At 43.1% G+C, this 144,179-nt stretch overlaps 1 protein-coding gene across 1 annotated transcript; it reads right to left on the reverse strand.

Moving 5' to 3' along the window:
- Positions 1-21,096: 21,096 nt before the first annotated feature.
- KCNK9 (potassium two pore domain channel subfamily K member 9) lies at positions 21,097-107,894 on the reverse strand. The gene is made up of 2 exons (XM_053953803.1): positions 107,312-107,894; positions 21,097-21,938 (listed from the first exon to the last, which is right to left on the reverse strand). The coding sequence occupies exons 1-2, from the start codon at positions 107,892-107,894 to the stop codon at positions 21,097-21,099; spliced, it is 1,425 nt and encodes a 474-aa protein (XP_053809778.1).
- Between the last annotated feature and the right edge of the window lie 36,285 nt (positions 107,895-144,179).

Consider the following 144,179-nt stretch of genomic DNA (forward strand, 5'->3'; position numbering starts at 1 on the left):
AAGCATCCTTGTCCTTCAGCCAGGGATGGAACAGATAGAGAACAGACTGAACCCAAATGGAAGGCAACATGTACTGGAGACAAGCAGAACTGTGAAAACAGCTGCTGGAACAGAATTTAGGCTCTATAAGTCACACAACCTCCCAGCTATTTTTGGGGAAAGGTAATTTTTTACCTATGACAGGACTATGTAGGAGAATCTTCACAAACACACCAGTATAATTTTTCCTTCTGTGGTCATTTTTTCTGTGGATCAATTGAGACACCACTGAACTGGAGGGCTGAGTCTTCTGTTTGCAGCAGCGTGAGGCTCTCAGCTCTTGTGACTGTGATTTATTCACACTGCCTTCTAATAAGAGGCACCAGAGAATGGTTCTTGATAAAGTCAATGGAGATAAGGAGCTATAACATTTAATTCAGCTAGCTGGAGAAGATGATGGGTCTGTGTAAGGCACCATTTCTTGCTGCTGACATCTGTACAGGATCTCAGATTCCCTTCATGTTAGTGCCACAGTAGAGACCTAAATCCATGTCAGGAGGTGGCTAGAAAGAACATCTCTTTTCACATTCTTGATCTCTCTTCTTGTATTGAGATTTCTGCTGAAGAAATTTTTGTCAAAATTTTGCATATTGGTTTTATGACCCAGACACTTGCCTGTCAACAACCTGTCTCTCTGAGGTGGGGTTTTGCTCTCTGCACTGTCATCAGTGTTTTGCTATACAAGGAGACTTCCTGTCACTGGGGGAGATAGTCCAGACACACCACTGAACCTCTGACAGCTTTCCAGGGGAGAGAAAAGATGTGGCAGTGCTGATGAGTGCAGTTGTTTCTTTGCCCCTGATCTCAACAGCCCTTTCTCCAGTCAGTGGTTAAAGATATAAAGATATAAAGTTATTTAAGTGGTTAAAGATATAAAGGTTATATCTCTATGTATTTCCATGGGCTCAGGTTGGCCAGGAGAGGCTGACTTACAACTTTTCTTTAGGTACAGGGTCACCACTTCCTCTAGAAGCAGAGGAAGCAGCACAGCCTCCTGGGTCTTGCACTCTGCACATAACTGCTTCACAAGCAGCTCACGGGGCTGCAGCCTTTGCAGGGCCATCCATCTCCTGTCTGACTTTGCCTCTCCCAGAGCTATTTCTGGGAAAAGGAAGCAGTTGCAACCAGACTGTGTCTTCTGTTGCTGTTTCTCTGGTAATCAGACAGCTACACCAATAATCATGTCCTTACAACCCTGGCTCCTGCTTATCACAGGCTTGTCTGGGAAGGAAAGCCTGCTGTGCCCTGTTCACTCAGCCATCCGTCACCTGGCCGTCCTCAGTGATTAATGTCTGCCTACCTGAGCCTGCACAGCTCTCCCTGGGAGGCACTGAAGCTGCTGCATTTGCAATGTTTTGGGCCCACTGGAAGACAGGTATGAATGATCATTACTAGGTAAGTCCAGGGTGCTATGAAAATGTCCATAAATGACTGACGTTTACACAAGATTTAAGTGTGCTTAGATTATGCTTTGTTTAAGCTTCCTCCTCATTCACGGATGCCAGGTCAAATCTTCCACTGTGTCCATTTGGAGAGACAGATCCATTGTGTCTGGAGAAGTGTTGTTGATGCTGAGAGACTATATTTAAGTCACTGCTGTTATATCTATGGGGTAAGTCTTGATTGCAGGTGTCTGCTTTGTGTTACACTGATTCAAACACAGAGTTGCAGTCTTGTTCAGGCTGGGAGGTACTTCAAGAGGTTTCTAGCCCAGATTCCTGCTCAAAATTGGAACAACACTTAAGTCAGACCAAGTTGTTTACAGCTGTTCCCACGTGGGTGCTGTGGTGGGTTAACCTTAACTAAGAGAAAAACTCCCACTCATCTGCTCTTCCACTTCTCAACACAACACAGTGGGGGGAAAAAAAAGCCAAAACCAAGGTCCAGAAGTCTTGTGGATTGAAATGAAGACAGAGAGATCACTTATCTCTTACTGTCATGAGCAAAATAGATTCAAAACAAGGTAACTAATTTCTTGCAAGTTAAAAGTAAATTTGGATTATGAGAAACAAACTGAAACAGCACCTTCCCCCCATACTTTTTCCAGTCCTGCCTTCACCTCTTCATTCCCTGCTCCTGAGGAGAGGAATGGGAATGAGGCTGAGGTCAGTCCTTCACAGCCCCTTTTAGTGACCCTTCACTCCTCACATCTCCCTGTTAGGAACCTGCTGGGTTGGCTAAACTGTCTTTAGGTTTTCAGCCTGTGTAAGGATGGACACTGTGAAAAGGTCTTTGAAGAAATATAATTTCTTATACACCAATTTCCTGCAGAGGATTAGCTGGAGTAGTGAAGGTCATGTAGCTCCCTAGTAAATCTGAGGTAGAATAAATGCCTCTATGTATTTGTCCAGAAACACACACTCCATCAGAACTGACTGGAAACTCCACGCAGCAGCACAGCCATGGGCTGAGGAGAGACCTGAGTCCCAGTTTATAGCTGACCTGCTACACAGCAGCTTGGTAGAACCCTGACCTCATGGTGGATGTGAACCCTTGTGCTGTCTCTCTGGCTGTGGGACATCTGGAGGGAGCTCAGAAACATCTCCAGATCATCACTTCCTTCAGCTGTTCCACTAAAGGCCAAGATATACAAAATATGATGATTTTTATTTTTACTGCAAGATGACTGAATCCTTCTGTCTCTCCGACTCATTCAGCCCTGGATGATGTCAGATTATCTAATGAAGCACAGGGAAAAAATAGCAAATTTGAAAATTCATCTGCTAAAAGAAACTACATGGTCACTCAAAGGTGAGACCCTTGCTCCCACTGTCAACATGGGATGGATTTAAATTATCAAAGGCAGGCCAAAATCATCTTGAAATTATCCAAGTGCAATCAATTGTGTTTGGGGTGCCACTGCCCAAGGGGTATCCCAGAACTCCCTCTTTCACTTAAACAGCATCTGGTCACCTCTTACTCTTCTTGTTAGCAGATCTGCAAGACTTGATTGACTTGTTTGCATTAGGACTCCTGACAAGACCAAGTCTGGCAAAGCCCTTTTGGCCTACAGGCTGCTGCAAGCAGGTGGAGAATGTCCAAAGGACAACAAACACTTTGTGATTTGTGTTCTAGATTCCTCCCGCTCTCTCTCCATCCCTCTCCCTCGGGGGAGCAGACACTAATCATTGCCTGCAGCTCTGGGTGATTAATTTAAATGATTTAGCACCTGGGGATTAACCTTCACACAGAGATCGATGTTTTGGCTGTTTCCTACATTATTACCCTTACAGCAATTACCTCCCACAGATACTTGCTCTTGTGCTAATGAGCCAGAAGCTATTAGCATCCACATCCATTATCTACATATTTTATAGTTGCAGGAGGGTTCTTGCTTGGAGACCACAACTTCTGGACAGGTCAATTTACAACATGAATAGAAAAGACTTTTCTGAAGACATTTCTGGAAGGAAAAAAGAATAGGGATAGGGAAAATTGTATTAGCATTATGAAGAGAATGTGTCGTGAACGTGAAATCAGAGCCAAGGAGAAGAGAATCAGATCCTGTTAATTGCTGCCCTAGCGTCCCCTTTCTTTTTTAGCACATTGTATTCAGCTGAGTCCTATCTCAGTGGTGTTGGCTTTTACATTACCACCCATCCATTTGTCCCATAGCACCCCACAGGCTCTTGCACCAAAATATGGATTATCTTAACTCATCAGTCCAAATATTCCTCTTGTTTACAGTAAAATAAATTCAATTAGTTGCTATCAGAATAGTTGTGAAATGCAGAGCCCATACCATGTCAGTCAGAGCCCATGCACAGCACAGGACAGACTAACAGACAAATACAAACTGGATTCACTTCTACTGTGCAGTGTTTCACAATGGCAACATGAATCTAGACTTGAGGGACATTGTCTTCCTGCTTCAGCTCTGCTCCTTGTCTCCTTTTATCTCTTGGTAAAATTATTTCAACTGTCTTAGCAGCTCCCTTTTTATAAATGGAATTTCTTACATTTTATGAAGTAGAAATAACAAAAGAAAAGCACAGCAATAGTTGTGCTCACTAAATATGAGCCATCAAGAGGCATAACTCATAGTTTGTGATCAAAGTCACTTGGGTTGTGAGTTGGACTTTTTCCCTCTCATTTCTGTGTATAACAGAGCAAACCTCTTGTCCTAAAACTCCACAGATGTCATCATCTTGCAGTTTGCCTCTGCATCCAACTATTCAAAATGCAGCTGGTAACACTCAGCAGTGAAACAGATAAAAGCTGTTGCTCCCAATCCACTGGGCAGCACAGGACACCAGAGGATGGAGTAAACTCTTCTTCCTTGAAAAATCAGCTGCTGGCTTTTGTGGAGAGAAGGACCACGACATATGTTCTCCTTTTACTCAAACCTAACTTTTTTGAATATTGCAGCTGTTGGTTGCTCCCTTTGGAAATACCAAGTTCATTCATTTGACCTGAATTTCCAGAGTAAAATTGGGGTCTGTTGTGACACAAGACCATTACTGTAGGAGGTATGTCAAAGCAATATTGATATTAAAGTAGAGGGTTTTCTCCTGCCTCTCAACCTTGACTAGAAGGTAGAAGAGAAAGATTAACTCAGTATAGACTGGGGTGGTATAGGTTAGTAGTTTCTATCTCTAGAATTGCCACCTTCTCAGAAACCAAGTGACACATTCCTACCTTAGCCAGACCTGGGAGAAGTAGCACTAGACCTAAGTCAGGACAGGAATCCATGACAAGAGTTAAAGCCAAGAGTTTTCACCAACAGCCACTATGAATGGCACAGTGCATTGGCTTCTTCTACAAGGACATTTTTTTCCTTCTCTTCAACAGTCAGCATTTCCCAACAGTAAAATGCTGGAGGCCAGGATAGTGTGAATATGAAGTCATGAAATGGTTGGGTTTGAAGGTACCATAAAGATCATCTAATTCCATCCCCTCCTGACATGGGCAGGGACACCTTCCCCTATCCCAGGTTCCTCCAAGCCCCATCCAGCCTGGCCTTGAACACTTCCAGGGATGGGACAGAGCTTCTCTGGGCAACCTGTTATGAACTGGTTTAAACCCAGAAGAGCAAAGAAAGCTAAGCCTCTGTGAATAAAATGGATCAGACCCAGAAAGGTTTGAAATATACACAAAAAATCACACAAAAAACGTGATCAAAACCAAATGAGGTTAGATGTTGGTGCCAAAAAAATGATTATATTTGATTTAATAGTAAAAGAGGCAAAGAGAAAGAAAGAGAAAAGAAATAAAGAAAGAAATTGGGAAATAAGTGTGCATGGGGGGTGGGGGCACAAGGAGAGAGTGATAGGGGTTAGGTGGACCCATCTGAGGGTCCCAGCAACCTCTCGTTGCTCCTCTCCATCTGGTCTTGATGGTGGTGAGGGTCCCCTGTCACCGCTGGTGCACCATGCTGTGAAGTATAGAATCCCATGGATTGATATTCATTTTGGGCAGGCAGGAACACCCAGGTGCCTCCCTTAAGGGGGCTGGGTTTGACACTGTGAAAAACGCATATTATATGGCTCTACACAGATATTTACTATATGTATTATGCTAGGTTGGAAAGTTATGCTGTATTAACATTTTGATAATATAGTAAATGTAGTTTTGTAATCAAAATTAAGCTTTAGTAGTTAAAATAGAAACTATGTGTATGAGATATTCTTTTTATTAGAAAAGGTAAAGATAATCAAGGAATTCTTCACACCGAGATAACAATTACAAAAACCCCTAAATTTTCCAGAGAAGAGGAATTTATGGTTTTCCTTATTAACAGAAACGAAGTTCTTCAAGCCTGACTTAGACTCGAAGGCGCCTGGGGATTAACAGAAACTTTTTTATAAGTACCATATTAATTTCTTGTTTTAAATAAAATATATGCATAATCATGAAGTGTTTTGTATATGCAACAGGTTACCCCTCTTAAGGAGTAAATTCTCTTTTAACGGGGTCCTTTTTCTGGCTCGTTTTTGTCCAGAGAGTGGTACCCAGCCCGGGCTGTAACTCTTTGCTGTTATTGTCTCATTAATTGTCCTAACTCTAATTGTCTAACTTTTATTACTATACTTGTATTATTATTTTTATAACCATTTTATTTTTATTAAACTTTTATAAATTCATAAAACAAGTGATTGGCGTTTTTCACAACACTGTCCCTTGCAACGCTGAGGGTCTGTTTCATCATCTGCAGTGCTCTGGTGCAGGGTCTGGGGACTCCTTTGGAGGGGCCTTTGATGGACCATGACACCCCCTCTGTTGTGGATAAGCAGATAAGGGGAAGGGACCCCTGCAGCTGAGCTGGTCTGCACAGCAGAGGATGAGAGGCCACTGGGCCTCTGACCAGGGGCTTTTCCACCACACACCCCAAACCTCTGCCCTCCACCCTTTGATGGAGGGTTTGTGGGAGCCTGGCAGCTGATCGCCCCAGGGCTGTGGTCTCCACCCCGAAGGTGCTAAGATTGTGCTCTGTGAATGCATTCTTCTCCCCCAGCCCTGAGTTGTTGCTTTATCTTATCTCCATCAACCAGCAGTTCTCAGTTAGAAGGCCTGTTCAGGGTGCGGTGGTCTTCTCTGCAGCTTTTGTAGTGCAGTTTTGCTATAATAGGCAAAGGTCCTTCATGAAGATGTTTAAGCCACAAATTACAACATTCAGTCTCTGACACAACCTCTGCTATGGCCTCACCACCCTCATGGTAAAAGGTTTCTTCCTGATATCAGTTTAAATCTCTTTCAGTTTGAAGCCATTCCTCCTTGTCCTATCACCCCCTTGCTCCTCTCCAGCTCTCCTGGTAGTCCCTTTAGTTCTAGAAGAGGCACTAAAGTCTCCTGGGAGCCTTTTCTTCTCCAGCTGATCCACCCCGAGTCCTTAACCTGAATTCACAGCAGAGGTGTTCCAGCCCTTTGCTCATCTTTGTGTCCTCTGGACTCACTCCAGCAGGTCCATGTCCTTATGCTGGGGGCTCCAGAGCTGGACACAGTGCTCTAGGTGGGGTCCATGAGAGCAGAGTACAGGGGCAGAATCATGTCCCAGCAGCAAAATAGTCTTTTATACCTCTTTCAGTGGCTGAATTTGGACTGACACACTGATTCCAGGTCTTCCAGAGCTTTTGTTTTCGGCCTTTTAATCAAATAACCAGGTTGTCCTGGCTCTGAAGATCCTAGAAATATGTTTTTTGTTTTGGTTTTGTTTTTTGTTTTTTTTTTTTTTATTCCTAAACTTATTTTTTTTAATAACAGAAATAAAAATATTTTCTTCTCTCAGTTCTTAATGTTTTAGTTTTTGTTCAATTGGATATTGCTTTGTCCTGGGAGAACAAGAGAGCACAACAGGGAAGAGCTCATTTATCTCTTCTGTACTACTCATTTTGTATACTTCCAGCACAATTCCCTCATTTGTTGCCTCTTAAAAGTCACTGTTTTTACAGTGGACAAGCTGAACTAAAGATATTGCCTTAGGTGAGAAAGATGCAGAGATTTGGTCACAGCATGATTACAGACAGAAACTTGTTTTCAGTGACTGAAATGTGTGGTTTGCTGTCAACAAAACAAAATATGTACTGAGCAGGCTCATGCATTTTGCTGCAGAATGCTTAATTCCTTCCCTCCTCTGAGACAGGACCCATGCACATGGCAGCAGCCAAACCCTAAAAAATCAGACTTTTATTCAAATATATAAAGATATCTATAGATTAAAGATTGAAGGTTTTTTCCTTCATTTTTACTCCCATCCCCTGAAGTCTGACATTCCTGTAGTTGCTAAGCTCAACATGCAAAGTCCTCTTCAAATTCTCCTGCACTACCTGGAGCCCTATAAAATGTTGTCTTCTAGTCTATATTATTGATTGCTTAATTAATTAATCAGAAAGTTTTTTTTTTTGAGAAGGAGCAAATGGGGTTCAACACCAAAAGCACTTCAGCTTTTCTGTACATGATAAAATATGCTTTCAAATACCACTCCAAAAAGAAAGAAATAGTTGATCTTAACAGCTAATAGAAATGTTCCTAGATTGAAAAGGACCCTAAAGGTCACCTATTCCAACCCCCTGCCATGGGCAGGGATGCCACTCTCTAGACCAGGTTGCTCAGAGCCCCATCCAATCTGGCCTTGAACATTTCCAGGGATGGGACATCCAGAGCCTCTCTGGGCAACCTGTGCCACTCACTACTCTCCCAGTAAAGAATGTTATCTGATGCAGCCAAAAAATCATGTAAGATTGCTTGGGTATCTTTCTCTCTGTAGTTACTGCTGGTTTTCTCCTTTCTGTGCCATAAGTACTCCTGTCTTCACTAGAAAAATGAAGATGTCACATGCTTTTTTTTTTTAATTGTTTTAATGAAGGCCAGGCACTAAATAAAAATGCGTAGAACACTGACTGTGTACCAACACACAGGACTTCCTGGGTCTTCACTCATTTGTAAGTGAGACTCAAAAACAGCAAGAGCAGATGAAGGCTATGACAACAAACTCATCTCACTGTCGCTGTAATGTCTCATTATGGTTGGTGGGGAGGCCCTGGCCCTGCCCAGAGAAGCTGTGGATGTCCCATCCCTGGAAGTGTTCAAGGCCAGGCTGGATGAGTCTTGGAGCAGCCTGGTCATGTGGAAGGTGTCTGGAAGATGATCTTTAAGATCCCTTCCAATCCAAGCAGTTCCGTGATTATATCATAACACGTAGTTGGTCAGTGTTTTATCACTGCATGTTGTGGTAAATTTGCTACAACCAGCTTTTTATTCTAATGGTTAACTATTCTCACTGTTCATGTAGATGTTTCCTTTCATTAAGGCTGCTGGAAGGATATATAAAACCTCTCACTCTCTGTCACTGTGCAGCTGGGATCAGTTCTGGCCACAGCATCAGCAAGAAGGAAAAAAGAGGGAATTCTTCCCATTAGTGAGATGTTTTTTAAATGTGAAATATTAACTCTGGCAACTTTTAAAATCCTTCCATTAGTAGCAGGGTGTAGTGAAGACCGTGTAGGAGCAGTTGTGGTGGTGCCTCCTCCCTCAGACCACATTACAATCTGAGAAAAGCTCATTAGGCCTCAGTATTGATGAACAACACCTGGGATGAGCCCCTCTTGAGTTTATCAGGAACCCTGTGTGCTCCCAGGAACTTCTGCTGTCTGATCAGCCCCTGCTTTTTTTCTTTTTTCTTAATGAACAGCCCTGGAAAAGTTTCTTTGCCTAAGTGGGATGATATCTTTTTTCTCAGACTTTCAAAGAAAGCCACCGATCTGAATTACTGCCAGGATGAAACGTTGTTATGACCAAAGGCCAAGACTTTCTTGTGGCCCAATAAAACAGCAGCCCAAAGTGAGACCCTCTGAGCTCTCCTGGCTCACAGAGGGCTGTGACCAGCACCTCCCTTTGAGTGGACACCTCTCTGAAACAGAGACCTCTCAAGTTTGCTGCACTTGGGGGATTACAGAACAATGACAGATCCTGGCCTGATACCCCAATTCCTCAACCATTCACCTGCTGAGAACATACAAAGGCATCTGAAGTGAGGATTTCACTCCCTTCAAGGGGAATTTTTCTCAGGTACCTTGTATAGGCTCTTCATGTCCGTTTGCATGCAAGTGTGCATGTGCCATAGCAAATGTGAGAGAAATGCTGCTCTCCTGGATTCTTCGACACTTTGGATTTGTAGGTGAGGCCTGTAGGTAAGTTACTGTTGTGGCACAGTAAATCCTATGTGAATCCTTTGCTGACTTGTTTAACTTAAGGTGTTAAGGTGCTGTTAAGTTTCGTTTAAGTATTGTTAAGCTTAAATACTGTTAGGTGCTGTTGGGCCTTCAGGCATATTCCTTTTTACCCTTACCCTTTCTATCCTTTTGTGTCACCCCCACCCCACCTCCACAAGGATAGTTTTGGGTTTATTTTGGTTTGGATTGATTAACTCTGTTTTTTTGTTTGCTTTCCCTTGGTGTACCTTAACCATCTAGGAAGTGGCAGAGTGAGTCTTGCCAATGAACTTTGTCGTGTTGTCATTTTATATCAATCCTGTCTTTACTGATAGCTTTGATGGTGATTTTTTAAGTGATCTTAAAACATTTGTTCACAACAAAATCACATCATTAGGACAAAGTGAGGGCCTGTCCCTTGCTTCCCTTGTGACTTACCTGGATGGCAACAACAGCACGAGCTGTCCAATGCTCCATCCCAAACAAGGAGTCATGCCTGTGCCTCAAGGCAATATCTGCCAGCTAAAATTATCACTGAGACCCACTTCCCCTCCTTTATTAGGCAGCACAGGATTAATGGTTTCGTGAGTGGAACACTGATCTCCTCAAGTCAGGAGAAGTCACACTTTTCAGTTTGATGTCCTAAAATCCTGCCTTTTAGCTCCACAAAGTTAAGATGGGGGGAGTCTCAACAGCTGACTCCAGCCCACCTTGCACTGACTCTGCCCTTATGCCTCCTCTAAGCCGTTTATTTTTGCTTATTCTGAACTGCAGTCATATGGCAACAGCATCATTGGGTATTTGATGAAGGTTCATACTTCACTCTGCACGTACTTTTGTCAAAAAAGCTTTTATTGCAATGCAAAATATCTTCTGTATATGACATCTTTCTGCCCCCCAACCCCCTTAAATTTAATGAGTAATCCTTTCTGGGTTTGTACATTGTGATTCTTGTGTGTATGTATGAATATATATACATATCTATATATCTATCAATCTATAGATATTATATTAATACAGTCATATATAAATCTGGACCTATATCATTTTATATATACATATATCACTGGATGTATGTGTGTGTGTGCATATACATACATTACATATACACTATATACACATATATGCACACACATACATACTGTATAATCATAAACATCTGTTGTTTGTCAAGGGACTTTTCTTTAACAAAATAAGTTCCATCAGTGGATTTTACTTCTGTAGTGCAATTTTACAGGAAGTTAACATTTCCACATTCAATATAAAAGAAACAATATACATTTGAAAACGTGCCATAGGATTTTTAATGAAAAAATTAGAAAAGTGCATTATTTTACAACACTACAGTAAATGATTCTTTTTTTTTTTCTCTGTAAAGACATTGTAAAATATATACAGGGTTGCGTAGTGCATTCATTACAAAAAAAAGATGCAATCCCTTGCATAAATTACATATTGTACAGGGGTTCGCTGTCTACTTGGACTTGTAAACATTTGTGTGATACAGTTTTCATTCTTTAAGTAAGCTGCAATACATCTTATTTTCATTTGACTGTTGTTGCATTCTGACTCCAGTACGGCATTCTAAGGCCATGTGTGAAGGCATCCTCTCCCATGACGGAGAAGGCCAGGAAAAGAAATGAAAACACAAAAGAGTCTTTAATTTGGTTCTTTGTAATCAAGTTATCACTAGTTTGACAAATCACATCTCGATGCCTTATGACCTGATCGCTCTCATTTGCTAGGACCAGCTCAACAACTATGGTGAAGTTTAGAGGTCTGAAATGAGCAGAGAAAACAGCTTCCAGGAGGTAAATTCCAAGTGCAGTCTCCACAGCCAAGCAGCTCCTCTTTCTAGATGACCATGCCCCTAATGCTCTGTGTGCTGCACAGAAAATGTATCAACCAGGATAGAAATTTAGATTTTTGCTCTATCTCAGGCTGTTGAGGGCCTTTAGAATGCCGTCAATACACTGTCGGTAAGTCCGCATATGCACATTCAAAGAAGTACAAAAATGCACCAAAAAGTGTCAAGAGATCCAAAAGAGACACAGCATCAACACACACTCACAAACACACGCATACACGCACGCTTCTGTCTGAGCAGGAAGGCTCAGTCTCCAAAGTAGGATTCACAATTTAATTTCAACATGTATGTGTGTTTGGAAGAAATCCAAGAATTTCCATATAAACTCCTTAGGTCCCAAATTGAACACTTTTATCCCTGTTTCTCATAGATGAACAGTTGAAGTAAGAAATTGCACCTTGAAGAGACAGTATCCACATTCTTTTGGCCTACTGGAAACAACTGTTAAGCCCCCCTCCCTTTCCCCATTGACCTATCCAGCTCCAATTCATTTCCTTTGCCATCATGTCACTAGGATCAGAAGTTTTACTTGATACTCCTTAATGGCAACAAACAACCACACAAATCTTAACAAGTCAAGGGAAGAGGAAAAATAAAGCATTTTTTTTCTTCCACAGTTCACTCCTGACCTTGCCAAAAAAAAAAAAAAAAGAAAAAAAGAACAGATGGATTATTGGTTGTATTATAGGCAATGTACATTCTGTAAAAGAAAGACAGATTAGGTTTGTATTCTAAAGAAAGAGCCATTGCCTCATAATTTCTGCTTATTTCTTAATTGTCAAAGGTTTGTAGTAGATAGGATTATTTCTGAAGCATATATTAGCTTTTTTTTTTTTTTTTCAGACAAGGTCAACCCAACAGTACTTACACCCAAATGAACTTTGTGTGCATTAGCCAAATTTGTCAAAGTCCTAAAAAGCAGTGTTCAGAGTGGTAACCAAGAAATTACTTAATAAACCCAACTTCTAGATTAAATGTCTTAAACCTCTTACGACGTGGACACTGGGATCCCTCTCTTGTCCTCCAATCAGCTGAATAATATTCCCGCACTAAGAATTTATACAGAAACTATCTGCCACAGTGTAAATGCTGTTGAACAGTTGAAAAGGAGGTAAATTGCCATGAGAAGATCATTAAGTTGTGTTGAGCAAACCAGTTGTGTTGGTCAATGGTGACCACACAGGATTTTGCTCTTCCCAAGAGAATAAAAAGAGCACAATATCAACAATCAAGAGGAATTTCCCACTGCTGCCTCTGACTGCAGTGCCTCTCCAGGTTGGGCATTGAGAAGATAGGCTAGAAAGGATATTTTCTGGTAAACATACATGGCAGTAATGCATTCTTCAAAGAAAAGAGAACTTGCATGGAAATATCAGGCACCACAGAGCAGCTGGAGCTTCAATGCTGAAGAACTTGAAAGGACTGTACAGTGAAGATAAAAAACCCAACTAATTGCCTTGCTAGAAGGATCTCACATACATATCTTTTGCCCCACTTGGCCAACCTTTTAGGAAGACAGCAGCTGCTAGAGAAATTGGAAGAATTTGGAAAAGTTTTAGTGGTCACAACCAGAATGAATTGCTGTGACCTGGCGCCCAGAACCATTGGGATGACTGACATAATGAAGACAATGGTATGTGCCACTGCTGCATGCTGAAGAAGAAACTTCACCCACTTCACCATTCAGAAGGGGTTCTGAGAAGTGCTTCAAATCAGAGAGGTGAGATAAAGGTGGTGGATACTTCACAGGAAGCATTAAAAGAAACAGCTGTAGACCTATCTGAAGGCACTGCCACACAAGTTCCATGTCTTGGTTTCTAAGGAGAAACCTTAAGGAGAAACCAGCCCTGAGCTCTTGCCCAGTGTGCAAGTTGGGATTTCAGCCCTGAATTCAGTGGGAATTAAGAGTCTCACTGCATTGGTGCTGAGCTAAAATCCCTTCCCCAGATTCTTCCAACACCAGCTCCAGTCAAGATGCCAAGATGATACCTGTCAGTAGGGCAGCTGAGGCATGACCCCCATGTCAGAAGTGATATTATCAAATAGGCCGTTTGGAAATCATTTTGTAGAGTTGCAGTTTCAGATCTGGGAGACCAAAATCACTTACACAGTCTACTTCAGATAATCTAATTAAATACTTCTATCAGATTAATTATCCTCTGAACAATAATTATGATTAAGGAGCTTCATACCCCCTCTGCAGGGAGAGGCAGCGATAATGAATAAATGTTACTTCTCTAAAGGTCAGTTTTGATGACATTTTGACATGTAGAAACTGTCCAAGTGCAGTCAATACAAAGAGGTTTCTTTGCTATATTGTGACCTCCTGAACTCAGCTAGAGAAGGTTAGAATTTCCCACATATTCCTATGGCTCTGGGGAGGTGCTATCAAAGACAGACAGGGATACCACAATTCAGGTCTTTTGGATTTGCTGCAGGCAGCAGGAGGGTTGGTGTAACTGATCTCTTCCATGAAATAGGAGAGGGAAGGTGCTCTAGGAGGCACAGTTTTCCCTACTTTTCCTTTGACACTGGTGTTGGTAAGGTGGTCTCACCACAACAATCCACTCCACTATGAACCAGCCCTGGTCCATCCTTCCCACACCGCCTGCCACTTCTGCGTGGGAGGATGCCTGCAGACGACTGGAAAACGAACAAAAGCCAGAAGGCCATGGCTCTTTCTTAATCTGAAACTATGCCATGAAATTCACCAATGACCTAGAGACAATGAGCCAACCCACTGTGGCTCTTTACCTGCTCATATAATTTGTGCTGGCCATTCTCCTGAGGGCCTTCTCCCAAACAAACACACTCCAAAGTTCTCCTCGTAGGCTAATGCATTGCATCCCAGCCAGGGTAGAAATGGATCTCACCCATTCAAGGTTATCCACGTTGTGTTTCTGCTTAATTCCCTACATATTGCTTTTAATCAATCTGTAGATTTCTTTTGTCAGTCGTAATTAGAGAGGAACATTTCCTTCTCCAGGGTGTAGTTGTGTAGCATAACGCTTTTCATTAATAGATGAGGAGGCAGAGCACAGAATGTGGTGATCTTGGGCCTGAACATACGTCCATGAAATGGCAAGCTAATGAGTTAATGTCTGAGTGGGAAAGGGGGGAGAGGGTGTAAAGAAAGCCAGAGGGTGGCTGTCTGTGAAATGGATCTCTCTTCTAGCCTCAAGTGTAGTGCTCTGGATACGGCAATTACTGCAAGCTGTTCCACAGGCCAGATAAACAATGAATCAAAGCCAGGATGGTGGTATCAGAACTCATGCATGAGGAAGATGCATTATGGAGCATAGTTTCAATTATTATATTTGCCAGCTCCACTTGTGAATTTGCCAGCTATGATAAATGTTATCATCCTATTTGCTCTGCATTTCTCAAAGTGAACTAAAAGACAACGCAGCTTGGAACTGTGAATATTAATTATCAATAAAATTGCAGCATTAATCTTTCCCCTGCTACCCCTCCCTTTTTTTTCCCCAATCTGTTGTGGGTGTTAATACATGGCAGCACTCCTTACCCTGTCAGAAAGCAAGGTGAAGGAGGGCTTTGGGATACTTATTAATTACAATATTCATGGAAGGAGAGACAAATGAAAGCTGAAGGCTCCAGGGATAGTATTTCCAGCCTAAAATTAGCAGGCAGTTTTGAATTGACTGGATTCCATAAAGCAAAATACAGCTGCATAAAATATACAGGTTGACTGCTTTCCCTTTGGTTTAGGAAAGATTGTTCATGGTGAGCAGTAGTTGGAGGCACTGATGAGTATCTAGCAATAAACAGAAAAAGGGTTCACATTCCAGTATCAGGAAAAGGATGTAAATCAGGACTCATTGCATGGCACCCAAATCAGTTGGCTTTAGAGGAAGGCCCTGCCTACCCAGGCTTTAGAGGAGGAGAGAATTTGCTCATGTTCTCTTGTACTTGGGAGCACCAGGAGGAGGAAATAGCATCACTAATATAACATTGGTTATATTGAGACCAGCACTGCTTAGGATGGGCTGGCTGAATAAAATCTTGGTTTAAATGGAGACAGCAGCAAAAACCTGACTGGAGAGACAGGAACTCCATGAATCTCCCCATCAGCAGTTATCAGAGGAACACTGGCGTAGGCCTCGACTGAGCAGAGGACAGTCAGTCTCCCAGACTGATTCTACACAGATGAAAGCTCAACAGTCCTTCAGCATCACCTCACAGCCATTTCAACTGGAAATAACAGAACTACTCCTGCTTCTGAGAACAATTTCTTGTTTTCCCAACTTTCTTTTTGCCTTCCTACTACTTTTTTGGGAGTGAAAGTTGCTTTGCCATATTCATAACATGCATCTTAAATAACTGAAAACTGCATTTTGGCAAAGGATTTCATCAGCTTTTCATGGTTTTAATTCAGCCTCTGAGCTCAGACTAACTGGCATAAGAGTCCCAGGGCACCTTCCATCCATAATAAATTTCTCTGTGTCCAATGTCATTATTCCATTTGCTTCAATTTTGTTGAATTGTTATGATAGCCAATCCTTTTTCTACAATTTATCTTGCTGAAGTTCCCAAAATAAAGTTTTATATAAAAAGTCAGATGACAGCAGGCTGGTCAGAAAGGCATTATTTTCTTTTTCAGTTCTGTGAGTGTTACACATCTCTGGCTGATGAAAGTAGCAGTGGTGTGATTCTCATGGTAATTTGTGCAATATTCCAGTCAGTAATAGTGTCTTGTTGAAATATGCATGAAAAAGTCCATAACATTAGTGTAATGGACACACTCCAACACATCTCTCTCATCCAGCTTCCTCATAAAGATTTTAAATTACTGTCTTAATTAGATCTTAATATTAACAGGAATATTACATAAAGCTAAATGAGGACATAAACTTCAGCTGAAAGCTAATTCTACCCAAACCCCTGCCTTCTGGTCTGCACACATGAAAAGGTTTTGGAACATTTTCATGCTCCATCTTGGTTCTACTGACTGCTTCTTTTTAAGCTTTTAACAACAAATCAAGCTTTATTTTTTCCTTAACAAAAACTTCCAAATCTGTCAGAGAAAACAAGGAATTTCCTTGCTTAGGTCAGATTCACAATAATCTTGATTACTGCCCTGGCATTTCATTGATCAAAGCACTAGGGAACTAATGAGAAAATGTACAATACAGTAGATTAACGTGGTCACTTCACTCTTTTCTTTTTCTTGTTTTTCTTTTCTTCTTTTTCTTTTCTTTTCTTTTCTTTTCTTTTTCTTTTCTTTTCTTTTCTTTTCTTTTCTTTTCTTTTCTTTTCTTTTCTTTTCTTTTCTTTTCTTTTCTTTTCTTTTCTTTTCTTTTCTTTTCTTTTCTTTTTCCTTTTATTTTTTTTTTCCCTTTTCTTTTCTTTTCTTTTCTTTTCTTTTCTTTTCTTTTCTTTTCTTTTCTTTTCTTTTCTTTCTTTTCTTTTCTTTTCTTTTCTTTTCTTAATAATGTCTATTTCCACCTAATGAGCTGTTACAGAGAGTTCAAACAGAAGTTTATTGCTGGAGGTCACTGCACATCTTCTCCATTCACTAACAACCAATAAGCTATTTTGAACTCTTCCAGGAACATCCAAACACCCCTTCTGGGGCTGCCCCACTACAAGATCCCTGTAAAGCAGGTGCATGTACAAAGTTCTGGCAAAGCAGTGCCTGTTAGATCTGTCAGGATATTCCTTACACAGTAATGAAGACCAAGTGAAGATTTGTGCCTGCATTGTTCTATTAAGTTCCTCTTGTTTCCATATCACAGCACGTGCAGTCAAAGCTATTTTGGTGCTTCACTGATCAAACTGATTTTTCCCTTTGATGATAATATGAAATATTATAGCATAATAGGGTTGTTATATAATCAAAGTCGACAGCAGGGAGCTAAATTTGTGTTGTTTTGATGAAGAGCACATTAGTGTGACATAAATAGACTAATCTGATTTATTATTATTATTTCTAATGCTTAATAATAGGGAATGGTAGGGGAAATGAGACTCTGGGGAATAAGAATGCATTACAAAGTGATAGCAGACATTAGGATGTCTAGTCATAAGCAGTACCACTACTACCTGCTCATAGCTGAATTTCAAAAGAGCGAGTAGTGAGCAAGAGAAATTGTTCTGAAAGAGATAATATCTTAAGTGGAATAAACCAAATGATGTACTAGCCAAAATATTCTGTGAAAAGCAGTGTTGTGAGAAGAAATCATGTAGGGCAATAAGAAGTCAGAGACAGAACCGACAAAAGTCAGCTCACCTTTCACTGATTGGTTTTTCATGTTTAACTGAAAAGCTGGGATTAACCTTGGACAAAAGCATCCCTTTCACGATTCAGTCTGTTCCAGTTCCAGACAGCTCAAGCCATTATTCACACATCAGTCAAGAACCATAAAAACAACTAAAGAGAAAGGCAGATTTGGCTCTTGTTCTGATGTGCACATGTGAGGATTCTTGTGTCTGGCTGCTCACAAAGCAAAGTCCTGCAAGAGTTTCCTTGCAAAAGAAACATCCTGCTATTTCAAAATCCCATGTGTGGCAAAAATATAGGTTGGACAGAATTGTAGGCTCTTCAGCCAGAAACTAAAACAAATAACCTTATTTGAAAATCACAATGAATGCAGATACATTCAGACAAAACATTTTCAAACATACACACTCATTATAGCTTTTAAATTTAAAAGTATTTTTACGGACATCTACTCTGGCCCCTTCATATCAACATACACAGATTTCTTGAACTACATCTACAAACTTCAACTAAGCTAAAGCAGAGCTATTATAAAGCCATTAAGTTTAAATGCAAAGATTCTAAGTGGCAGATAACCCATGATATGCTGAGGTAAGTTTCTCCCTTGGTTAAACACCCTGTGTATTAAAATTGACTTTTCATTTATGGTTCCAGAGGGAAAATTTAGTAACAAATCAGCTAGAGTATGTTAAGTTTTCAACCTCTCCAGTTCAACATGTTTTATAGGACATTTAAAGATGATTTTTATATGCAGCAGAAATAATATTTTCTTCCTTTCTTAAAGGAAAAGAAAAAAAATCTATGCAATGTTTTATAAGACACAACTGCTTTTTTTCTTTTTAAAGATTTTTCTAAATGTCCTGTTACCAAAATTCTCCTTTGCCAGGCACAGAATTCAACTCTAAAACTCCAAAGTTTTCCTGCTTCTCTGCAGTGTCAAATACACCCAGCAGCTGTACATGATATAGAGGTGCATATTCCAGGCATAATTCTTATCTCCATAGCAGGAAAAGAGACATACTTTTTTTTTTTTCACTTCTGGGATAACAAACAAAGATGAAAAAAGTGAATTTGGAGAGCACTGTGAACCCTATTGGCTGTCGGGGGAAGCAGCTTCGAGGTGTCAAACACTGAGGTGGTTTAACACATCCTGAAACTGCTTTTTTAGGTATTCTTGCTTTGATCCTTCTGCCATCAGCATTTGCCCTAGGACATGGTACTGGCAGCACAGCGCTGATGCACCCAGCTTGCCCCACACATTACTCTGAAAAAGTCCATCCTCATCCATCCTCGTTAAGAATCCTGTTAGTTCTTCACCAATCTTAATGGAGGATTTCATGCCACAGCAATTTCTACACCCAAAGGAAGCTGCATAACGGAGTCAAAGTCATGGATAACTTGCTTGTCATTTACTTATTGAAAGACAGATGTGGAGAACATGAGCATATTTGATAGTTAATCATGTAAAGCCAAGGAGAAGAAAACAAAGGAGGAATGACACTCCTTATTTCTTCCTATTAATGCTCTTTATAAATGTCTCTTTGAGAAGGTATCAACATCCATCAGCACACAGAGCTCAGAGCTGGGCACACACCATCTAGTTTTAAGAGTAAAAAAAGGATTATTGCTTTTACACTGAGAGCACAAAATGGTAGAATCAGCAGGAGGTGATTAGTGCCAAAAAGAAATGGGTTTTGTATGGCAAATTAACACAGAAAGTGATTTAAAAGATAGAATTAAATCAGAGACAGAGGTGCAGGCTCATAAAACTCCCAGTCCTACCCTTGTAAAATCAAAGATAAATCTCCAAAAGCACTAAATCCCATGTAATCACTGGAAATTCCTATTCTCTTAAAAGGGAGCTGGATTAGGCCTCTAATTAAGTTCTGTAAAGTCTGTTTGGTCCAGATGAACAACTGAGAGATGGACAATGTCCAAGGAACAACTTTATGACATGGTCTCAACATCCTCCACTACAACTTGCCAACACAACTGCTCCTGCTGTTACCCTTCAAACACTGGAGTAAAACGATTTTTGCCTGTTACTGCTAAATGCATTTTGCGTTTGCCTAGCAAAAAAAGCAATATCACATCTAATCTCACAAGTTCCCAGTGAGCCAAACACAAGATACTGTCCCTTGAATTCTTCCTGAGACCAACAAAGGCTTTCCATTATTTACAAATCAAAAGCATTTAGAGACAATCATCTGTATTTTTTATTTAAAACGAGGAATGCCCTGTCACTATTATATAAGAAAAAAATATACATCCTCCTATTTATACCCATCTTAACCAAGCATTCCAAAAAATATAAATCCTATTCATGCAGGTAATTGCTGCACATAATAATAATAATAATAATAATAATAATAATAATAATAATAATAATAATTTAGAAATAAAATTAAAATAACAAAATACACTTTCCTGTTCCAACAATTTTTCCAATTTATCCTAGGAATTCTCCTTGCAAATTGTTGGAACAGTTGAAAATTATAAAATTAAATATATTTAAATTAATATGGTTATTTGCTTTTGATTATTAGTTCCGTTGCTAGTTTTTCTTGTGTTTTTGTTATGCATACCAGTTTTACAAAGTGCATGCTTTATTTTTTTTTTTTTAATTTTGAACTGGCAAGCTAAAATGATCCTTCTCCTGCCTTTTTTTTTTAATGTTAATACAATCTAAAATCTAGCATTAAAAAATTTACCATGATACACCTGGTATATTGACTGCTTATGGCGCATGCTTCTCTTGGCAAAAAAAAAAAAAAAACAACAAAAAAAATTGGCTCCCCTCCCACCCTCCCCGTTCCTTTTGGAAGCAATCTAAAAAAGCAGGCTGGAACACAATTGCTTCAAGGGCAAAAGAAAAAAATAATTCCTGATGCTTTAATTTTTGTCACATGGCACTGGTTGTGGAATTGCACGCGCACGCACACGCACACGCACCCAGCACTCACACAGGCACACGCACACACACTGCAACCTGCTCGTGAGGAAAAAAGTTTGTTAGGTCAGGAGTGCCAGCGGCACATGAAGGCTCCCAGCTGTGTGTGCAACTTTGGATTTGGTACCCACTTCACGTCACCTTGAATCCTCTGACATCCACCAAGGGGGTAATGTAAGGCATACTTTGCTGGAACAGTAATAATCCATGCTTCATGCTCAAGAGCTGAGTCTCAGAGGAGGACTGGCTTGCTCTACTCCCTTTGGCCTCGCTCCGTCTCACTCAAGGAACAAAAAACCCAAAACAACAAAGAACTGGGAAAAACAAGGAAAGCAAAATAAGACAAATCCCTTTAAATGGACTTTCGCCGTTTCATCAGCCTGTGGTTATCTGTAAAGCTGTGCAACCCAGGTGAGATGGAGCTGACAGGAGATGGGAAAAGGCTGTTTTTTAATGTGCTTGGCGAGATCTCCTCTATCTTGTAAGAGATGGAGTGAAAGTACTGGGGGTTCAGCTTTGAGCTGAACGAATTTTGGTGGGACACCACCCGGCTGGTGTACTCGTGGGACCTGTAACACATGCAGGAACAAACTGACTGAAGGTCTGTTACTTCGGCCTTGTACCGTGGCCGGCCATGCTGGGAGTCCTCTTGGATGTGGATAATCATGCTGTTGCGGTTCCCTGCCAGGGACGCCCGTTCCTCGGCATCCCTCCTCTCATCCTCACTGTTCATGGTCAAGAACCTGAGAACAACCAGATTTAGAAATGCCCCAATGACTGTCAACCCCACTAGAATGTACATAAAGCTAAAAGCCACATAGAGAGGCTTCTTTTGAAGGGCCCCTTTGGTCTGCAGGGCCACATAGTCTCCAAACCCTATCGTAGTCAATGTTATAAAGCAGTAATAGTAAGCATGGAAAAAGCTCCATTCCTCGTACTGGGAAAAGGCTGCTGCTCCAATGCAGAGTGTCCCCATGCAGGAGAAGAAACCCACAGTGACCATGTTTTCCATGGAGACCTCGGTGCTCCTCATGCCGCAGCACTTTTTGATGCGTTTCAAGAGGTACTTGACGAAGGTGTTCATGCGCTCGCCCAGGCTCTGGAACATGACGAGTGTCAGTGGGATCCCCAGGACTGCGTAGAACATGCAGAAGGCCTTCCCCGCATCCGTCCCTGGGGCAGCATGTCCGTAACCTGGGAGGGGGGATGGAAACACACCACAGTCAGCAGGGCAGGTGATTGTCACTAGATGACACAATAACCAAGGCAACAGGTGATGGCCACGGTTCCCCCATCACGCAAGCCACGCAAATTGCTCTGACGCCACAGACAGATCCAGAGCTGAAGGGACGCTGCAGTCACACCATCTCCCCATAGCTCCTCACCCACACCCTGTGTCTGAAGTAAACAAGGCACAGAACAACAACATTCACGCATTTGTGGGAAAGGTGAAAGAATGAGCAACGCATTCTACCTCAATGTTATACCTCAACAATGTTGAGTCTCCTAAACAAGGTTATATCGCATTGATTAAATTTCATGTCTGTTCAGTGTCACAGGCAAAAGTGGAAACTTTGGAAATAGATGGACTTTCCCAGTGTTTTTGAGAGTAGTTAGTGTTGCTCTGTCCCAAAACCAGAGTATTGTGATGGCATTCAAATGTTGTGTCTGCTGACAGCATGGAGTTAACAACATCCACAGGCCCACCAGCCAAAGAAACTCCTTTTCAAACTCTCCCATACTGAATAAGCCTTTCTCCTAGGCACATAATGAAAGTGACTCATTTCTGGAACACCATAGGAATTTAGGGATTTAATTCCCATTCTACCTTTACTTACTGAACTTACTTACTGAACACAACTTACCAGCTTGTGCCATAGTTTTACAGCTTTGACAGTTAGTATGGCAAAGGCAATTTCATCAGGATGTTAAACTAATCCAAGAATAGATGATGTACCACATTCCATAGCATAGTCTTTAGACAGTAAAATCATGGCTAAGCCTTTATTCTAAATCAAACCATAAGCAAGGGGCTGTTTTGATTTTATAATTATACCTATTCAGATCACATTGCTTTAAAAATCTACATTTCTTACAGCTGAGATTTTAAGAGACTGTAGCAAAGTCTCCAAAATGAGATGGCTGGGACACACGTGGCCTTTCTGTCCATTCACCATGTGGGTACCACTATCTAAAGCCCCTTTACAGTCAGTGAGTACAACTATGTACTTCACAAGGGCAGTTCCTGTCGTGAGATGGCAGAGATGTCTAAAACAGGTCAGTGAGTTATTCTCAGGAGACAGCTATTTCTCTACAATCATTATAATAGAAATCTTGGGACAGAACTCTGTTCAAGATTGATATACCTACATTTATGTATCTGCATGTGTTCTATGTGTCCAAACTCCTGTTATAGTCAATAAAAAATCTATGAAAACAGGCAGTAGTGAGTTATTTCACTGACCATCCCAAGTCTGGCAAGATGAAATGACAATTTTGACTGTTCATTGATCATGTTCATTAGGTCCCCATTAGACTGACTAGACATCTGTTGACTGCAGAAGAATTTAGGCACCCACAGCACTGGCAGACAGCTACCTGTAAACAGCCAAATGAAGATATCCTAATCATGATAGTCACCTTGAGTGACTGTCTCCAGTGGAGGTGCCCGCATTGGAGATATTGAGGGTTTAAATCAGTCGGCCAGAAAGAATCATCTAGCTTTATACGAGACCCCTGAGATATCAGGATACCCATAGGTGGCTGGCAGATAAAACACAGGGCATTCAGCAGACCCGCACTCATACAGATCTGAAGCTGGAGGACAGACCTGACATGAGATACCACTGAGGCAGGACCACTGAGGAGCCCTGCCCATTATCTTTAGACTCAGGTCATAGACCTGCTGCTCTTAATTTGTCTAATTATTTTTCTAAACTGTTGATACTGCACACCTCCTCAATCTCCTGTGGCAACAAATTCCAGAAGTTCACTATCTGTTATGTAAAAAAGGTATATTTTAATTTCATGGATATCTCCTTGTTTCAGCTAGAACACCTTAGTTAAACTCAGCTTTATCTCTGCTCTCAGCTTTTTCCTGTCTAAACTGAAGCCACAACCTTTTTAACTCATATAGCAGAAGTCACTTTTCCTTGATCATTTCAGTGTCCTTCTCTGGACCTTCTGTAGCTCTGCTACACCAGTGCTGAGGTGCAGAACCCAGAATTCGACCTTCCTCTCAGGATGGGGCTGCATCTCAATGTCTGCACTTTCACTTGAACTAAAATAAGAACACCAGGCAGCCTTCAAAATGTAAAGCAAGAGTAGACAAGGAAAATAAAACAAGAAAATCAGCAAGAATCCCCTTCAAAAAGCAAAAGATTTATTCTTAGGTCACTTGGTATTTGTTGATGGATAGGTTGTAAAAACCACTTTACAAAAGAAGCACAAAACTCAAAATAGGAGGTTCTTTTGCAAAGAGATTCACCTGTTGTATTGAGCCAGGTAGTCTGTTCATCATAAAAAGCAGTTTCCAAATTACCTGGAAAGGGAAGTGTCTTCACCAGATTGATGCTGGGTTAGTTCCACCTGATGATCCCTCAATAAAGGCTATAATTGCCTCTCATTACTAAGATCAGCTTTTGAACTATAGGGGTGTTAATTAAACCAGGGACGTCTTCCTATTTTATAGCTTTAGTTACAGATGATAAAGAGAAGGAAAGCTTCCAAAAATGTGATTTTCCAGATGGTTGCAGAGATGGCAGTTGGTGGAAACAACTTTTACTTTGGGTTCTAAAAAAATATTTGGGGTGAAAAAAAGTTTCTTTTGCTCTCGCTAAATCCTTCTCATTAAATATATCCTCAAGAAACAGTTTAGGGACATAATAAAACATTAATATTATGTGTTTGCATGTTATCTCACAGTTTAATTTCTAAGATTTGTCACAGACTTTGTAATTATTTATCCTATGAGATACAAATATATCCATATCCCTGTTTTACAGATAGGGAAGCACAGACACCAGCAGGCTTTAGTTTCCCTCCAATTCACATATGGAGACAGAAAATCCAGAAATTCTGACTTCTATTCCGCCCCAAGTCATACTCACATTCCCCAATATCAGATAAACATTTCTTACTGCATTTTCACCATGAATCTGGGGTAAAGAAAGGACATTATTCATGAAGCTGAAATAAGACTCTACAAATAGATTAATGTATAGAGGATTAGAGTCACATATTTATCCTATACAACATGGCTTTAAGGAATTGCCATTGCCTCAAACACTCTGAAATGAAGGGTATGAAAATACACCAAAGACAGACCTAACTCTCCATTACTTAAGCATTGCAGAACCTACCCAGCACTGTACAGAATAATACATGGAAAGCAAACTGCAGCAGTGCATGTTCTCTGAAATTCAGTATTCTTCAAATCTAAAACAAGTCGTTGTCTTCTTAACATCAGAGACTGCCTCTAAGAAAAAGGGGAAGGTGAATAACTGCCAGAGGAAGAGGGGCACAAAGGAGCAATAATGCTGGAAAAGGACACAGGGCACAGAGTCAGTCTCCAGCTAGTTGGGCTTTACTTGCATCAAGTAAAGGCAGAAGCAGAAGCAGTTGCTGCCTTGGTAGCAGATTCCAGCTACCAAAATTGTTCCTGATCTCCTCTACACGAATGTCACTGCCCTTAGCAGAGTACGAAGACATGACTTTGTGTCATCATTAAGAAACACAAGGCTTAAAGAAAAACAGAAATGTTAATGATGACATCAGGGCTTCTGTGGTGAAGAACAAAGGTCAAACAGAAGACCTTAGTACTGGGTACAGGAAATGCATGCCTTAACAAGCCACAGAGCTGAGGTAAGAGTAAGAAAGGTATAGATGGAGCTTTACACTGGACCACACCTGAACAAACTGCCCATCCTAGTCTAGTATAGTAACTGGTTTGCTGGGGTACCACAGTGCAGCAACGTGACCACAGCAGGCAGCTTTGTCAGGTGTTTAATGAGATTTCATTTGAATGATCAAGGAAAGTCTAAATAACTCTCACTCTGATTGGAAGCAATGTCATTAGTACTCTCCCTCACTTTCAAAACCCCTCCCAGCTTTCGAGACAGAGCTCATCTGGGCTGCCACCAAGAAGAATAGCTTGGCACAAAGAAATGTCACGTTTCAGTGTCACTCCAGTTCTGGACCGTGAAGCACCAATACACCACAAAACCCATCTCCTCCCAGTCATGGAGCAGCTGGGCCACAGACACCAAGCAGAACTGCAGGAAGGTGTAGGCAAGAGAAGAAAATAATCACACTGTAAGGGGTAGCTCCAAATCAGTACTATGTTTGGATCTTCCCTGCCTTTGTTTTTTCCAGGCCTTGTCCATTCCCTGATGAAAAAGTCTCAAAGAACATGTGCACCTACATGGAATTCTAGAAGAAAAAAGGAATTTTATTTTCTTCTTTGCCAGAGTGTAGTTGTAAAGGTCTGAAGAAAAACCTCTTAGAGCTTCTTCAATACTAATTTTTCTATGGTGCCTTTCAGATGAGACACAGAGAGAAACTACTCATTACAATCTCTGTGAGGTCCAGCTGGGGACAACCCCAGTATTTTTCTATGGATTTTAAAGAGACATTGTCCTGGTGTACCAGCCCACAACCAGAACATGCAGAGGAACTCTATGCACAGCTACCCTGAATCCAACAGCGACCACAAGCAGATGGCTGAGGAAGAGCAGCATAGGAATGCTATAATTGCATGTGAGTTTTCCCCCAAGAATTCATGTACCCAGCTTCATTATTTGGTGCTCAGGGATTTCTTAAGCCAGTTTTTGCTGGGTTTAGTAACACAAAATGGATTTCTCTTCCATGAGCTTGGGCATTGTCCCTTCCATGTCTCTAACATCCTGTGGCAAGAAGGTTCATAGAACAATCATGTGCTCTCTAAAAAAATTGCCATTGCTCCTTTACTTCCCTTTCATTGTTATCATTTGATGGCAATGGTATCTCCTCCTTTTTGGAAGAGAAGAGGAACAATCGTTCCCCATTCCCCTTCTTTGTGTCACTCATGACTTTATAGACCTTTCATCCACAAAAATGCCATGTTGCATTCAGGCCCCAAGCAAGTACCTCTGACACTTTGCAGCCTCATGTGGAGCAGCTTGCTTAGATCTAGATCAGTGATTTCTGCACCACGCTCAGTTGCAGGGTACAGACAGGTCTGTAACATCTGTCATGTCCTCCAACATGAATTCCCTGAAATAACACTGTTTCTAGAGCAAAAAGAGTCTTAAACAAATTCATGCTATTGTAATGATACAGACTGCTTGGAAGAAGTAAATCCATAACAAAAAGAAAACATTATGGGAAAAATCCTGAATATATTCAGTGTGTTGCATCTACATAGTAGCCATCTCCAACACTGCAAGGCAGTATCTACTCTAGCAAACTAAACTGGGCTAAGTTCAGCCAGGGTAGCTTTAGCTTAGATATTAAGGAAAAAAAATCAATGAAAAGGAATGAAAAGCATTGGAACAGATTGCCCAGGGAAGCAGTCGAGTCTACAGAAAACATGGGAATTTGGCACCTGGGGACATGGTTTAATGGTAAACATGGTACTGGTGCTGGGTTGACCATTGGACTTGATCTTAAACATCTTTTACAACTTTAACAATTCTGTGATTCTGAGGATGAATTCCACCAGCAGCCCATCATGTCCACGCTTTATGATCAGCCCAGCCCATTATGGCTTCCCCTGGAATAACCAGCACTGTCCTAGGCAAAGTCCATGCCTGGTCCACACATGGAGGTTAACACTGGCCAGGGTCTGCTGGAATTACGCAGTGGTGCAGTACGTGTGTTTATCTATTTCTGGCACTCAGTGTGACATCTCTGCACAGATAGAGCCTGCATGGGTTTTCTGAGTGTTTTTCTGTGTTGGGCTCTGTCAGAGATTGAGAGAGGTTTGTCTCTAGATGTGCATTGGTACCAGGCCAAGTACCCGGCCAGTGTTAAAAAATAAAACCTGTGGCAGTGGTGAGTTAGTTATAGGTTGTGCTCAGGCCAGAGTGTATCTGCAGAGCAGCTGAGCCTCATTCACATTCGCACTCACTGTGCAACAAGTCTTAGATGTCTTGAATCTCAAAGCAATGCTCTACATTATTCATGAGGGACACTCTATTTCTCTTAGGAGGAGGTTTCTCTCCTCATTCATCTACACATCATTCATCCCCATGATGGGCATTTGGGCCAGGAAAGGAATTAACTTCTCCATCCCTGTGACTCAAACCCTTCTTACTCATACTGGCATCAGCCCAGGCCAGGAGATAATGAAGAGAGGATAATGGCACCTGTTCTTCAGATGGGCAAGTGTAATTCAGATTAAAACATCTTCCTGATGTCACACACTTCACTTCAGAGGTTCATCTACGTCAGAGAAACCGCCACAAGGATCAGGCTGTGTGTCTGACGGATTTGCTGCTTGTGCTTTCAGCTTTCAGCAGAGAGAAGAAACAACGTGGCCTTTGTGGTGCAGATGAAAGAGATTTTCAGGAGGGATCAGAGAGATACTTCATCTAGCTAACTGGTAGTAACTCATTCACCAGGACAAAGACTTTCTCCTGTAAGGTAATCAAGAGCTGCTGTTACCTGGATGAGAGCTGCTGTGCAACTACACCACCCTCCTGGCACATGGGCACTGCTGACTGCTCCCTCTTCTCTCTCCCATGTCTGGTCTCTCCCTGAATCCTGCTGCCTTTCTCTTCAAACATCTCCAGGACCTCTTTTTTCTTTTATTCCCTTGTTGGCTGGTGTCACTGTAGACTTCAGCTGAACAATCTCTCTTAGTTTTGCACATCCCCTTCCAACCTCAAAGACATCATCCCCTTCCATGCTCAAAAGACAGACTCTAATGTCAGGATAAAGCATGGCACATGTCTCCCTACAGGAACACATAGCAATACGTGATAACATCATCTCCTGTTGTGAAGACGGGGACATCACAGGAGAGGAAAAAGAATCTGACATGCCCAGATGCAACCTCAAATCCTAAATCCTTCAACAAGCTTGGCATGGCCTCTCATCACCGCTCATCCCTGGTTTGTTACAATTGCTTCCATGTCCTGGCTGCAGAAGTAAGGTCACACCACCTTGGAGATTGCACTCACTGCTTTGTTTTACATCAAACCTGCAGAAGATCTGCTATTCTGGGTGGCGGGGATGCAACAGGCTTCCACTGATGTTTTTCTCCCTACCACAAGGACAGACTTCTTTTATTTTTGATCTTGAAATCAAACTTCCAAGATGTTCAGGGAAAACAGCTTCAAAATCACTATTATAGGAGAAGCAGGCACAGGCAACATGCAGCAAGGAAATGAGGAGGAAAAAGAAGAAATGTCATCTCTCTGTGATCTCTGGGAACTGCTGAGCAGCAGGTGAAGACACAGGCAAAGCCAGTCTTGCAGGTGGAAGGCCCTTCATGCACATCATGAGGTGGGACAGACAAGAGTTTGGCCTCAGGTACTGCTTCTGCAGCAGTGCTTCCTGTGAGCTCACCGGGGATGCTGAATCTGCTGCCTGTCAGCACAGCCAGCAGCAGACCTGAAGGACTCACCCAAAACTGATGAGACTGATAACTACTGCTGCCACTCATTCTTCTGCCACATTTCCTCACTCCCTCTACTATTTTGGTCTGCAGCCATCCCACATTATCTTCTTCCTTACAGAACCTGAACCTCCTGCTCTGGAGCATTCGTGGTAGCAATTTTTTCCCATAGTTTCTCTTCCAGCCACACCAAGTTGCAGTAAATACTGGCATGGTAGATGCTCTGCAGCACCGTAAATGCTGTTGGCATCAGTTCCTAGCCCTGACCATTACCAGATGTGGCTAAACCATGTTCCATTGGAAGACTTAACTATAGGAAATGTACCAAGGGTGCTTGGCAACTGCTTAAGAACACAGCCCTGAATTCTTACAGCCTTGATGGAGCAGGAACTGAAGCTATCAACTGCATTCTGGGCAGTCCTCTTGAGGGTGGAACTTGGGAAGACTGTTATGTTTCTCACACTGACTGACTATAGGGATCCAAGGCAGAAATTTAGTGAAACACAGCCATGCTCATTTCTGATTCAGGGTAGGAATTAGGACTTCTGGTTTGGCTGGTTTCAGCTTAAGATCACATCAATACAGTCAGGTGTTCTCTGTAAAAAGTCGACCCTCTTGAAGAGATTTCCTTTGGATTCTCAAAGAATCAAGGCAAATAATGTATCCCAGTCCCTGCAAAGCTCTCAGTAAGGTCATGTTCATCAGACACTTTGGAAAATTGTGTTTCAGAGGTTCTCAGACTGCTTAGACTGAACTTTTCCCCTTGTTCCCTGCCTGGACTCCACCACTAGCATGCACAATGGATGGCCTCTCCTCTTCCCTGCTGGATGCCTCCCTGGGGAGGTGAGGACACAAATCTATTCAGTTCCTTGGGGCAGAGCAGTTGGAGGTGCTGCTTATTCAGCACCCCTCTTGTCAGACACTTGTGCTCAGGTAGTTTCAACATTCCCCAGGTGGAAAGACCTAGGGACTTCTTTTCTTCCCCTGGAAAAGATCTTGTATTCCTCCTGGACTTAGACTCCAGCAGGACACAGCGCCCCTCCTATGAGACCTATTGTTTCTATAGAATGCAAAAACATATATTTGGTCACATTTGGGCCTTTGAAATACCCACTGGGTTATGGCAGTAAGGAATAGGTTTATGGGTTTAAACCAAGGCTTAAAAAACTTTCATTTTTCTAATTAGTTCAGTGTTTTTCTCATTTCTTGGTAAGGATGAGCCATCTATATCGATATCTCTGCCCATCTGTTTTTCCTCCACAATAACTTTGAAGCTGCTCACCAATTTCCACCACTTAGAAGAAACTGTAATATGAATTTGATAGTGATCTGTTCTGCTGGGCCTGCCATCTGGCCAATCTGTGAATACATATAAAAGGGCCTAAAAATCAACACACACATAGTGCAGGCTCAGCTGCAGCTGGGATGAGCTCCTTCTCTGGCCAGTTACTGCAAAGAAACAGGAGCTGGAAGTCCTGCAAGGTGGGGTGAGATGTAGAGGCATGGGAGAGAATGCAGGAATAAGATGTCTCCATCACCTTATAAAACAGCCTGTGATGGAAATCTACCGGCAAGGATGAAGATGCAAGTCAGGGTTCAAGAGAACTGGGGATATTTTTGAGTTTACAGGAAACCACACTTGACTACTGCTGCTCATCAAACTACTGCTGCTTGTTTCTCGCAAAAGAAAAAATTTGGAAGATGTTGCCTTAAAAAAACCACAAATATTTGAGACATTGTTTGCTTGTGTTTGTTATTGTTTTACCTTTGAATGTGAATATTTCCCATTTTCTTTTCTGTTTAAAATTTACACTATAAAGGGGTTTACTAAAAAAGTAAGTAAGAGAAAGTGGAAAACTTCAAACGGTCCCATGAAATCACAATCTTCTTGCTCATCTATCTGACACAGAAGATCTGATTATCTCAAACCTCCTCTTGTTGAACTTAGCCTCTATTTTTACTGCTTAGATAGGAGATGTCTGCAGTCCCTGGCAATTCTTTTGAATAAGGTAACAGAGCAGTTGAGGTAATTTCCACCTGGTTTACCACCTTCCAAGAAATCAAAGATGCCAACACTCTCCAGTTCATTTTGTAACAGATAGAACAGTATCTCAGCTCATCCCTAAAATATCCCCTGCTTCAGAAAAGAGGCTGGAAAGAGAGAAGAGGTTCCTGTGCAGCTCTGTAAGGAGGCAGCCATTTAAGCAGCAGTGATTCTGGTATACCAGATTTGTGTCTGGTGTACCATTCCTGACTCCTCCCAAAATCAACAGCAGCTCTTGTGCTGGATTTCCAGCTGGGCAGCAGTTGACAGTTGACTTCTGAGTCAATATTTTCCCATGAGCTCTATTTTTGACTGTCCCTGCACTCTTTTTCTCCCCTTCCTCCTCTCTGTTTGGCTCTCTGAATCAATCAGAGGACTGACCTGAGGCTCACATCATATCTAGTCCCAATACAAATCATGCCCAGAACAAACTCTCAATCTGAAGAGAATTGTTGCAACCACTAGGAACAGACTTTATCAGGTCATGTTATCCATTCCCAGGGGGATGGCATATGATTGTTCCTTACAATATATTCTCCAGGGCTTTGTCCAGTTTTGTTTAAATGATTGAAATAACAGGGTTTTTGCTCTTTCCCTTAGGAAAATGTTGCCCTGTCCAGTAGATCCAGCTATTAGGAAGTTCTTTTTTGATACACAGCCTGTACTTTTCTTGTTCTATGCTGCCTTTTATGACATTGTTCTTTTGTAGCCCTCAATCCAACAGCCCCATTTCTCTCCATCATTGCTCACTCTTTTATACTTCTTGGAGGTAGTCACAGCTTCATTCCATAGTTGCTATGAGTTATAAACAGAGCTCTTGGAGGCAGAGTCCTGCAGCAAGAAAGACAAGAGGCATTCTACAACACATACACACGTATATATACGATTCAGATCTTTTCTCTTTAGAAGCAGCTCCTTATATGATCACTTTTATTGTTCTTGTCTGCGACCACTCTTGCTCTTCAAAAACTTTCAGGATCTTTGCTAGAGCTGTGTGCAGCCTTTCTAGCTGCAGAATTGTGGTATCAGGGTTATCAGTTCCCTGGACAGCAAAATATTATCCATTTTGCATAAGTAGATGTGACTGACCATCACTGTAACATTATATCCTCACTGCATAGCAAACTTTACTTGATGCTGTTATTTCTTTACATCACAAGGGCTTTTTGCACTCCATGGATGTGATTGCAATAAGCATTTTTTCCTTATCCACCTATATAAATTGACTTCCTGGGCAATTTTAATAGTTTTCTGTAACTGATTTTTGTTGCTCACAGTTTATTGGCAATGATCTGAGTCTTCTCCATGATGGGGAAAGATGAAGGACTCACCACCTGCAGAGCTGGGAGGATGATCCAAACAGCACTCTGAGGGATCCGGGGGAAATACATCAGGAAGAAGCACAAGGAATCATATCTTAACAAAAGACCAAAAATTAATGGGTTTCTTCTATGTTCTGGTGATAAAAAAGAAGCATGAGAAACTTCTGATTCCACTTTATTCAAATAATTAGTTCTTTTCAAACTACCAGGTCTGACTCTTAGCAGGGTTAACAGGATCCTGCTCTCAGCTCTCCGTCTGACACTGCCAGGGCTTGAGAAGCTGTATCTGAACAAAAACCCTATTAAAAAAATATTACCAAAGGCCAGCACAGAGCAGTGACTGAGATCATTAATGACGTAGCATCCACGTCCTCTGAAGCTGTGATGTCATTGTCCAGTGCAGTTCACAGAGTAATGTTCATAAATCCATGTGACATCAAATGCTGCCAGGTCTGGTAAAACACAGCACACCCAGCAAGAGACATGGGGTGACATTCAGGAAAGTGGTTCAGAAGTGTTTGCACTGAAGTAAAAACGTGCATTTTTCCCTCTACAACTTTCCCCTTTGTGCAGCTAAGAGACACACAAGAGCACAGACTACTTGCCATGAGCTTGCTCATGGACCTGTTTCAATTTTGTGCTGTTTCTACTGCAGATTTTTCCCATGCAGAAGATAAAAAAGGAGTATTTTTCCAACTTTAAAAAAATATTAATAGGTCCATGGTATTTTAAACAGATTCTCCTTTTTGCTTTTGAGAAACCAGGACTTTCCCCATCCTAAAGGGAAGCTAAAGGGAGGGTTAGTTATTCCCACTGTGCTTGGGTTCAGCCCCTGCTAGAAAAACATGCCAGCAAATCAATTTGGAGACACAACTTTGTCTAGATCAGAGCTTTCTCTATTTTAGTCAAAGTTATCCAGATACAAAATTGCTTCTTCCAGGGAAGTCTCTGTGTCGGCAGATGAAACAGCCGAGTCTGAAAGAACCAAAAATTCCTCTTCCCTCTCCTTTGCTTGTGATTCTCTGTTCCTTAATGACCACAGTTAAGAAATTAGCCAGAATGACACAAGTTTTCCTGCTTCTAGAACTTTGCAATCATAGACTTCTTTACATCAGTTACAGCATTTATTGTACCCTTCTCTGAAGAAAAGCAACCCCAAACATATCTTCTGAATCTGGTTGGCTACAGTTTTGGCCAAGATTATCTTCCCTGCAGACACACTAATTTTGCAGCAGTTTTATTAATTGAAACCTGGCTTTAATGATCTAAGAGCAAAAGTCAGTGGAATCTGTTGTAATTTCATCACATATAGGCTGAGCAGTGATTCAATTGGATTTATAGATAGATTTCATTGAAAGCACTACATGGATTTCATTAAAAATAAAGAAAAAATAATGCTCAAATACTTTGGGTCCAGTTTCTTTTACCAATGTACATGTTTTTGGGTTTTTTTTTTTCTCTTGCTATTTTTCCCCACCAAAAAACCTTATGCTTGAAAATACAAGCAAAGAGAGATGCCTCAATTATCCCCTACAAATTTTAAAGTCTGTTCTGTCAGTTATCTTTGAAAAACTGAAATCATTCAATCAAAACTTCTGTGAAGGAAGAAGTTCAATTCTGATTGAGAAAGCATTTTTGAAGCTGAAACCAAGAAAGTTAATGGAAATACATTGCCCAATGGTACAGTCCTGTCCAGCTTTCCACTGAGCCAGTACTAACTTTGAGACTCACCTGCTCTTGTACATTAAAGAGAGAAGAGGTGAGCTAAAACATGAAGGTCAAAGTTTTGCAGCGTTGTTCAGCTTTGGCTATGGGAAGATTTGCTGGAACTGCTGTATCAGGGTAATTACACCAGCCTAACTCACTGGGCTGGCACTTTCAAATGAAGCAACCTCATACATTTTTCTGATAGCAACTTTGATCTCACAGAAGCAAGGACACACCAGGAGCATAGAGACCTTGGTACCTTTCCCCAACAAGACAAAGCCAAAAGCAGTTCTCATGGGATGCTGTTCCAGGCATCAGAAACTGCCCAACTAAAGTCAGGAAATTGAGCCTAAGAGATATTAAACCCAGAACTTGAGCTCATTGTGCATTGAAAATCTCCTTCCTAAAAAGACAGAGGTACAGCTCAGTTAGGGTTCCCATCTCCACTAATCAAACTGTAAGGCTGTCCCTAAACTCACTGCTCTTACAGCTAAAAGCTTTCCTGTTTTCAATCCAAACTTGTTCAAGGTCTGATTCTTCTCATGAAAGTTTTCAGCTCAAACAGCAACCCACCCAATTTGCCTTTTCTACTGACTAATAAAGATGAGCCATAGCTCACCAGTCTCGTGTTTATTTGTTTTTTCCAATGAGGAATAAACCAGTCACAGCTAGTCTGTTGCATTAGACAGGGTCACTTTGATAGCATTTTGCACCTTTCCAGCTTGAATTCAATTTTCTTGGACATCAACAACCCAAATTTAGATACAGAGCCACAGAAATTCAATGCTGCATTTGTACAGACTTCAAATTGTATTTCATACAACTTTAGACAGCTCTTGTATACAGCACTGACACAAAACCTAAAATGAAGTACTGCATCTCAAACCTACCTGTCCTTGGTTTGTAGCTAAAAATCCTAGGATCTTATTTTGTCTTATTTTGTCTTACAGTGATGAAAATAGAGTATTTTTTCTCGGTGTCTGTGAACTCACAGCACTGTAAATCAAGTACACATGACTTCATGATTTAACCAGAGGCAAGCATGAGCTAAGTGAGCTAAACTCCATGTAGCATTAAACAGATGGATGCTAAAAAGAAACTTTCCATATACTGCAAGCATCTCTCCCATGAAATGACCCATGAAAAGCAGGATGGGGTTCATGTGTGATACCGAGTCCTTAAGCTGACAGACACATCCTAATTAGTTATTCTAAACATGGATCTGTTCAAACTCCTCAACACATTTCCAGTGCCCAGAAAATCCTTTTCTGAGACCAATCTGAGCTCTTTCACCTCCCCTTTTACTTTGTTGTTGTTTGCAGACATCTACCTTTTCCCCACCAGCCCTGATAAGCACAGCAAGCGGCGAGATTGCGGGAGGCAGTAGAGTGAGACACCATTTAATGCACCTGACTAGGCATAATCAGAGCCATCCATCACTTCAGTTTTCTATTCCCAGCCAATGGGAATAGTAAAACTGAGTGGGAAGAAATGGGAAGTCACTTAGAAAAATTTCTTCAAACCCCTCACCATTTATCTTCTGCTGGGTGGAAAACAATGACCAACTATATTATTTTAATATCATAACCAGTGTTTTTTATTTTATTTCATCTCTGAACTCCTCCATACAAGGTGGCTCAATAAATCAGACTGACAAAGTACTTCATGGAAGATTTCTGAGCAGTCATAAACATCATTTGCACAGTTTTTATACCTGAGAACTTCCATTGTGATCCCAGCCCCTGCAGTGGCAGGGGCTATATAAATGACACATGAGATGGTCCCTAACTATTCACAATTCTGCTCTGATGCACAGAATTACCATCTGCACTTTCCAAGCATGGATACCAGTGAGGGAGAAGGCGTAGTCATGAAGAATACAGATCAGTCTAAGAGTTTAATATCCCCACAAAGAAGGGTTTTGCAATGAGAGAAGTTATTAGTCTATTCAACATGAGAGGAAAAAACACTTAGAAGGGTTATTTCATAAAATCACAGAATGGTTTTGGGTGGGAAGGGACCTTAAAGATCATCTTGTTCCAACCCCCTGCCTTGGTCAGGGACACCTTCCACCAACCTTCCACCAACCTAGATCAAGTTCCACAGGACCTCAACAAACCTGGTCTTCAACACTTCCAGGGATGGGCATCCACAGCTTGTCTGGGCAACCTCTTCCAATGCCTCATCACTCTCACAGTGAAAACTTTCTTACTAATATCTAATCTAATCTACCCTCTTCCAGTTTAAAGCCATTCCCTCTTGTCCTATTTAAAACTTCTTTGACTAAAACATTCTCCAGAACTATACCTGTTGTGATTTAAATCTCTATTTCAGCCTCATTTGTGGGCTTTGAAGCTTATATAAATAAGGAGCAGCACTGCTGAGAGTCTACTGGAGACCTAAAAGACATAATGTCCCTCCACTTGTCCCATGCATCTCCAAGGGGCCTGTATTTACAGTGGGATTTATCATCTCATTCTTGTCAGTCTGGGATTTGAGCTGCAAACACATGCTCAATTTTGGACTATCTGTAAGTTTATTAGAACAGTTTTGTGGAAGTCAAGTTTCCTCAACTGCACATTTCTGGGAATCAGTATATATTATCATGTGGTGGGTTGACCTTGGCTGGCCACAAAGTTGCTTTCTCACTTCTCCTCAACAGAATACAGGAAAAAAGTAGGATTGTGGCTTGTGAGGACAAGTTGATTGATCAACAGTTACATTCATGGGCAAAACATGCTCAGCTTGGGGAAGAGTAATTTCATTTGTTGCCATTTACTCTCTTACAAGGTCAGTGAGAAAAAAGGTAAATCCAAAACCCCCTTATCCCTACTTCTTCCTTCTTCCCATTCTCAACTTCAGTCCTTCATTCTCAACTCTTCTCTCTCCTCCTCCTCCTCTCCCAGTTTGACAGAAGGGATGGGGATTGGGGGTTGTCATTGGGGGTTGTTGTCTTGGGGTCAGTCCATAACACTTTGTCCCTGCCACTCCTTCTTGTTTACACTCTTGCCCTAGCCCAGGGTCACTCCCATGGGATATGGTCCTTACCAAACTGCTCCAGTGGGGGTCCTTTCTCTGGGCTGCAGTTCAAGAACTGCTACAATGTGGGTGCTTTCCACAGGGCACAGTCCTTCAGGAACAGACTGCTCCAATGTGGGTCCCCCATGGGCCACAGGTCCTGCCAGCAAACCTGCTCCAGTGTGGGCTCCTTTCCATGCCATTCCTGCCAGGAATTCCTGCTCCTGTGTGTGCTTGCCAAGGGCTACAGCTTACTTCAGGGCAGATACTTCTGCTCCAGCACAGAGTCCTCCAAAGCCTTCAGGGTGGGTTATCTGCTCTGGGGTGGTTCTCCAAGGGCTGCAGGTGGATCTCTGCTCTCCCATGGACATGCATGGTCTGCACCAGGGGAATGTCAGCTCTGGGACCTGGAGCACCCTCCTCTCCATCCTTCTGCACTGACCTTGGTGTCTGCAGAGTTGCTCCTCTCTCATATTCTCACTCCTCTCTCAGAGATGCTGTCTGACATTTTTTACCCTTTCTTATACCAAGGAGATGTCACCAGCATTGCTGATGGGCTCAGCTTTGGCCATGGTGGGCTCCATGTTAGACCTGGCTGGAGCTGACTCTGTCCAGCATGGAGACAGCTCCCCATGTTTTCTCACAGAAGCCACCCCTGTAGCCAAAACCTTTTCACATAAACCAAATACAGATCAATAGCTATTTTATATTTGCTTGGTTGCTTGCTTGCAACTCTTGGAAGTAACAACTTCACTTTCAGACTTGCTACCTCATTCATTGATGGGTTTCAATTTGCCTTGCAAAGCCATAAACAGTTTGATAGAACTGTTGTCAGCAGCTTCAAGTGCTCACACTGAGTCTGAAGCTGTTCCTGAGTCCTGAAGACCTCTGACTCTCCGGCTGTGTAGCAGCAGCAGCAGCAGCAGCAGCATTATTATAAACCTGGCAAGGTTTCATTTATCTCTGCAGAGGACCAGCTCTCAGCTTCAAAGAACCTGTCCCAGGGAGAAGACTCCAGTAAGCACCAGCACAGCTACTGGGTAACTAAGCTGCTTTTCTTACCAGGCAGACAAGGACATGGCCTAAAGACACAAGCTGAACATTTCCTTCAAAACAACATCAAAAAAGTCTTTGACTACACTGAATCTCAGACTTCTGTACTCATTGGCCTGATTCTCCCATCAGTTCCTTTCAATTTAATTTCCACACTTCACCCATTTTGTTGGTCATATCCATTCCTCTTCCTTGCCTGCTCCACCAATAGATCACTCCATTGCTGTTCTCTTGCCTTCACCCTACTTGTTTTAATTTGCTGTATCACATTTTTTTGGTTCTGTTTTCCTCCTCTCTGTCACCTACTTACTTTCATTCCCATCTGCCCCTTTTTCATTCTCCTCTGTTTAACTACAGCAAACACCTGCTTCCAAAGGCAATGCACAATAATTAAGAGAACTCCATAACCTGTGACCACCCTATGCAACAGTTCTCCTGTGATGATAAAAATTGCCAACTATAAACCATCAGCCTTATCTCAGCCGTCAAGTTAATTCTGGCGTGGGGTATTATGGAATTAGCCCTTCTTGGCAAAGCTGCTGGCCTTTAACTTCCACAAGAACACAATTAAATGGTATTTGTGCAGTCAAGCTACAGCAAAGCTAAGAGGAGACAGACATCAGGAAGTTATTAGATTAGGAAGTAGAACAACTACTTCTTGGTTAGATCAAGCATTCAAACACATTATATAATATTTCAAAGGCAATACAGGCAAAACAAAACCTCTCAGGCACTTTGCCTCCTTCCCTCCCTACTAATCTAGGCTGTGAGGAAGCACATATCATAATAGCAAATGAGGAAAGTCATTACCAGACCTCCAGATTTTGGGTTTGTTCACAAGGTTACTTGTGCCACGCTGGGTTAACTCAGTGGGGACTGCAGAGCACAGACACAGCTTGAAGTCCTTCCTAATTAAATACACACACATACACCATAATCAGAGCTCTTTCTTCACCCCGGGGCAGGATCTTTGGCTCATATAAGTCAGCAGAATGCCCTGAGGAGCTACTTTGATTTATATTGGCTAAAAATCCAGTCCTAGAGCCTCTGGGCATAAGAAGATATTTTAGAATAACTGGTGAGTATCTGAGCTTAAAGAAGCCTTCTCACACACAGATTTACACCCTGCAGACAGGCACTTGTATGTGCATCAGTGGTAGCTCATGTTTTACCCCTTCTTGATATCAGCTTTTGATTAGAGATGGGCAATGCTCTGAAGCTGGTGTCCACAAGCTCCATCCTGCTGGGGCAACCACCCCCTCATGCAGTGATACAGTCCAAAGGAAACAAAATCAAGCAAATTTGCTGGGCATGCCCTACTTTGTCTTCACAGATGTCCCCCTAATCATTGCATTTGGCATGATTTTGGAGGAAAGCTATAAAACACAAACCAGTTTCTACTCCTGTATTTTTTTCCCCCAGAACCTGTGACAGGATTTGCTCATGTAAATTAGAAAAGTTAAACAATTGCTCAGCACCTTCTAAACAGCTGTGCCATGTCAAAAGTCAAGCAGTAATATCACCATCAGGGAAACAGGCATCCTAATGAAGTTCTTTAGAGGAAAGGAGGTGAGAGACACCAGCTTTAGGGTAGGATCTGCAGTCCTTTGGAGTCTGTCAAGGCCAAGTGTCCCAGGCACTCAAATCATTACCCAGTGAAAACACATCCTCTGGGAACCAGGTTCAACTTCTGACAACCCACACAAGGTTTACGTGTGAATCCTGCTCAGCACAGCTCTGTTTCTCCACCCACCCACGGCCAAAGGAGCAGACAGGCTTAATTTACTGCTCTTTAAAAACAGATGCTGGCCTTCAATTTATCTCCATCAAGAGAAAAAAATACCCAAGCTCCTCAAATGAAGTGCCCTGCAGGATTTTGCCTGAGTAAATGTGAAATGGAGATTTGACAATAAAAAAGACATTTCATTTGTCTTATTAGTGGCTGACTACTGTGGAAGGTGTTCAATCAATTAGACTGATCTTGGCCTCCTGAATTATTGATAGAGAGAGCTGGATTACGCTCTAAAATGCTTTTAGTTTAATTGCCCAACCCATCATTGCTTCATTTTCCTTTTCTTATGTATATAAATTTTTTGTTGTTGTTGTTTTGTTATTTAACCAAAGCAGTTTGCCAGCAGCTGACTCTGGCACTTTGCCAGAGTTGGAGGGAGCGAACGCCGAGGGTGCAGCAGGCAGGGAAAGGTGCCAGCATCTCCAGAGACCAGTGGGACCTGGGGGGAGAACAGTGGCTTCCCATGATGAGAGAGACACACAGGGGAGTCGGGGGGGCCCTCCTTCACCTCATGCCCATTCTGTGCATATTATAACTCTTGGTCCTTTCCCATTCCTTTATCTTCGTACATTGGCTCCTCTTCACTTTCTGCCCACTTTCCTTCCCTTGCCTTGCATGCAGAATCATAAAATCACTGATCTTGGAAAAGATCAAGTCCTACCTTCAAGTAAATACCACAACGCCCCGTAAATCCTATCACAAAGTGACGCATCTATTTGTTTTTTGAACACTTCCAGGAATGGTGACTCCACCACTTCCCTGGGCAGCCTGTTCCACTGCTTAACCACTCTTTTAGTGAAGAAATTTACACGAATATCCAACTTGAACCTCCCCCTGGTGCAACTTGAAGCAACTTCCCCTCATCCTATTGCTGGTTGCGTGGGAGAAAAGCCCAACTCCACCAATTCCCATCAGGAATGCAATTGAGCACAGGACTGTCTTGGCCATGGCACTATCCCCAGCACCATTTGGGTGCCAAAATGGCTCTTACCCCATCCTGACCATCATGGTTCCCCCAAAAATTCTTAATTTTCTTTGCTCATTACCCCTTTCCACCTTCAACATCTTCCAGCCTCTTCTTGTGCCCCATTCCTCATCAGCTCTTAGACACTGTCCTCCATTTCCCAGGCTGTGCACATCATCTCTTGCTGAGGCACCAGGACATGAGAAGAGACAGAATCACTGTGTTCAAGAGTGCTCCATACTTTATAGACTAAGAAGAGGTTAAATGCCTTTAAAGCATGATTCCCTGCTAATCTTTTACAGGCTAATGTAAAGTAGCAAGAGAAGCACAAATGGAGTTATAAAAACATGGAAGTTTTTTTCACAGTGAGAGAGGAAAAAGGGAAAGAAGGGTGGGGAAAGAGGAAAATGAGATGGGAAAGGGTATAAAAAAGAGATTAAATGGCCAGAGCAAAAAGGGGAGAAAGAGAAAGGAGGATATGAAGAAACAGGAAAAAAAGGGAAAGTAAGAAGGAAATAAAAAGATAAGGGAACCTTGCCCAGTGAAAATGGCAGATATGCAATGTGGATGTTTGGAAGAACAAGAATTCTGGGTACCAGATGTGAAAGAGCATTTTTGTGACAACAGGAACATGATATGGTCAGTACACAGGCTGAGGGATATGATCTGAGAGGGAAATAAAGGCAGTAACCACAAAGCTGCAGAGCAGGTGAATAACACAGGTGAATAAACCTCATATGGGTTTAAAAGATGAGACCATGCACATAACAGAATCCATCTGGATATAATTCCTTTACCAGGAAGTCATTGCAGATCTCTGACACTGGATCCAGACATGACATGAGATCTCTTGGAAGCCATTCAGAAGATAAATTCTGGAAAATGTGTCATTTTGTGTTTTTCTAGATGGCAAGTGAATAATTACTGTTATGAGTGATACTTTAGCTCAGCCCTTTCTGGATGTAATAGGCAATAGATATTTTCCCCCTAAAATAGAATCAGAACCAGCAAAAAGCAATTTTATTTTAGACTTGGTTTAGATCAACAGGGAGGACATTATGGAAAAGTGTTTGATCAGATGTTCACTACTATTGTTGAAATTAAAGGAAGGATAAGTAAAACCAGGTATCAAAGTCCTTAATTTCTGAAGCACAAGGGTGAAGAATTAAAGGGATTAGTAACTGAGTCACTTGGTTTAAGAATGCAGAGATGGTAACAAAGGAGCATGAGATTTCTCCATGACAAAATCACAAATAATACCAAGAGTATAATAATGCTTATTGCAATACATCTTGCAATTTATTGAAAGATTACAGTAATACTTATTGCAAGGGAAGAATTGTCAGAGACATTTAAGAGGAGTGGGAATAGGATAAATCAACTAATCCATGTCCAAGTCTTTATATGTAGGAAAAATATGACAATGGTCCAAGAAACATTAAAACAACAGAAGAGGGCTCTTTAGATATGTAAGGAAAGAAAGCATCTGGGTGACAAGGGTAGGATGAGTATGAGCTATACATTAGAATAAAGTGTTACCCTTTCTGTTTCCAGCAGAAAGAAATTTAATTATTGCTGGAAACTGGTAACAAGCCCTGAAAAGCTCCGCATGTTCTCAAATGTATAACCTAAATATCCCTATGAAAGAAGAAAAGGAAGGAAGGAAATTGTGTAAGGAAGGAAGAAAGGAAGGAAGGGGGAAAGAGAGAAAGAGAGAAAGAAAGAGAAGAAAGAGAAGAAAGAGAGAAAGAAAGAGAAGAAAGAGAAGAAAAGAAAGAAAGAAAGAAGAAAGAAAGAAAGAAAGAAAGAAGAAAGAAAGAAAGAAAGAAAGAAAGAAAGAAAGAAAGAAAGAAAGAAAGAAGAAAGAAAGAAAGAAAGAAAGAAGAAAGAAAGAAAGAAAGAAAGAAAGAAAGAAGAAAGAAAGAAAGAAAGAAAGAAAGAAGAGAGAAAGAAAGAAAGAAAGAAAGAAAGAAAGAAAGAAAAAGAAAGAAAGAAAGAAAGAAAGAAAGAAAGAAAGAAAGAAAGAAAGAAAGAAGAAAGAAAGAAAGAAAGAAAGAAAGAAAGAAAAAAAGAAAGAAAGAAAGAAAATTGCAGGTGTGTTTCTTATTGTACTTCAGTGAGATTAATTAACATGCTCCACAGGGAATCCCTCATGAAAATGAGGAATCTCAGATCTCAGCAGGCTGCAGACAAGGGACAGTGGTTGGGCAACTGGCAGAAGTGCCAAAGCCTTGCAGGAAAGAGGTCCCAGCCCTGCAAGCACATGTGGAGTTACTCACAGTGGGGCTGATTTTAATTAATATTTCCATTACTGGGACAGAAGCAGGATGCCAGGGATGAGATGAGCCAGATAGCAAGCCATGAATACTTGTGCAGTAAAGGAAGGGTCTGCGGCTAATATCACCAAAAAGGGGAGTTGGAGCACTGGGGAAGTTTGCTTGATCACCAAACACCCCTGCCCCTACAGAAGGTGTCTTTGAGGTGCTGCTAGCCCCTTTCTAGGGGGTTCCCACAAAGAGACAAATCATATGGAAACAAGGAGATGCTTTGCTTACATCAAAACATCCCAGAGAAGGATTTAATTCACAGTAAATCTCCCTTCTCAGCACTGGCAATTGCAAGGGCCTGGGCTGTTCTTGCATTTAATCCCCCTGATTGCCATTATCCCATTTTACCATGTTTTAAGCAGAGAACTGAGTTCAAATGTCCTTTGAAACTACTGCAGTGTCTCTTCCTGTCTAAACTTGTCTCTGCCTGAGTTTGATCAGTGCTAGGACACATCCTGAGAGATTCAGTCTCACACTGCACTGACCTTGGCCATTGCCTTGGGCCAAGGAACATGCACCCTGGCAACACCACCAGACTTGGGTTAGCCTCAGTCTTTGTGGTCCTGTTATTCCCCAGGTCTCAGATCCTGGTGTATTCCCAGTTTTGTATATTCTTCATGGCAGAAGTGCAGAGATGCCAATTGCCTTGTCATGATGAAACTTCCTGGAAGCAGAGCAGTGTCTGCATTCTGAATTTGAGAGGGGAGTGCAGGTATCTGTGGGACTCAAGCCATTTGAAATTTTTGGGGAATATTACATTATAATATATCATATATATAACATACATATAATATATAGCATGTCATATCAATTATATATAATAGATAATGTATTAGTATATATTTGGGCATAGTATATCACAGCTTGGACAGGTGTGCTCTTTTCTGGGTAGAAAATTGACCAGATGGCTGGGCCCAGAGAGCAGTGGTGAATGGAATCACATCCAGTTGGAACCTGGTCACTAGTGGGGTTCCTCGAGGCTCAGAACTGGGGCCAGTCCTGTTTAATATCTTTATCAATGATCTGGACAAGGAGATGGAGTGTACCCTCAGTAGGTTTGCACTCCCATTGGGCAGGAGTGTTGATGTGCTGGAGGGTAGGAAGGATCTGCAGAGAGATCTGGACAGGCTGGATCAATGGGTCGAGGGCAACAGGATGAGGTTCTGTCCTTGTTTCAGCTGGGATAGAGTTAATTTTCTTTCTAATAGCTGGGACAGTGCTGTGTTTTGGATTTAGTACAAGAATATAATGTTTATAACACGCTGATGTTTCAGTTGCTGTTAAACAGTGTTTGTCCCAAGTCAAGGACTTTTCAGTGTGTCGTGCTCTGCCAGGAGCAGGTGCACAAGAAGCTGGGAAGGGACCATAATCAGGACAGGTGACCTGAACTGGCCAGAGGAATATTCCACACCACAGAACATCATGCCCAGTTTATTAATTGGGGGATATTGGCTGTGAGGCACTGGTTGCTGCTCAAGCACTGGCTGGGCATCACTCAGTAGGTGGTGAGCAATGTTGTTGTGCATCACTTATTGATACTGAGTGCTATTTCTCTCTTCCTCTCCATTTCATTACAATTACAATTGCAATAATTGCAACTTCATTACAATTTTTATTATTATTGTAGTTGTTCTTATGATTTGTGCAATTATTATGTTTTATTTTATTTCAATTACTGAAGTGTTCTTATCTCAACCCATGAGGTTTACCTTTTTTCCTTGATTCTCCTCCCCACTGGGGTGGCAGGAGCAGGGGTTAATGAGCACCTGTGTGGTACTTAGTTGCCAGATGGGGTTGAACCATGACAAGGTTCAACAAGGCCAATGCCAGGTCCTTCACTTCAGTTACAAGAAGCCCCTGCAGTGCCCCAGGCTGGGGCAGAGTGGCTGGAAATCTGCCCAGCAGGAAAGGCCCTGGGGTGCTGGCCAACAGTGGCCAAACGTGAGCTGGTGTTTGCCCAGGTGGGCAAGAAAGCCAGTGGCATCCTGGCCTCCTGTGTCAGCAATAGTGTGGCCAGCAGGGCCAGGGCAGGGATTGTCCCTCTGTGCTGGTCACTGGGGAGGCCACACCTCAAATTCTTGGTTCAGTTTTGGGCACCTCACAAGAAGAAGGACATTGAGGTGCTGGAGCATGTCCAGAGAAGGGAACAGAGCTGGGAAGGGTCTGGAGCACAGGTCTGATGAGGAGCAGCTGAGGAAGATGGGGTTGTTCCACCCAGAGTAAAGGAGGCTCAGGAAGGACCTTCTGACTCTCTACAACTCTCTGACAGGAGGCTGTAGCTGTAGGTTGCTCTCTTCTTCCACCTAACAAGTGTAAGGACAAGAGGACATAGTCTCAAGCTGTGCCAGGGAAGGTTTAGGTTGGGTATTAGGAAACATTTCTTCACTGAAAGGGTGGTGAGGCATTGGAAGAGGCTGCCCAGGGCAGTGGTTGAGTCACCATGCCTGGAGGTATTTAAAAGACATGTAGATGTGGCACCTGGGGACATGGTTTGGTGTTGGGACTTGGCAGTGTTGGGTTAACAGACTGGATGATGGTAGAGGTCTTTTCCAACTTAAATGACTCTATGATTCTATTAATCTAGTGATAAAGGAGAACCTGAATGAATAAATGCATATTTGGTTAAAAATTACATAAGTTTTCTTTTTTTTAATTTAATTGGGATTTAAAGAAAGTTAACTACATTCCCCCGAGCATCTTTCAAAATTGAGTATGACTCCCTTCTTACTGGTTGAATCATTTTGTATCATGGGGGAATCCACACACAAATATAAATTCTTTTTTTTAGCATTTAATTTGCAAATTGAAACCCCGATCTTGGCACAGTGCTGCAGCAGAGTTCACTAAAGGATCCCTCTGCAAAGCCAGGTGTAATGAATGCAGCTTGGTGTCACCACGGGGCAGTGCAGCCCTGTCACTGCGACACCTTCTTACAGATGGAGCACCCCGAACACCCATAGCCACACTCTTACCCTGAAAGAAGCTGACACAGACCTAAACTCCTCCCTGTGCTTGAAATATCAGGACAGACATGCAGGAGAGGTTTTCTTACACAGAGCTACTGCCAAGCATTCTCCAACACATATCTTCATATTACTTTAACTATTATGGCCATGACCCAAGGCTTTTCTTGGGGATCAGAGAACAGCTGAATGTACTGAGCACACAGACCATTTATCCCAGACTGATAATGGTCAGTTTGAGCATCACAGCATACAAGATTCCCCACATCCTTGGTTAGGGTCTCCAGGTGCTACCACAGTATATATAAATACTACAAAAGCTCCTTTTGCATGAGCAAACACAGAAAAAAAAAATATAGAGGAAAAAAGAAAAAAGAAAACAAATGAGCATCCTCTACTCCTTGTGGGGAAAATGAGGGATACACAACAGATTGGCATTGGGGAAATGGTGTAAAGTGATGTCAGAACTCTGGGGAGGGCCCAGGATTTTTTTCAACATCCATCCTCTGCTCTCTCACAGCTTTGTGCTTTGCCCTCCCGGGATGCTGAGGGAAGCAGGCGTGTGCCATGAATGGAAACCACTTGGGACCACACTGGGCTGTGCTCCTTCAGCTTAATAGTCCCTGTCACTGCACTGCCTGGATGGGAAAGCTGAGTTTGATAAAGTCCCAGTGGCTGAGATGAGGTCTTCTCCTGCCAGCCTTGGATTTTTCACTCACCATCAAAGTAGATGAGAGGAAATATCAGAGAAGTGAATCTCTTACCTGCACTGCTCAATGAGGCTTTTATGATATTCCCTGTTCCCCTTGGAGAGATGCTTAGTACACTCTAGGGTGTTGAGGTACATTCATTTCCATTTCCAATTCTCTTTTATTTCCCATCCATCTCCTGGCTGCTACAAGCACACACTCTTTTCTTTCTGCAAACTAAAACCTTCCTTCCCAGCCATTTCTTCACAAAATGCCTTCCAGTGACCCCCAGCTGGCTGCTCCAAGTTTCATCAGCACACCTGGGGTAGGAATGTAACTTTTCAGATTCCTCTTCCTCTCCTCCATCACCTCGAACAACCTTGCACCTACTCATACTCGAGCACCTTGTGTCTCCAGAAAACTCTGCTTCCAGCCCCCTTTTCAACACAGACATGGTTTATTGTCCCCTAAGTAGCCCTTCACAGTTCCTCTTCTCAATCAGCACTGGGTAATGGTTTCCTAGGGATCATAATACTTAGCAGCACAGTAATTGAATGATATTATTAACAGCAGTAGCATCTGTGTTGTCTGTTTAATTAACTGGAGAGCAAATGAGGCCCTAAGAGTCATTAGTCTGATCCTTTATTGTTTTTCTAATGATGTGCTGCTTCTTACTTGATTATTGGCTAAGGATCCCCTTTACCAAAAAATTCACTTTTAATAAAATAATAACAAAACAACTCTCTACACTCCTGAATGACATATATTACTTTTTTCAAACTACAGATAAAATAACTGTAAACTTCTGCTCTAAATACTCCAAGTCCACCACCTCTACTACTCCCTGAGCAGCAGAAAGGAAAGAGGAGGCACCATCCCGTGTTTCAAGGAATGAAAGAACAAAGCTCTAAAACACATTTTACTGCTGAGAAGCTGATAACCAAAGCAAAGCTCACCCTGTGGTCATGCCTGGGGACTCTGTAGGGGCTGAAGGAGGAAAGACCAGTTTTGGAGACTGCTGGACACAGGAAAAAAAAAAAAAAAAGAAGAAGAAAAGCCACAATATGCCAGAACTGACCACAACATTTCATTCCACCTCTGCACTGAAAGGGATGAGGACCAAAGGAAGCAGACATCCTCTCTATCCACAATTGGGCTGAATTAATGGGCAATCTGGCAGCAGCAGTTCCCATTTCTCCACTTGGAAGTTTCTTGCATAGGTGGGGCAGCCACTCCACAGCAGCCCCAGCACTCATGCAAACCTGCAATCCTGCCCCCACAGAGAAGCAGGAGTTGGATATGGATGTGGAGTCATCATTCCCTCCACACCCATCTAACAGCCATCCTGTTTGGGCTGAGGTTCATTGCTTGACAGCTGGTTATTGGCTTCTCTGCAAGGGGCACATGGAAATTTCCATGAAGATGATCCCAACTGCAGTTATTCAGCTTATCAGGAAGCACGGGCAACTGGCTTTAACCAAATTAGGAAAAAATCCCATCTCAGACAGGAAGGAGATCTTGCTCCTTGCATGCCTAAGATATTTGCTCCTGAAAAGTCTGTAGGTTAAGCTGAGCAGTAAAGGATGTCAGATTCAGCCATATAGAGGTCTGGGGACATACAGATGTGTGTTACAGATCCTCTTCAACAGCCAGGTGTGAGAGTCTTAACATTACGTAGCTTTTCTTTAACTTTACCTTGTGTAGCTGGCTAAACTCTGCTCTGGTGGCCACAACACCAATCACCAACCCCCCCTCTGCACAGGTGGCTCATGGAGGCTGCAACTGAATGTCTGACAGAGCCTATCTTCACACCAGCACCACACTAACCTAGCACCTTTGTATCCTCATGGACTTGGGGCCCTGGCTCTCCAGCTGCTAATTTGGAGACCATTGTGCTCAAACATGGGCCTTATGGAAGACAGATACTGCCTCCTTTGATGTCATCAATCAGCTCTACCCAGATGGAGAGGAAGGACTTGGCTCTGTGGTTTAGTTCAGGTTTAGGTGTGGTGTTTAGGAGGTACTTTTCTACTGACTTTTGTGGGTCTGGGAACCAACATGGGACCTCTGAACATCAAGTCTGTGCTTGGTTCCGAGTCCCAAGTGCATCTCAGTGCACAACACCACCAGTACCAAGAGGACAAAGCTCATGAACGTCACACACCAGTGTCTCTCACCGTGCAAAGTGCTCCAAGAAGACCCCACTTGAGCAGGGAGGTTGGACCAGATGATACCACTGGGGTTCCTTTCAACATCTATCACTCTGCAATTCTATGTTTAGGACCAAGGATGAGGCTTTGAGTGCAGCTATAGAAGGAGAACTGCCTGTAACTCCATGATCTCAATGCAAAAATCCTCCAAGAGTCATTGCATACTTATCTGAATTGTCATTAAGGAGAAAAATAAATGCCTTTGCTCCTCTGATGGCCGCATTCAGTTCAGTAGTATGTTTCATCAACCAACTTCTTCTTGCATATATTAAATAAATACAGAATGAAGAATGAGCAGAAATGGATCCTGGGGCATTAGAGAGATTGGGAAAATGACTGTGGCTAAGAATAAATAGGCACATCAAATGAGAGAGGAAAGAAAAGAAAATGTAATGTCTCTTGTCACCACTGGACCTATCCATCTCAGGACAAATTCACAGCTACTCCAAGATTTGCTGATTTAAAATGGTTTTGTGTCTCAGGAAATTTCTCTGGAGCTCTAGGCTGACTCTTCATGAAACCAACTTCTTAGTTAGGAACTACTTTTTTTAAAGTTACAGATATTTCTGTCTCTGACTTGTTCACCTGGAAATTTTGTTTCTTGTTCACAAGGGACTTATTTGTAATCCCTGATTTGCTGCTGTTCTCTCAGTCCCTGAATCCTGGTGCAACAGCTGTTGGCTGACTGCTTCTCAGTGCATGAATGAAAAATAAATGAATGAACACATGAACTTGTGGCTTGCTGTAAATTTAGAATACAGCAACTCCTTCATACTGATTTTAACAACAGGCATCATAAGAAGCTAAGAAATCTGCTGTTTGGCTGGAACTGCTGAAGTGACTGCTGAAGAGACCTTAGACATTTCTTCCTTTGGGTCTGAAGAACCATTACAATGTCAAATATTTTTGAAAAAGTGTGAGAAATCTCCAAAGCTGTGAAGTAAATTTGACAGGTACAATATGTCTTGTGATTCAGATGGAGATAGAGACCCCCAACCATGAGATAGTTTCCAAGCACTTCCCAGTACTTTGGGTACAGCAGGTTTCAGTACTCATTGGAGAAGGATAAAAAGGAAAAGGATATAAATTGTATTTGTATATATGAGCTGCAGAGATGGTACACTTCAGACAAAAGCCTAATGATAAGAATAATTTATTTCAAGTCTGTCACTAACAAACTAAGTGACTACAGAGAGTCTTGCCTTTCCAAATCTTCTCTTTATTGTCTCCATAAATTAAGAAGAGTAGTGTCTGTCCATCAGTTAGTGAAAATAGTTGTGGGATCTTTGAACAGCAAGCACTAGACATAAAAATGTTCAGATAAACCCTGCTGATTTGTGATTTTTCTCATAAGAATCTTCCTAGATAGCTGCTTGGAAAGCCATCCCACTGGATTCTCCCAGCTCCTCTGTTCATATTATTTATGGACAAAGTACCCAGGGGTCCTCACAACACAGCTTCACATGCATTCATATCCCACCAGCCTTGCTCACACAGGTTTCTTTCTCCAGATGTCCATCTGCCTTCATCCCTTCTGTGCACTTACCTAGTCACAAACTGCCAACCAAGTGCCACACATCTCCATGGGAGCTTTTTCTCCCAAGTAACACATCTGACTGCAGATTTCTCCTGTACTCAGCCTGGTTTTGTTTGAAATCTTCCATAACTCTCCTCCCTACCCCCATTACTGCTAAGCCAAATCATTCTCCCCTTTGTTTGGTTTTTACATCCACTAACTTTTTGTAGCTAGATAGCACAAGCCCTTTAGCTCATCCCTTGGACATGCTCTCCAGATTTAATCCCTAACTGGTATTTTACAGTGCCTTCCCACTGGGTTTTTTGTGCATTTCCTGGTATTTCCCTGCAATTCCAGGGTTTTTTTATGGCAATGACAAAAGAAGGTCCAAATATCTGCCCTTACTAGAACTATAAGTGAGGAACTCCCTTTCTTAATAGGGTACAACACCTTCAGTCTCATCCTTTTTTATTCCCAGTGCCTGTACCGGTGGTTTCATCTCCCCATTCTGCTTGTGCCTGCAGGGAATGTAGCACATTTTATATCCTGATCTGAAGCCATCTACTTCTTTCCCAGCACCTACAGCATAGCTGGAAGTCATGCCAAGAGTCCAGGGGGATTCACATACAAGCTGGAACCTCTAAATTCATCTATGTATCACCTTTCCATTTGCATTCTGCAGAGTTTAAGGCTAAAGCATGTAATGAAAGGAAAGGAATAAACAGGAAATAATCCAGCTCTGTGGGAGGGATCCAGGACAGTCCCTTAGGAAGGTGCATTCAAAGGAAGCCCCAGTTTCCTACCAAATAATGAAACAGGTGGCCATGCCACAGACTGTGGAATAGCCCAGCCGTTGCCAACAGGCAGTGCAGGGAACCAAAAATCCTGGCTCTCAGTCTCTGCTCTCCACATGAAGCCACTGAGCAAAACTACATAATCCACTTAAGCACAAGTCTCATTTTATGATCTCTGAATATAACAAGGTAGAGATCAGTGGCCTCATTGCCCATTTTTGAAAGGTGCACGGGGAAGAGCTGACTGACAGAGTTTTAAAGGGTGTTCCTTGCTGCATTTGTTAAAAGTGGTCAAAATAAAAATGAGAAAAGAGCAATTCACAACATAAGAAATACATTCGGCACTATAAACACTATACTGGAATCTGCAGGACTTTACTCAGCTGGAGGTTGAATTTTAGGTAATTGATTTCCTGAAAACCTGTTCTTTGCCAAAATTACTATTTCACTGGCTGTTATAGGCAAACAGATAATTCAGCATATTTAGCAGATCTACTCAGGTGCGTCTGTGGGCAAGGGGACCAGTAGGAAATAACCACCCACTGATGCAGATCAGGGCTGAGCCCCTAACAATGACTGTGCCACAGGGTGTCACCTCCCATTCCTCACATCACCAGAGCTCTTCCCAACTGACAAATTAGGGACAGTGCTCTCACATTTTCTTGTGTTTCATCTGGAGGGCCGTGTCACATTCCTTGCTGCTCCTGGCCATGCAGGACATGGCTGTCACAGCCTGTCAAGCCCTTCACTCTCTGGCTCCTGGCAGTCTGATCTTCTCTGGCCTATCTCAGAGAGGGGCTCCAAACCAAGCGAGGACAAAGTCTGACTCAGGGTAGGAAGGTCAGCCTCTGTCATGCCATGATGATGATGCTGTGTTGAAGGCTTCTGGGATGACATTAAATCAGTCAGATTCCTATCTGTCTTTCCAGAGAGAAATGTCTGGCAAGGAATAGCAAGGATGTTTTGATGGCTGAGCATGATCTCTGCTTCTTCCTGGCATGTTCTGGCGAGCAGGTTTGGCCACCACTGATTCCAAGTCTGGCCTGCATTTGCCCTATCCATTTTCTCACTCTCGCCTCTTTCTTTCCCATCTGTCCCTCACTTTCCCTTCCCCTTTTCAAAGCAAGCTGTGTGCTCCTAGAATGCTTTCTATGCACACAAGACAAGCACAAGTAACTTTGAAGTTCCTGAGGTAATTGTCCAAAAGGTTTCAGCCCCTCCAAGGTGCTGCAGGAAAACTGGAGCTGCAGGAAAACTTCCAAAGACCAGTTCTAGCCCCTGTGCCCCTGAGCTGTACTGGCTACTGGGCTTGCATGGACAAATCCTGAATCTCCTCACATGCAGAACACTAAGATACTTTGGCATAAAACCTTGAGGCAAATACTGCCTTTTGAGTAGATCTGACAGACTGAACTATTGATTGATTGATCTATTGATCAATCTATTGATTGATCTATTGATATAATAGATTGATCTATTTTCCCAATGGGGGTATGTCATGTTCCAGGTGATTTCAAAAGGACCACCATTCTGCTAGATGGGCTGGTTCCTCTACCCAAAAGATCACCAACTCCTTGTTTACAACAGTTTGCTTTTACAAAGCAGGCACTCTCAGCTTTTGCTTTAGCTTGTTGGAGACCCTGGTGCAGCTTCCCCCATGTTCTCTCCATGGCCAGCCAAAGACACCAGGAGAGATCAAGGTGAAGAAGATCAGGCTACAGCTACATTCCTATTCCTGCCTCCTCTACCACCTCCAAAAAAGCGCTTTCAAGTCTGTGATAACCAGAGACAAAGATGACAACCTTACAGTTACACATACATACATACCTACATTCATAGCTATGTAAATACATATATATATATATATATAAATATATATATATATAGCTATATATAAATAGCTATAGATACTGTAGGAACCAGCCTTGCCACCAGCATCCTTCTCTCAACAAAGACATGACTGGTGTTGCAATGAGCTCAAAGTCTACAGTAAAACATTTTGCTGTCCATACAGCCACCCCTGTATCTCAGCAGCTGTGAAGCAGGAACAAGGCTGTGTAGGGGGGAGCACTGTCAGTGAATGAAGGAGTCTGAGAGCCTGTGGCCAAGTCAGGAGCAGAACCCAATCTGACAATTTTGCTGGCATTTAAATCACACAAGCCTTTCCTTCTGTTCAGCCACAGCCTAATTGTCTACTAAGCTGGTTAGCCTTGCTTTTTGCCCATGTCCTGACTCCAGATGACTGTCTCTTGCACAAAGCAACAGCATCTATCCAGCTTGTACTCAGCTTGCCTCCTCTGTGCTGTTCTTTAGGCTGCTCTCAGTGACTGCTGATCTCATTCAGATTTACCAAATCATTTTGTAATGCTGGGAGCTCTTTGCTTGGTAACCTCACAGCTGTCTTGGTGGGAACACATTCAGGTCCTTCATCTTTGCTGATATACAAGCAGTATTTTTCTAAGCCCAATGCAATGAACCCTGTTGTCAGGTACCAGCCACCAGGTTCTTTATAACAGAAGAAATGTCTTTCCAGTGCAAAGAAATCAGTTTACACATAAAGTCCCCCCAAAAAACTTAGCTGTATGTTACCATAAGGTAGATTTGGATTTCTACTCTGCCTCTACACAGGAAAAGCTGTAGTCACCTCTCTCCAGCTCTACCTGCTTAGGTACCTGTTAGCACTATCTGTGCCACGTACCACATCAAGGGTGGCCATTAAACAAAACTCTCAATGTTCAGCATTCTTGCCAAATCTGCCAAATATTGGCATCAACAGCCATGGAGGGCCATGGCATACATGCTGTCACTTCTAGTCATTTGTTTAGCAATGGTCTCCAAAAGCCACAGGCATAAACCAAGGCCCTTTAGGCCTGGGGCTTTGTGGGTGCTAAAGCATGGCATGCTTTGGATTAAAACACATAAACTGTGACTGGCACACACTGACAGATGTTGGCAGATGAGTAAAGAAATTACTACTGTTTTCAGAGGAGGAAATAAATTTTCCTGCTTTTAGAAAACTTGGGCCAGCTAAATCAGTCACCAACAGCCCTGTGTGTGAACTTTCATCATAGAATCACAGATTCACAGAATGATTTGGGTTGGAAAGGGCCTTAAAGATCATCTTGTTCCAACTCCCATGTGATGGGCAGGGACATCTTCCACTAGACCAAGGTGATCCACTCCTCATTAGCCTGGCCTTGAACAGCTCCATCATTAAATGCATAAGAAGGGTTTGGGGAACAGTATTACTGACTCAATGTTAAGCACAGGACTTTAACCTGCCTGGGCTAACACATTCCCATCACAGTCCCATGTTTTTGGACTTTGAAAAGTGCTGTCACATGTTCACAAGGAAGTAGAGACACAGTATTCACGTATTGGCACAGTAAATGACATGTAAGGAGGATAAGCCCCACTAGGCTGTAAACTGGGTGACCTCTCCTGAAACCCATGGAAATCAAAATTTTGCACAAACAGGAAAAAAAAAAAAAGGCAGGTCTGCTTCATTAACATACTTCTAGTAGCACCATTATCTGATAGTACTGAGAAGCTGTCTTTATGTAAAAACACTTCCATAATGGGTAATCAATATTCTGTCTGGTAAGCTGTTTATCTGTGGAGAAAGCATTTTATGTTCCAAAATTGAGTTTTGGATGCCCTGTGCCTTGAAGTGTTCAAGGGCCAGGTTGGACAGGGCTCTGAGAAACGTGGTCTAGTGGAAGGTGTCCCTGCCCATGGCAGGGGGCTGGAACTAGATGATCTTTAAGGTCCTTTCCACCCCAAATCATTCTATGATTTTATGATAGATTCATAGCCAGAAATGTTATTGCTGACCTGGAAATTAGTCAGCTATAACTCTCAAACCTGACCTCATCCACTGAGCAACAAGCTGTTCTGCATGCCCAGCAAAAGATGTAACAGGAGGTAACAGATCGATTTCAGCACCTACCATGACAAGAGGACAACATTTAATTTCCCTGACCTTTGATGAGCCAGGTTTCTTTCCCTGTCATATAATCTGCAATAAATAACCCATCAATCCTTTTGCTGGGTGGCTGCTGTGGAGCTGCCCAGTTTAACATATGCACTTTACTGTCCCTGTTGTATCATTTCATATTAGTCCACATTTAAAACCATATTTTCCATTGAAAATCTCACTAGGAAAAAAATCCCTCACATCTCAAAATCTACATTAGCCACCGTCACCACTGACTCATCCCCCTGCGGCAAACACAAACTTGTCCTGGATAATCCTGTCTCATCTCCCTTTCATCTCCATCACTGTGCTCCACTGCCCTTCTTGTTAACCACTTCACTGCTGCCCTCGGAGTTAATTTTTGAGTGTTAGCTTGAACTAGTTCTCAAAACTAGCTGAAGGGTGGCATGAGTCAAAAAAAAAGTCAAATTTAGTATTTCAGCAGAAGGAAGGAGCATCATACCAGCCCACTGTAGAACTACAGAATGGTTTGGGGTTGGAAGGGTCATTCAAGATTATTTAGTTCCAACACACCTGCCAAGGGCAGGGACACCTTCCACTAAACCAGGTTGCTCAGAACCCCATCCAGTCTGGCCTTGAACACTTCCAGGGATGTCATCAAAGCAAAACCAGAAGCAGTTGCTCTAAGCACTGTTCTAGGCAGTGCATAAGGAGAGCTGTGCTTGTCTTGACCAGGGAAAAGAAACAGACTTTTTTTTTGCCACCTTTGAGCAGTTCTCAGGACACAAACATTTGGGATCAGCATTTGGGAATCCACAACTCATTGTTGCAGTTCTATCACCTTTGATTTTATCAAATATTATTGTTTTATTAGAATAGAAGTATAGAATGAAATTGATAAATTATCAGAAATAGAGATATTTAACTTTTGAAACAGAGAAGGTACTATTTTATAACTAGCACTTAGCAATTTAAACTTATCAGCGCTAAGAGTAAGCCAGGTTCCCTGCCAGGCAACCCACTGAATTTGCCTCTAAACACAATCTAATTTCATACCAAAATTAAATATGACTTGACCACTTCCATGCCTGCAACAGATGAGGAGAAAGTGGTGGATGAGCAGCTCTACCTCCCGTAGACCCCTTCAACAGATCACTTATCTCACACTGCATGGAAGACAAAGATGGCAAAGTACTCACATTTCCCTGCAGGCATCAGATGCCTCCTCCAGCCCCTGGAGCTCTCCCTGGGCAGAGCAAGGAGGTGGGGAGGAGTGGGAAGATGTGCTCTCCTTTTTGGAATGGGCATAAACTGAAAAAAGCCTCCTGGCAGATGAGTACATTAGTGAAGCACAACTTAGCAAGCAGGGGAAATGCTTCACTGAGACAAATGCAATGTCCCTGAACCCTCCCTGAGAGTAAAGCAGCCAGCACCAGGAACAGCTGTTCACACCAAAATGTTTTTCACCTTTACCCTGGGTAACCTCTGGGTGATCACTGAATCTTGCCTTGATGCTGAGAGAGGATGTCAAGGCCAGGTCCAGTACATTGTGCTCTACATGACTGATAAGAGACTTCCAAATTGTCTAAAGTAGTAATTTGATGATAAAAATCCTAATAATATCCTGCTCCCTTCAACCTCAATACACTATAATCTTATTTAACACATTGGGGGGAGGGAAAAAAAAGAAAGAAATCTCATAGTGAGCAGGCACCAGCGGGAATGTGGGCTAGGAAAGGATATTACAGTATCACTTCAGAGAGCACCATAAATAAATCTTCACCCGAGATGGGTGGGCAGATGAGCGCAGTGCTCCACACAAAATTGCACTGCTCTACACGACAGTGACTCATCAACTTCTCCACTTCTGATAATCATTCCAACCAGGCTTTCACTGCAGCAAGGAAGAGAAGCCAGAGAAGGGAACCATCTCTGAGCCTGACTAGAAAGCATGGTCTGGCTGTCAGAGCCGAGAGCTGGGACACACAGGTCTGGATCCTGCCTCCTTTGATCATTTTCTGATGCACAATGTGGATGGTGTCCAAAGGACAATGCCTGTGGCCAAGCTGTCCAAAGCTGGGCTCCACAATACGAGAGAGACATGGGAAGACTGGAATGAGTCCAGCAAAGGGCCATAAAGGATGGGAGTATCAGGCACAGAAGAGGCTGGGAGAGCTGCGACTCTTCAGCTTTCAAGAAGAGAAGGATCAGGGGGAATTTTATCTATGTGTATCAATATTTGACAGGAGAATGCAAAGAAGACAAAGACAGATTCTTCTAAGTGGTTCCCACTCAGAGGGCAATGGGCACAAAGTGGCATACAGGAAATGCCATTTTAACATGAAGAACTTATCTACTATGAGAATGGTCACTCCTAGAACAAGTTGCTCAGAGACTCTCCTTCCTTGGAGATATTTAACTTCTACCTGGATGTGGCACTCAGGAACCACTGTCTAGCTGGCCCTGCTTGAGCTGGGGACTAGGTGGTCTCCCAAGGTCCCTTCAAGCCTCCATGACTCTGATTTCATGAGTTTCAGCCCAGTTCATTGGTTGTTCAAGATTCTTAGTATCAGCTACATATGGAATTAGCTGCTTAAAAGCAGATACGAGTTCAAATACCTTGTGGGCCTCACTAAATGCAAAATCCAGTGTATTTACTCAGGTGTCCATAAGTTTCTGAGTCAATGTCTAGCCAGCAAAGCTACAGAGGCTGGGTGTGTAGAGCTCATTTTATTTCTCTCAAAAGATATTAATTCAACCTGTGAATCAAAGGTTTCCAGTGAGGACCCATTAGTCCCTGTAGGGGTGTTCTCTGGAGGCTCTCCATCTGGCAGAGACACCCTCTCAGACCGTCACTCTCCCCACTGGATTGGAAATTGTCAAGGATTCCATATGAACACTTTCTATAGTGCCTATCACCATAGTAACCAGGCATTGTTCAGGAATACATATGCAAAGCAACACCCTCATGTACATCACAGACCACTCTGATTTTCTACTCTAGTTATAGAATGCACCAGGTATAAGATACATTCATAGAGAACGAGATAGATTGAAGAGTCCCAAGACAACCTGTTTGTTTTTAATTTATTGCCAACTTGGGTTTTCTCCCTTCTGTACAGTTCTAACAGGTCTCAGTTTTTTGACTCTACACTAGGAAGTTTTTAGTTGTTTTTTTATTTATTCTCCTTTACCTTTTGGCTAATGAATCTACCATCTCCTTGTAGAACTGGGGCTGCCTCCTCTGCTCCTCCTTGTACTATTTCACATTGCTTTTAAATTCAGGTTTGGGTAGGACTGCAACAGGAAGAACCAAGCCTTTAATCCTCCTCCTTTGCAGACTCCTCCATGCAATTCCCCTGAATGCATTATTTGGGTTGGTTTGTTTGTCTGTTTGTTTAAGTCATTTCCCTTAAGAGAAACATCACTGTTTTGTCTCTCCACAAGCCTAGACAGGTAATTGCATCTCCACAGAGCCCGGGATAAATGTGCATTCTGCAGCTTTGCTATCATTTTGTTTTCCTATTTCCACAATCTTCTGTTTGCTTAGAACAAGGAGACACTGAAGCCAGTTGGAGGCTTCCTATTGATTTCCAAAGCCACTGGGTTAGGCCTCCATTTCCCAATAAACTCCACACTCCAACTGTGCACCTCCTCCAGCTGAGAGCAAAATCCACCCAGCCTTTCCCCATTTGTCTTTTCTACCTTTTTCTCCCCCAAGATGACAACTTTGCAATTAGCCTGACAACACATAAACCAGAAAAGGACATCAGGCAGCCAGCCCCTTAATTGGCAGCTTTTTTTCCCCAGAATCAGCATTGACCGCAAGGCTCAGGAGGTTCCTGGGAGAAGCAGTGCTGTGTGGATTAAGGGGAAGGCTACAGCTAGGGGCCATCCACCCTGTTTATAAGCATCTGCTGGCTAAATCCCAGCACCATAGCAGGGTGAGTGACTTTTGTGTTATCCATGCTCCCCTTGAAATGTCTCTCTGTATTCACCACCTAGAACCACCCTGTGGGGTGTTTTATGGCAGCAGGACCAAAAACCAGGACTTTGGCTGCAGCGAATCCTCTGAGCTCGGCTGAGGTCACGCAGTTACACCACCCCACGCCAGCTGAAAACAGAGCTTAGATTTTAGCGTGGCTTTAAAAATAATTGCTCTACTCTACACCGGGGAAATTATTTCCCTGTGATGAGAGTTACCAGGATAACACTGAGGATTACAAGAACATAGATACATTGTCATGTTACCCCTCCACCACCTTATCTGGACACCTCCAGTGACTACCATTGATTATAGGTTTTTATATTTTCCACACAGTTTCCTTCCTTTTTTTCTGTCTTTCACACAGCATTTCTTCTCTCTTGCCCACTTTGCACCTTCTACTAAATGGAGAAGGGGAATTTGACCAGACAGAAGTACGTAACACAAACCCTGCCACTCCTGCTGCCGTGCTCTTCAGCAGAAGAATGGGGTAATTAATACCCAGGGAAAGAAAGAGCTATGCACAGCAATACATATCACTTGCTCTGGAAATTAGGAGCAGCATTTATACATGCAGAACAGCTATTTAAGGATGTTCACAGAAGCTTTATAGTTGTCTCCAAACTCTGGAGAGCTCAAGTCATGATAAGTAAAGCACCTGGATTTCCAGGTGGGAGGACGCTAACCTAAATCCAATTTTAATACCTTACAGCTCTCTATAGTGTTTGCAGAACAATTTCTCTGTAAGAAAGCATGTACAGATTGAAATTTAGATTACGGGATACAAATTCCTCAGCAGACATTTACCTTCTGCAACTCTAAGCCCCATGCAGTACTTAACCCATGGCTCCCACAAACAGTGTTGCTGTCTCTTTCATTCTGTAGAACCACCTTGGATCTTGCATGATATCCAAATTAGGATTATCAAAGGATAATTTTCAGTCAAATTACTCCACCAACTCTGCTAATTAAAGGTTCTCTTTGGCAAAGGCAGAGAGAAAACAGGTAGAGAGAAGACCCAGGCAAAGAACCCACATGAACCCCAGGGACAGCAATACAAGGCAAGGGGAACTGAGCCACAAGAGGACAGAGACAAGAACAGGAATGATCTACAGGCTCTGTGCAGCATGAAAAAGCACATGGAAAGCCAAGGAGCTGCTGCTGTTTAGCTGCAGCAAACCACTGCAACATCAGTTGGGTTGTCCCAGGGGATATGGGGAAGGAGGACAACCATCCTGGTACACTGATGTTGAAGGGGGAGTTTCATGTCACATCATCAGAGATAAAGCCAGTTTAAAAGATTTCCACACCTCCATCACATATTTCTGCCTGCCTGCCTCCATCCCTTTTCCTGCTACAAGATACACCATGGTTCCTCTGTTCTAGCACCCACGCTTTTAGGAGGATAAGTAAACAAACATGTTTATAAAAACAAGTCAATCATACCACATGATTTCACCATAACCTACTTACCTTTCCCTCACCTTTAAGCACAGGCATATACATTTTTTAAGCTAGCTTTAGATAAAAGCTAAAAGCCAAAGCTATAAAAAAAGCTATATATTAAAAGCTAAAGCTATGTAAGATTTCCTATATCTTATTTATTAAAAACTACCAGTTCCAGTGATCCAAGCACTGAGACCACATCCAACCAACACTGGACAGGCTAGAAGAGCAGTAAATTTCCAAATTCAGCTCTTGGTTTGGATGTTCACTTGCCTCACACCCCTTGCTTTTGAATGGTGTCTATCTAGATCAGCTTGTCAGAAAAGGAGCTTTCTCTTCACATCACCATGAAACTTGCTTGCCCTTCAGCAGGGGCACAAAGGGAAGCTCTAACTCTCAGCTATGACTCTGCAACACGAGGCCATGTCCCCCCTGTTGACATTCTTGTAAATGCAAGAGAGAACTGTACATTACCACAGAGCAAGAGCTCAACCCTAATGCTGCATTGCCTTGGAGGGATCTTGCTTCTGTCTGTGGGACAACCTTGGAAACTGAAGGAAAAGCCAGAGTCAGCTGCTCATGCTGGATATTTAGTGCAATCATGCTGCAGGAGCAGGAAGTTTTGCATCCTTGGCCCTGGGTCTAGGGCACTGCACACTGGGACAAGCTCTCAATTCCTGGTGAAACACATTTCAAGAAGGAATAAAGGTTTTCTCTTGGTAGTTGCACACCTTCCTACTTCTGACTTACCAAACATAAGTTGGTAAAATAACTACTGCACAGGTGCTCAGGGCATCCTATGGGAGAAGTATGACTCAAAGTGCCAGGAACTCCTGAGGGTAACTGTGCCTCCCTGAAATAGAACTGAGCATTCACAATGTCAGCACTCTAAGGAAACTACTTTTTTTTTTAATCTCTAGATTGGCAGAATGAAAGACTAGGAGATAGTAAGGAAAGACCAATATTAGCTGAAAGTTTTACATTCCTGGCAGTGAGGGCACATGCACATGTGGCACATGTGTGACTGCTCTTGTCTCTCTGGTCTGGCTTGCCCCCTCTCAGAGTCCAAGCACTTTGAGGCCAAACAATATCTGAGTCCAGATATTTCCTGGGTCCCTCCACTGACTACACAGTGCCTCTAGCACAGACTCTGCTCCTCCTTTTTGTTCTAGGCTTATTCAGTAGGCCCACAGCAGCTTTATGCCCAGTTAGCAAAGCAATACCTCTGGCAAGGCAATGTGGTCCAGCACAACCTCCCCTGGCTTTCTGGTTTTGCACAATTCCCTGCAGTTTAGAGTTGTCCTTCAGAGTAGTTCAAAGGCCAGGGGTATGCTGAAAGTCCCTGCCCAAAGTGTTTCCAGGGTGCTCTGTGGTGGGTACAAATTCACTGCGTCCTGGCCAACTCTGGCTGCCCCAGAAACCCCCCAAAGGTGCAGCAGAGTGGATGGAGAGGTGCAGTTTCAAAATGCCCAAAATCTCCCAGTGACCCATCATCCGTGGTCACTGACATGGTCTTTACAGCTTATCAAGTCAGTGCATGCCTAAGGAAAGGTCTGAGCCACACATCCACACACACCAGTGAAATCTGCAGACAAAAACCATCTTGATGTGATTAAGGCTGAAGAGCAGTGACTGCCTTCAGCCAGACTCCTTTTTTCCTAAGGTTTTCAAATTACACACAATATTTCCAAAGTGGTTTTATTAAAAGGAGAGACTGATGCCTTTTAAAAACATATTTAGGGACATTAGAAAGTCCTTAGCATTATTAAGAGAAATGTTCATTGGAAAAGAATGTGCTTGATTCATTTTAGAAATTATCCATGATTAAGGATTACTATTTTTGGATCATTGCTGGTATGAATTTGCATAAAAGCCCTGAAGTAAAGCTTATTCCCTACAGAGCACCCCAGAAACACCTGACCTGTCCACAGCACATGTGGATGTTCATTTTAAGCACGACACAGTGAGACACAGTGGCAAACAGGCAGGAGGGGGAAAAAAAAAGCCTCTTTGAAGGGTCAGGTTTCTGCTTTACAGCTGGGGCTGGACTTCAGGAAAGCTGCAATCAGCTGCTTCCATTGAATTTCTTCACGGTGTGACCAGGAAATTTTCTGTGCCTCAGGTCCCCAGTGACAATTGAAGGCTGGAGCACTTCCCTGCCTTCTCAAGCAAAGGGGAGATGTGATCCCTGTGTCACATTTAATCAGTCTTAAGTGCTTATCTAGCATCCAGATAGCTCTTCCTTGTCCTGTTTGCTACCTCTGCCATTAGGAGTGCTGTGGAAAAAGGAGGTAAGGCAGGAAGACAGCAGGTGACTTAGCACCAGCTGGAGGACTCCAATTAGTGTAGGGCTAGGCCAGCAAGCACCATTATGGGAAAACAGGCAGATCAGGTGCCTCAGGTGATCACATCTTAACATGCACATCAAGTGACTTCAGCAAAAAAGAGAAAAATAGAGAGCACATGTTCAGTTCTGCAGGAACTGATCCCCACTGACGGCACAGGGCCCTGACACCTCGCTCACAGCAGCAGCCCTACCCATCAGCAAGCACCTCACAGCTGCCTGGAGCTTGCTGCCTCTCCCAGACCAGCCCATGTGTGTGCACAGCAACATCCCAGCCTATGTCACCACACCCAGGAGTGTCAGGTCACAGGCAATTTCTCATGGCATTCCTCAGCTTTGCAGGGATTTCACTTCGCAGTTCTTAAAAAAAAAATATATTAAAAAAAAAATCTGAAGTTTTGCTGCCTAAGAGATGGGATGAATAGACCTGCCCATGTTTCATTCCCAGCTTCAAATGCTTCCCATTGGATGAAGACTGCAGTCACAGACAGGCAAAGCCTCACACCCCTGCCCAAGCATTTCAGATTGGTCTGGGACACCACACTGGGCAACTTCAAGACAGCCTGACCTAGAGCCCCAAACTGCCAACAAATCTGAACCCTGTGCAGTTTGGAAGGAGACAACCCATGTTACAATCACTGCAGAGTGAAAATGATTTTGTGCAGAGCAGCACTCGTGAGCAGGGTGGTATTTCCATGGCATGACATCCCTTTCCATTCCCAGTCTGAGATCATTTGTAAATGTTCACAGCCCAAGACATTTCCTTTCCTTTCAAGTACTAAAATTGTAGATCCTGAAAGTACTAAATCCTTAATTTAAAAAAAATACATATATATATTATATTATTATATATAGGCATACATTACAAAAGTATACAGCTGCCACCAAGAAAGACTTCCCTCACTGAGGTCCACAAACTTAAAATACAGCCTCTGTCATGCAGCTTCTGAACAGTTCTGTGAAACAAACTGCCTTTTACTGTCTTTGTAGTTTTCTGTACTCATTACTTCATAAAAAGGATTAAAATACAAAAAGCAAAACCAGAAAGTGGCAGACAAGCTCTTCCCTTTGAGTATTAACCCTAGAAAATACGTCAGGTCAAACTTATCTTCTTTCCCATGGATTAAATTGCAACCTCAAGCCTGTAAAGAAAAACTACATGTTGCTGATCACTGTCATTTTTTTCCTATTTACACTACCAATCACTTTTAATCATTTACCAGCAATTCTGGCTAACTGGAGAGATCCCAGTTTGCTGGAGGTTAGCAAATGTGCCCATTTATGTGAAGGGGCAGAAGCAGGATCCAGGGAATGTCAGGCCTGTCAACCTGACTTCAGTGCCAGGGAAGATTATGGAGAAGTCCATCTGGAGTGTCATCATGTGACATGTACAGGACAACCAGGTGATCAGGACCAGCCAGCGTGGGTTAATGGAAGGCAGGTCCTGCTTGACCAACCTGATCTCCTTCTATGACCAAGTGACCACCTGGTGGCTGAGGGAAGGGCTGTGGATGTGTCTGCCTGGACTTAGTAAAGCCTTTGACACCATTTCCCACAGCATAGTCCTGCAGAAACTGAATTCCCACGGCTGGGATGGTCATGGTCTTCACTGGGTAAAAAATTGGCTGGGTAGTCAAGCCCGGAGAATGGTGGTGAACGTTGCTACACCCAGTTGGCAGCCACTCACTACTGGTTCCTGCTCCCAGGGCTCAGTGCTGGGGCCAGTTTGTTTAATATCATTTTGGTGATCTGGACCAGGGGATCAAGGGCACCTTCAGGAAGTTCACAGATGGCACCCAGCTGGACAGGAGTGTCAGTGTGCTGGAGGGTAGGAAGGATCTGCAGGGGCAGGGGACAGGCTGGATGGATGGTATGAGGGCAGCAGGGCAAGGTACAAGAAGAGCCAGGCCTGGGTCCTGCCCTCATGTCCCAGCAAGCCCCTGCAGTGCCCCAGGCTGGGGCAGAGTGGCTGGAAATCTGCCCAGCAGGAAAGGCCCTGGGGTGCTGGCCAACAGTGGCCAAATGTGAGCCAGGGTGTGCCCAGGTGGGCAAGAAAGCCAGTGGCATCCTGGCCTCCTGTGTCAGCAATAGTGTGGCCAGCAGGGCCAGGGCAGGGATTGTCCCTCTGTGCTGGTCACTGGGGAGGCCACACCTCAAATTCTTGGTTCAGTTTTGGGCACCTCACAAGAAGAAGGACATTGAGGTGCTGGAGCATGTCCAGAGAAGGGAACAGAGCTGGGAAGGGTCTGGAGCACAGGTCTGATGAGGAGCAGCTGAGGAAGATGGGGTTGTTCCACCCAGAGTAAAGGAGGCTCAGGAAGGACCTTCTGACTCTCTACAACTCTCTGACAGGAGGCTGTAGCTGTAGGTTGCTCTCTTCTTCCACCTAACAAGTGTAAGGACAAGAGGACATAGTCTCAAGCTGTGCCAGGGAAGGTTTAGGTTGGGTATTAGGAAACATTTCTTCACTGAAAGGGTGGTGAGGCATTGAAAGAGGCTGCCCAGGGCAGTGGTTGAGTCACCATGCCTGGAGGTATTTAAAAGACATGTAGATGTGGCACTTGGGGACATGGTTTGGTGTTGGGACTTGGCAGTTCTGGGTTAACCGTTGGACTCAGTGCTCTCAAAGGTCTTCTCCAGCCTTAACAATTTCATGATTCTTTGATTCTACCATTCTTTTTCTCAACAAAAGGACGATCAGACTCAATACAGCAGGTGGCACAGATGAAGCATTAGTTCATCGAATTATTATTAGACACATCATTATTATTGGACACAGCTTCCTCCACCCATTCCTTAACTCAGCTGAGCAGGCTTTTCACTGTTGCAAGCCCTGCTGAGTGCTGCCTGAATCCCTTCTTTCAGTTGCTAGCAATTATGTCCCTATGTCTAGAGGGTTAAATTGAATGCAAAATTCATCAGTGTTTATGGAACCTTTAAATCAGTCCTTTTGAGCAGAACTGCCTTCCGCTTGGTTGTACTGAAATTCACGTTGGCAATTTTAATGGTTTGTTAGGCTTTTATGGAGTTGCTTTTATTCCTCACAAATCTTCATGAACCTGATTCTGGGTGGAACTTGTTATTAACCTCTTCCCATGCTGAGAATTGAACTCTTGGCCCTTGTCTTTCTGTCCCTCCTCTTCACCACTGCTGAAGCTATGCCTCTGCCTTCCTTCCTCCTCTATACTCACCAAATCCCATTAATAGCTTCTTGTAATGCATTTTTTTTTCAAAAGCATCTTGAAAATCTAAATTAACTGTATTTGCCTGTCATCCATTATCTGCTCGGCTCTTAATCTTCCCAAAGAAATTGAGGGGTTACTAACATCAGACATGTAACACTATTTGCATTCAGGTGCTGCAGCCTTCTAAGACATCACCAAAGATTAGGTGGCAAGGTGCTAAGCTCTGCTTACACCATGTGAAAGCCCACATCTCCGTTCATGATCTTAGTAGATACAGAAATGCCAGTGAAAGGAGTAATCCCTACCTTCACCAGGAAATGGGAATGAAAGAATGTGTGATTTTACCCTTAAAATCCATGGAGTTTTGCCACTTTCAACTTATATTTACCCTGGTGTTTTACTGCCTGTTCTTTAATTAATTTCTCAGTTATTCTTTCAGCAGCTGAAATAAGACTAAGAAGTCTATGATTCTCTGGATCACCCATAGTTTGTATTAAATAGATGGATACACTGGCCTCTCTCCAGTTCTTCCTGGTCAAATTATTCATCATAAATAGTATTTATTATGAATAAAGCCCAATTTTGGTTAGCAGAATGTTTGGGAGCCATCCTGATTTTCTTTAAATGTATTGATTTTTTTTTTATAAGCACTTGGCAAATAGACTTAGAGACATTTGAAAATAATTTCCTTTTACTCTTTTAATGCTTGGTTCCTAGTTGGTTCCCAGTGTCCACAATCTTTTGTAACTGTTTTATCAGAGAAGCAACAAATTACAGTGGAAAATCATTGATCAATGATAAATTGATTGAAAATAATTTAAACTGATAAATTGAAGACTGGAAGATATCTTCCCAAATCCTTTGGGGCTCTCAGCATACTTGCATACAACATTAAGTGAACTAAGAAAAGCATAGTGAAATCAGAGCTCAGTCACAAAAACCCAAGCCCAATATTTTAACTGCAGCATTATTCTGTTTCTCCAGCTGCCTTTGATGCATGGTTGTACATTTTCCATGTGATACTGAATGGCTCAGCTCTTTCAGAATACCTCGATTTTCTCCACTGCCCTGATCTGTGCCTCTTTTCTGGGACCTGGTCCTTAGGAACCAAAGCTACACCCAGCCAACTTCACCAGGGTACAAGAGAGAAATGCCCATGATGTGCTCCCTACTGAGCAGCAGCCTTAAAATCCCAATTTGTCCCAGTGCCATATTGATTTTGGCTCCCTTTCTCAGTCTCTCTGTTGTCCTCCCCCTCTAATTATCCTATTGGCAAAGCACGAGCAAAGAAGGAAAAATTCTCCAAAATGGGATCCTGGATTACCTGCAGCCCCAGTGTCAGGAAAGCCTTTTAGTTGCTCTGATGTGATGCACTCACAGGGGAGACACTGTGTCAGAAACACTCTGCCTCACAGAGCTCTGCTTGTGGAATAGTACAATGATACTCAGAAATTAAAACTCAGAAGAGGAAAGGGATTCCCTCCCACACATCTCTTCTCACCCTGTCGCCCAAGCCCTTTCCAATATGAACACAGCTTTGGAGTGAAGATTGATGCAAACAAGTGATTGAGCTCCTCTGCAGTCTGTGCATGGCCCATGATTGCCTCCCTTTCACCTTGACTGTCTAGTATTTAGTGTCACCACAACCAGTCTGTGACTGGGAAGAAGGAGATGAATCAAGTGTTTATTAACCCAAGCAGGAAATTAATTTGAAGGCTTCTCTTGGAAGAAGAGAGATCAGAGGTGATCAGGCTTCTTTATGAGAAGCCTGATCACCTCTGCATGAATGAAGCCAGTAGAAGGGGTCCCCACTGCAGTGGAAAAGGGATCTGTTGTTTCTGGCTGCCTTGCAACAACACTCCAAGTCAGCAGCAGGAAGGTTGGATTTCACATTCATTTTTATACATGAATTCACTGATAAATTGGGGAGCACATTACCACCTTCAATTTATTGTTATCGTAAATTTTGTGGCTGCAGAATGGAACAAAACACAACAGTTAGGGACTTCATCTTAGGAAAAGTGATGTTGTGCAGCCTCCCTCAGTACTCCCTTATGGCAAAGCACAAAAGCTGAAGGGAGTGGGGGAGAGAAAGAAATATGGAAGAAGGGGAAATACTTGATACTGTTTGCATGCTGTTCACTGCCCCATTAAATCTAAAAACCTTTCAGGCTCTGATTTATTGCCATTTTATGCACCCAAGTTTTCCCCTGACTTCTAGCAGTATAGTTGCTGAGGTTTCTGGTGTCACAGTTCAACAGGAGCCAGACAATCCAAGCTTTTATTAGCCAATACTCAATCAGCATGTGTTAGGAGAATTTTCAGTTGGATATCTCACAACTAGCTGTCTGATTTACCCTGCAAGCAGATGCTCCATCTTTCACAAAAGAAACAGCTGCCTGACCATTCTGAGGGTTGGAGACCACTAATCAGACCCCAGCTGGCTTGGGCTGTATGATTTTTACCCATTTACCCTTCTGTCAGGCAGCATGCCCCAAATCTCCAGTGCTAGTGCCTTGCACACAGTTGAAGGACACCAAATTCTCAGCACTGACAACTTTAAGTTGCCAGCTTTGGCCCCAAAGCATTGTCTGGATTTGGCTTTTTGTGTCCCAGCTTGGTGATGCACAGGTGAGACAGCACATGATGGAGAGGATACTGGATCTCAGAGAGGGGGAAACAACCTGTGTCTCCAAGAGTACAGGAAGAGGTGGGCCCAGAGATGTGGAACAAGGAGCTCCCATTGCTGCTACTTTCATTTTATCAGGGAGAAAAGGGCTGCCCAGGAGCCAAGCTCTGAAAAGCCTGCTCAGGTTTTACTCTTTACTTACTTACATTGTCTTCAAACTGGTAATCTAGGCAGGTATGTGGGGGGGTCAGCTCTCCTCATCTCTCTCTCTGCTTTTGTATAAGCAAATTTATATCAGATTAGGTTTAAAATAAGACTGACATATGGCTGTCATGGGGGTTACAGCTCACACAGGATGATGGGTTGTTAAAGGAGTGAAATAGCACTTAGCCTTTCACTGGAGGAATTCCAATTTCTATAAACACCAGGCAACCAGACCTTCTGACACCAGGGAAGGCAGTGAGCTACTTTGGAGGGGGAGAAAAGCACCTCTACAACTATCAGGGCAAGTCAGTATCAGAAGCGAGAGGAAGACACAGCTGAGATAAGTTTTAGCCTGGTGCTACAACCAGTCTTTCCTCTTTGGGACTAGGGAGACTCCCAGTTTTCCACTGGGCACATAATGCAGGGCTTAGAGAAGATACATGGTATAAAACCTGTAACCTCACATGAATTTTTGAAGTCTTTAGGTTAGTATTACCTAATGGAGAAGAGCTAGAATATTCCCTTCCTTCAAACAAAAAGAAGCAAACTCAGGAATTTTATGAAGAAGGAAAAGCATCAATGAAGAGAATGAAATGCTGAACAGGTACAAGGGCACTGCTATGCCAAAGAGACCCCCACCTGATATGAAACTGGACAGACCTTTTAAGATTAGATGTATTCTTCATGTTTCCAGTGAAGCCCACAGCTCAGCACAGAGACCAGCCAGCCCCCAACCTCCTGCCAACCCTCCAGTGAGGCCTCAGCTCTGCATTTTCAGAGCAAACTGATCTAACACCCAGACATATTCGGGATGACATCGAGTGCGTGCAGAGATCAGCAGATCCTAAAAGAACACTGCAGGGAAAGCTGACTGACCATCAGCACACAATCTCATCTTCTGCAGAGACTCAGTGTCCCCTGCCTGGCCATGGCATGACAGGCCTAGAGGACTGAGGTCAATGTTTTGCAGTCTGACAGTGGCTCAGGATGTCAGCTTGTAAATTTTCCATGGCCTATCAGCACCTCCACCAGCAACACTTCACTGGCCTGGTCTGCATTAACCTCTTGACCTAGAAGGGACTTTTGTCTTTACTCTTACCCTCCCTCCCATCAAAACTCATTTCGCATTATTCCACTGCACTACATGGTGTCAGCAGTTCAGATCTCTCCAGGAGACATCACTGGAATTGCAGATATTATTAAGCCACTGCTGGGTCAACTGCAACCCTGCACAGTGTTTCAGTGGTGCAGCAAATGAGTCAGACATGTTGTGCTGCTATTTTGGGTACTCTGCAAAGCTCCAAGCAAGTCCACACGGGATGGAGGTTGAGAGTCTGTCCCTCGGATAAGGACATTGCCACTACCCAACCCGAGGTGCTGCCAGGTTCCCTCACTGCAGGAAACTTCCTCTGTCAAAGCCCATTTACAGGAGCAAAGCACAGTGAAACGTCACTTCAGAGAGCCTATAGCTCATCTCCAGCCTGCACATCCTTGTCTTGTAGTCTGGACTAGCTTCATGTTTCCATGTGGAGCTCTGGAACCTGAGATATCCTCTACCAGAGACTTCTTGTACAGGACTTCTTGTCTTGGCCATACACACCTGTGGTTAGATAGATGTAATTCCTTTTGGTAAACTGAACCCTTACTTTTACAAAGAATCATGGAATGGTGGAGGTGGGAAAGGACCTCTGCAGGTCATCCTGCCTCCCCCCCTCACAGGACCACCCAGAGCCAGCTGCCAAGTCAAATGGCTTTTGAACATTGCCAAGGAAGTTGGCAACTCTACAACCACCCAGGCAGCACTTTGTCAGCATCACAGTAAAAAAGGTATTTCCTGATGGTCCTGTCACTGGGCACCACTGAAAAGAGCCTGGCTCCGCTCTCTCTGTATCCTCCCTTGCTGTGTTTATACACCTTGATGAGATTCCCCCTGAGCTCCCAGCTTTCTCAGCCTCCTCATAGGAAAGAAGCTCCAGTCCCTTAATCACAATTGTGGTCCTTCTCTGGACTCTCTCCAGTATGTCTGTGCCTCTTCTGTACCAGGGAGACCAAAAATAGGACCCCTGAAACTACCCCCAACTCAAGATCAGCCACGTTTGATTACCAAGCAGGGCTAAATGAGCAACTGACCCCTAAGAAACTAGCATTATCTCCCACTGTAAAATATTCCAAAATCTTCCCATCCCTTCATCTCTTAGAGACAATGTTGCGTCTTGTGGCTCACAGGCTTTGCAGAACAATTTGTATGTGAGTCAGAGGATTAGAAAATTCTCTTGCCCCCATCCTGCAGCTCCAAGAGAAGTTGAAGTTTCTGAGGCAGATTCAGGCATCTTTGTGCTTTGCATTTACCAGTTTCTTAGACTCACTTTAATTTTGCTGGCTGAGACCTTGGCTTTGATGTGGGTACCAATTCTTGCACAGATGCTTCTTTTAAATAAAAGGGCACCCAAGACATTGGCAAGTCTATAATTCTGTCATCTGACATTTAAATCAAAATCAATCTTTCTCTATACTCGTTAAACAAAGATAAACAGAAAAATCCAAAGGTTCTCCAAGTCTCTAACCTAGGTGGGAGGAGGAAAAACCATGACTGTCCTTGCTTTCAGGAGCATCAGCTAACATTTCCCCCTCCAGTCCTGGCAAGCTTCCCTCTACCCGAGGAGGCAGAGGTATGACTTTAATACTTGAACCCACCCAAGGCACTGCCCAGAGCCACAGGCAAGGCTGAACATATGGACTGGATGCTTTTTCCACATTAGCACACATGAGAATTAACTTCAGCAAGGTCACAGAGAGCCTCAGCTGCAGCAATCATCTCCATGCAGTTAATTGATGGGATACCTAAAGCACCAGGAGGAATAACAGCACAACGGGACACCGGGCCTCCTATGGGAGAGGCAAACCCTTCCCAGAGCTGTTTCAGCATAAGAAGGGCTGAGGCATCCACAAGCTTCAGTCACAGATATCAGTCTGTTCATTTTTGCACTGGATTTGGTTCAAGTTTTGGTATGGATGAAGCTATGTCTGGTTTAGGCTCCTCTCATTTTGTTATGTAAGAGAAAGGCAAAAGAATTAAGACCTAGGACTGTGCAATGAAATCCCAGTCAGAGGACCAAAACCAGTATAGATGCTATGGTGGCTGCTTTCACTGTTTCCTGTCCAGAACATTGGTAAAATGCTATTAAAACAAATCAGCTTTGTGATTTATACCACCTTTTGTGACTGTGAAAATCATGGCACAAGATGAGAACCAGATTACTATGCACTGACTCAGAAATACTTCTCCCTTGATTGCACAAAAGATGGGAAGCTGCTCACAAACATTGCACTAATCAACACCCATCAGATTTATTAGTGTCTCTGAAGGGTCTCTCATTTTCCCTCACCATGCATTTCACATTTCCCTTTTTCCTGGAATCCTAAAGCCTCCAAGAATATTACCTGTCACTCACCTCACATCTATTTCCCCATAATTCATGGCTTCCTCTGTCCTTTCCTGTAACCCAAGGCAGTTCAAGGTTGAATTCTGTCTTCTCTAGTTTAAACATGTCTGACACCTTAATGTTGGTCTCAGGTTGGTTGTGTCTGAGTAAAAATGTGTTCAGGCACATTACAAAAAGGGAGGATTTGTGAAAAACACATGAAGTCTAGAACAATGACGTTTGGGGGTATGTTAATCAACTGATCTGATAGCAGGAGATCCCTCTGAATTCTTGTGAAATCCATTAAAATAATCATGTTATTGCAGAAATATCTTCTCAGCAAGCACCTCTCTTAAGTAATAAAACGTGACACCTTTCGTATTCCCAGAAGTTTGAGGCCCACCAATATCCTGTAGTTCTACCCCTTACTCAGACACCTGACCCTCCTGGGATTTTAAGAGATTTTCATTATTTCTTTTCTCATGTGAAAAATATTATAGATCCTAAACAAAAACACTGTTTCACAGAACTACCCAAATTCTCCTGTCCAAAAAGCACAGACAAACCCAAGGTAGCAGATGACAGTCTGCATAAATATTTCCTTCCATGGAAGCAGTTTCTGACATATTCTTAAAGATATTGTGGGGTCTCTGAGGCTCAGGACTAAATCTGTCTATCTCCAGAGGATCCCACAGTGGACTCCTGGCTGCTGAGGATGTCTTTGTCAGACCTACCAACAGAAACACAGGGCTGAAGGTATTTTTTAAAAGTCATTTTAAGAGGTGCTTATGAGCAGAAATCCAGGTGAATTGATTCCAAGAAACTGGCACAAGATTTGTGCCTTAGGATCTCAAATTGTGCAATCCTTACAGAGATGGACTAACCAGGTACCTCTGGCAGTAAGAAGGCTGAAAAAATGACCTGAGACCCATAACGTGCTAAACTTCAGTATTTATTTATCCAAGAGTAAAATCCAGGAGTAAAAAATGTAGGGTCCTACTACAAATCTCCACAGTCTGCTCCAAAATTAATACATGTGTCATACTTACATTATTAAGGAAAGCAGATAAACTATTCTCTCCTGGTCTGTCTCCTCTCACATATGCTATTTCTTCTTACACGATTACAGGGAATAATCTTATTATGACATTTCGACTGAGAGTCTGCAAATCTCACAATCTCTAGTTACGGAGTGTCAGCAATTAAAAAATGGCATTCAGTTTCTCTGGATATCTTTTCAACATGCTGAACAGAGAATAAAATAATTTATTTGGTTGTAGGAAACAGCCCCTTTCTCAGCACCAACTCTGCTCTGGACTGTCTCAGAGCTGGTCCTGGGTCGAAATGGCACCACTCAGGGAAGACAAGGATCAGGAGAATTTCTTTATGGCAGACCTTGTTCTCCATGAGCAAAAGATTTAATTCAGCTTCAAGCCTTCCCTTGGAGCTCAATTAAATCTTCACAGCCTGAAGCAGATGAACTGCTCCATTTGCCCGCGAGTGTAGCTGTGACAACATCCTTAAAATCTTTACAGCAACAGTTCTTGAAAGAACAGACCATGTTCCTCAGATTACCAGGGGGGATCAGCTGTGGGCCTAATCCCCCTTTTGTAGCAGCAGCCAGAGGGCTGAGACTGCAGAAGCCCCATCACAGGGGTCACCTCACAGTGGCTGGAAAAGGCTGCTACTGAGAAACCCAACCGTGCAGGTTCCTCTGGTCAGGAGCCAGGCTGGAGCTCTTCCAAAGAGCACTGTGCAGAAAGCTGGGGCAAGATGGGAGTAAGGAGGAAACTTTTGGAGGAAAAGGCGACAGACCAACCTTGCTACTCTTACCACATGCCAATGACAGAGGTGGTTGGTGCTGCTGAGTACACTAAACCCCTGAAGACAGTCAAAACCCCAAGTCCCAAACCCCTGCCCTGTCTTCAAAGGACAATTAATCCCACCTTCAAGCTGGAACAACCTCTACCCATGCCTGACACTGCTTACAGCCATGCAGCCAGAGGAATGGGAGCTGGAGACGTGATGGCAAAGCCACTTAAATAGAATAAATATCGTTAATATGCAAAGGAAATGGTTGGCAGGCTCCGAACAGGAGAGGCGTTCTCGCGTGGTAATTGGGCTTGGCTGCAGCTCACAGCATCACACCTAGCCTGCCTTGCTAACAGAGGCTTTGCTGGTGCAGATATAATGCCTTCACTGTGCAACACTTAACAATACCCCAGGCTCATAATTTAATGGCTGATAAACCCTAAACCCAGCTAAGCAGGGCCTTGGAGTCAATTGTTCTGAACATCAGCTGATTTTGCCACTGGCCAATTCATCCAAATGCAAAATTTTTGTGCACAATTATTGTACACACAACAGCATTTCATTACTTGAGTTAGCAGCTAGCACTTCTGGAGGTATTTCTTCACTCCCAGCAATAACAATCATTAACAATCCTCAGCAAGGATTCAGGAAGGCAGGCAGTGGGTACTGTCACAATTAGAGAAGGAAACAGACAGCAGTTTTAAGGCAGTTGCCTGGAATGACCCAACAAAACAAAGGAAAGAAGGAGCTAAACTAAAAGGATTTCCATCCCAAATCTACCCACTGAACCAGACTGTGAGGTCAGAGTCTGACCTTTCAGAAAGGTTTGCCTGTCCCTCTAAATGTTTATAGAGAGAAAGATAAAGACAGGATAACATCAGTATGGCTACTCTGGCAGTTCTGACTTCTCCCATGGCTTCCAGGAGAAACCTCCTCCTTTCAGCTTTTGAGAATAAGTTTTAATTTTGTTGCAGGTGCCGGAGGCTCTTTTTATAGGGAGGGACAGATTTACTGGAGCACAGAGCTGCTCTGGCTGCCCCCAGTCTCCTTTCCTAGTCCTCCAGTCCTGAGAGAGGACTCCATGGGATGCAGCTGTAAGGCCTGTGAGGCTTCCTGATCTTGGCATGTAGTGCCAAAAATGAAGATGATAAGGTAACAATGAATGAGTCACCCGTTTGTGTAAGAAGTCATTGTTATTATAAATATAAATTAGGGAGCTGGGGAGCAGCTCTGCAGAAAGAGATTTGGGCTGGTGGCAAATTGAATGTGAGTCAGCACTGAGTCCTGGGAGTTCTTCATGGACAGGGTGGTCAGTCACGGAACAGGTTTCCCAGGGAAGTGGTCATGGCACCAACATGTCAGAGTTCAAGGAGTGTCTGGACAATGATCTTTCCTCATATGGTTCAGTTTTTGATCGTCCTGAGAGGAGCAAGGAGTTGGAATCAATGGCCTTTATGAGTCCTTTCATAACTGAGAGTCTTGAGTTTATTCTAAGATTTTGTGTCAGTGCAGGTCCTTCTAGGATTACTGATCCCATGTGTGGGACTGATTCCTACTGAGAACTTGGGGTGGGAGTTAGCACATGACTCACTGATACTGCTAATTGAAAATGCAAACTGCAAGATTGATTTCAATTTCAAACATATCATAATTTTCACCTAACATTGTAGTAGCACCCTTACTAGAAAGAGAAAAAAAAAAAAAGAAAAATATCAAAACTCTTTGTTTGTCTTTGCTAGGATTCACTATTTAATTTCCTCTTCCCACCAAACATCATTTTGCTGAGGATACTAAAAGTGGTCTCTTATGATTATGATAAAGTAGCAGCACTTCTGAATAGTCAAATCAAAGGAGAAAAGGAAAGAGAAATGAATCTGTTGATGAAAAACTGAATGATTCAGACAAGGGAATTGATTATTTAAGTCAATTCCATCAGAATGTGAATGTCACTGTTGTTCTTCAATTTTGCTTTCTTTTATTGAAACCTTATTGTCTGTAAAGTAAAAAGAAAATCATTATCTTAACAAAATATCAATAGAGACTTAATTCTGCATCATTCCTGTGGAATTCTTTGGTCATTTTGAACACTTTTTTACTACATATTTGAAAGAAGTACTTCAACATATATTTTCTCATGATTCTTATACTAAAACCTCCTTAAGTTAGAAGCAGTGTATCTATCTAAAACATGTATTTTTCACAGTGTTTTATGGTTTTTACAGTCTTTGAGATGAAAAGAACTAAAGCATCATTTTCTTATCCTGTTTTATTAAAAATTTTTAACTGGAATAAAATATGATTTGTACTTACACATTCAATGAGGTACAGGAGTTGGGAGGTTTTATTCATAGTCATTACACAGGCCAAGTTTAACTAGATACTGGCTAACAAACAGCACTTTGTGAAGGTAATATGTTATCATGAATGAGATCCATATATACTGAAATGTTTGACTTGGTATCATTGTCCTTTTAATCTAACACAACATTGCTGATTATGATATGTGGGTGTTGTCACCACAACTTATTTATTTCTTGTTTACACATCACTGCCTGAAAGTCTGTTAATTTTTTATCATTTACCAAAAATTTAGAAAATATACTTTAAAGACGAAAAAGCAAGGCACTCCAACTCCATCCCCACTGAGCTCCATGGTTACAGAGGAGGTGGATAGGAAATGCCAGACCAGCCAATTTCAGATCAGTTCTGCTCCAGTAGATATTTTTCTGCAACAGATGTCAAAGGCTCTCTGATGTCCACCAGCATTATTCTGCTGTCCAGTAGCTGCAGTGACCCCAGGGCACAGCCTTCAGGGGGCTGAACTGACATCAAAAATAGTGGCTGAAGAACACACTCCAGCACTCAAAATTCCTACATAACTCCCACTGATTGGAAGAACATAATGTGCCTACTCTCTCCTCTCATGCTGATGGAGAACCTCCCAAGAGCATCTTGGAGATTTGCCTTGGGTGGCATGCACAGCATGGAGCTGCACCAGAAAATATCTGCTTGCCACATGGAACATGCAAGTGTCCTTAGAACATTTTCACTGACAGGGTTGCTCATCACAGCTTGAACCCAGACTCCCCAGATTGTCTCACACTGGCTTCCACCCTCCCTCAAATTTAGATTAAACAAATTTACTATCAAGCGAAGAAACTCTTCACTGGACAAGAAGAAACCACCCCAAATGCTACTCCCTGCCCATTAAAAGCATTTAAGTGACTTAAATCATATTGGGTGAGAGATTTCAAGCCTTTGCTCAAGCAGGACAGGCACAGTCAGACTGCATAAAATGGAGAGGGAAATACAAGAAAATAAACCTTGGTAAGTACACAGTCCATTGTAAAAATCTAGCCCAGGTGCCAAAAACAAATCCAATAGAGAATCCATCAGTCTGTGCACGTCCCAGCTGAATACATAGCACATTAAAAAGGAGGAAAGACTGTGTCTACGGCAAAGCAAATAGAAGCTGAGAAAGGAAAATGCCACCATTCTGAAATGGGAGCTCTTTACAAATAAATTGACACTCCCACAGCTTCTCAGCTGCACTTTTCTGTCTGCTCACTGATGTACCAGGGCTTGGCCAAGGCCTTGCTGAAAACACAGAGATTTCTGTTTTCTCCTTCATCTCAGCAAGGCCAGTGACACCATCTAAATGTCACTCTAAAGTTAACCAAACACAGTAACACAGGCTTGGGAGATGAGTTCTGACAATGAACTAGCTCCTACTCCTATAATCCTTCACATGAAACATGTAATTTGAAGACCTACAAAACACCAGTTTTGTGGCTGTGTCATCCCTCTCCTCCACAGCACCCACTGGGTTGCCCAAAAAAACCCTCAAGGCTGACCCCACAGTCCTCACACTGCAGTGTAACTGATGTTGCTATTCTCTGCAGCTCATTTTTCTTTATCAAAATAACCCACCCTTTTGGGGAAGAAGGAAAGAGGAGTGGGATGATAGGAGGAATTGATCCAAAATTCCCCAGCAAATCCAGAAGAAAAACACAGGCTTAATCAATCACATCCCTCAAACCTGCAGAAATCCTAACAACCCAGCCAGAAATAAGCGTTACCTAGAAACATGAGAATGCACTCCCAAGAAGTGGGAGTTTGGTTTGGCCGGGAATCCAGAGTTAATAGGAACATCCAACAGGAGGATGCACAAAAGGACTAAGCACAAGTGTCCCTCCTGCCTTCTATACCCTCCCTTCAGTGATGGCTTGTACTGAACCAGGCAGCCTAAATGACAAGTGTCTCAGCCACTCTCAGCCACTGGCAAATCTCTTTTAACCTGAAACTTCTCCTAAAAAAGCCAACACCAAAAATAAAGCAGATAAAATTGTTTAAGATACAGTTTGAGGCATCCTCTTTTTGTTTGTTTGGGTTTTTTTCCCGTTATCCCAGAGTCCACAACAGGTTTAACCACTGTTTGACAGAGAGTACCTGGCACTGCAGGATTTTTTGCATTGCGGTAATGGACACCTTATTCTGCAAATAAAGCCCAAAATAATCAACAAAAAAAATTCTACAAAGCACCCATAGAGAGGGGAAACGGAGGAAGGGGCACATTTGTGCTGATGATCAGAGAATCTTTACTTACCTATGGCTTTACTGGGGAGAGAAAAGGAGGGAAAAGAGGTGGAAAAATAAGAAAAGGGACTTTGAGAGGCTGCCGGTGCGGGCAGGGAGCGGGATGCCGGCGAGCCTCTGGGGGGAGCTCGGGAACCGCGGTTCCCCCCCCACGGGACCGTCTCTGCCGTGAAATTAGGAAAGGAGGGGAACCTTCTGCCCCTTTCCCTCTTGCTCGATTAAAAAAAGCGTCCTCTTCCCCTGGAAATTCACTTTGCAAACGCAGGTATCTGTTTGACAGGGTTTTGTCAACTTGCTTGAAAAAAAATAGAAAAAGGAGGGCTAAGCAAACCCCAGGCAGCCCCTACAATGTTGCTTTCAACAACAGGGTCTCTTTTGGGTTGTACCAATTGTGCCTGTGACTGAGATCATGCACAAGGGGACTAAGGCACCCCACGGCATCTCAAAGCACCCCAGGGCACCCCGAGGCACCTCAAGGCATCCCAAGCACTGCCATGAGTACCAGCAGTGATAGTGAAGTTGGTGGCACATTATCCATCAGCTCCTGTGTCATCTCTCAGGGCCTCAGGAATTTTGAACAGCTTCTGAATTAATCAATCTCAAAATCTTCTTCCCTCATCCCTCGGCACCCATCCCATCTAATTCCATCAGTATTCTCACTGAGGACTAGAGGAGTGTGTTCATTTGCCTCAGTGACACAAAGTTCCTTGAACACCTCTTGCTCAGAAATTCTACAGGGAATATGCATTAAGCATCCCCTCACAGAAGGGAGGAGGTAAACCTGTGACCCTCCTATCTCCAAAGTCCTTGCCAGTCTGTGGGATTTAACTGTGATGGTCCTTGATGCTAGTTAAACTGAGTTTGGGAAAATCCATGCTTCCCAAAAGCAGAGGAAAACAGGAGGTTACAGGCCAGTAGTTCCTCCTCCACTTCAGCCTCAGCTACAGACGTGGCTTTTGGCTCCAGAAGCCCTCCATTCATTGTGGCACTTTCTGATGTAATTGCACCACTCTTGCACTCACACTTTCATCAGGAAAGGCAAAATTAAAAACTTAAATCACTGATGAAATATAACCAGCATGAATGTCCTGGTGAAAAAATGAGAGGCTAAATGCTCATTTGTGATTGTTTAGCCAGAGTACTCCCTGGCCCAGAAACGGAGGATAACAAATTGAATGAGATAAGGATCTCCAAAGAAAGGCATGAGAAATTATTTCAGCGCTGGAAAGAACTGGCTAACAAGGGGAGATTAAATCAGCCAATTACACATATTCTTGGATTAAATATAACCTATGCTGAGGACTTTACAGCAGTCTCTAAATGTTGGAAACATGCAAACAACTTTACTAGAGACAGTAAAACTACCAAGAACTGATGGAATTTATGAAATACAAAAGGCCAGATAAAAATTAGGAGCTGCCTCCCAGCTCTGGGTTTATGCATCAGTGGAACAGTCTGTCGAGGAAAGCGATCTTTCCCAGCAGAAGCAAAGATTTAATTTAATGAAAACGTAGTCTCCAAGAACAGTCTGACATCTGCGAGGATTCAGCCGGAATCAGCGGAGGAACCTTCAGACTCCGGCATGCAGCTTCACACTCGCTGCTTAACATAGCATGTTTGCAAATTGTAATGCTGCTGTTACAACTGATACTGTGCAATTCTTCAGCAGCTCTACACTAAGGGAGGGAAAAAATATCGCTCCAGCTACAAAAGGAAGCATCAGTGACAGATCCCTCACTGAAGGCTTTTCATTCCTTTTTTCTAATATTCATCCAGAAGGATTCACAGTCCCATTCTCCTGCCCTTATGATCCTCTGGAAGGGAAAGGGTTGGAGACAGTCATTAGGGATCTGAAAACTATCATGGCTGGATAGGAGGCAGCTTTGCAGAAAAGGGTCTGGGGTCCTGGTGGACAGCAAGTTGAAGAGGAGCCAGCAGCCTGCCCTTGCAGCAACTAAGGTTGACCACACCAGCTGCATTAGTGAGAGAGCATAAGGGACAGGTCAGGAGAAGGGAAAGCTGTGTACCCAGAGGTGCACTGCAAAACAGGAGGCAATGGTGACAAATTGCAGACAGAGAAACTCAAGTTTTAGGATCAAAATCTTTATGACAAACACTTGACAGGGTCAGAGAAGCTGTGCCATCTCAGCTGGGTAAAACTCTGCCTTGGAGATGATCAAAACACAACCAGATAAGGCTCCAACCTAACTCAGGATTTGGGCTAATTGGAGGAGAGGCTTGGACTGATGCCTAACAGAGGGACCTTCCATTTTAAGACATTCTATGGTTCTACATAAGGAGCTCACTCGAATCAAAACAGAGCAAAATCAGAAGCAATTGCACTCAGAAGCACGAAATGGATTTAGAACTGCATCAGAAACAACCCTAAGAAATCATTCTCCTTCCCCTCCCCATGAGACTGTTAAAGACCCCAATATCCACCCAAAATCTCAGAGGCACAAATGGAAATCTAATGCCACCTTTGCATGCTCACCTTTGAGAATCACTCTCTGAGCTGCTGCCTTCAGGACACAGCACTTCCCAGCCTAAAGATTCTGTATCATACAAGTGGGAATTCCATACAACCCTCCAAAGAGAGGAATAATATCTACAGACATACAAACAGGAGCTTGCCTTCTTCTTCACCACAAAATAGGCACAGATGCATCAGCATCGACGATCCACCATGGTGATTTTTAAATATGAGTGCAGGAACCAGGAAAAAGCAGGTAAGCCAACAGTTACCACCATGTCAAAGTTAAAAACAATCCTTTTCTCAAAGTGGCAATTCATTCTGATTTTGTTCAGAGGGACAGGTTTTTACTATCCTTAGCAGAGTAAGGTCACTGGGCGGGGGAGGGGGGAATCAACTGGGATCTAAGCTGGCTCACATATCACCAATAAAGATGCTTCCCATGTGCTGATTGCAGGATATTACTGGAGGCAACAGTTGTGAGGGAGAAAGCACAGCTTTATTTCCAGAACCCAGCTAAGTTTATGTGGTTGGCAGTAGGGAAAAATAGCATCACTCCTGTTGACTTGAAAACAGAACAAACCCAGCCTCTAGAAGTCATTGAGAGGGAATAAACTTGGAGTCCCAAGATGCCTTTTAGAGAAGCACTTTATCATGGATAAACACACTTTGGAATGAGGCACTTTTTCCACTCCACCTTCTTTGTGTCGATGTTATGTTTCTACCAAGAATAAGGAGCTTCTCACGGCTTTTTTTTTTTTTTTTTTCGTCAGTTAGAGAAGAACCAGCTTTTGCTGCATGCCCTCATCCCTACCTTGCCAGGGACATTTCTGGAGTCCTTATGGATTGAAAGCCAACTAAGAGTAAATGACTCCGTATCACAACCTGGTCCCAACCCATCAGAGAGACGAACTGTCAGGCTCGTTCAAGTTGGCTGAGTCACAACATCATTGCTTTCATCTTTGTGATGAATACCAGGGATAAAAGAAAAAGCACTACAGTTACATTATTCCTGCTCACAGAAATTGGAAAATGTATTACATTACTTCACACTGGCGGAAACAGAGTACTTGGCTCCCTGAAGATTTTTGTAATGAAGTTCCTACTTCAATAGCCACGGGTATGTTCTGGGGGAGTCCTCATCTGCTCATCAGGTCCCACCTGCCAGCTGCCTTCCCTCATGTCCAGGATCCCTACCACTGATCCACAGCTTTTAAAACAATTTCTCAGGCTCTTTTCAGAGTTGCCCTGGCTTGCAAGAGGACATAAAAGGTAACTTCCTCGAGCAGATGTAATAATGAGACATATTCAGATTACCTTGTGGGGCTGCCCAGCAGTAACAACTCTTCCAGGAGCAGTCATTGTCCTGCCTATACACATCTAAAGCAAATTTGTAGGGACAGACCTGTTTCCATCACTTGAGCTGTACAAGGCATTCACTCTTTTCTCTTTCTCTCTGCCTGCTTAGATTTTACCAAAGAATGCAGAACTCAGGGTGCACTTCTGAATTCCCATTGCATTTTCAGGCACATATTAAGGAGCCTTCACTCATTTTGGGAACAAAATTGACTGCACTGGGTTTGTACTTAACTTCAGCTCTAGAAAAAGTTGCTGCTTCTGCTAGGAGACACACAGGACACACAGCTGGATTCCCTTGCAGCAACAAGGACAGATATTGAATATACAGCCATTTCACAGTATTTTTTAGTTAAACTCTCCATTCAGTCCTTGCCCCCCCTGCTTAGGAACACACCATCTTTGCAACAGAGCATTCCTTTGGACGAGGATGAAATGTCAGGATGAAAAGCACCATCATTAGATTGAATTCCATTGACAAAGGACTTGATCCCACCATCAAGCTTCCAAAAATACTATTTTCTTCCCTATCCCTTGAACTTGTTCCTCACTTTGCATTTTACTGAGCCATTAGCAGAGTGATAAATGAATCTCACCCAAGTCTGTCTTTACTACCAGACTGGTCCATCCACTCCTCTTCTCTTTGGAACAATGACAGGTACAAAGAAGGACCATGCCAGAAAAAGAGACCGACATGAAAACCAAGAGAAACTCATGCAAACACTCATCACAACTGTGCTGTTAAACACAAGCAGACACATTCTGCCACAGTCCTATTAAAGCACTACTTTAGGAAAATAGATCTTCATTACTCAGGAATAAAAAGTCATAGGGCAGGAAAAGCATTCTCTTATGTTACGATTAAATACTCTCAGTTGTCTGTGAAACCTGAAGCCCAAGTTTTTCTGGGAATATTATGAATGTCTCAGGCTAGTGGCCAATTTTAGAGGCTATTGAATAGTTCAAGCAAGCATTAATTGGCACCACTGTTCACCTACTATGTGCTGTATTAACCCTTCAGCATCAGAGCCCAGGTAGAAATTCTATGAGATTCATGAAACATAGGCTAAGGATCAAAAAGGCAGATTGGGTTGGTGGAGGGTTTGGAGGGTTAGAAGGGGAGCAGTTGGCTTGAGATATAGTTTGAGAAAAAAAAAAAAAATAAATTGAGTTACGCATGGGGAATGAGCCTGATAGTGAATGCTACAGAAAGAAAAAACAGCCTGCAGACCACAAGGCTACATTTTTCCCAGGATTGGCTCAGACCACTCTGTCTCCTACTCTACAAACTACAGATTCTTTCCTTCATGCTTTGTTAAGTACAATGATTTTTATGCTGTTTTCTTCCTGAACCACAAGCCAGCATAAAGAATAACTGATAATAAGCTATCTTTTTGATTATTCTGTTGTATGAGCTGGAGATACTATTAAATAAATGCCATTTATGACCTGTTTGTGGCCACATGAGAGACCAGGCATTTCTCTCATGCAAGAGAGCTTCCACCGTGCTCTCATGCAGAAGACCCCCATTACTGCCTAGCACATAATGGGGCATTTCTGGCTTTACCTGATACCAATCAGCTGCACTATTCCAGACCAGCTGCTTCCTCACAGCTCAAAGCACTTTGTAGTGTAAGCACTAACACAGTAGAGCAATAACTTGAGATGATAATTTAGGTTGCTGCTCTTTCTTAAGTGTCTGGATTTTTACAGGCTGTCTACCTTAATTCTCTCTTTCCCATTAAAACCTCTTTAGGGAGAATGAGCATGAATTTGTAAAAGAAAAAAAAATCCAGGAATTTGGAGAACAGTAACAGATGCATACAGAAATTGAAATAACACATTAGTTCACTGGATTTGAGTTGGGCTTCTAAATCCCCAGCCAAGCATCTATATATTATGTGCTCCAAAAATGTAGCAAAAGACAAGGAAAGGATTCATTCTGAGGGTAGACTGCACATGCAGGGGGAGAAGGAGGCACAAATAACTATATCACTTGTAGGAAACTCAAATTATGGGTAGAAGGAGAATGGTCCCTGTGGCACCAGGTACAGAAATGTACATACTTTTTGTCAAGTTTACAGAGTAAAACTCAAAACCTTTTCTCAGGGGCTTGAAAGATGTGGTTGCCATGACTGTCACAGTATTTTATTCAAATTTTAAAAATCAAGAACCAGTTCAGGGTACAAAAAACCATCAAAGGCTTCCTCCTCATCTGATCACCATTCTACAGCATCCCTGCTCCCTCCCTTCTCCTCTCTCTTGCTGGATCCTTGCTGATAGAATGGCTCATTTTTAACAGCAGAGAAAGTGCTCATTCCCCACCTTCTCCTGCTCCAAGTAACCTCTATTTATGATCCTGGGGATGCCTAATGTGTGTTAAGTGTTGAGTTGAAAAAAGAGTGTTGGTTTGGCTCTGCACACATGCCAAACTGCAGCTGTTGTGACTGGAAGAGCTCAAAAATACATGAAAATTCAAGGAAAAAGAAATTAAACAGCAGAGGCACCAGAAGAGTGCCTCTTGAGCAGCAAAGAGAGCCAGCCCCAAACATGGAGACACATCACCTACAACTCAAATCAGCAACTGCAAGGACACATTGATTTGTCTTTATGGCAGATGGGAGCTGGGAAAGGGAACTTGTTGGGAATACCCTCCTTTTCCTGGGGTATTATGCCCCAGTTCTGGACCCAGGCTCCCAGAAAGTTGTGCCACCTGTTCCAGACCTACTCAATCCCCAGGGCTGAACTGAGTATTGAATTTGATTGTGCTGTTCCACCCACAGCATCTCCAAGTCTAGGAGAAGAGCAAGCACACACCTTGCCCATGTTCTCGATGAGTCCTGTAACTAATGTGTTCTCTAAAAAGTCTCTTTTCCCTTTTCCCTTCACATTTCCATTGCAGTTGGCCATGAGCCACAACAGGGAAAAGCAGCACAGGCAGCAGCACAGAGCCTGTGACAAATCACTGCAGAAGCAACGCAGCCCTGAGATGCCAGTCAGCTCTGCCATCTCCAGACAAAAGCAACAAGGAAGACAAGCACTGAGATATTTCTGTTCCACTTTTGAGTTTGCCCTGGGCACTGCAGACTTTTCATGGACTCACAGAGATTGTTCTCTCCCTTACCAGCAACAGGACTCATCTTTCCAAGCTAGTCAGCCTGGTGTGCCTTTTGCAAAAATAACACCACTAGAGCAACTAACATTTCCTCTTTAACTTTTTGAGTCAAGGTAAAAGCATTCAGCCTGAGGAGTGTGGCTGCCATCATAAAAGGCTGTTGTGCTTTTCAAGGGGCAAAGAGGATCCTTGAAATAGCTGAATACATACAGGCATAGCAAAAGATTTGTAAGTAACTCACACAGTGAGGTTTAGAAGGCAGCACATAAACAGGACCAGATTGAGGATCCTGGCAATGCACATCCTAAAAACAGGTGAAGGGGGCCAGCAGCAAGCCATGGATTTTCCACCCAGGAGCTGAAAAGGAAATTGTAAAGTCCAGGCAGTACAAATTAACCATCTATTTTTGAGCTGCTAAATTTGTTGCAAGCCCTGAAGCTTTTTGCCTGTAACAAAACAGAGCCAGGTGTAGAAAAGGTGAAGAAGCATTGTGCTACAACACCCCAGATGAATTCCAGGGTCCTGATACATTTGGCAGAGCAGCCCCAGGAGAGGTGTGTGTCAGCACATCCAAGACAGCGGCCATGCCATGGTCCTGTCAGGAGACACTGCTGTGCCTTCTAGCTGGCCTCTTTTCAGCATGATGAAAAGATGATGCCACATGCCAGGCAAAACCAGTCATGTGGATGGCTAAAAGTGTCTAACACATGGGGATCACGTGGAGCGAGATGCAAAGGAGCAGCTACACTGGGGAGAATCAAGAACACAGCCAACCCTACCCTCCACCTGCAGGGCTGACAGTGCCCAGCCCAGAAGGCACTCAATGGAGCATGAGGAACTCTCCATCTCTGCAGAAGATGCTAAGGCAGGTGGGATCATATAAGGAATAGATAAAGAGCCCTTGGCACGAGCCCTGGAGGGGGGCTGGGTGAGAGGGTGACTTTGAGCAATGTGAAAACCTGTCTGCCAGAAGTTGGACTGAGATCCACCAACTCATTCCACACAGCTCCCCAAACAGACACACTTCCTTTTCTTAGAAGCACAGATGCCTATATATATTTAAATCACTGCTCTAGTCAGGGGTTGTACTAGCTGTAAATTTTGAAACTGGGGGGAGGGGAAAGGCACTGAATATTCCAGTATGTAATTTTCTTTTTTTTCCTCTTATTAGATTATACCCTTGTTTAAGAACTAACTGTTCTTTTACTTGGTGTCCTTTTGGCAACCATCTCTACCTAGCAAGACGTGGGTGTGTGCACTCCCTCAAGTTCGCCTGTACTTGCATAGCAAGTTCAGATGAAATACAGCACAGAAATTGTACTCCTGCAGTCCAGGAGCAGGAGTATTTAGAGCAATTAATCACTAAAATGAAGAAAAGGCAATGACTGGCACTGTAGAGGAAGAGAAAAAAAATGTTAACTTAGAGCACTACTGAAACGTGCTCAAAATACACAATCCAGGGAGGAAGCAGCACGTCTGCCTCAGCACTGCACTGATGGCAGCTGAACATCACAGGCACTTTGGAGTTGTGTGCTCACCATCAAAATTCTTCTCCGAGGCGGTGCGGCCGCGAGAGCGGATTTGGCCGGTTCCTTCCTCCCCAAGGTAATTCAGCTCTCTCCAGTCACACAAGAAATAGTGACAACATTTAGTGCTCCCCGAGTGTGGTTTAACCTAGAGAACAGCTCCAGAAAGGTTTGTGTGGCCCTGCCCCAGGCTGAAGATAGAAGCATCAGCATGTCTGCTGCACATTGCAGCAGCAGCGCTTCCCTCCTTAGAGGTCTGTTTTGAAACACCCAGAGCTGGAAGGTGGCCACAAATTCAGGTGAAGTCATTAAGAAACCTCTGAGGTTGGAAAATTAGTATTGCAGATTATTGATCAATGGCTTTAATGACATAGGTCTAGCATTTCCATATTATCTAATCCTGCTGAGGCATAACTGTTCCCAAAGCCAAATACCTCTACAGGTCAGAACAGCACAAAGAGTTTTATGACTCTCTCATCAGAGTTTTAACCCCAAAGATTGCTAGTGTTGGTAATCATTAAAAAGAACTTTGCTACTAATGAGGCTGATGCTAAAAGCAGAGAGCACACAAAACCTATGGGTTCAGGCAAAACACTGCTGGCGTGCTTTGATCCTGCCTGTATTGGAACTTTGTGAGCTGTGTGAACCTCTTATGTTTTATGAGGCCATAATACAGATAGCTGTGCAGTGCAAACAGCCTGGGGACATATGGTAGTGCTTATCTCTGGAGGCTTAAAAAATAAAATACATAGCTTCAGACTCTTTCAGAAAGGACAGTGCATCCTGCATCCAGATCCCTACAATCATACATGACATAAAGAAAACCCTCAGCCAAGTCAAATTACCACCACCAGGGAAGGTCAGTCAAGTTGTGACTGTTCTAAACTGTACTTGCATAAGCTGGGATGTTCTATACCTGCAGGCTACTCTGTCCAGGGGGGATATCTTGGAAAAATCTTTAAAGCAAACCAAGGTCAAGACTTCAATTTTGAGCAGCACAAAACCTCAAGAATGTTCCCCTTTCCTCTCTACTAATTTTTCCTTTTCCCACATCTCCAAGCTTTTTATGACCACACAACCCTGTCCCATCTTTCCCAGTTCTCTTTTCTCATCACCCACTTTCCCATCTGCAATGCCATTTGTGCCAGCTGTGACTACAACTTTTCGGTTTCTTCAAAACACATCTCCAGGCATTTTTTCCCACAGTATCTTGGATGCAAAACATGTCCCTGAACTAACCCACAAGCACAGTATCTTTCTTGGGATAAATTCTTCATCTGATCAGTGATGGTGGCAACTAAGAGCAATTAGCAGAATATAACTATTATTATTTTCTTCTCCCTTCATCCTACTACTTGTTACACTCATTTGTGACCTGCCTCAAAGTAACAGAAATTTTTCTAAAGCATAGACTTACTCCTGTGTTTTACAGGTATTCATCAAGAGAAAATCAATGTGAGTTGGTACCTCATGAGTCAGCAGGCAGAAAGAGCAGTTTCAATGTCTATGTACAAGAGACAGTAGCTTTCATTAATACTCCACTTGCTGACTTACTTCCTCAGGTGTAATAGGAGAGAAAAATCTTCCCAGGGATGTTTGTGTGACAGATAGCTGAAGAAGTAGATTACCAAAGGATCTGGAGTTACCAGGTACCTGTGCTCCTTTTTTTTTATAAACTGTCCTGAACGTAATATTTTTGTCATGTTCTTTAATGACTTCACACTCCAACCAACCTGTTTTCTAAACCCATATTTGGCAGGCATGAGGTTCCTTGGCTTGGAAAGCAGCCTCCTAAGTGCAAGAGGTACTTTTGAAAATGGAGTTTTAGTTCTGTGGTCTTCTAGACAATATTCAATATACTTTTTTGAAATTACTCTGAATTTTGTGCTGGTAGGGAGCCCAGTACAGCAGGGCTTGAATCCAAGGACAGGACCAATCATCATGACTGGCTCTCAGTTTCAATGAGTGGCAAATCAGAAGAAAACTGACATCAAATCCAATTGCACATATAGCTGTGCTATTGTCACTGCCAAGTGGTGAGGCACATGATTCAGCACATAGAACTTCACCTTCATCCCAGGTGGGTCTTACAGTCTGTGCTGAATGTGAACCACACCAGCAGCAACCCACTTCAGAGGGCTACATCTAGCAGAGGAATGGCTGCAGCAGGTTGTGATTTTGGAGTGCAAATGCACTCTGGCACCTGGAAGGCTTTAGAAGAGAGCACACAGATACAAAGGACAAGGTTGCATGTAAGGTGGGTGCCTGCACTGAGTTCCCCATGTCAGTGGCCCCCAAACTTTTTGAAGGAACCGTCAGTGATGCCAGATTTGGTGTGACTGTCTCACCTCTCCCAACCCATGCTAAACTCCAGTCCATTGCACCACTGCTTCCCTACCCTTTCCTGAAACTACTGTGTTGAAGGGGTCTCACAGCTTGAGCTCAGATGAAACCAGTGGTGGGTGAGAAAGAGGTGGCACTTACACACATAGCAAGGTGACAGCTTCTGCCCTGACATGCCCTGCCATTATTGCTGTCATGGCCATGGCCATTAGCCATGTTGCCACCATGCAACAGCTGGCCTCTGACTCCAATTTCTGTTGCACTGGGACCAAAGGAAAACCAGCAGCCAAAACTGCACCACCTCCATATCCCGAGTGCTGTCATCTCTCTGCCAGGCCCTTGTGCCCAACACAGCCCCCAGACACCTGGAGGCCTGAGCCTTGTGACTGTGCTCAGCTCCAGTTCTCCCAAATCCAAGCCAAGTCCCTCGTACACTATCCATGACTACCTCCTCACTCCCAAACTTAGGAAACATTCTCAACAAATTTTCCCAAATGAATGTCTTGCAGTCTCAGTGAAATGGCATCTTCTAACAAAAAATACTTCATCCCCAGACCTCCATCCAGCTCTGAAAAGCAGCTGTGAAAAGCAGCAACTGATTTCATGTGCTGTTGTCCAGCTGGATATATAGAGCAGGTTGATCTTGGCATATGATTTTTCCCCTTGCTAGGACACATGTTTCAGATTGGTAAGTGGACTCAGTCACCAGCCCATTCTCCCTGGCCCCTGCTTTGTTTTTTTCTAGTTATTTTGATCCTCTGCTTCAGTACAACAAAGTAAGAGAGTGGAAATTTTCCACTACCCCAGTGTCTGGTCCTGAGCTTGAAGTCTTCATGTGACATGAAGATTGGAGGATGCTTTGCAGCTGAACAGAGACCTCTGTTCAAGCAAAGGTTGGTCCTTCATTAGATCAGCCCACGGGTGAAATGAAAGTGTGGTGACATTAGTGAACACCCTACTAGAAGCAAAGAAAAGACTGCAGACCCACAGATGAGTCACAAAATCTGTCTGTTCCAGTGCTCTAATTACATTGCTCATCCAAGAAAAGCCTCTTTTGGAGCCATTAGGTCAGAATCTGTTCTCCCCTAGCTGTAAATCCCTCATAACTCAGTGAAGTCAATCGATTTGTATTGGTGTAAGCAAAATCAAGCACAGTGCACTTGCACAGCCTTTGATCTTTCTGTCTCTCTCTCTGAACACAAGCCCATAGAATGCCATTAAAGAGACAAGAAACCCAGGCCCCTGGGTCTCGTGCATGCTGCAGGCACTCTGAGCAGTGAGATCAACATCAAGCACTGCAGGGAGGTGGAATAGAAAGCAGAGGAGAGACAAGAACCCTCTGTATCCCCTTCAGGATGAAAGGCTGTGGACCTCCCAGAGGGCCTATGGACACTTGTTAAAGGGTTGGAGCACATCACATTAAAAGAAAATAAATTATCTACCCATCAATCAATCAATCAATCTATATTTCAAATAATGTTATCTTTCTAGAGGAAAAGCAAACACAGGGAGGCACAGCTCCTGTGGCTCTCCAGTACATTCAGCACAGCTTTGCTGATACATGGCACTAAAACTCCAGAAGACCAAAGACCACCAAAACCAAACATTTCTCTTTCAGGAAATCACCTGAGTGTAGGATTCCAAGCAATGGTCCATTTTGTCCTAATAGTTGTTTCCAGCTTCTTCCTCTTCTTCAAAGCCTCTACCAATGTCCTGTGCAGGAAATCTTGCCAGCCCCTCCTTGCCAAAGAGCTCTGCACTGTGAATGGAAGCAAAAGTCACCATCCAAAAGACACAGGATGTTCCCTCAATATTAAGTGTATTAGACAGGCAACCAAAGAATGACACTGGGTCACAGGAGCATTTCCTCCTGTTAAATCTCACACAGCTTCTACTGAGATGTGCTCTTCTGGTTAGGAAGAGCATCAACCACCTGCTTAGTCTGCAACCTCAACTCTTGCTTCCTGGATAAATAAGAGTATCAAGTTCTCAAGGGAACAGGAGAAGAGGGAATGCTTACAGCAGCCAAGGGCAGCTTGGCTTGAAGGAATTCAATAAGGAAGCCCACAAGAATAGCTTGAACACTACTGATTGTTTTGGAAGACATGAACAGCAAAGGAAGGCTGTGAGGCAAAGCCTGGAAAACATTAGGATATTTCTGTCTCTCTGATTCCCTCCAAGCAGAAGAGCACGTAAAGAAGACAAAGCTTTGAGAATGCAGAAAGTTAAAAGGCTGTCCCCTCCTCTTGGACATCCTGAACCTAATATTCGTTCTCACAAAATGATTTCTTTAAGTTAGTGGAAGTGACTTAAAAAAAAGGAGTTTTCAAGGAGTTTTTTTCTATTAATGTTGTAACATCAATTAATATATATCGATTTTGTAGATATATTTATATTTCTTTGGCTCATTTAATGGTCTTTTGGGTTCAAGGGGAAAATCTCTTCTGTTATTTAACATAAATTTCTTCCAGGCCTTCTATCCCAGGCCTTTCCTTCAATACACCATCTCCAAGTTCTGAAATTAGGTCCCCTGGGTTCTACATTTTCCACGGCACTGAAATGTGCACAGTATGATGTAGACAGAGATATCTGTAATGGCTAATATGGAACTGTATTGATTTTGCTGGTTATATGATCTTTGTTTACTTTTTTAAGCCCTGTTTGAGAACATTTTCTATTCCTTTCAGGCTACTGACATATTTTCCATTTGCTACAAGAGCTAATATCGATGCTACACCATGTGTGTGTAAATTTGTTGGGTGAGTAGGAGGAGATGCTTCCTTCAAAATACAGGCTCTCCAGACCACATTTTGCACACATTTATCTTACTTTAAAGTCAACAAATACACCAAAACAACCAAGTTTTGCAGGATTTACAGAGAAAAACTGATTGGAATCTGTTCCAGTCTGTCAGGATCCACCATTTTTTGTCTGTTGGGAAAGCCGTGGGTGTTCTCTCCCACTCCCTGTTGTTGGAAGGGGGTGGGAACACAATACCACATGGGAATAAAAAAGCAGCTTTACGGTGAACTGATATATGAACAGGAATTAACAGGGTGGTGGGAAGGGGATGAATCAGCCAGTCCCAGGGAAGACAAAGAAATTTTTCAGACACTACCCTGGATCTCACCCACTCAGACACAGCATCTTTTCTTGGCCTCTGTGATACATCACTTCTTCCTCTCACAAAAACCTAGTATTGCAGGATCAAGAAAACCTATGAAAATGGCCCTGCTAGGAGCAAATCAACTGATCCTACACCCAGCCAGTGGTGCACAGTCAGTCCATGAGTGCCAAGTCAGCCCAAGGTGTCCAGAACTGCTTCTGCATAAATGAAGTTCAGCCCAGTGCTGAAGTCTAGAAAATATGGAACCCAACAAAAGTTTGGGCATCTGCACTTCCAGAATTAGGGAAGCATTAATTCCAAGCTATGGAAGATAGAAAAAATACATGGTCATTATCTTTGAGGTTGTCTCAACAGCAGGTATCTATGTCACTCTTCTGGTAAAAGACCCAGACTTGAAGGCCATGGAGGGGGAAACAGATTTTGAAATGTGTTGCGGCGCAAATGGAGGCTCTACAAAGGCTTAGAGGGTTCTTCTGGGGAAAAAAAAGTGCATTTGGGCTGAAATCTGTGTGGTAAATTATCTGTTCTCCCCCTGGTGTAGGCAAGTAATTCCTCTCACTTTAATGGACAATTTTATGGCTGCTAATAACATTTGTAGCTTAGATAATGACAAGGATAATCAAATCTCATGCTTGAGGGCATAAACTGATTGCTGCGGGGGTTAGCAACAAAATCGCCATTGCCATATATTGCACAGGTGTATTATGGGATAGATTTCCTTCCTCCAAAGCAGAAAGGCATTGGGGTCTGCCAAGATAACAGATTGGATGATTGTCTGTGCCATGGACATTTCTAGTTTGTATGCATGGGATTTAGGGAAAGAGGAGGAACCTCTTTGTTTCAGCATTACAGAATATTCAACCCAAAATGCCAAGTGAGCAGGGCCTGCAAGATGAATATTGATGCCTGTCCTAGCAGAACAGCTCTCTTAAAGCCAAATTCAGCCTTGACCATCACAAAGTCCACTGTCAGACAGTAAATGCTGCTGGACATTCAGCACGGCATTTAGAAACATCCATTGAGTGCATAATCTCAGAAGCTGAGGGTTGGGAAAAAAACTCAATAAACCATTTTACCTGTTTCAGGATGCTCAGTCCATCACGTAGGGGTTACTCAACTCAGCAGGCAGCTCCTGTAAAGCAGCTCTCAGCCACCCATTCCTAGGAACACATGGCTGGAGGGGCCTCAAAAGGTAACTGAGCCCTTTCAAAACTGAGGCAAGGCTGAAGTATACCAAACCCGTGTGTTTTGGACAATTGTTTGACCACTTCTGACAAATATCCCACTACTGGCACTCAGGAGGTTCCTTACAGATCATGTTACATCTGTTTTCACAGATGCGGATCAACCTACATCTGGGTATGTATGCAGAAAAAACGAATCAATGTCCTCTTTACAACAACCTTTCCCATGTTTGAAGCTGTTATTATTCCCCTCCTTCGTGTATTTCATATAGGCTAAACAACCTCTGTTGACTTCACACTGAATACAGGTTAATTTTTCTTCCAGCATTTTGATTTTTCTCATCCTTCCTTAAAACGCTGTGTGCCCAAAACTGCACTCAGTTTCCAGGCTGAAGCCTTACCACTTTATCAGCATGATGTTGTAGTACTTGCATCTAGTCAGTTTATATAATTTTTTTATATGTGTCTTTGATATTTTCTTCTTCAGTGTAATTCTGTGCACTTGACTTTATTGAATTTCATCATATTGATTCCAGACCATTTCTCCAATCTAACAAAATCATTTTGTATTCTGCTCCTGCCCTCGCAGTGCTAGCCACCCCTCACAATTAATGTGTGTACTCTCTGTTCTATCAGACAAGCCATTAATGGGAAACTTGAATAGTACCAGCCACACGACAGACCCCTGTATGACTGCATATGTTATGTTCATCCAATCTGACAGAAAACCAGTGATAAATATTTCTGCATTTTTATCCTATTGTGAAATTATCTGGTGGCAGATTTAGCAGATCTGTGGGTTTGTATTTTCTGCCCCATTTACACCTGCACAGTGTATGTGTGTTTCACACATGTGATAAGCCCAGTCACTGTCCAGCCTCTGGTCCACAGTGTGTGCTCATCCAGATTTTGCACCCATGTTGCAGGTCAACCCAGTCTAGGATTTTCTACTGCAATTATGAGAACCCAGTGCTATTATCATGCCACATATGTAATAAATGTCACAACCAACTGGTTCCCCTCCATCAGCTATCAGCTGGAATAAAAAAAACCCAGAGAAGTCCAGCGTGAGTTACTCAAGAAAAGCTTGGGGTTGTTCCAGCTTGTCCCTTGTTATCCCCTAGGTACTTTCACACTGATTAACAGCTTGGTCAAATATCTTTCTGAAGATCAGATTTAGGTTGACTGAGCATTAACTGCCCATGTTCTCTCCTGACCCTTTTTTAAAGATAGGCAGCATGTTTGTTTTTCCCTGCAACAGCCACTGGTAGGGCTGTTCAAACAGCAGCCATAAAAAGCTGGTGACACTGCTAACACCGAACAGTTGCTGTTAGAGAAGAGGTTTGATTCTTATCCTGATATTCAGCTGGAGACAGAATTGTAGAATGCACTGATAGTCCCTCAGGGAAGCCCAAACCTTCAAAAAAAAAAAAAAAAAAAAAAGGACAAGATAAACGTACATAGATCCCAAGAAAGATCCAAGGCAAACTTCAAACAGCCTGTGTGTGTAGGGAACCATTAAAAATGCAGGACAAGGAGGCCAGTCCATACCTTGCCGCAAGGCAGGACAGAATGCACGGGTCATTCCTGACAGATGCTTGTCCATCCCGTTCTGCAAGACCTAGCAAAGAAGAGCCCAGGGCACCCCCCACCAACACATTTCTGTTTCACAAGTCTCACTGCTAGAAAGGTCTTTTTTCTCTGTCGCCACTTTAATGCTTCCTCGCTGTTAACATCTCTCCTTATTCACTGTGCCACACTCAAGGTCTTCAGGAACAGACTTGGAGTTTTGATCAGATTTGAAATGCTCCACAGGCTGGATTCTTGTCAAAGAGACCACAGAAATAGTTTTTAACTCCTCATCATCCCACCTGCAGTCAGGTTCCATCTAGTTATCTAATTCAGGACCACACATGCCCAAGAGCCAGCACCTTTCACCATGCCAGCTATCGCTGGATACTCAGAGCCAAGCTTGCGTCACGTGCCTCCTCCTCTTCAATACCACCAGCCTTTACTGTGTGTGATCCATCTTGGGAAAAGAAAAACCTCCTCAAACCTTTAAAAATAAATCTGTTACACCAAAATGCCAGCAGCATACCAACATCATAAGGATACTGATTTCAAACATCAGACAGCAACAACAATGAAGCAGGTCTGAGACTTTATAAAAATTGTCTCTGGTGCCAGTCCAGCAAGTCAAACCAGACCTGAATGCAACCCACACAGCATAAACTATGACAAGTACAGGAGTGGTACAAGGCCTTCTGAAAGAAGATATAAAAGGGGGTGGATATCTGGGGAGAAAAGAAAAAGTAAGCCATTCTGAATCATACCTCGTGCTTTTCACTCATTAAAGTAAATCTCTTGGATGGGTAGTACATTCAGTAACTGACTTGTAGCACTGCTAATTTGCCTATGTTAGCCTACATCTCTAGGTATCAGCTCATGCTCTCTCCTCTGACTGCCAGAGTGCACTCATTAAGGCAAACACGTTGCTGCTGAAGTACTAATTGTTTTGAAAAGTGCCCTTTAAATAACAGGCATTTCACTACTAGGCAGGATGTGTTTTAAGAGATTAAGCCTTTGTTGCCAAAAGACTGGATGATCATTTTTTGTTTGTCAGAGAAAAATACCAGAAATGAACGAAAAAGCTGATAGGGCATCAGTACAGACTGAACAGCAACCACCTCCTTCCTCTTCTTGGGATCTTCATTCCCACATGGAACAACAAAAGAGGGGAGAAACTCCAAAGTAGAGAGGTTGGGAAGATCATTGAATTATCAATATATCAGTTGAAAGGTCAACTGAAGAGTTCACATCAAATCACTGGGATTTCCTGGTGCTTCCAATGGCACAGATCCAGTGTTGCTGTTTTAACTATCAGTTGCCTAGAACCAGCCCTATGTCATTTCTAACACCTTTAAGTAATACTGAAAAAAATTACCAAACAAGGGAAGGGAAGGGTAGGGAAGGGAAGGGAAGAGAGAAGGGAGAAGGGAGAAAGGGAGACCCCACACAAACCAAAAAACAAAGACATATTTGGTGTCCACAAGCAAGCGAACAATAGATCAGGAACTTTTTTAGAGGCCATGTCAAAGTGATGGTGAGTAGATAACTTTAATGTTGGAAGAGACTTTCACTCCCCAAATGTTGATCTCCAGACTACCACATCCCAAAATACAGGGTTTTTTTTCCTCTTTGGCAGTCTGAGGCAATCCAGTTTTTTTGAAAGCTTAGTATATGTGATGATCCTGAATAATGCTGAAAGAGGATCCTTCTATTGTTCCTAGTTCTCAGCAGAAAATACAATATGTTTTATTCTGTAAGGAACTCTTCTAAAATTCATGGTTTACTCTGGAAGCCCAAGAAATCCCCAAAGGCCAGAAAAAATGTGAGCAAGCATTGAGACTTCAAGTCACCTCTAAAAGTATGAGATATTTTTCTGATGCAAGATTGTAATGGAGAGCTCAATTATTGTTATTTCATGAACTGTTTTTAAATATTCTTGATGCAGTATCTTACATGACACAGCCTGCATGCAGAGCCTTATGGTCAGAGCTCTACATCCTTCCTGGTGCTGGAATTCATTTTATTGCAGTACAGTATTTTATATGTATCCAGAGCAAAGTTAAATTAAGCACCAAACTGCAGATTTTTTAGAAATTATTACTGCTGCAAACACTGTTTGCACTGAGTGAAGTCAGCCTTGTTTCACCATAACAGTTCAAACTACTAACAACAGCAACTGTTCATTAGTTCAAGTAATGGAGATATATACCTTTGAAACAGGAATATTTGACACCTTTTCCTACTGTGTCTGGTCCTGAGAAGTTCCATATGGGTGTGAAATGCAGCAGAGTGACAAATCAAAGCTCAAGTGGTTTAGGTTTGTTACATTTAATTTCTGACACAGTTCCCATGGCCTGTGTTGGTTTAAACATAGGAGGAGGACATCCTCTCCAGAGGACATCAAAAGAAAAAAGGGTGGAAGAAATAAAGTATTCTATCTCCACCCAAAACACCCCCGTAATGAGTTAATGGTAGCTGAAATTGCTGACCTTGCCAATTGCCTTGGGAGTGGATCTCTTTATTTCTACCTTCCCTTCAATATGTCAAGAATATCCCTAAATTGGGAGTCTATGAGCATTTCCTTAGAGCTAATCTCCTGCACTACACAATTAGAGAGAGCTGTAGCAGATTTCATTCATCAATCTTTGCCCTCAAGCTCTCTGTGAAATTTTTCTGCTTGAGAAGGAATGTTCTCTTCTATGATGGGAAAGCAAGGAGACAATCAGCTTCCCATCAGATATATTTTAACCCCACTACTTGCCTTGCTTTTCTCTGAAGCTCTTTTTTCCTTCTGGTGCAGTGAATTGAAAGGACAAAGCAGTTTGCTCCCTCCTAATCATCCTAATAAGTAACAAATACATGAGCTCTTAATAGAGAGATTCCTTTCACTGGCATGCCCTAATCACCTCCATAATGAAAGCAGTTAAAGAGGATATTGAACCCTTTAACCAGCTGATAACTGCCTAAGCCTCCTGTGGCAATTGGCCAGGTATTAATAAAAAATAGTCATTGAACTCCTTAAAAAGAAAAAAACCTGCTAAGAAACTTCAGGGATTCTTCCCCTGAAACCAAAAAAAATATAACTGCACATTATACTTAAGGAAAAAAGAAGCATCTCAGTGGATCAGAAGATGATAGACCAGAAGAAGTTGTTAACTGTCTGGGAGTCATGAAAGTAAGGAAAACACACAAACAGCAAGAAAAGAACCACACACTACCAAAAAAATTAGAATAAAAACATCAACAGTCTTCCTCGAGATTTCTTTTTGCTCAAGTTTGTGGTATGCAGTAGACATGCAACTTCAGCCTTTTGCTTTCAATTAAAAATGCACAAATCAGTATAAATGTCAAGTCAACTTCATGACTAAAAATAAGTAAGTCTGAAAACTGCTTTTAGATATATTTTCCATTAGTTGGTTTGCTATAGAATGTATTTCCTTGCATTGGAGAATTCTTGTCAAATAATGGCCTGATTCAAAATAACAGTGACTCAAAATATTTTCTCTGTTACTTATAATAAACCTTGAATCAGGCTTTTGGGGTTTTAGTTTTTTGGGGGTTTTTTTCTTTTTGTTTTTGCCAAATATTCTTTTATAGAGGAGGTGTCCATAGACACTCTCACTTTAATCAAAGGAAGTGCTCTAGCTACAACACCAAGAATATCAATTTTAGTGGCAGCTAATCAAGTCAGAGATACCTGGTGGGTATAGGTAGCATGGTAGCTACCTAAAATCAGCAGATTCCACGGACTATAATCCTGAGAAAATAACAAATTATAGCTAATTTGCATTTGCATTGCAGCAATGCCCATGGGTGAAATTTCTGAAGGAGTCCATGACTTCATCCAAATTATCCAAAAAGAGGAGAATAGGCCTGCTACACAAAGCAAACATCTGTTGCAAGTCCACAGTAATCTCTTAGTTCAACTTACAGGCATCAAGGACTCATTAATTCTGCATCACCAGTAAATGTCCTTGCTAGTATTTGTAGAGGGGAAGGGGATCTTTCATGTGGCCTCTAACTATATCCAGCCAAGGATCTTCAGTAAAATCCATAGCAAGTGGATACCTGATAGCCTAAAGAGCCTTTGACAGAAGACACACAGTAATAACAGAGATAATTAGCCAGAATAGCACATGAACCTTCATGAAATAAAGCTCCAGGTTCTGCTATTACTGCATGTCAGAAGACCTAGGCTGCAGGGGTTTGCCAGTATCACCTTGGACTCCTTGTGGATCTCTGCCTTTGGTTCATCTCCACTGTTCAATCTGGCTGTAAACTCATGCCACGTCATCCAAAAGAGAGAGAAGTGAGCAGTTTGGCAATTAGAAATAGCGCCCAACCTGAATCTTCAGAAAGTCATTTTCTCTTCTTGTTTCTAAACTGAGGATTATTTTTACACAGAAGTGTTGTGAAGATGAATCACCTAATGTCAGTACAGCATTCTGAATATAAAGTTCTGTGCAGCTCCAGCTCAAAGCTGTGAGAAAGGATTTCAGCATTTTTGGGGGAATATGCTCCGACACCGAAGGAACTGAGCACCTCAGCTCACATGGTATTCGAGGAAACACAACAGCATTCTTGGCTGTCCTTCGTGCCAGACCAGCAGCATCTGTCCCAAAACTCATGGTGTCCAACAGGGAAGCTCTCCATTAATCAGTTTTCCTTTGGTCAAGCCTCATAGTTGTGAAGCTGTCCCAAGAAAAAGCAAAAGGTTTTTATTATTTTTATTTGAAGCAGGCATAAGCCCACTGCCAACAGCTAAATTTCTTTCCTTATTAGTCAAAAACACCTCTTTCACTCCCAGTTCTGCCCTGTGAACGTCTGCTTGCCATCCTTGTATCAGCAGGATCATCATCTCCTTCAGCTAACTTCTTTCCCAAAACACTTACCAACATGTCTAGCTTCTAACCCTGACTGTGGGCAAACACAGATATTTCTATTCTGACACTTGCAAGGGTCCATAAATGGGTTTACTGGCTAGAAAAATAATCAATAAGCAAAAAAATGGACATAAAGAGGACAAAGAATTTCAAATATCTTGGGGTTTTTTTCCTCAAGAAAAACAAGTTAACCCAAGAACTACTAGGTCTCAAGAAGTAGGGGAAAAAAGGACGATTCAGAAAATCATAGAACATATGGCTGGCTGATAAAGACTTCAAGAGGTCAGCCAGTCCATTTTCCTTCCCAAAGTCAAAAGGAGCTGCAACTTATTCATTCCTGGGAAATTTTTGTGTTATCTCTTTTTAAAGCAGTCTCTTAGGCAGTGTCTACCTGCACACAACCCTCCTCATGACAGGGAAGAGTTTTCTTCGTGGTTCAACTAAATCTCACTTGCTTCAGGTAAAGAAAGAAGTTATGAGTAGTTAGGAGGAAGTGAAAGAGCACCAAATCCTAAAAAACTACAAGAGACTAATTTCTCCAGTGTTGTTATATTAAGGAAATCTTCAGACACCTACACCTATCTCAGTGGCCAGAGGTTTCTCAACATTTTCCCAAAACTGTTTTCCAACTCTTACTATTATGTTTACACTGCCAACAAGCCATACTGTGGGAAGTTGCAGCTCAACATAATTCTGAGCTGTAATTTTTCTAGTTTATCAGTGATTTTTAAAAAGCTTTTGCCAAAGTGCCTCTGGCAGGAATCTGAGGTATCATTGCAAAGCCAGTTTTCAAGAACTCTAGAACTTTATCCACAAACATGAGCAAAGTAGCCTCAAAGTCTCCTTTGTTGGCGGAACACTTTTCTGGATTTTTTCTAATTTTCCTCAGACAAAGAATATAGTGTGAAACAATCTTCCAGACTATTCTAGTTTTGCAGGGGAGAAAAAAGTCCTACACACAGTCCATCTTCATGGGGTTCACTCTAGTAGACCTCCTTCTTGCTTTGGAGATACCACCAGCAGATAGTCAGGTCCTCATCATCCAGTATTCTCCACTAAAGCTTCAGATGGCATGAATGAAGTGATTTGTTACTTCAATGTATCTACAAGCATTTGTCTCACCAGAAGATCTTGCTCTCTGCTTTCACCTGAATTCATTAATAATTGATTGGCTCAATCTACTCTGTGCTTCTTTGGGTTTTTAACAAGATATGACCTTCATGGTCCTGACAAGTCATGAATGCCACAGTTAATTGACCAAAACATTTGTGTCTTTACTCTTAATCTCTTCCCTTACATGCCTTATATTTTTCCTTTCTTTTCTTTCTTTCTTTCCATTGCAGGTTATCCATCTGCCACAATTCCCTATTCAAACCTTTTCAATGGAATGGCTCTAAATATTACCATCCATCAAAAACAAAGAGCAGACTCAAAACACCAGAGGTTAGTATTAAAAGAGGAACAACAGACAAAATAATTCACTTGTGAGAACACTTCAATCTTTTTCTAACCCAAATTAGAAACATCACTGTCCTACCAAGTTGGTGTTTTTACACCCTTTGTATGGAAGGGTAAAATGATGCAGACAAAGAACACAGAGACTCAACCGCTATCCCAAAATGGATTTAAGCATGTGTTTGCTTAGTTCATTAATGCAGGTTCAAACTCCCTGTCAGGACACCATCTGCCAGAAGTATGAAATGTCCTCATCTGGATGCAGACAGCTCCTGAGTGTTTGGCTACTCAGCAGCCAACCAGCTGTCAATAGGTGGATGTTCCATTCACCATTACAGGTATTGCACGACATTCTTTAAAAAAGTATTTTAGCTGAATAGTTCACTCACTGCTTATAACAGGTTGTGAAAACAGAGGCCTAAAAGCTAGAAAAAGAGACTCATAATTCACAGCACTGACTGCCTTAATTTTGCTCCCCTTACAGTCACTTCTCAGGAAAAAATAAATTAATAACAATTTTCAATCTGTTTGTTGTTTCAGTTCATTTTAGGGTGACACAAGCAGCTTTCAATTCTTTACATTCTGCACAAGCCTCCAGAAATATTGAGTGTTTACTAGAGTTTGGTGATGTTAAATCAAGTACAACTATCACCCTTTAAGACCTAAATGATAAAGTGATATCCATACCAATAACACATTTTGACAGTGTTGACACCTGCTACAGAGAAGCAGTTTAATGACCTATAGAAAAGGGCATTAAAACTTGCTAGAAATCCTAGAAATAACCCTTTATTTTTGGAAGGTTGTGTTTTCATTCATAGTATCAAGCCTTTTGATGAACTCTGTGGCATATTCTACAGCGTATCTTGTAAAAGACAAATAGCTGGATGAAGAACTTCATTAAACCACTCTTTTTCATCATTTTGACTGTGTGAGTGGAAATGGATAGGAATTCATACTAGCTCACTCTGAAACAAGAACAATCATGAAATGAATACAGCACCTGGTGAGAGCCAAGAAAAGCTTATTAGCTGTTATTTTTTTTTAATCACCTAAAAACTTTTACACAATTCAAGCATAGCCAAAACTTTGTAGAAGCTGGGGGAGAATAAGGGGAGGGGGAGAGGATTTTCTGTTAATTGATTTTAAGAGCAGACTCATCGAGTGTTGTAGCATCTGCTGTTGTCAACTCTTCCATTGTGATGTTGGTTTAAAAGAAAAAGAAAAAGCAAAAAGAAAAGGAAGGAAAGAAAGAACAAGAACATTGCACCTGAGGAATAGAAACACATGTTTTGCCCCAGGTTAAAAAAAAAAAAAAAACAAACAAAAAACAAAAAAAAAAAAAACCTGTTTCCATATACTTGATTGGCTCTCACTTTTTTATTTAATACCCAGCTTAACAAGTGAGCAACAACCACCCACCAATAAAACCTAAATACCATAGATTAGAGGAAATGAGAGACTTGACCAAATCTCAGTGCTTTGCCTCACACAGGAGATTTTCAGGTTTTCATGGTCCCTTCCAAACAGGTCTTTAATGATGTGTGTCCACGGGAAGCAACAAGCCGCAGAGCTTGCCCGAGGAGGGGAGTCCGGAGCTGCAGCGACGGACGGGAGCCGAACCGTCAGCAGCACAGCCCGAGGGCTCCGCCGGAGCTGTCCCTCCAGCACCACGGACTAGGGACACTGCCGGAGCTGTCCCTCCAGAACCACGGACTGGGGACACTGCCGGAGCTGTCCCTCCAGCACCACGGACTGGGGACACTGCCGGAGTTGTCCCTCCAGCACCGCGGACTCCGGACACTGCCGGAGCTGTCCCTCCAGCACCACGGACTGGGGACACTGCCGGAGTTGTCCCTCCAGCACCGCGGACTCCGGACACTGCCGGAGCTGTCCCTCCAGAACCACGGACTGGGGACACTGCCGGAGTTGTCCCTCCAGCACCGCGGACTCCGGACACTGCCGGAGCTGTCCCTCCAGAACGATGAACTGGGGACACTGCCGGAGCTGTCCCTCCAGCACCGCGGACTGGGGACACTGCCGGAGCTGTCCCTCCAGCACCACGGACTGGGGACACTGCCGGAGTTGTCCCTTCAGCACCAGAGCTGTCCCTTCAGCCCCACGTCTCAGGGGCATTGGGGCACCTGTTCCATGGTCTGGGGACACTGTTGGACCTGTCTCCTGGCAGTGGAAGGGAAGCGCCAGCCTCTTCCCGGCTACTGATGGGCCATAGCCAACCATAAACACCTTTGATTAAATTAAAGCCACAGTAGTTGAAATCAGCACAGCAAAGAGGTAATCGCTCCAGACATGTTGCTAGCCTGGCAATATCACAGAGTACAATTAAGTTAGACATAAATTAGTCTGCAACCATATGCATATTGCTCGACTTTGTGGTCCGCCGATTCCTATCACTGTTTTGTCTGAAGGTACATTTTGTGGAGATAGAGGTACCCTTCCAGATTAGGCAAAGTCTTTGTTCATTCACTTTTAAAGGTCAGCCTGCAATGATATTTAAGACACACTTTTGCATGAGTACATACTGAGTACAGCAGGTTCACCAATGCACACCCCACTGTATGTGCTCTGGAAGTCTGTCCAGAAGGTTTTAGAGAGAGAAAGATGTATATGAGAGCAGACACACAGATTTGAAAATAAATAACCAGCGCAAAATATTAATATGAGCATTTTAGATCACTCTCCTGTACAAGAAACATAGATAAGAACTCTTATTTTTCTAAGAACTTAAATGAAGTCGTTTTTTGGGGTTTTTTCCACCCGTGAGACAAATTAGTTTAGGATAAATAAGAAATTAAAGAAAAATCTTCCATGCTTACTTTTACAGACTAGCAGTAAATCAGATAACATTATGATGCCACTTTAGTACTGAAGAGATGGTACAAAAAATAGAATTGCATTTGGCAAGATGCAGAGAGCAACTATTAATAAACTTTTGAAAGATGGATCAGATATCCTCCCAGAGCACAGCTTCCCAAGTGAACAATTGTTACGGAGTGTCTGTAACTTTCTGCACCATTCTTTATTATCAGTCTTCCTCCCAGTGGTTCCCTGTTGCTATACACATTTTTAAATTTAAACAATTCATACATCCCAAAGCACCTCTGCCTACAGAAATGCATTTTGTCCTCTGCATGCTGAGGTACTCCGAGCTTCCTAAAGAAATCCCAGCCCTCTGAAGGAGGAAATGCTACAATTTCCCATGCAGGTTGTACTTGTTTATGGGTACAATACCATCAAAACAGCAAACTACTGTACAAACATCCCTTTCTACCTGTCACCAACAGAGCTTAAGAATGCAGCAAGTATTGCAGGCAGCTCCTAGGCAGGAGTACAGGGCACCATGAGTACACAGGCATGTGTGTGGAAGACTTGTTGTAACACAGAGGAGCACAACAGAGCAGTATTCACTTAGCACACACAAGTGGCAAGAGACAGGCTGAGGAAGAGAGACTCAGTGGTCAAAGGAGGAAAGTTCTGACATTGTAATGAACAGCGGGAAATACAAATCATCAGCCAAAGTTGCATTCTACTTTATATTCTCGAACCTGATAATATATGCATTTGTATTAGTAGATCTAATATCAGAAAGGTAGAGGAAATTAATCCTTAAACATCTTATCTTTGTAAGGGCAAATAGGCTTTATACTGTCAGATGGTCTTTCAAAGGAAATTTTTTACTGCCCCAGGTAGAATATAGTCAAATACAAACATAAGCAGACAATTTTCAAAGGACAGTGGACAGCATGTTCTGCTGAAAACTCAGTATCTTCCGGTGGCAGTGTGAAAATTTCTTGTAACAATCCCTACATGGCAAAAAGACCAAGTCCTTCTGTATTAATAAGAGAGCTAATTTCATGTCCTGTTATGTATAATGCACTATTCCAACAACCACTGAGTTAGAGAGGTCTTTTCAGACCTCTACAGATATTAGAAGTTCTGGGAGAAAAACATTATTAGGTGGCTTTAGTAAACCCACCTTAAGGAACACAAAACCAGCATGAGTAAACCTGCTCATCCAGCCAAAGCCAGAGTTGTAGCACAGTTCTGTGTGCACTCCACAGCCTCTAATCACCATGGTATTTATTTTTATGGCAGAGAAGCAAACTTTGTGACAAATTCTCGGCTTTAGCTGTGGGAAGCAGGGAAGTACAAAATGACAGCCTGTGGCTGTGTCCACTGACTCCCCCTTAACTGTCCTGGTAAGCAGCACATCTGGGAAGCTGGGCAGCATGGATGTGACAGCGGGCATCATTTAGCCTGTCAGACTATGTGCCCACAAAGGGGAAATGCAGACTGTGACCTGTTGTCACATCAGATGCTCCAGTCGCAATAAAAACTCCAGGAACACATTGTCAGTGCCCAGGGTTTGAGCACAGCTGTGGGAACCACCACCACTGCCCTTGCCAACTCCAAAACAAAGTTTGCAAAAGCAGGTCTATCCATGCCTGGCTACATTAAGGGCTTTCCCAGCTGATCCAGTTCCCATGCCCTCATCATTTTCATTCTCCTCCAGCTGCTTTTTGCCTAAGTTTTCCCCGTGTCTCTTAAGGTGGAAGAAGGAGTGCGACATCAGGGCCCTCTTCCTGAGGGGAACCCCAGGAGTGTCACTCTGCCTCTTCCCTCTTCCTCCCTCTTCCTCTCCATCCAAGCCACAGCACCATGGTAGCCACCTGGCCAGTGCCAATGCCCTTAGCCAAACCAGCCCCACTCTTCTCCAGTCACACACAAGAGACAGAGGATCCATCTCCAGGAGAAGAGGTGCGGGACACCGTCAAGTCCAACAAGTGCCCAAGAAGAGCATTAAATTACATAAAACGGGAGGGAAGAAGACTCGTCCAGCACAGACACCTTTGCATGCCAGAGCCTCCCTGCCCCTCTCCCTTTTTTCCAGCCCGGGAAGTTTTTGCCCCAGCCCCGGCCCTGGCCCTACAGGGCCTCCCCGAGGGGAGTCACTCACCGATAGTCGTGATGACCGTGATGGCAAAGTAGAAGGAGCCGGCGAATTTCCACTGGACTCCAGCGCGGTGCGGCTCGGACTGCATGATCACCAACTCCAGCTGCCGGTAGTCCTCGCTGGTGATGTTGTACTTTCCTTTGAGCCGGATCTCCTCGGCTTTGAGTTTCTCCTCCTCCCGCATCTCGTTGTCGGACTCCAGGGCATCAAAGACGGCAGCCCCGACCAGCAGGTAGGTGAACGTGCAGATGATGAGGGACAGGGTCCGCACGTTCTGCCTCTTCATGGCCGCCAGCAAGGGGCGAGTGAGGGGACCATGTCCCCCCCTGGCCGCCCGGGGTTCCGACAGGCCGCAGCAGCTACAGCAGGGGAGCAGCTGCCGGGGGGGCCGGCGGCGCCCGCCGCCGCTGCCGCTGCTCCGGGGCAGCTTGTGCTGCGGCGGCGGTCGCTCCCCGCCCGCCTGCTCGGGCTCCTGGGAAGAAGAGAGGCACAGGAGGCTGCTGGAGCGCCGGGACCAGGTGCCCTGAAGCCGGGAAACTCTGCGCAGGACCTGCCCAAACCAAGCCGTCCCAGTGCGCAGGGCCATCCAGGGCACCCCCTGCTCCTCCCCAGCACCGAGGCCAGGGGCAGGGGGTCCCCGCCGAGGGGCCGACGGCCCCGGCACGGAGTCCTGCGGCGGGCGGGTCCCCCCGCGAAGTTGGCGCGGCGGCGCGGGGAAGGGTCGCCCGCAGCCCGGGCGGGGCGCGGCGGGGAGGCGGAGGCCGCCGCCGTCCCAAGTTTCTTCAGGCGGAGCGGCGGGGCCGGGGGGAGCCGGGCGGCGGGAGCGCGCCCATCCGCGGAGGAGGAGCGGGGCGAGGGGAGGAGGGCTCCCGAGCTCCGTCCGTCGGGGACCCGACCCGCCCCGGCCCCGGCTGCCTGCGGGAGCGCCGGCCGGGAGGGTCGGGACGGGTTAGGCGCTCTATTCCTTCCGCCGCGGTGCGCGGAGGGCGGCGGGGAGCCGGGCAGCTGCTGCCTCTGCTGCTGCTGCTGCCTCTGCTGCTGCTGCTGCAGGTGGCCGCGGCGTGGGCAGCGGAGCGGCGTCCGGCGCGGCGAAGGCGGCGGCGGCGGCGGTGTCAGGCGGCGGGCGCGGGGCCGGGGGCAGCATCCCCGGGCGCGCCGGGCCGCGCCGCCGCTCGGGCGGGAGGCGGGGGCGCCGGGCCGGCGGCGTGGCCCTGGCGGCGGGGAGCCGGCGCTCCGCGAGCGGGAGAAGCGGCGCGGAGCCGCCCCGGCCGGCCGGCGGGCGGGGAGGCGGCGGCGGCAGCCGCGGACCGAGCACCTGCCCGGGGCAGCGGCGGGGCGGGACGGCGGCGGGCGCTGGCTCCGGCCGGGGACTGCCGGGAAGAGAGGAGAATCTCCGGCGGCTTCCCCGGGGAGCGCGTGAGGGCAGCTCGGCCCCAGGCGGACACAAAGACGGAGACGAGAAGAAAAATAAGACCAAAAAAAAAAAAATTAAAAAAAGAAAAAAAAAAAGAAAAGGAGGGAAAAATGAAAGGGTACTTTCACGGCTGCTACCCCGGCGGTCGGGGCCGGGGCTGCTTTATTTAGGATGGTTTTAGAACAAAGCCGTTAAGAAAAAGAGCAACCGTCCTCCTCCTCCTTCTCCCGGGCTCTTGACATCATCTCGGGGAGAAGAGAGCCCGCGCCCCGCAGCCATCGCCGCGTGTGTGTGCGGGCGTGTGTGCGGGTGTGTGCGTGTGTGTGTGTGTGTGTGCCCGTGCCCGTGCCCGCTCCGGCGCGGGAGGCGGGATGCGGGAGGCGGGATGCGGAGCCCGCCCCGGCCCGCCGCGGGGAGCGCCTTAACCCACTCGGCGCCGCCCCGGCAGGGAGCGGCCGCGGAGCTCCCCCGGTGCGGCTGCGGCTCCCGCCCCCCTTCCCCGGGCTCGGCCACGCCCCGGCCGCCGAGCGGGGCCGGGTGGCGGCGGGGAGGGCTTGTGCCGTCCCGGCAGGGGCAGCCCGGAGCCGGTCCCACCCTCGAGCCGCGCGTAGCGGCCGGGACGGGTTTGTGCCACCTCCGCCGCCCCAGGGGACAGCGGCTCCGCGGCCCCGCGCACAGCTCTACCGCACCGCGGCTCCGCGCACCGCCGCCCCTCCACAGACCGCCACGTACAGCCCCGCACGCCACCGACACACACAGGCAGAGCCATGCACACCCCGAGCTTCACACACCGTCGCCCTGCACATCCCGCGTTGCACACCACCAAACGCGCGCACACACACACACACACAGCCCTACACACCCCGAGCGACACACACCATGGCCCCCATGCACACACCTGCACAGCCCTACACACCCCAAGCGTCACACCCCACAGTCACACACACCACAGTCACTCACCACACCTGCACGTCGTGTGCTGATACTCCATGCGCACAGAAATCCACACATCGCAGTTCCACTCAGGCACCCCCCACACACACTGACCTCGGCACACCACAGCCCCACACATCAAAACTCCCTCAAGGTCCCCACCCAAATGTGCCGCAGCATCACACACTCCAAAACCTGCCCACACCACAGCCCTCCACACAGCAAAGCCCCTTCCCCACCCTCAGCGTCTCCCCCAAAACACAGGCACACACTCAGACCCATGTCAGAGGTGGACCTGGATGATGTTTAATGTTCCTTCCAACCGAAACCACTATGTGATTCTATGCTCATTACATACAACCTCCATACACGCAGCAAAATATTCCCAATGGTTCAGAGGAGCCAGCCTGGCTCCACACGGTCCATCTCCAGCCCCACGGCTCCTGAGTCACCACCCTGTGGAGGCTGCAATCCCTTAGGTCCTCTAGCCACATCCTGCCTTCTCATTCATCAGGTTTCCAGCAGCAGGTGTTACCACAGGAGCCTGAGGCTGCTTTTATGTACTCCCCGAGACAAAGCTGACCCTGCTGGTGTTGCCTCGCTCATAATTGTAGGCATCCTCCTGCATTAGAGCTTTTCAGACTTACCCAGTGAAGGCTGAGCTGGTCCTGATTTCTCTGAGCCTCAGATTACATTCCCTGGGTTTAGGTCTTTCTCAAATCCTAGGACCACAGGGCTCATTACTGTAATTCTCCATCCATAAAAGCAACTCTGTTTGTCTCACTCCTGGCTATACATTGTCTAAAGCCTTTGGATACCCTTCCTGAGATATGAGGGGGCAAAGGGATCACCTCAGTGCCTTGTAGGTGGATCAGATCAGAAGTCAATCTCCAAGACTGAAGCCCTCTGAAATGTGCACCCCAAGTTGAGTGGATGAAACTGGTCACAGGGCCCTTCGGGAGACTCCTGGATGCAGGGAGGAGGAAGAATTAATTTCATCAATTCAGCAAACAAGAGTTCACCCCAGGCAAATTCTGAATCACATCACCTGAGAGTTACCAGAATTGTTACAGCACGACATGGAGCAAGGTCTCACCTGCCAAAAGAAGTGTGTACAGATCAGCAACAAAGGGAAGGAGGGGAAAGGTGGAGAAAAGAGGAAATATCTGGTTTCGATCAACTCCTTAAATATAGAAGTCTGATTACCTTTGCCCGTTTCTGATTCCTCAAGAGACAGCAGGAGAAGAGGAATCTATAAATAGTTTGCAATGCACAGAATCCTATAGCAAAGTTGCTGGGAAAGATCAATAGCATGATTCAAGGAGGGCTCCAAATTACATCTCAGGGGAGGGAGGTGCTGAACAGAATTGATAAATGAGTTGCAAATGCTGTGTGTGTTGTGTGTATCTAATTAACAGAGGGTGACTGGGATCAATAGCAAGGAAGGAGATGGTCTAAAAATAGGACTCAGGCAGGGACTGCAACCTGCAGGCAACAGCTTGGATGGAAATGTCCCCTGGAGTAATTAACCTTTAGCTGAAAGTGATGGTTAACATGAGGCCAAAGTGGGGCCTGTGGGCAGCTGGGAAGGGATGAGAGCTCCGTGGGACTGAGGGCACAGAGCAGTGTGACATTGTGGGGGTACAGGCACAGCCAGGAGCTCAGAGCCTTCTTTTGGTCAGGTGACAGTGACGAGATGCTGACTGGTGTGGTGCTTTCTGGAGAAATATTTGGATATTGACATTTCACTGGGGTTTTGGAACAGAAAATGCATGCTGTTCTGTGTACTCACAAATGTTTCAACATTGCTTAGAGAAAAGTAACAGTCATTTTTTAAATATCTATTTAAAAATATCTATTTACTTCCATAAGAATCTGCAGTTTTCTTCTTTTTTGCTGACCCTGTTACCAAGGAAGTACCCACCACTCTGAGGGCCAGTCTTTGCTTATCCAGACTCAACCCATATACATATTTGAGCCACAGAGAAAATAACTTGCAAAGGGGAGTGTCCTTCAATCCTTCCATCTACAACAGAGCTGTCATGCAAACTCCAGGGGAGAAGGATTGATGTTGGGCAGGATGGTCTATGGCTCAGCTTACAGGCTCTGCTGGAGTGGCAGGCTTCAGCCGACTGAGAGGCAGAGACATACCCAGGAACAGAAAGTTCATTTGCAGACTGAGTGCAGGATTTGGACCTGGGGTGTTACAGCATGACCGAAAGAAAAGGAAATTGTAAAGAATCTAGAAAGTATCTCTGGCAGGAAAAGGTTTGGGGGAGTAGGTGGTGAGTGAAGAGCTTTTCTTTAATATAGACAGAAGTGACTAAAAATTCCTGAACAATAGTTTTCTCCATAAGATTTAAAAATTAAAAAAAAAAGTCTTTTATTCTGCTGTAGAAGGAGCTACCAAAGGAGTAAACTATGTTTAGTCACCAAAAGGAAAGTTAACTCAAAGGGACAACATGTAACTTAGCTCCTTTTGGGTTAAGTCTAATTTGTGGGAGAGAACACAGGTTGGAAGATAGCTCTGAGATGTGCAGTGGATGCCCTGGCTGCTGACAGCTCTGCTATCCCCAAGTTGCACCTATTGTCTCCACAAAAAACCAAGTGGAATTTTAAATTTCACACGTTTTAGGTAAGAGGATATGGGTGCTGTTGTGTCACAGCAGCTCTCCTGTTTTACCTTGAGTTCCCTCTGCAAAAAAGGCAAGAGCCAGCCTCAAGGAACTTGGATTGGGAGTTGTTCTCCTGTCCATCCTTTGGACCTGACAGAGGTTCTCCTTGAGAGAAATCTAATGTTTCTCTGTGCAAGAACAGGCTGAGAGCTGCCAATCCATGAACCATCTTCCAGATGAGTCTTCCACAAGAGTCACAACAAACCAGAAAAAGAAAAAAGCCCTCAAAACAAGAAAAACAACTGAAAAATATGTTCAGTACTAGAAAAAAATACCTAACCTGTTTAATTTTCAGCACAGGTTATTAAGAAACCATTTTCTTTCTCTGAAAATGGTGGCATGAAGATGACCAGAACAGCAGTTCTGATTCAGGCCAAGGTTCATTGAGTCCAGAGGCCCCTCAGCTGTAGAGACGGTACAGGCACAAGAGAGAAACACAAATGGAACAAGTATGTGCAGTTCTTTTTCATCTCTTAAATACTCTCCCAACCTCAGACTACCTTAAATCAGTGGATTTTCTGAGTTCTCATTTAGTTGTTCTATCCAGTGACTCATGACAGATCTTTCTCCCAAGCACTTGTCCTCCCTTTTCCTGAATCCAGCTGAAACTTTTTGCCTCCTCAGCAAAAATTCAAGCTAAGGGCAGGTTGGATGGAGCTCTGAGCACCCTGCTGTCATTGAAGATGTCCCTGCCCATGTCAAGAGGGTTGGAATGAGATGATCTTCAAGGTTGCTTTCCAACCCAAACCATTCTATGATTCTATGAAAAATTCTCATCCTTCCCAAAGATGAATGGATTGATGGATCTGTTATTCAGAGCAGAAGAGTGCTCCCTTTTATCTGCTTTGTCCAAGTTTCCTTCAGTGGTCCCCAGGCCCCAGGCTGGAACAGAGAACCCACTGCAATTTCTCCATGCCATCAGGGCTTGGTAAAGACTTTGAATTTCAAGAAGGTAGCCCTATTTTTTGCCACTCTTCCCAGTGCAGAGCCATAAAATGACATCTCCATGTAGCTCTCCCATCTCTGTTATGTAAGAGGAAGAGGGTCCATGTGTACAGCTGAGCAAGGCAGAGGTGTAGCCCTGGCTCACTTTGCCCTGTAAAATGTCTCTGGCTCTTTGGGGGATTTCTTTGAATTACTACTATAAAAGAGTCACTGTGTTGAATTTTGCTGTGGTTGTTCTTTTAAGTGATAATTCACAGAAGGTGGTCACACACAAGGAGTAGTTGTTGCCATGCTGTTCACATGAGAGGAGGGCCGCAAATCCGTAGCAATTCCAAGATCTAATGAGACTGGCAATATATAAGAAAGATGCTGCAATTTCAGTCATTAAGAATCACCAGAGGTCCCCCATAAAAATTCTCCCCTGCAATCTGCAAAATTCATTCATTAAATCATCTGGCCATGAATGAAGTCTGTCCTGTACAATGCAGCTGCAACAGTGAAGTAAACGTTGCAATTTTAAGAACTGGGAAGTGGCTCAGTTAAAAATGCAGTGCCTGACTCAAAGCCTGTCATAACCATATCTATCAGTTCTGGTGGCCTCTGGATCAGGCTGTTATCAGGAATACAAAGATTATGATGACAAGTATTAGTGACTGGATTGTAAGGAGTCAGACTTCCCTTTAGTTTTACAGGCTCTCTTCGTGTCCTTTGTTTCCGCCAGCTGTGTGCATTTGCAGTCACTGAAGTGTTTGTGGACCATGGACTCAGTCAGCTGAGTGCAAGAGGAAGCTGAGCTCGGGTTACTGGGTGAATGCACCTGTGTCCTTAGAGCAGTAGCTCGGGAAAATGATGGAGGAGGGAACCTTCCCTGTGCAGCTCTCATTTTATTCTTTGTACCTTCCTCCCATTGATGTTCAAAGGAGTGCAACCTCTGTTGGACACACTCAGGCAGGACTCACATGATTCAACAGCGTTCCTTTCACCAGGCAGTGTTTGTGCAGAGGCAGGTGGAAAAGGGGACTGGTGCTTTAATTCTTGCCTCCATCCGCCCTGTGCCTGCAACATGACAGTTCTCTTGAAAGTAATCAGCAGTGACAGAAAACATGCATGAAGAGTCTCATTGACTTAGGGAGAGGGTGCTTGTGTGAAGCAACTTCACACGTGGGAGAAAAAAAAGAATCAGACCTACGCTTCGTATTTTTCCCACACTTGTTTCTTTTCACAGGGAATTCGCAAATATTAAATCCACCTAGGTGGCAGGAATGTGAGCATCTGGTCCAACCTAAATAGTCTCTTCTGTTCTATTTTTATCCTCATGTATCATTTTTATTCTGCAGAGCCTGTGCATGGCAGAAAGGGTGAGTTCACTTCTCAGTGTGCAAGCCAAAGGTCTCTTCCAGAACTGCTGTGAGGGATTTGGAAGATATTTCACTCAAGCACAGAATTTATATATAGGCACAAAGCTTTCATTAAACATGAGCAGCCACGGGGACAGCATCAGTCACTGATGGTAATGTAAGCACGTCTTGTAGGCACACTATAGAGGAGGGAGCTGCTTGGAGAAATGAATGCAGCAAAGGTGTAGAGTATGGATGCATTTGTTACTGAATCGACTCCATCTAAATTTCCTGCGCCACCGTGAGTTCCAGGTCTATTTGTAGATTACCAAATGCTCATAGTGTGACCGTCACTTTTGCACTTACTGCAGCTGATGTCTCAATGTGATATTTAATGCATATTTAAAATTAATAATTCCCATACCAAACCTGCCCATGATGGAGAATAAGTCTTTGAGGAAAACCCTGGCAAGGTAAAAAGGAAGATCCCTCACCGTTGCCACCAGAGGTAACTGAGCTGCAAAGATGCAGAGCTCTGGGAGAGACATCTTCCTGCAGCAATGGGTACTGTATTTTGGTGCAACAATTTCTGAATGAATTGGTAGAAAATGTGCATTTCATTAAAATCACCACTGAAGAAGGAAAGCAGTTCTGGAGGGGGCTTGCTAACTACTGTAATAAGCTGCAACTGTTACTAATGGAATGCCACAGTAAAGGCGAAATAGGAGCTGTCATGTATATTTGCTGTGGAATTGTCCTTTTCTGTCCAGAAAAAAATTGCTTAGGATATTTAGAACAATGCTGAATGAAATGTGAATGAAATTTTCTGGTTTATCTTAATTCTCTCTTTTGATTGTTTGAGCAGCAGGATCCAGCTTTTATCTCCTTGGAATAAATGGTTCATGTATACTCATCCTTTTTATTTGGAAGAGATTGAGTGGGGTCTTCCACACCTCCTTCTATTTTTTTTTCCTATTTGAGGACACATGAATGCACTCACCTTCAGTTACCTCCATAATTTCCACAGTGCATTTTGTTCTAACTTATTTTTTCTGGCCTCTATTCTCATCATTTATGATCTGACTGCCTCCCAGTAATGGAAACACTTTTCCCAGCTAACATTTTCCTCCTGCATATACCATTGTTAAGGTAGGGAGCTGAGAGCTCCACCAAAGCTGTACAGAAAGCCTGTGGAAGGTGGGGTACCCAGCTGGGTAACCTTAGCCTAGATCTGACACAATCTTCCATGGCACCTGGTGGGGTGTCCCCTCTGCCTCCACTTGCAGCTCTTGCCAAGCTGCCTCAGTGGTCCATGCCCTGAATATTCCAACACAATCCCTGAATACTCCAATTGTGGATGCTACTTTGAACTCTACCTAGGATGCCTTAAGGCCAACCAAGCCAATCTGTTGTAGAACAAGCGGAAGAAAAGCTTCTTCCCTCATCTCCACAGACATACTGAAAGTGTCAGATTTATATCTACAAATTCAGACAGTGGTTGGACTGACTAGCAATTAAAAAGCTGGTGCTAAACATTGTTATTACTGCATGTGACTGTGTTGAAATGGAAGTAAGACCATAGCAGCAGCTTAAACCTCAGCTAATTTGATTACATTTAGCTGTGCCAGGGTCTCTTATGGATATTTTCCAAAATAAATTCCAACCTGTATATACACAAAAAGCTGAACTGTTTCTTTGAAAGGAAGATTATAGTGTTACTGGTAGAGATCAGGCAGGATATTTACTACAGTGGAAACCTTTCCTGAGAAACTCAGAGTCAGGGCAAAGGCGGTACCAGCTCATGGAGACAATTTCCCACCACCTCATATTATCACTTAGTTTGAAACTGGAGGAGGGAAGGAAAGTGGACCTTTAATAACTGCCCAGATCTAAAACCAATTTCAGCACTCAAGATGGCTTGTAAACACACAACATGCTTTAAAAAGGATTGATGCTGTGCACATTTTCCTGCTGTTGAAGTCAAACAAAGCTCTTAAACAGCTTCCATTTTTGAGGGTGTGTAAATGGCTACATTATTAAGAGCCTTCCTCTGTCTGAAGATGAGAGATTTGCTTCTTAGCTCTCTTACACACATTTAAGTCAGGAATAACCCACTGAGAATTGACCTGGTATACATTTGTTATGAGAAAAGAATAGAAAAAAGAAGTCCTGTATAAAAAAATTCTAACAAGCATATAAATTATGATGATTTACACTTTTGGGCCAGGAGTTGAGATTCCTTTTAAAACCACAATTGATTGATGAAGCCTCACAACATGCCTGTGATTCAGTAAGTACTACACTCACTTTGCAGATGGTTGCTCTGAAGCACAGCATTGTTATATGGTTACAAGCCCAACAAATGAATTAGTGGCAGAGCATGAACCAAATGCAGATTTCTATATCCTGATTATTACAGAGCACTGCTTTGGGACAGCATTTCTTCCTTGTGGCTGTTCACAACACAGCAAGAATTTCTGTGGTTTTGTGTCTCTTGGCTACAAAAGTTGACAATTTAGCACGGTGCTGCTGCCTTTATATCTTCATGGTGTCACATCTCATCATCCTGAGACCCATGGTTTTTTTTTTTTTTGACAATCCACAATACCCCCAGGGTCTAATACTGGTATTTTTAAACTTAAACCTAAAATACTTGGATAAGGGGCAGATGCTTCCTCAGCAGGTTTGCTGATGACACAAAGCTGGGAGCAGTGGCCAATACCCAGAGAGCTGTGCAGCCATGCAGAAGGACCTCATCAGGTGGGAGAGATGGGCAGGGAAGAACTGTCTGAAATTCAACAGAGGTAAATGGATCCTGCACCTGGGAAGGAATAATCAGGCACCAGCACAGGCTGAGAGCTGATCTGATGGAAAGCCACTCTGAAGAGCAGGACCTGGGGGTCCTGGTGGACAACAGCTGTTCCTGAGCCACAGGGCCCTTGTGGCCAAGAAGGCCCATGGGATCCTGGGGTGCATTGGGAAGAGCATTGCCAGCAGGTCAAGGGAGGTGATCCTGTCTCTCTAGTCAGCCCTAGTGAGGCAGATTCAGAGTGCTGTGTCCAGTTATGGGCTCCTCAGGACAAGAGAGACATGGAGCTCCTGGATCTGGGCCACTGGAGGACAACAAAATATGATTAAAGCACTGGAGCATCTCTCTTATGAGGAAAGGCTGAGGGAGCCAGGACTGTTCAGCCTCAAGAAGATACAACTGAGAGGGGACCTCATCCCTGTCTGTCAGTGTCTGCAAGGAGGGGTCAGAGCAGGGACCAGGCTCTGCTCAGTATGCCCAGCAATGGAACAAGAGGAACGGGCAGGAACTGATGCCCAGGAAGTTCCACCTGGACATGAGGAATAATTTCTTTCCTGTGCAGTGACCAAGCACTGAACAGATTGACCAGAGAGGGTGTGGGGTCTCCCTCAGGGGATATTCCAGAACTCTCTGGACACAATCCTTTGCCTGTGCTCTGGGATGGCCTTGCTTGAGCAGGGAGGTTGGACCAGATGAGCCACTGTGGTCCCTTCCAGCCTGACCCATTCTGGGATTCGATGATTCTGTCATTCTGTGATTCTATTATTCTGTGATTCTGTGTAATGCATTTAAGTCACTGAAGTAGAACTTTAAAAACTGTGCTTACTAGAAGGTTTAGAGATGCTCAACTGCCAACCAGGCTCTGTAAGTGCATCCTGAAGGACCAGTCAAGAAAAGGGATGGCTGCCACTGATGGCTCACACTATAGATGTGCAAGACAACAAAGATCAGTGGTAAGGGCAGAATGCACAAAGAGAGTGAAAAGAATGATAGCAAAGGTCATCATACAGGGATTCTAACCTAGATGGGGGGAAAAGCAGGTTGGAATGAAGATGTAGGAGTCTGAGGAAGGAAGTGAACAGAGAAATTGGATGCTGAGGATGTGGGGCTAGGAGGGAGATGGTACAATCAGTCATTTGACACTAGGCAGAAAAAAATTGTGGTCAGAACTCAGAAAATGTTTATCAATGTCCACTTCAGCTGTGTCTGCAGCTTTTCCAGCTGTCTGGAGACTCTGGATGAATCCTCTTGGTATTTTTTCTTGAAGGCAACAAAGTAGAAGAGGGAACAGATAGCACCCACATTTTATTTTCCTCAGGGGGACAGGCAGTCTGTCATGCAGTGTTCCAAACCCAGGGGATTTTTGGGAAAGGCACATTATGTCCACTGAAGTTATCACTGGCATGATACTGGCATAATAAAGTGGACTCTCAGACTTCAACTCTGTCCTGAACTGTGTGCCTTGAAGATTTCTGAGCACATCTCTTGCTAAGGCTTTTTTCTTGCATGGACACCACACTGCAGAGATTTTTGCCTGTGCTTGGATGTCAAGAGAAGATATGTGAGAAGAAAAAAAAGAGCCAGTTCTCCACCAGCTCTTCAGTTTTCTGTTCCCAGTCTGCCTTAGTGCAGCTGAAGAACTCTTGTGTGTGCCAGTATCTGAGGGGCATTAAAGCTAAAACACCTCCCAGCCATTCTCCTGAAAAGACAGTTTAGGAGGGAAACTTGCTGTTTAAACAGACGTTCCCTGAGATTAATTTTATGTCTGCAGTGGATTCATTTCTCTACTTCTAAACTATAGTGGAAAGGCATCTTTGCAAGTGTCTGCAGATGCCTGCCTGCAAAGCAGAGCTTTGCATAAGCTCAGGAGCTTTTCCCCACCAGCAAAGCAATCTGTCTGACTGCAGACACAGCTTCTGCTGGATAGCCACACTGCTTTTAGGACTTGGTGCCAGCTTAGCTAGACAGGGACTGCTCACACCTCCCCACACCCCAGGGCAATGTTGCTTGGCCAGTGAAAAGCTTGTGGTTAGTGGTGGCCAAACAGCGTGACTGGTGCTGGCCCTGGTTCTCCAGTGTGTGCTCGGGGCACTGCTGGGCTCTTCCTCACTGAACCTGCTCTAAAGCCACATGAAAAAACCCACAAGAGTTGCAGGTCAAAAGTTTATGAGACAATGGCAAATTATATTTCTGGCCTGCTGAGTCATGAAAAGGAGATGGGGAAGGAGGGGCTTGGGACTTTTTGGTTTTCTCCAAAGATCATGCCTTGGCAAGGTTAAATAATTTTTGGCAGATTGAAATGACCCATTGGGCAGATTGGAAATTCTTGCAAAGGCCTTTTTTTGAGCAGACTGAAAAGGCAGAAATCTGAGCTCTGAATATGAAGCTGCTTGATAGCTTCATAAGACCACTTACTATCAATCTCATCCTCTTAGCACAGCAGAGGATGAGACAGCAGGGCACATGATTGAATGTTTTTCATAAATTGTGAAATAAACTACACTCCACTTCCTACTGCAGCAAGTGTCAGGTGTGCAAGATAAAACTGGGGCTGAGGTACGCTCCAGACCGTGGCACATTCTGCATTTCAAATGTACACAGCACCATCCCTCCACAGGCTACACCAGATTGAATTAATCACAATTTCCAGCACACTGCTAAGTAAAACAGAAGACTGGTACACTACTAATAGTTAAGGCTTCTTATAGCAGCCTCATCTGTTATCACATCCTCCGCCATCATTCAGCTTCTCCTCCCACCTCGCAGTTACTCTGGCCCTCGTACTCTGTTTATCTTGCTCTTCCTCTCCTGACTCCATGCCTCTTTCCATGCTTCTCACTTTTTTGGATTCAGTTTGCCTGCTGACCCCTGATGCCACCAGCTCACACAAATCCTCACTTCTGTCATGACACAAGACAACAGCTCAGGACAACCTCCGTGTTCCTGGCTCTGTAGCATGGGACAGCTCTCTGCACTCCTCTGGGCTACAGCCTCTTCACTTATGGGAAGAAGAACCTTACAACCTTACTCAGGGCTTGATTCTCTGTGTGTCTTGAAGTCTGGAAAACCAAAGCCTGGGTTTGGTGGAAATGACTGGTTTCACTGACAGTATGCATGAGCAGAGACTGAGAATGAACGAAAAGACATTTAGGATTTAGCCCAAAGCATCTATTATGAATATGTCATTAAATCTATCCTAGCACAACTTCTGCAGTTAAGGAATAGAGTAGGAGCTCCAGGCCTGACCTGGAGCTGAATCTAGGGGATCTGAGGAGAGAGGGAGAATTTAATTCTATGTAAGATCACTATTAACTGACACACTGTCATGATGCTCTAGAGAAGAGAGAGGGGATGATTACAGAGGGAGAGCAGGAGCCACAAAATAGCACTTTTATTTTTCAAAACCTTCACATAGCTTGGCAGCACAAATGACAACAGAAGTTAAAACAGCACTTTTCAATTTTCCATTCTTTATTTCCACATGATTCTTCTGTGGAACTGCAATTAGGATATTTATTTCCCTGTCTTGTGTTTTTTCAACACAGAATGTCAAATGGTTCAGTAACAGATAGAAAAGCATGGCTCTTATCTCCCTATAAATATAAGAGTGCATCTCTGCAGGACTAAATCCAGGTATTCATGATGCTCATCGTCACCATTACCCTATTACCCAAATGCCTTGCATGAATGGATTTCTCCTTCCATCACTTGACTGAGGAGAAATTCAGTGCTGAATTACTGCCCTCATCTTACAGACAGGAAACTGCATCTTAAGAGAAATTACAGTATTGCCCACAGGAAACCTGTGCCGATCAGAAACCTCAACCAAAAGCAATGCAGACACAAAGGCCAAATCTGCTCCCTCAAGTACCTATCCAGCACTCACGGGAACCAGATTTCCTTGAGACTGTTCCCCAGTCAGGCCCACACAAACAAGATTTCAAACCACTACATGATAAACTCAAAGCCAAACAAAAATGTTTAGCTGATAGAAGCTGGAGAAAATGCAGCTTCAAATCTGGCAACAGTGTCGTTTACACCTGCTGGGAATTTGACCCAATCCATTCACTACATCCAATTACACAGACGATAAACCACTGAAATTGTCAGATATTATATACCTTTAATGGAAGAGCAAAGCAGTCCTCTAGAATGTAAGATCTTGGGGGATTTCTCTCTGCTGGATTGGGAAGAACAAAAATTCTCAATGTGAGGCAAGTATTCTCTTTTTGCAATATTGCTAATAAATTTATTAGAAACAGGGAATTTCTTTTGTAAGGAAACATGTTCTCATGAGAAATTTCTGATGAAGAAACTTTCCTCCAGCTCTGAATTCCCATCAGATACCATTGAGGATCTCCTGATGAGGGTGCTGATTAACAGCAACTTTCCCAGACTCATGTTAGGTCTGTCTAGGGAATGGCAACACCAGGCCCCAGCTCTTTACCCAAAAGCTGAGAGGTGCAAGTCACCTCTCAGCTTTTGGGTAAAGGTGTTGACACAGCTCACTGCAGTCAACTTACTTCATGATAAAGACAAAAAATGGTTGAAAAGAAAAAAAAATACTGGAAAATCTGGCTCTGTCATAAGATTTATAAAGCAGAAGTTCATCCACCTTCAGACATAGCCAGGCTGCTCACAGCCCCATGTCCATCCAAGTTCTGAATGAGCACCAAACAGGGAGTGACTGACACCCCTGACAAGTCTGGGCACCAACATTTTGGCCTCAGTGAGACCAGTGTTAAAATTTCTATGTCACAAGTTCACTTGGGGAATTTTGATGATTCATATAAAGTTCACGTACCTCATAAAGGGCTAAAGCAGACAAAGAACTCATCCTGTGGAGGAGGAGGTACTTTGGTGCCACAATGGTTTGCAATTGCTGTGCTTTGGTAATTCTGCCCTGCCCCTGGTATTGAAGGACTGTGTAATCCTATTTTCCTTTCTCTCATAGAAACCTGTTCTCTGCTAACAGTGTTGGAAGCCTGTTGTAGCTGTTAGCCTGTCACAGTGAAAGTATGGCTTTATTTATTTAAACAAACCAACAAACAAAAAGACAGTCTGGGTGCCTGCTTCTCTTCCTGTAGGAATTTGATCAAATTTAGCTTTACAAATGCAAAAATAATTCCATTCAGAAGAGAATCCAGAGATATTGTTGTTTGTATGATATCCAGTGCTTTGTTTCAGAACTGCAGGAAATACTGGCTCCATTTCTCAGCACCAAGATTCTTTCTGACTAAAAAAGCACATGGAACCTTTTCACTAAACTTTTCATGTTCTCCCAGCCTGAAGGTTTTTCCAGCCCTCTCTAGCTCCAGGTCATGTCCTTCTAGTGTCTTGTCAGCTTTCAGATTGTCTCACCTTTTCATTCCTATTTTTCTTTGCATTTGCTCATTATCTCTCCCTTCATTCTCAGCAATCTAGTCCTTAGTTAAAGTAAATGTCAACTTTTCTCTCTACTGGCATGAAATGATATTTTAACATTTATGCTCTTGCTTTGCCTCAACTCATAATTACAATGATCAAATTAGCTATTTCATTAAAGTCAATGGCCAGACTGCTAACAGAGCCCCTCTTTTAGTATAATTTAACATCAGCATACAGTGCAATAGAGGTGCCTAGCACTTAACACATGCCAGCTGGAATAGTTACCAGCTAGCTCTGAACCTAACTGAAATAATTTGTCACCACTGAGCCAGAAGAGAATGCTTTACACTGGTTGCTGCAGTTTAGTATCTGGGGCCCAGTATTCCAGCGCCTCCATTCAACAACATCACACAATTTATCTTAGCTCCTGTTCCAGATGCCTGAATTCATCACAACTGATATGAACCAAGATTGCTTTAACCCACCTTCCTGCCCTCCTGGCTCACGTGGTGGCCCTTTGCTCACAGTTTTGGTTAAAAGAGATTCAAGGTCAGAAAGGGAGATCCCACTGTCCATGAAGGGCCAGCACCCAGCACTGCTCTGCCTGCAGCCCCCTTTTCCCTGTGAGACCCATCATAGACCCCTAATGCATGATCTGGATAGAGCAGTTCATTTAAAATCACTTATTGACTCAGTGCCTTGGAGAGATCCATGAGGGTTACAGAAAGATGCTAAAACAGCTGTACTCTAATGAGAACGGGTCTGATTAGTGACACACATGTGCCAAAAATTTCCTTGAAGGGCTAGGTTAGCACACACAGGAGAATAAGTGCTTTGGTATTTAACAGGGTTTTTTAATCTTTGCCTATGCAGAAATGAATCACTTGATTCTTGTTTTCTCAGAAATTAACATCTCAGTACTGATAGCAATAACAGAACTGAGTGTGCTTTCTGAGACATTCAGTGTCCTTTTCTGAGCATTGCCCATAAAGGGTAAAACTAATTTTACACCAACAAGTCTGAATATTAATGATGAAATTGAGGTCTTGCTGTTCCCAGTGTAGGAAAGGGGAGCTGGGACAGAGGGCTGAGAAGTCCCTTGGACAGCTAAACTTGGTGTTCAGCTGCCTTCAGGAGGATGGAAATCTACCACCCCAGTGCCCTACAGCAGCATTAGCAAACCCTGTCCCTCAGGGCTCCGGTGTCAGCCAGCAGGCAGAGTGCTCTGCACCACTGGCACCATTAAAGCCCATAACTCTGTAACTGTATATCCCCAAAGTCTGTGCTAATCACATCTGAAAAATCCTCCTTGGCAATTACAAGCATTGTAGGGACTACAGCAAACCACTCTGAAGTTATCCTGCTGTCACACTGCCTGTGCTATGGCCTGTGGAGAAGATTTGCTTCCCACAGAACAAAGGCACTGCAGTTTCAGTGGGACAGGGTGGGTTTTTGCTTCTTTGTCTGTGATGATCTATATGGGAATCTTCTAATGCCATGGTAGTTTTGGAAGTTGCAGAAAGTCAAGGATATTTGAGACAGGTTCTGTGAGGATTGCATGTGCACACAGTAGTGGCATTGGGGTGAGGGTATTTTGGAGAGGAGAAGAACTTTGCTACAAGAAGAAGCTTTAGAGACAAAAGTATACCGTGCATTAAATATGTCTGTTTACTCTCTTTACTTTTATGTTTTCATGTGTCCTACCACAATGGCATCTGTGCTGATGAATTTTGCCATTGGAAGCTAGGATAATATCCCAATGATTAATTTTATAAGTAGCTCTCATTCTGACATCATTTTATCCAGACAGGTATTGCTTCCAATATTTCATATTTGCTTTTATTTAGGCCAAAGACTTCATTAACTCCTGGTGTGTGCCTATAGAAAGGATAGAGACAGATTCTTTTCAGGGGTGCAGAGTGAAAAGATGAGAAGCATCAGACACAGGTTGCAGTAAGAAAAAAATCTGCTATTTGCAAGAAAGCATTTTTCACAATGTTCCAGGTAAGCACTGGAACGGGTTGTCCAGGCAGGCTGTAATTTCTCCATTCTTAGAGGGAACCTACAAGCAAACTGACTCAGATATAAAATGAGTCTTAGAGCATAGAGCGGGAGGATGAACTAGAGGCCTCCAGAGGTACTTCCTAATCGACAGTTATCCCTGATTCTAAAATATATTTATAAGAAATATTTATTGTCCAGAGTGTTTAGGCAAAGAGCAATACTAATTTTAAATGGCATGGAAAATGGATCTGAAGGCTTCTATTTTTGAGCTCATGATTTTCTTCAGCCTTTGAGATGAAGAGTTACCAGGTTCCTTGTGAATGATGTCTTTTGGAAGGCAATGTGTAATGCACTTCAAAAAGCTTACACAACAAAATATAATTGAATCAATCAGCAGACAGACTCGGAATTTGGTTTTAGAGCTGCTTTTCCAGAAGATTTTACTCTTAGATTTCTTGCCAACCAATGATGGAAAAGAAACAATACACATAACATATGTGTGTAGGCAAAGCTGCTTGACCGTAGTCAATCATACATTCATAGAAAAGAGTTCATGATAGACACAGTGGCAGAAATTGTTCAGCTCCAGCACATAATTTTAGTCATAACCTATTAATCGACAATTTGTATAGAAAAGAAAAAAAAAAAAAAAAAGAGAAAGGAACAATTATCAGAGAAGTTACTGATGGCAATTTGCTCTCCCAAAACTGCCTGTTCTATATCCTCCATTAATGTTACCCTACCTCAGAGCTTGGAGAAAGGAAGGCTGATGTATATTAGCCAGGCTACTATGTTAGCTGTCACTCAACAAATGAGGAAATCATTGTATTTGCAAACTCTGCAAGCAGATCACTGTAAGCAATCTTCAAGAACATGCACTTTGAATTCACTCTCAAGTAACTGTTGGCATGTTGGCAAATAGAACTGGCATGGTTTAATTTAAAGTTAGGTTTATCGTTGCTTTGATTGTGGACACGCATGTTTGCCTTTTATTTTTTTTTTAATAGAAAGCTAAATTATTTGCTTTTCAATTAAGTCTGGACAAATATTTATAATGGCATCATTAGGTCATTAAGGCCTAAATAACAACTAAGTTCAGACAAAAACTCTAAACAAGTTTGTATTTGCACTTTAAAAGCACCTGTTCTATCTAAGCCATGATACATGAGGACGTTGCCTCACTCTGCCTTCCTCCAAAACTTGATTCTATGATTCTAATGTTGGCAGAAAATGAAGTTTTACTCTGGGACACATAGGTTGCACTGTGATTTAAAGGAGAACTGAAAACACAGTTAAAAAAGAAGATAATAAAATTTCTTCATTGGATATATGGATCAGACAAACATCTGGATGTGAACTCTTTTCAACAGAATTTCCTCACAGGATCCTGGTTATTCCTGAGCTTCATGACATTATTGAACAGAGAACTCTCTCTCTCTCTCTCTCTCTCTCTCTCTTATCATTCACTCACAATCTGAACATCAGGGTCTTCGAATATGCCTTTAGCTGAGCTCCAAAAATTGCAGCAAAGCATTCATCTATTGGACTGTGTATTCACAATTCTGCCAAGAATTCTGAAGGGCTTGCAGTGCACTTTCTATGATTTCCAACTCAAGCAGAAGTAAGCAGTGCTCTGAGAGCTGATCTGGTACTCCTGAACGGCATTTCTCATCAGTGGATCATTGTTATCCCAGGTTAGCACCTTCTGCTCCACATTCCATGTTCAGCCTGTCCCTGTCACAGCTAGATCCCTGCACAAGTCCACTTCTTTTCAGGAGGCAGCAGCTTTTTTAGGTGGGACCCAAATTTTCTTCTGCACATTATGCTATTCCAGATATTGGACAGAAGAGGATTCCTAAGAAAGAACTGAGTCAGCATGTACTGACATTTGCCCATCTTCTATGACTTTTCATCCAGGAATTCCTCAACAGGCATTGCATGTCTGCATTTAATAGTCCTTAGCATGTTTTCTTCTATGAATCTGCCTAATCACATCATGTGGTTTCTTGAACCCACATAAACTTATGCATCCCATGGGAAGAAATTTCACAGCCTAAATATATATTACACAAGGGACAGTGTCCTCTTGTTTTTGGCTCTGAACTTGTAGCCTGGTAGTTTCATTATCTCCTAGTTCTGGTATTGAAAGAGAATATGAAGTAAACTATAATTTTCTCCATACCACTCAGGTTTTAAAAGGCCTCTTTAAAATTCCTCCTCTGCTGTTCACTTTTAAGGGAGAAGATTCTTAGTCTTTTAATCATGCCTCACACAGTTATCCCTGGCTGTGTCACCCTTTCCACGAAATTCAGGCCGACTGCACCTTTTTTGAGATAGATGGGACACAACTCCACACAGTCATCAGGATGCAAATAATGTGGGGTCACACCAGTACAATGAAGTTCACTTTTATGATGTCAACTCCTTTTTCCAACACATGATTTGTAATTTTGACCCTTGTGGAGCAGCATAATTATGTTTTTATGCAAAGTATTCCTCTACTCTCAAAACGTTGCTTCTAAGTGAAATAACCAACTGCTCTGCATGCACTCAGACACTTCTGTATCTCTTTTTGTCTAAGCCCTGCACACTTTCCTTCACTTAGTTATCCTAATCCTGACCCAGCAGTTATTCCTGCATGTTGATCCCCCATAAACATAGAATCACTGAATGGTTTGGGTTAGAAAGAGTGTTAAAGATCATCCAGTTCCAATCCCCCTGCCATGGGCAGGAGCACCTTCCACTATCCCAGGTTTCTCAGAGTCCCATCCAGCCTGGCCTTGAACACTTCCAGGGATGGGGCAGCCACAGCTTCTCTGGGAAGCCTGTGCTGGGGCCTCACCACCTTCACAGTAAAGAATTTCTTCTTAATCTAAACCTTCCCTCTTTTAGTTTAAAGCCATTCCCCCTTGTCCTATCACTGCAAGCCCTTGTCAAAAATCCCTCTCCAGATTTTCTGCAAGTCCTCTTTAGCTACTGAAGGAGGTAAATTGTGTCTTCTGTTCACAGTGGTGGAGGATTGCTGCCTTTTTGCATCTACAGAACTCTGATGTATCTGTAGTTAGTGGAATATTTTCTTTGCGTAGAAAAAAAGTGAAAGCTTCCAGAGGTGCTGCTTCATAGAGGGGCTTAAAACTTACTGGCATGTTATAATGGAAAGGATGAAGCACCACCTGCAAAACACACAGGGAAATGTTCAACTGTGTGAACCAGAAACTTACATTATTTCTCTCTACTGAACTTGTGTATAAATTAGGTTATTGCACACCATCCACCACATGGACATGCATTTCTGAGAAGTGCACTTGCAAGACCTGAAATGAAATCAAACTAAATTAAATAAATGAAATATGGATTGATGATTCAGTTGCCAGAATTTTGTATGGTACATAACAGAGAGGGCACAGACCAACATCATCCATGAAAAAATCAGAAAAAGCAGATGTGCAAGCAACCAACCAGAAGTATAACAAGGTCAAGCTTGTTTCTCTGTCTCCCTGCCCAATGGCAGCAGTGGGAATAAAAACATATGTGAAAATTCAAAAATGTAGAATTTTCGTGAGAAAAAAAAAAAAAACAACAGTAAAGCTACCCAGGCTGAGTGAGCAGAATGGAGCTCTGGATGCTCTTGAACTGAGCTACATCTGTTATTTTCTTCAGCCACTCTGTTTAGTTCACTGCCCTGTTTTTTTGTTTTTGTTTTTGGTGTTTTTTTTTGTGTTTGTTTGTTTGTTTGTTTGTGTTTGTTTTTGTTTTTGTTTTGGTCAAATACTGTTAAAAAGAAGATGTGGTATAAGCAGTGATGGATTCAGTGAACCACAAAGCAAGGTGACCACCTGAGAGCCCCTTCAGTTACATGACAACTATTAATGTGGTTAATTCTGAGCCTTCTTTAAATGCATGTCACTCATCTTTTCAGAGCATCTCAGCCCTTCAGTCTATGGAAAACAATTTTTTTAATCACACTATAAAGACAGAATCCTTGAAAGGTTACATCTTAAGCTTATTATGCAGGCAGACATTTCAAAGTTTTGGAGAAGTGTGTTATGTATAAGACTCTATAAGACCTAACCTTAGTCCTATATACAAAACAGACTAGTGCTTGACCCAGAATTCATCTAAACTGGCAGATCAAAAGTGGAACTAGAATTCTTCCTGATCTCCTTGATTATCTTTGTGTACTGTTCTTCAAATCCAGTTTTTGCTGAAGTATGCAGAGGTTATGACATGGCAGCCACTATGGATATGAATTTGTCATCGACCATGGGGAGTAGGGCCATTCTGCAGATGGCTCCAGCATAGACCATGCTGGTACCACATGCTGGTAATTCTGTGATCAGGAAATGGGCAAAGTTCTCTTAATGCACATTTTCTAAGTGAAAAGATTATTTTTCTCCTAATAATTTTTCAATACTTCATTTAAATCATGATTTTGGATAACACTGGGGAGCCATGAATCTCAATGTTACAGAGATTGCAGACCAGCCTTCTAGATCTTTCAACAGAAAGGCTTATCATCTTTCAAAACACCTCAGATCCACAAAATATTTCTGTTTTGTGGGGTTTGTCTATTTCTAAATGTGAGGTTTTCTGTCTGCATCTGATGAATGGAGAAATTAATTTGGTGAGCTCAGAGAATACTGGAGGAAAAAATCCATGTCTTCCAAACCCCTGAGCTGGCAGAGAATTTGCTGAGGACTTCAGCAACTTGCAGCTGGCCAAAGGCCTGTTATTTATCTAATTTATTGACAACAGTAATATTTTCCTTCTTTAGGCATCAAGCTGAAAGATATCATAGTGTACTTGGGCTGTAGCCCTGTGAAAGAGAGCAAAGATTGGATTTGCTTACCCCATGTCTTCCACAAAACTCTTGACAAGAGTTTTCCACTCGCCCTAAAACCAAATAGTTCTGGTAGATATAAATACTTGGTTACCTGGTTTAATGTATGCCTGGAAGTTCCTCCACAGGTGATATTGGACTTTGTGTCCTTGGAATTTCCACTGGGATCTGACAAGTAAAATTATTGCTGGATATTAGCCAGTCAGCCAGAAGAAACTGAAGTCCTGGAAAGCTCAGGCAAGTATCTCATCCAGCTATTTGGAGAGCTTACTGAATGCTGGAAGTCTGTGTTCGCTTCTCTCTTCTGCCTGAGAAAGACATGCCTGGGAGGTCATGTCTGCATAAATGTACCTTCATGACTTCCAGTCTTTGAGTAAGGTGAGGGAGTAGCTCCATCCATCAGCTCTGTTGAAGTTTTTCATATTGTAATTAAAAAAAAATACACTCAGTACAGGGACAAGAATGAAAATGAATCACCATTGAGTGATGAGTGTATTCTACTGGGAGGGAAAGAGTTTGAAGCTCCAGCTCTTCTTCAGAAGGCTGTTTGTTTTATCTATTTGTGTGATGGACACTTCATCTCACATCCCAAGGCTTCCTCACTCCAGCACTGCACCAATTACCTGCCAATCAGACTATCAGATTAGTACACACACTTTTTTTGGATGCCACCTCTGGTTTCCATAGAAACTGTTTTAAGCCTCATCCTCTCTCTCAATTAGAACTTTTTATAATTTCTCCACCCTTATGAAATCATTTGTGGTTCCCATGGTAATCACTGAAAATTTGTTATCTCTCAAGTACTGCTTCTTAATCAGAGGCTTCACCAATGGCAATGTCCTGCTGGAGAAGTAAAAGGCACAAGAAGGTTCTAATCCTGTTTTGGAGTGAGCAGTGTGTCCTTTGCTCATCGTTAAGGCCATGCACCATAAATCCCTTCTGAGCCTCCTAACTCTGACATCAAGATTTTGGTCACAGTGGAGTTCACTACATTCACTGAGCGTGCTGCTCTGTCCCCATTATATTGATTGCAAAGATGATGGGCACAGACTTGCACTCACTTTGTCCGAGGTGTTTCCATAGGTCAGGTTGTCTCAACAAAGCTTGTAGAAGAATTCAGGTCTCCTTTGCTGAACTTACCTCCCATCTAACTCTCATTTCACTGGAGCACCATGCACCCTCCTGTGAGACAGGTGCCAAAAGTCTGAATGCCCCGTGTACATTCATTTAATGTTCAGGTGTTTAACACACCAGATAGTCAATACAAACCAAATTATATATATATATGTATATATACACACACACACATACACAGACTACATTTGTAGCACATTTTATTCACTCTCCTTCAAGCCTACAGCAATTTCCATGACTGTAAATATGCTGATGCATGATAATGTCCTACCACAGTCCCAGACTGAGGTTTGCTTTGACACTAAAAGCAGAGGTGCATCTGATCTCAGCCCATTTTTTTTTTTTTTTTCAAAAATCAGCCCACGTTGATCCTTCTCTACAACAGCTCTTCTTGGAGTCGTGCTCTGAGCCTGTTATCGAGGTTCAGAAGCAAGTCCCGTGAATGTTATCCTCTGGCCTTTCTGACTCAACTCCAGCATTTCAGCAACTTCTATCTTTATCCATCTGGGATGATAGCAGACAACTTTCCATCAAATACTGGTTGTACTTGCCTCTTACAGCTGATTCTGGACTTCTCCCTGCACTGAGTCATAAAAACCAAATTAACTGTGTTTCAAATTTTGGTTTAATCTAAAATGCAGATATGTGTGTCTATATCTTCTGGATGTACAAGGCATCACTTGATGTGGTAAAATCCCATCTCCATCTGTTCTAGTGAAACCAGGACCTCACCCAGGAGTTTCAAGTTGAGAGGACTGTAACCCTCTCAACTCAAGTTGAGGGTTAGTCCCTCAAGTTGAGGGACTGTAACCAGCTATTATCATTTCCAGCCAGCAAACATTGCATTGAATTTCTCCTTCCTCTTTGAAATACGCAATACTTTTTGGAAAGATAGCCAGTCTTGACTGAAAAAAATCAAAGTCAAAGGTCACCATTTTTCCTGTACAGTAGTTACTGTAACTACTGTAGTTACTTGCTGGAGATTGATTTTTTGTTTGCAGTAAAATATGCCACACGACACACATCCATCTTGCAGAAATCGCTATCCTGTGTATCCCTGTGTATTCAATTCCCTTTTGGTTCTGCTCCCTCAGCACAGTATATCAGCCCACAGAGACATATCAGACTTTTTTTTTTTTTAGGAAGAATCCTATTGTGTACTTCAGATGTGGAATTCCTTTCTCACCTGACATTAGTCCAGGGTCTGAGCTGGTGGGATGCGATCTTGATGTGACTATGTGAACATCACCATGCACTGGAGATTATGTTTGTGTTGGGACCTCACCTCTGAAAGGGGGAATGTTGTCTGCAGCACTGTAGAAAGGGTTAATTGATGAGCAAGGTGATAAATAACAACAACCTCATGGAGAATTGCTCCATTTTGTTCATCAGATCAAGTTATTTCCTATACCCATAGAAACCCAAGGTTCACAGTCTGTTCATGTCCCATGTCAGGACACGGAGCTGTTGGAGCAAGTCCAGAGGAGGCCCCCAGGATGATCAGAGGGATGGAGCAGCTCTGTCATGAGGAAAGACTGGTTGAGTTGGGATTGTTCAGCCTGGAACAGAGAAGGCTTCAGGGTGACCTAATTTCAGGCTTCCAGTACATGAAGGGAGCCAACAGAAAAGATGGAGAGGGACTTTTTACCAGGGCATGCAGTAACAGGACCAGGGGGAATAGCTTCATACTGAAAGACAGTGGATTTAGATTAGATTTCAGGAGGAAATTCTTTACCTGGATGATGGTGAGGCCTTTGCACAGGATGCCCAGAAAAGTTGTGGGTACCTCATCCCTAGAAGTGTTCAAGGCTAGGCTGGATGGGGCTCTGAGCAACCTGGTTTAGTGGAAGGTGTCCTGTGGCAGGGGGATAAGAAATGGGTGGTCATTAATGTCCATACCAACCCAAACAATTAAAGAATTATATGATTCCATAACTAGTACTAAGCAGGGTAGGATTTCATTTTAAAGCCATGTATAGTATTTAAAACAACTGAAACTCAGAGTTGTTAAGACACGTCAGAATTCAGAAGAAACTTCTGTAGCCTTTTGTATTCAAAAAGGCATTTGTGAAGCATTTGACATTTTGGTGTGTCAAAAAGGTTAAATGAATACCTGATAATCATGTAGCTGAACACTGGCATCCATTTGATAAAAATATAAAGGCATTTGGAAGCTATAGTAGATCAAACAGCACCAAAAAACATTTCATTTATATGTTGAAAAGCCAGTGTGATGTCACACTTTTCAAAGTCCTTGCAAACAATGTCTCAGAAGGAAAAAAAAATGTTGCAAAGGCTTATTAGCAGCTTTAGTAGACACTGACAGTAACTCCAGCTTGGAAAGAAAATGAGAGTAATAAATAAAATAGAATTTTGTTGGCACTGCCCGAGAAAGTCAGTAACTCATTAGAAAGAAAATTATTTTTCCAAAAATATCAGAGTTGCATGCTGTTTCAGCTGAGTCTACTGTTTCCCCCTGAACAACACATTTTACTGAAAGAGCATGTGTCTTAAAAAAAAGAATTTAAAATCTCAAAAATCTCTCCCAAGTGCTTTGTAGGCTCCTGAGAAATACTGGAATGCTGATGGCTCAAACAATGAGGGGGTAGCTAATGAAGTACAAAGTAACCACCCAGGTGCAGAGGACACCGCCCCACCTCAGGCTACAGCTGGGTGTTGAGCAAGGTAAGGGAAGAGGCCGATAAGAGGCAGATCCTTCAAAGATGACGATGCTTTTTATCATGCCAAATTCCTTACACAAATGGCTCAGCTGTGAAAACTTCCCCCCCCCCGTAGCCTGAAGGTTCTCTTCCCTTCTGATGGGCCACCACTGACTCAAACTCTGCTGCCTTGAGAGGGCAGCTGTGGCACCTTGGAGGGTGTCATGGACCGTCAAAGACTCACAGATTGTTCCCTGATCCACAGCATTACATCATCCAGTTTGCACTCCCCGCATTCCTGGGCATTCCTTCCTGAACCTGAGTGTTTATAACCCATGGAACTTCAGTGTTCCCTTGGTTTACTCCACCCCTGACAGATGGAGACTCTGACCATCACTTTGACCAACACACTGAAACTGCAACAACCAAATCTCGTTGTGAGGTCCATGGGTAGTGAGATCCTCCTATTCCTTATGCATTTCTTAAACGATATTTTTATGCTTTTATATGCTATATTACTATAGATAATAATAACCAAAATGGCTACATAACTGATTTTCATTGCAACCAAATTGTTCTGAAATAAACCCTACATATGTATACTTACAAGCACCAACCATTCAGTGTTTTTTCACTCTAATCCACCTCAAGGGGCCTATTAACAAGAACCTGGTTTTCCCTTGCCTTCAGGGGTGGGTCACAGCAGCTCTCAAGGCCAAGCTCTCAGAAACAGAAAGTTCCATGCATTTATCAGTATCCTGGCCCTGGGAGATGGGGAAGGGCTCTGTGTACATGCTGTTTGTGTGAGAATATGTTTCACAGACAGTGATATAAAAACAGAAATACCTTTGTAATGGGAAACCTTGAAGAGGATCAAAGGTTTGCCACGTTTCCACATCTTCTCTTTTCCACTTTCCATGTCCATCTCTTTGAAAGTCATTGTCAAAATGGACCTGTTGACACAAAGGGAGCTGATTTGGGCCCACCACAGTGTGATGTGTGTAGCACAGCCATCCTGCTTCCACCCCACTGTGCACTGCTTATTTCTACCTCACCCAGGCTCAGCTTTACACCCTCAGAAGTACAGCCCAGACTGATGCAAAAAGAAGACAAAAAAAAAAAAAAAACCTAGAGGTTGCAAAATCAAACTTTTAATTAACATCTCAAATTCTAGTGGAGTGCTAGCATCTTAAATTGCTGGTGCTTACCAGCATAAGCAATTTCTGGTGCCTCAGCAAGGTTTGGAAATAAGAACTGGCAGAGGCAAATGGTGCAGATGAATATGCACCTCATTGACATGAAAAAAGGATATTACAGCTATTTCTTACCTAGAGGTAAGTTTCTCCAAGGCTGAATTAACAAAATGACAGTGCTCTGATTAGATTGCCCTGTTAGTTTTGCACTAAGGTCACTTGTGAATCTCAGGATTTTTCATGAAAATTCAGGCAACAAAATACCTGCTTGATTTTCAGGATCCCAGATCCAGCAGATAGCACTGATTCCTTGTTTTCATTGGTTTTTCACTCAGCACACAGTGGTGAGGAGTTCTTCTGTCTTCTCAGAACTGAAAGCCTTGAAGCCCCCCAACCCTCCCTGAAGAAGCAACATAGTCCATCATCCAAAAGCCATGGACAGGGGGCTCTTTCCATTTTAGAGCAAAGCTGGAGCTCTCACAGATGTCATGCTCTTTAACAGAGGCGTTGGGATCGGTGTTTTCCTCAAAGCAAGATTTATCTTGCCCTTTGTGTTATGTCTGTAATTACAAGCTTCAGAAGGAGAAGTCTTCACCCCTATTGTCAAAAGAAGAGGGGGCACAATCTTCATTGGCCTGCTGAGGACTGGTCTGCTCTCATTTCATGAGGAAAGGGGAGGTCTGGGTTCCCCTCACTGCCTCTGTGCCTGTTAAATGTAAAGTGTGTGAAAAGCCTTTGGAGGAAGATCACAACCAGATCTGGATCCCAGATGGACTTTGGTGCAGATTCCAGCAGCAGAGCAGAACCTGGAAAACATTGCTGTAAAATAGCCACTGATAGATGTGTGTGCTTCTAGGGTGAGTTGAACATGGGATTTGAAGCTCATACTTTTGGGCTTGGAATCTTGCCTTCCATGTTTACATACTTACTGCAAGAGTCAACTCCAACTCTTCACTGTCCAATAGTACCTTCTGAAGTCAGAGAGTCTGCTGAGAGAGCAGATAACCTTTTATTCAGATCAGCTTCTGAACTGAATCACCAGGCAACAGCCATGGAAGGGGTGAAGTAGGATTCCAGTCAACAGCCTTAAGTCAGCTTAGGTTTCACAGGTCTGATGAATTTCCCTGGAGGAAAACCCATCTCCACTGGAATCTGCATTGTCTCAGTTGTAGCTAAAATCTGAGTATTGCAAATCCCTGCAGTAAAATTCCAGTTGCAAGAATAAGTGTGCATTTACTTCTGTAGAGCATGAGAGATTCTGCTGAAGATTTTACAGGTGGTTTTATTTACATCCGTGTCAGGGAGGTCAGAATCTCATCCAAAACATTCTGGTTTTTGTGTTGACTAGCAAAAATGTTCACACTAATTAAATCTATCCTATAAATCACCTTGACAGTCCTCATAATTCAACATAATAGGGTTCTTTGCAGAAAGAAATGTCTCTCAGCTGATGCAAGAGGATGGACAAAACCTAAGAGAGTTCTATGTCTATGAAAAATTAAATTCTTGACCTTTTTCTTATTCCATTGAATTCCACCCATTCAGGAGCAGTTACATCCCAATCATTAAGAAGATTTCCCTCCATTAGCTGTCCCAATCTCTTTGCTAGTCAGTAAAGTTCTGCAATCTCCTGCTCAACATTTTCTGTCTTTATTTTCTTTGCTCCAAGAGTCATTATTCTACATTTATCTGCACTGAACTGGATTTGTCACCTATTTGCCCAATTACTCAAATGATCTAAGACCTTCTGTGTCTGACTGCATTGTTCTTCATGTTTACCTCTCATCGCCCACTCCTGTCACCCAGAAGTCTTGCTTTCAATAATTTCCAAGTCATGTCTGCAAATAAGAAAGCATTTAAAGAGCCACAGTATAACACTCATAGTGAAATGCCTTCTCACTTGAAACACAGAAAATAAACACAATTTCAGTATGTTTTACACATCTTAGTCTGATGCCTTCCTGTCACTCTCTGCTACTCACAGCCTTCAGATGCAAAAGGCAAGTTGAAGCTGCCAATGCAAACATTAATTTATGAGCTGACTACCTCAGGGTCATAAATCAAAGGAATATCTTCCACCTAACTGGACTTCCTAGGTTGCAAAATAACCCTATGGGGACATTGGTGGCTGTGAGGCTTAGTAATTATGCAGATATTTTCTGCCAACTTGAAATGGTAGGGAAAAGAAGTGATGCAGTGACTTCCTTCAGAGCTGCAATTTCCCACCCAGCTAGAGAGAACTCCTTCTCCTCACTGGTATGGCACATTCTAGGAGAAAGCCAAGTTGGTCAGGCCAAGCTTTTCCTCATTCTCAAGGTAACATCTCTGCAAATCTTCTGATGGAGATGTTTTCGACTGCAGGAAAAAATTTTCAGATTTTTTTCCAAAAAATGCATCAATATCATTGATATGTCGAATTATCATTTATATATTAAATATCATTTATATATTGGCCTGGAAAAACTTATTGGAATTACATTTAGCCACTCACCAACAATAGATCAGTGCAGAATTACTGCATTGCTCTTTAAGAGTTTAAACAGACTAGGACAAACTTTGGACAAACAACAAGAACCCATTAGAAAAGTTAATAAAAAGTAAAGCATCTGCCCTTGCAGTATCATTGCTTCTAAGGTGTTTTCTCCCCTGCCCTATAGATATTTAATAGAAAACATCCTGTAACATCTTAATTTCTAATTTTCTGCTCCAAAAATTTCCTTTCACACATGGGTCAGTGGTGGATGGATGAGCCATCAGAAGATAACTTAGCTCCAGTTTACTTCTGGATCCTGGTCTTTAGACTGTTCACAAGGCAGAGCTTACCAAGAGGAGAGACAGAGGAGGACCACTAGGTTGTGTGCCCCCACCAGAGTAAGGGTAGGTAGCTAAAGAGAAGCTGAGAGCTCAGCAAATGTCTTTGGTAGCTCTGTTTGGCTGCCTCTGCCCTAAAAACCAAGCAACTGGGATGAACAGCCCATATCTGGAAACTTATCTGGCTGTAGGTTTGGAAAGTCTGGAGCATCTCTTGAGCTGAACTGTATCAAGTTAAATAAAAATGTGACCAATCACAAGAAGCTTATCAAAGTGATAAACTTCAGGCCACAAGGCACCTGAATTTCAAGAGAGAAGAGATATCTTCCTGATGTATTGCCAAGAGAACCTGTTTTATAGTTTTAAAAGACATACTCCAGCAATTACAGCTCCTTGAAACCTTCAGGACTGACCCATAACACATTTTACAATGCCTTTTATAATAAAATAACTGGAAACCATCACCTTTCTACTAGAGTAGTTAAGATGGACTTACTGGATTTGTCCACATTAGAGTTAGAATGGAGATCAGGATTTGCCTTGGAAGTGAATTTCTCAGCCACACTTGCTGCACTTCCCTACACAGAATGGAATTGCACCTGAAATTTATTTCATTTTAGATTAAACTGAACCAAAAGAACTGAATAACCTCAGGCACTTGAGCCACAAATGGTAATCTGTGAGATCAGTCTACAGACACATTGTACTGTGTGGATGTCACATATCCAGGCTGGGTTGCTTATTATTTTATTGCTGTGCTGGCAGTTTGGATCTGAATTACATTTCCTAAAAAAACACACCTGCTTACAGCTATAAGGTCATTGCCACCTCCTGATGGCTTTTAAACTGACCTGCAAAAAATCCCTGTCAGAAAAGACCAGTGAGGACATGGTGGTGTGAGGACTGTGGAGTCTTGTGGACTCTGAAAAACATGTGAGAGGAGCTAGGAAAGGATGTTGCTACTGGGGGAAAAAAAGGTCTAAGGAGATATAGGGAGGGACAGTGAAGTAATGAAGAAAAATTTAGAGTGTGAAAGTGACGTAAACAGTAGAAAGAGCTACAGGAAAGATCAAATGGAAGATGTAGGAACAAGTAGGCTACTAGAGAAGAGGATACATTTTAAGGTAATTTCTGTTCCCTGTGGATGGACAAAACCAATTATTTTTAGTTTCAAATGAAATATCTTGTTTTGGACATGGATAACACTATCTTCCCTTTTCAAAAGGCATGAAGAATATAGCCTGGGCTAGCCAAAGTCATTTGTTTTGGATGCCTGTTTCATGGATGGAAAGGAAGGAGTAGCACAAACACACGGACACACACACAAACACCAAACTAACTCACCACAAATTGTGAGCACACCTCCTCCTATTCTTCACTCTGCTCATTGAGCATTGTATTTAAATCAGGTTGCATAGTCTTCCAGTGTAGAAATCATTTCAAAACTATTACTTTTCTTCCCCTGAAACCCCTCAGCTTATTTTTTTCAGCTTTAAAAATGAACAATCTTCACCTCTACCTGTGAACCGGAGACCAGGCAAGTGTAGTAGAGAAGAGCAGAAGTCTGTGACACATCCTTCAGTCGCGGTGATCAATAAATGAGATCTTTCACCATCTGCAGCCGTTCATTTCAGTCTTAATTCTTCCTCAAGCTTCCAAGCTTACAATGCCATGGATGAAAGGACCTAGAAATAAAATGTGTGAGGAGATATTTTCCCTTCCTTCCTTGACACCCTGCACAAACTCTCAAAGCCATGATGATTGTTTGCATCGTTGCGAGCAGCAGCATTTGAATGACAAATATTATAAAGCTATGATGAACTTGAGGCTGCTGGAACTGGCCAGTGCTACTGAATCCTAAGTCAAGCCTTTTCATTTGTTTTTTTAGGGCAAACTGTGGAGATATTGAAGGGATTGGCGAAGCCCAGCATTTATTCACAACTGAAGACTGTTTCCCTCCTTCCTTCCATCCTAATGGGAAAAGGAAGCAGGAGCAAAGCCCTTCCCCTTGGTTCCCCTCCTCCCTTTTGCAGTCAGGGCTGGTAGAACACGCAGCAGAGCCATGCTGCACCCAATTAAGGGTTGTAGCAGTAAACAGACTCTCCAGCAGCACCAGGGATTGTCATGTTCTCAAGTGCAGTAGCTAACAAACAGCTGAGAAGTTTCTGGATGAGCAGTTCAGAGAGGCTGCAGCAGAGGTTACCAATTTGGTCAGCACCACTGTCTGTCAGCAGAGCTCTCTTCTCCCAGGCTCTCACTGCTCTGCAGATGCTGCTCATTGAGAGCTCAGGTCCCCCAGCACTGAAATGCAGACAGATGAAAACCAAGACAAAAGGGAGCACAAGCCATGCATCAGGAGACCAGGGAATTTGCTGGTTGTGGAGCTGCATCCTCAGTCTCTCACAAATTCACAGAACTGCCCATTTTTTATTGTTGTCCTTAGCAGATCTTTAGGAAGTATCTCTGTGGATTGACTGTCCTTTGCTCCTTCATTGGATTTTGGAGTGGAATATCCAACAGTTATTTCTTGTGCTGAGGGGGTAGGAGTATGTTCACCTGTAAAGAAACAGGACTTAGCAGTTCTTGCTTTCCCTGCCTTTTGGAGAAGAGAGGATCATCCTCATGCTTAACTCTTTCTGGAGCTCACACAGAAACTGGGGAATGAACTGAATTCAATTTAGCAGGCTTGGAAGAAAAGGTAATGTAGAGTCTTGAGGCACAGTTGGTGCTTCACCAATTACCTCTGAAATGCCATTTCAGCCTTTTGAGCACTGGGTAATGCCCATCCTGAAAGCAGATGGGGTGGGGAAGGTCAGTGCATATGCAGAGAATGGCTACCTGCAGGCTTGTCTGCTGTTAATAAGGCACATCCAAGTTAATTTAACAAGCCTAGTAGTTCAGAGCATCAGCACAACTTGAATCTAGGAAGTCCAGAGTCACAATATAAACTGATACTTGAATTTGCTTGTCATATTCCATTTAGACATGTATTTTAACCATAGGCAATCTTACCTGAGTTTATGTGAGTCCAAGTTTTATATTTCCCCCTAGAAACAATTTCTATGAGTATTCTCAAAATATTTTAACTCTTAGCTTTTTTTTTTTAAATACTTTCTTTTTTTGAGAGAGATAATTTTTATCTATCACAGAATTTTTTTTCTATCACAGAAATATGTGTCCTTGTTTAAAGGTTTAAGCTTATATAGCATTGTGCATTTTTCTCTTAATCCTTGCACAATAAAAATTTTCCACTGGCATTTCACTGCATCTGGCTAGCTTGATGCTTTTGGAGGTTTGCAGTTTCTGTCTTCTTTTGCTTATTCCATTAAAAAAGTTGGAATTGGCCTGAAGTCCCTAGTAGCTTGAGTTAATTTGGGAAGAAATAATGTCAAAAATCCCACCCAGAAATGATGCTAAACAAATGTTCAGGCAAGAAATTGCTCCCTCTAAATATTTCATCATGACAGATTCCCAGGACATGTTCCTGCTCAATCTCTCCAGTACTGGACTAATCAGTTTCAAAATTCAGACAAAATTCATTTCCACTAAGTTTTCCTGTTCACAGTGTAGATGTTTGCACCCAAGTGTTTGACCTCCCATGGAGAGCTCGGGGTTCAGGATAGCTCTGACCAAAGAAGGTCATTGCACCAAGGATAGTGAAATTTATCATGTCCTGATCTCCACTGACCATATGGGACAGCTCTGCACTCCCTTCAGAGGACATGGAGCTTGCTCAGGTGGGGATGGAATGGCTGAAATGCAGATTAACATATTTAGCCACGTGTATTTTAGGGAATTTTACACCCAGTGCAAGAGAGGAACACGCTCAGGGTGGGTGGCATCGTAGCAGGCAGACTCCAACACATCCCTCATGAGGATGTGCAAACACATTTCAGCAGCTAATAATTAAAATTAATGGAGATGAATTTTAATAGCAATAGCAGAAGGCACATTCCTGGCACAAGGGGGATATCATGTCTGCTGTGGAACATCTGGATGCTCCACTTCCCAACATATCCCAGGAAACTGGGCAAAAAGGCAGTTTTCCCATTTCCTCCTTATATCTTACAGACAAATAATTTTTTGCTAAAATTAAGGGAGAGGTTTCTGGGGAAATAAATAATATTAAAAAAAAAAAAAAAAAAACTCCAACCAACAATAATAATTAAAAACAACAACAACAATAAAAAATCCCAGAAAGACATAAATAGGCAGACAGAATATTTCATTCAAGGCAGTTAAAGCTATTCCACGGTTGTATGAAAATCTGGCAAAACTTTCAAAAAGAGGAGTAATACAGAAGTGGCAGTGTTGGGAAGCCTTATGGGCTGCACTGTGAGCTCTGACTATAGAGTAAAGCCCAGCTAAGATTTAAAGCCTCCCATTAAAACTGCTCCCATTTACTCCCTCATTTTGAGAGGGGCTTTTCCATAGACAAGAGGTTAATAATAAGATACTGGAAAGGGTTCAGGAGGTGATTGCATGGCTTAGGTTAAACAAAGATTTACTGTACACAATCATTTGCTGCTCTAATTGCATCCAAGTGTATCTATGTTTGATTACCCAGGTTTTCTTTCACAGCACCTTTAAATTGTTGTTCCACTACATGTGAAATGAATGGGATTTGGTATCTAAAAACACTGTATGCTGTGCAAACCACTAACAAGGGAGATCTTTTTATTATGTATTTAATGGGATAGAGATCACCATAGGTTATTACATAAGAACCTCCCTTTGTCAGAAAGAACATAGCTTTAAAAAATAAGCAAATAGATTTTTCTGTGGAAAAGCCAGCTTCTTGAAAGTTTGTGAGGCACTTTACTTAGAAATTGAACCCACCTAGGGAACCACTGTCTTTAGTTTTATTTAGCCCTGAAAGATCTTCTCATTCCAGGATGGGTAGGAGGGCCTGACATCAAAATATGTAGGACTGCAGGGATACTGAGTCCTCTTTGTCAGTCTGTGTGGCATGTGGTTGCACAGATCCATCCCTCTTCATTGCACAGAAGTCATGAGAGCAGATGCATCTGATTTATTTGCTTTCCCTCCAGAAGGGCATGTCTTGGTGTGGAATATTGTCCTTTTTTTTTTTGCATCAATCAGGATGTTGCTGTAAGAAACAGCCAAGGACCTTGAGACAATTACTAACTGAGCCTGGGAAGCTGTTATGTGTCTCATAATGTTGTACCTAATGATGCTCTCCATGGTAATTAATGAATATAACTTTTTTTTGGTTTTTTTTCAAAAAGCTACTATTTTCAGAACTGAGAGACCCAAAGCTTGATATCTACTTACCAACATTTAGTCTTCACCTGAATGGAAGTGGACAGAGGTGCAGGAGAAACAGGACTGACAGACACATTCAGCACACTGACAATTACCTGAATGAGCTGAGCCACAAGTCCAGTGTGCCCAGAGGAATGCCAAGAGGAGCTGCAGCATGAAACCAAATGGTTTCTTTTCAAAAAACCCCAATGTAATTATGGAGCTCCACAAGCTCTAGATGAGGTCTTGCCTTTTTAAAGAACAGAGGGAGCAACAGGTTAAATGAACAGGCAACAGCAGCTAAAATGCAGCCTGAATAGATGAAAGGTATCACATGATGGAAGTGAATCTCCACTTTAAAAAGTTTAGCCCTAAATATGTCCTTGACTATGTCAAAGAACTTTATAGAGCCAGAAGTTTTTCCCCTTCAACATTTTTCTTTTTAGCTAAAATTATACCAGTACTGCATTATTATATTATCACAATGGAGTATTTTTTCTTTCCCTTTCTCTTCTCTCCCATACACAAAATCAATAGAAAGAAATATTGAAAATGCCCTATTTTCCCTCTTTTATTATAAAAAGACTTTTGCAGCAGCCAGAGGTTGTGGGGTTTATGATTAAGCAACACTGTTAACAGGCCCTAGACAGATAGGAACATGAAATACAACAGAAGGTTGAAAATTATAACTGAATTTAGGGCTGTCTGAGCCTTGATATTTCAATACTGAACCCTTTTTTGAGTCTCTCATGGCCAGTGAAACAAGTTAATGGTGCTAGAAAATGAAAAGTCCCTTTTCTGTTTTGTCTTTCAATAATTTAAGGGCACCTCCAGCAACCAAAACAAATATATTTATCATTGCACACAAAGCCTTTAGGCATGAACTTTAAAGAGGCACATTAGTGTCAATGCATCTGGTACGCTGTCACTTTCCAGTTTAGTTTAACTCTTGCTTCTCCGTTTTTCCTGACACTTGTGTCTGAAGAGACAATGCTTGATGCTGGGGGTTTTTTTTCAGAAAATAAAAGCAAGTTAAATAAATATTAATTATATAAAAATACACAAGCATGCGAAAATCTCTTGGCAAAATTCAACAGTTTGACTATGCAGATTATATTCAACAGTAATAATGGATGCACTGGATCTAAGACCTGTGCAATAACATTTCCTCTTCAGTCCTCATCAGTCTGTTTGCATGTGGGCAGGGTGGCTTTTTTCACTATAAAGATTGTACAGATGAACAACAAAATAACCCCTGGAAGGAATTTTCTCAGATTAAGTAATACATGAAGGATTAGAGCAGCAGCCGTTTGTAGACAACAGGACTGCAAGCTTAAGTCTGGAAGGAGTGAAAAGATATAACCATGCATAAGAATCCTTGTGTTTGATATCTCTTCAGAAGCCACATTTCATGGTGGAATTATATTATGGGGATCAGCTTCAGGCAATGTTTGCTTTGCATCATTACATCCAGCAGCCCACTC

The sequence above is a fragment of the Vidua chalybeata genome, chromosome 1, assembly GCF_026979565.1.
Source record: "Vidua chalybeata isolate OUT-0048 chromosome 1, bVidCha1 merged haplotype, whole genome shotgun sequence".
Classification (NCBI taxonomy): Eukaryota; Metazoa; Chordata; class Aves; order Passeriformes; family Viduidae; genus Vidua; species Vidua chalybeata.

What these genes read in the sequence shown, in the direction of transcription:
- KCNK9 (XM_053953803.1), bottom strand. Translation starts at nt 107,894, where the DNA reads ATGGCCCTGCGCACTGGGACGGCTTGGTTTGGGCAGGTCCTGCGCAGA. An exon ending in CACGGTCATCACGACTATCG is followed by an intron (nt 21,939 to 107,311) that starts GTGAGTGACTCC and finishes CCCCCCTCCCAG; the next exon opens with GTTACGGACATGCTGCCCCA.